The 144,179-nt window shown below is 46.0% G+C and overlaps 3 protein-coding genes and 1 pseudogene across 5 annotated transcripts in view; 2 read left to right on the top strand and 2 right to left on the bottom strand.

The window, feature by feature from the left end:
• The window catches only part of LOC121544259 (stAR-related lipid transfer protein 9), a 65,219-nt gene extending 22,852 nt beyond the window's left edge, over positions 1-42,367 (bottom strand). The window contains exons 1-16 of the mRNA XM_045209049.1: positions 42,232-42,367; positions 39,196-39,265; positions 34,041-34,157; positions 14,117-14,635; positions 13,704-13,820; positions 13,309-13,341; positions 13,157-13,218; positions 12,494-12,606; positions 3,203-3,345; positions 2,996-3,063; positions 2,377-2,474; positions 1,346-1,561; positions 943-1,040; positions 714-791; positions 489-566; positions 107-286 (exon numbers count right to left, since the gene is read on the bottom strand). Coding sequence (XP_045064984.1) covers positions 107-286; positions 489-566; positions 714-791; positions 943-1,040; positions 1,346-1,561; positions 2,377-2,474; positions 2,996-3,063; positions 3,203-3,345; positions 12,494-12,606; positions 13,157-13,218; positions 13,309-13,341; positions 13,704-13,820; positions 14,117-14,635; positions 34,041-34,157; positions 39,196-39,265; positions 42,232-42,278 — 2,037 coding nt within the window. The 5' untranslated portion in view covers positions 42,279-42,367. The remainder of the gene's footprint in view (positions 1-106; positions 287-488; positions 567-713; positions 792-942; positions 1,041-1,345; positions 1,562-2,376; positions 2,475-2,995; positions 3,064-3,202; positions 3,346-12,493; positions 12,607-13,156; positions 13,219-13,308; positions 13,342-13,703; positions 13,821-14,116; positions 14,636-34,040; positions 34,158-39,195; positions 39,266-42,231) is intronic.
• A 22,465-nt stretch (positions 42,368-64,832) lies between these two features.
• On the bottom strand, positions 64,833-108,531 carry LOC121544665 (tau-tubulin kinase 2-like). 3 transcript variants are annotated; one of them, XM_041854701.1, is made up of 15 exons: positions 108,182-108,531; positions 99,124-99,303; positions 89,351-89,498; positions 81,739-81,812; positions 81,463-81,603; positions 81,001-81,105; positions 76,745-76,903; positions 74,136-74,261; positions 73,660-73,817; positions 72,142-72,352; positions 71,108-71,334; positions 70,197-70,815; positions 68,064-68,426; positions 66,005-66,984; positions 64,833-65,728 (listed from the first exon to the last, which is right to left on the bottom strand). In XM_041854701.1, exons 2-15 carry the CDS (start codon positions 99,193-99,195, stop codon positions 65,230-65,232), a joined length of 3,882 nt encoding a protein of 1,293 aa, XP_041710635.1. In that variant the 5' UTR covers positions 99,196-99,303; positions 108,182-108,531; the 3' UTR covers positions 64,833-65,229. The 3 variants fall into 3 exon arrangements, with proteins under 3 accessions (XP_041710635.1, XP_041710634.1, XP_041710636.1); XM_041854700.1 differs by lacking the exon at positions 108,182-108,531 and adding an exon at positions 107,064-107,384; XM_041854702.1 differs by lacking the exons at positions 68,064-68,426; positions 108,182-108,531 and adding an exon at positions 107,064-107,384.
• Positions 108,532-110,533: 2,002 nt separating this feature from the next.
• On the top strand, positions 110,534-117,388 carry LOC121544258 (annotated as a pseudogene).
• A 12,246-nt stretch (positions 117,389-129,634) lies between these two features.
• Positions 129,635-144,179, top strand: part of LOC121544659 (mitotic deacetylase-associated SANT domain protein) — a 30,743-nt gene continuing 16,198 nt past the window's right edge. Inside the window, exons 1-4 of the mRNA XM_045209048.1 lie at positions 129,635-130,537; positions 131,012-131,584; positions 138,622-138,942; positions 140,493-140,880. Of these exons, the coding sequence (XP_045064983.1) occupies positions 129,635-130,537; positions 131,012-131,584; positions 138,622-138,942; positions 140,493-140,880 (2,185 nt within the window). The remainder of the gene's footprint in view (positions 130,538-131,011; positions 131,585-138,621; positions 138,943-140,492; positions 140,881-144,179) is intronic.

Below are 144,179 nucleotides of genomic sequence, written 5' to 3'. Positions count from 1 at the left end.
GGTCTGTTTATACATGTGTGTGTGTTCGTACCCTGAGGTGATAGAAGGTAACAGGGAGTGGATGAGGAAGTGTGTGTTAGTATCCTAAGGTGTGTATTATATATACCCTGAGGTGATAGAAGGTGACCCCGGTGCTGAGTATGTCCCGGTCCAGGGTAATGAGATGTGGTAAGAGGGAGTGGATGAGGAACCCACCCCGGTCTCTGTTGATATCCACACTGTACTGTTCCAAAAGCTCCTTCTTGTCCCGCCAGCTCTCTGACCAGTCTTTCGTCAGCTCACCCACCTGGAGGATGAAAGAGGATTGATTGATTGACCGATTGGTTGGTTTGAATGAATTGAAAATACATGTAAAGTCCTTTCAGCTGGAGACAGCAGGGTCAGGTAAAGTGGAGGGCAGCGATGTCAGGAAAGGATAAAATAAGTAAAAGTGGAGAATACAATTGTGGAGCGGTGCCAAGTAGATATCTAATGGATCCTTACTCTACCTTTAGTTCGTTCTGCAACACGATGTCAGACAGACTCCCGTCTCTCTGATCACTCAGAGAAGGGCTAGGATTCCGTTGCTACGATGGAATAAAATGAGAAATAATTCATTTTGGTCAATTTAGCAAGACAAATAACATGAAGGCAGTTAGTACTAATAATCTGAAATCGAAACCACGTAATCTCAGATTATTCCATTCCTAATAATAATCCAGGAAGATTAGTACCATCTCGAAGCTGAGAAGCATACTCTTCAGCCTGTCTATCTCCTCACGTAGCTCTCTGATCAGCCTCACACTGGCATCCTGTAGACAGAGACACTTTTCATTTCAAAACGTTTCGCTACGGTGTGCCCCACTGAACAAGTTCATACCTTACAGCACTAAAAGGCAATGGATGACATGACAAGGCAATGGCACCACAAATACACAACAACAACATCTCCAGAACCCTTACCTCATTGACCCTGGGCTTGTTGACGATGTTCCTAGCGTGAGAAGCGTAGCGCAGGGTGCTGAGAGTCTCATTGTAGCTGCTACTGGATGGGGACACAGCTGCAACAGACAGGGAATAACATTTACCACTGTAATAACAACACTCCTGCCATTACAACCTCTGTGACTCAATCAACATCTACTACTGGACTGAAAATAAAAAATAGATTAACAACGATGTCCATCTTATAATTCCAATGTCCAACAAACACATTGGTTGGTACTATTACATCAATGACTTCTCTCTAGTCCCACTAGTTTACACAAATGTGTTTAGCCAATGTTTGTGACTGGATAGTCTCGCTTACCAGACTCAGTAGCAGTGCTCCACACGGCAGCTGTAGGAAGAGACTATAAGTACTCACTGGCGATCATGATGGTCTTAGCGTTTCCTCCCAGGCTGTCTTTGAGGAGCCAGGTGAGGACTGAGTCCCTGTAGGGGATGAAGCAGTTTCTTCTCCCTCCTCCACCACCACCACCACCAGACAGAGAGCTGGTGTGACTGCCCACAGTGCTGCCTTCGCCCTCACTGGCCACACTGTTGATGCTCTGACAACTACTGGACATCTGAGAGTTCTGGGCTGGAGAGGGACGGACAGAGTTCAAGTTTAATGTTTATTGGAGAGTGACATACCGAGACAAGGGGAGTTGGGTTACAGAGACAGGGACAGAGACAGAGACAGAGACAGGGACAGTGACAGGGACAGGGACAGAGACAGAGACAGAGACAGAGACAGGGACAGGGACAGGGACAGGGACAGGGACAGAGACAGAGACAGAGACAGAGACCGGGACAGAGACAGAGACAGGGACAGAGACAGGGACAGAGACAGAGACAGGGACAGAGACAGGGACAGAGACAGAGACAGGGACAGGGACAGAGACAGGGACAGAGACAGAGACAGGGACAGAGACAGAGACAGAGACAGGGACAGGGACAGAGACAGAGACAGAGACAGAGACAGGGACAGGGACAGAGACAGGGACAGAGACAGAGACAGGGACAGAGACAGGGACAGAGACAGAGACAGGGACAGGGACAGTATCGAGACAGAGTTAGGGAGAGATACAGGGACAGTATCGAGACAGAGTTAGGGAGAGATACAGGGACAGGGTGACGGATTGGGTTAGAAGTAGGGTAGTCTCGCTTGGCTCATCTCATAGTACAGACTGCAAGTAGGGCACTGGGTCAGTTACGTGAGACATACGTGAGGTATGTAGAGAACATGATCAACAAATATCACCCTGTATGAATTAAAGATGTGCATTATGTTCAGTATGTTGTTTGTACGATAAGCTAAGTGGATTCTGACAATGAGTGGAACAACAGAGATGTAATTAAAAGGGATTTGAGAATAAAAATCAGTACTTCAAATTAAAAGTCCCCTTTATTTACCCAGAGCAGAGATGACGATACCCAGTGTCACCAGGGATTTGTTGATGTTGGATCCCTCAGTGAGTCTGTCTCTGCAGTAGTGGGGGTCTGCTCTCTCACTGTCAGAACATAACAACACAGCACACACTGGAGATGACATACTCTAAAGAGAAAGCAACACTGGAAATCAGTGGAGGCTGTTGAAGGGAGGACGGCTCATAATAATGGCTGGAACGGAGCCAATGGAATGGCATCAAACACATGGAAACCATTTGTTTAATGTATTTGATACCATTCCACTAATTCCACTCCAGCCATTACCACGAACCCGTCCTCCCCAATTAAGGTGACACCAACCTCCTGTGCTGGAAATGGTATCTAGTGAAAAGCTATGGTGCGATAAAATGAAACTGCCGGCTCAGTGAACACACAGTCGTGGCAGAAGAGATCCACTAGGGGGCAGCTTGGTCATGCATACTAAGACCTCTATCTGGAATGATAAGGCATCTGGGAATCCGTCTCTAAATGTTGTCTATCACTAGCAGCATCAAATCACCAAGTACTATTCTGAGTATGTACTTGGCGAATAAAGGTGAATCTGATTCTGAACAAGCATGGCGAACCTCTTTAACAAACTCACCTGCCAGCCAGGTCTACCAGGTTGATCTTGCTAACAATCTCTGAGGGAAGGTTGTTCTCCAGAATAGCCTATATGGGACAAATAAACATACTTTTTCAATGCTTTAATTGCAGTAAGAACTACTGTGATTGATGGATTGGCAGGGTCATGACCTGGGTGAGTGAATCTAAGTGCTGGGACTGGATTGACACAGGGTTGTGACCTCACCTGGGTGTACTGGATAGTGAAGATAGCATGGGATCTGCTGCTGGCGTCGTGGATGTGTGTTGCCGCGGTGATGCGGTTGGCAATGCCCTCCTCTAATAGGTCCACCGCCTGCTTGTAGTCAGACACCACATGTTGGGACAGGTCTGAGGAGAGGACCGACAAATCTTTAATTGAACAACCCTGGTTGAGATTGCAGTGATGTGTGATTAGGATGTGATGAGCAACTTATGTTCTGTTGCCTCAGGATTCTGGTTTGTCAGTAGAAAAAACTCCCAGCACAGAGCTGAATCACGTTTTGTGTCACAGCCACAGTAACCCTCAACTTCGAATTTCCAAATTATGACATCATTATTTTTCTGCAGTAAATGTAGAAGTCAGTGATGATGAAAATGTTTTAGCATGCTCCTTAGACCAAGAGACTTAACGGTGGTTAGGGGTTGGGAACGAGATAGAGAGAGAGAAAGGGCCTCTGGAGAACCAAACATTACAATATGTTCAGTGTGTAGAGTAGAGCAATGTGCTTCTTGCCGTCACCAGGAAGTGACATCACTTCCTGTGATACTCTGGGATATCTCCTGATACAGACAATGAGTGGATTTTGTGCTTGAAGGAAGAAGGGGAAGAGAGAGAACAGTCTGCAGCACCCGGCCTCACCCTACTAGAATCTGAAGTCAAATGTCTACTGTTTGCTGATGATCTGGTGCTTCTGTCCCCAACCAAGGAGAGCCTACAGCAGCACCTAGATCTTCTGCACAGATTCTGTTAGACCTGGGCCCTGACAGTAAATCTCAGTAAGACAAAAATAATGGTGTTCCAAAAAAGGTCCAGTTGCCAGGACCACGAATACAAATTCCATCTAGACACCGTTGCCATAGAGCACACAAATAACTATACATAAACATCAACGCCACAGGTAACTTCCACAAATGAACAAAAGGAACATAAAATTCAACATACCAATTAGGATCTGGCTAAAAATACTTGAATCAGTTATAGAACCCATTACCCTTTATGGTTGTGAGGTCTGGGGTCTGCTCACCAACCAAGAATTAACAAAATGGGACAAACCCCAAATTGAGACTATGCATGCAGAATTCTGCAAAAATATCCTCTGTGTACAACGTAAAACACCAAATAATGCATGCAGAGCAGAATTAGGCCGATACCAGCTAATTATCAAAATCCAGAAAAGAGCCGTTAAATTCTACAACCACATAAAAGGAAGCGATTCCCAAACCTTCCATAACAAAGCCATCACCTACAGAGAGATGAACTTGGAGAAGAGTCCCCTAAGCAAGCTAGTCCTGGGGCTCTGTTCACAAACACAAACAGACCCCACAGAGCCCCAGGACAGCAACACAATTAGACCCAACCAAATAATGAGAAAACAAAAAGATAATTACTTGACACATTGGAAAGAATTTACAAAAATACAGAGCAAACTAGAATGCTATTTGGCCCTAAACAGAGAGTACACAGTGGCAGAATACCTGACCACCGTGACTGAGCCAAACTTAAGGAAAGCTTTGACTATGTACAGACTCAGTGAGCATAGCCTTGCTATTGAGAAAGGCCACCGTAGGCAGACCTGGCTCTCAAGAGAAGACAGGCTATTGTCACGCCTCCTCCCGTTGCTCCCCTCCGGCGCTCTGATTCGCCGGTCTACTGAACCACCGGTCTGAGCGCACCACCACGGCAAACACAGGAATGGAAACCCAACGCACCCTAATCACATCCAGCGCACCTGCACCTCATCATCTCATCACCACCACTATATAGCCCTGGACTGTTCATTCATTGTTGTGTGTAATTGTTAGCGTCGTTTACTCAAGCTTTGTTATGCTCTTTCTCATTGTTAAGTAAACGTTTACCTTGTTAATTCCTGCTTCTGCATCCTGCCTCTTCATATACTCAGTACAGCTATGTGCACACTGCCCACAAAATGATGTGGAAACTGAGCTGCACTTCCTAACTTCCTGCCAAATGTATGACCATATTAGAGACACATATTTCCCTTACATTACACAGACCCACAAAGAATTCGAAAACAAATCCAATTTTGATAAACTCCCATATCTAATCACAGCAGCAAGATTTGTGACCTGTTGCCACAAGAAAAGGGCAACCAGTGAAGAACAAACACCTGTCACAGTTCCCTCAGCCAGAACCCAGAAGCAGACCAGGACAAGGAGAGTTGAACGAAAGTGAGGGTTTATTCAGATAACAAAAAGGTGCAGAATAATCCAGGGACAGAGCGGGCGGCGTGGGTGAGTAGTTGGGGGTGCAGTACTTGGTCCAGTGATGGCTCGGCAGCCGCCGACCATCAGGCAGAGGTGGGGTGAAGGTTCCGGACGTGTGACTGCAGGTGGAACAAAAACGGAGGTAAGGACACGAAAACTTCGACAAAGTACAAAACAACCAAAACTCACGCTAGCACTCAAAACTGATACGCAGATACACCTACTGTTCATGGCTAACGATCCGGCAGGAACTGGATGTTGGGCCAGAGCCTAAGAAAGGTGCTGATTAGGCCCAGGTGTGCAGATTGCTAATGGGAAGCAGGTGCGAAACCAGAGCGCTCCCCGGAGCGTTCCCGAACCCTCGGGAAACTGGAGATTACGACCAGGACCCGACTCAGACAGCCGGGATCGTTACAGTACCCCCCCTCCGACGAACGCCACCGGGCGGACTCCCCGGAGCGCCAGGATGGAGGCGGTAAAAGTCCCTGATGAGATCCGCATCTAGGACCTGTCGCCGTGGAATCCAACTCCTCTCTTCAGGACCATACCCCTCCCAGTCCACGAGATACTGGAAACCCCGGCCCCGCCGTCTGGAATCCATAATGCGACGCACCGTGTGAGGCAGGACCACCTCCGATCATCCGAGGAGGAGGAGGAGGAGGCGGAGGAGGCAACAGAGGACTGAGGAAGACAGGCTTGAGGCAGGAGACATGAAAGGTGGGATGGACTCTGAGCGTCCTCGGTAGTTTGAGTCGCACTGCCACTGGATTGATCACCTTCTCCACCACAAACGGACCAATAAACTTGGTAACAACTTCCTAGACTCAGTCCGTAACGGAAGATCCCGTGTGGCCAACCAAACCCTATCTCCGATGGTATAGGTGGGAGCGGGGGTCCGCGACGATTCGCCTGGAGCTGATACCGGTCCGAACCTCTAAGGAGTGCCTTTCTGGCCCGATGCCAGGTCCGGTGGCAACGACGAATATGGGCCTGAACAGAAGGCACAGAGAGCTCCTTCTCCTGAGAAGGGAACAGGGGAGGTTGGTAGCCATACAGGCACTGGAAGGGAGACATCCCAGTGGCAGATGTAGGGGAGAGTATTGTGGGCATACTCAACCCAAGGCAACTGAGAGGCCCAGGAGGTGGGGTTGGAAGAGACCAGACAGCGTAGCGTGGATTCCATCTTCTGGTTGGCTCTCTCCGCCTGACCATTGGATTGGGGGTGAAAACCAGATGTGAGACTGACTGTAGCTCCAATGGCCAAACAGAAGGACTTCCAGACAGCAGAGGTAAACTGAGGGCCACGGTCGGAAACGATATCACTGGGCAAACCGTGGACCCTGAAAACCTCCCTGACCAGGATCTCGGACGTCTCCGAGGCAGAGGGAAAGCTTGGCAATAGGCACAAAGTGGGCGAACTTGCTGAACCTGTCCACGATAGTCAGAACGACCGTGTTCCCCTCAGAAGCGGGCAACCCCGTGACGAAGTCCAGGGCCAGATGCGACCATGGACGCCGGGGAATAGGAAGGGGGGTGAAGTAGTCCAGAGCTGGGCCGATTGGTACTCTTATTCTGCGCACACACTGGACAGGCAGCCACAAAACCCCGAGTATCCTCGGCCATGGCAGGCCACCAAAAACGTCTGCGAAGAAACGCCATTGTCCGAGCCACGCCAGGGTGACAAGCCATCTTACTGGCGTGGGACCATTTGAGAACAGCAGGACGAACCGACTCAGGCACAAACAACCGACCGGGTGGACCGTTACCGGGACCGGGCTGAGTCCGAAGGGCCGCCAGCACCTCCTCCTCAATCCTCCACATAACTGCTCCCACGACGCAGTTCCGGGGGAGAATTGTCTCGGTCTTGGACCCACTCTCCTCCGTCTTGGAGAACATCCGGGACAAGGCGTCCGCCTTGCCGTTCTTAGATCCAGGTCGGAACATCAGGACAAACTTGAATCGTCCGAAAAACAACGCCCACCTGGCCTGACGGGAGTTGAGACGTTTAGCCGATTGCACGTAAGCAAGATTCTTGTGGTCAGTCCAGACAATAAACGGTTGCTCCGCCCCCCTCCAACCAGTGGCGCCACTCCTCCAAGGCAAGTTTCACCGCGAGAAGCTCCCGGTTACCCACATCGTAATTCCTCTCCGCAGGCGAAAGGCGACGAGAGTAGTAGGCGCAGGGATGGAGTTTACTGTCCGTGGAGCATCGCTGCGACAGGATGGCGCCAACTCCCACATCAGACGCGTCCCACTTCAACGACGAACTGACGGGCCGTGTCCGGTTGAGAGAGAATCGGTGCGTTGGTGAATCGCCTCTTCAAATCCAGAAACGCTCGATCCGCCTCCGGATTCCACTTGAAGGTCCTGATGCTGGAAGTCAAGGCAGTTAATGGAGCGGCCACACGGCTGTAATCCCGGATGAATCTGCGGTAGAAATTCGCAAACCCCAAAAATCTCTGGAGTTGCAATCTCGTACCGGGCTGGGCCCATTCCAGAACCGCTCTAACCTTCTCCTGATCCATCCTAATCTCACCCCTGGAGATGATGTACCCGAGAAAGGATGTAGTGTGGGCGTGAAACTCGCACTTCTCGGCCTTCACGAACAGGCGATTCTCCAACAATCGCTGCAGAACCTGCCGGACATGCTGGACGTGGTCGGAAGGTTCCTTCGAGAAGATCAGAATGTCATCCAGGTAAACAAACACGAAGAGACCGATCATATCTCTCAGGACGCTCGTTCACCATACTCTGGAATACCGCTGGAGCATTGGTCAGTCCAAACGGCATCACCTGATACTCGAGTGACCCATCGGGTGTATGAAACCCGCAACCACTCGTCCCCCTCTCTGATCCGGACCAGGTGATACGCATTGCGTAGGTCTAGCTTGGTGAACACCGTAGCACCCTGTAAGGAGTCGAAGGCAGAACTCATCAAGGGCAGGGGATACTTGTTCTTGACCGTGATGTCATTCAACCCCCCGATAATCAATACACGGTCGAAGAGAGCCATCCTTCTTTCCCACAAAGAAGAATCCTGCCCCCAGGGGTGATGACGAGGACGAACGAGACCAGCAGCTAGGGACTCCTTGATGTAGGTCTCCAACGCCTCACGTTCAGGTCGGGAAATACTGTATAACCTTCCCTTGGGGTAGACAGCTCCAGGAACCAGGTTGATGGCACAATCATATGGTCGGTGGGGGAGGAAGTGACAGAGCCTTCTGCTTACTGAAAACTTCCCCAAATCGTGATATGTCTCGGGAACCAGGGACAAATCTGGGGGTTTAGCCTCAATCACCTGACTGGGAACCGAATGGGGCAGGCAGTCTTGAGACAGTTAGCATGACAATCAAGGCTCCAACTCGTTACCTTGCCCGTCACCCAATCGAACGTGGGATTGTGTTCCTTCAGCCAGGGGTATCCAAGGACCAGAGGAACATGGGAAGACGGCAGAATGAAAAATGAAATCATCTCAGAATGATTCCCCGACAACCGCATCTTAACCGGTTCAGTCCTCATCGTGATACGTGCCAGACTACTGCCGTTCAGAGTGGTCGCTTCAATGGCTTCCGGCAATTGCTCCTGGAAAGCCCCAGCTGTTCCACCAACTCGGCATCAAGAAAGCTTCCATCGGCACCTGAATCGATCAAAAGCGTTAAGCGCTAAGCTCTGATTCCTGTTCACAAGGGTAGCCGGGAAGCGGGGTCTGACAGAGGTACTGAGAGGTTGAAACTGGCTCGCTAAAAGTCCTCCCAACTTTAGCGAGCCGGGCAGTTTGACGACCGCCGGGAACAAGTGGAGATGTAATGTCCCGAGCGACCACAGTAGAGGCAGCAGTTGGTCTTACGTCTATGTTGACGCTCCTCCTTGGTTAACCCGTGCCGCCCCACTTGCATGGGTTCAGAATCGGGAGAGAGGTCCTCTCCACTAATCCTTAGTGGTGGAGAATGATCGACGTGTTCTGGTCCACCACCCGACCCGACTGGGAACTGAGAAGCTGATCGATTGGACGGACCCCATTGCTTCTCCCTCCTTCGCTCTCGGACTCGATTATCCACCCGAATAGACAAGGCTACCAAGCTGTCCAGGTCACTAGGCTCCGGATAGGAGATCAACTCATCCTTGAGCTGCTCCGACAGGCCCTGGTAAAAGGCCGCTTGCAAAGACTCCTCGTTCCACCCACTCTCCACAGCCAACGTCTTGAACTCGATCACGAAGTCGGCCACGCGGCGAAGTTCCTTGGTGAAGAGAAAACAGACGCCTAGCTGCGTCCCTCCCTCGGACGGAATGGTCGAAGAGCTTCCTCATCTCGGCCGTGAACCCCTGGTATGAAGCCATGCAGGGATCCTGTCGTTCCCAAACGGCTGAAGCCCACTCCAGCGCTCGACCACGCAGCAACTCAATCAAAAGGCTATCCTAGCCTTGTCAGTGGCATAAGAGTAGGGCTGTAGATCGAACACTAATCCACACTGCATAAGGAAGGAACGGCATCTTCCCAGCTCCCCCTCATATTTCTCCGGCGTCGGAACCTTGGGCTCACGGAGGGACACAACTTCAGAAGCGGCAGGCGAGATGGGTGAAACCGGTAGTGGGTCCTCCACCGGACACTGGCGTTGATTCTGGACCTCCATCAGGCCGGTAGAAAGGTTCCGAACTGACACCGCGATCTCCTGTAGTACCGTGCTATGATGGCCCAACATCTTCTCCTGCTGGGTAATGGCATGGCGAACGGAGTCCAGGTCCGCTGGGTTCATAATTGGCCGGATCGTTCTGTCACAGTTCCCTCAGCCAGAACCCAGAAGCAGACCAGGACAAGGAGAGTTGAACGAAAGTGAGGGTTTATTCAGATAACAAAAAGGTGCAGAATAATCCAGGGACAGAGCGGGCGGCGTGGGTGAGTAGTTGGGGGTGCAGTACTTGGTCCAGTGATGGCTCGGCAGCCGCCGACCATCAGGCAGAGGTGGGGTGAAGGTTCCGGACGTGTGACTGCAGGTGGAACAAAAACGGAGGTAAGGACACGAAAACTCGACAAAGTACAAAACAACCAAAACTCACGCTAGCACTCAAAACTGATACGCAGATACACCTACTGTTCATGGCTAACGATCCGGCAGGAACTGGATGTTGGGCCAGAGCCTAAGAAAGGTGCTGATTAGGCCCAGGTGTGCAGATTGCTAATGGGAAGCAGGTGCGGAAACCAGAGCGCTCCCCGGAGCGTTCCCGAACCCTCGGGAAACTGGAGATTACGACCAGGACCCGACTCAGACAGCCGGGATCGTTACAACACCATTGTAAATACAACCTACATTTATGTTTATTTATTTTCTCTTTTGTACTTTAACTATTTGCACATCATTACAACACTGTATATAGACATATGACACTTGAAATGTCTTTATTCTTTTGGAACTTAAATTGAATTGAAATTGAATTGAGATGAGGGAGGGAGAGCGACAGAGGGAGAGATGAGGGAGAGAGACAGAGAGAGAGATGTGGGAGAGAGACACAGAGAGAGAGAGAGAGAGAGCGAGAGAGAGAGAGAGAGAGACAGATAGCCTTGCTATTGAGAAAGGCCACCGTAGGCAGACCTGGCTCTCAAGAGAAGACAGGCTATGTGCCCACTGCCCACAAAACCAGGTGGAAACTGAACTGCACTTCCTAACCTCCTGCCAAATGTATGACCATATTAGAGACACATATTTCCCTCAGATTACACAGACCCACAAATAATTAGAAAACAAATCCAATTTTGATAATCTCCCTTATCTACTGGGTGAAATACCAGTGTGCCATCACAGCAGCAAGATTTGTGACCTGTTGCCACAAGAAAAGGGCAACCAGTGAAGAACAAACACCATTGTAAATACAACCCATATTTATGTTTATTTATTTTCCCATTTGTACTTTAACTATTTGCACATTGTTACAACACTGTATATATACATAATATGACATTTGAAATGTCTTTATTCTTTTGGAACTTCTGAGTGTAATGTTTACTGTTAATATTTATTGTTTATTTCACTTTTGTTTATTATCTACTTCACTTGCTTTGGCAATGTTAACATACGTTTCCCATGCTAATAAAGCCCCTTAAATTGAAATTGAATTGAGAGAGAGAGATAGATAGATAGAGAAATGAGGGAAAGAGATATAGAGAGAGAGAGAGAGAGAGAGAGAGAGAGAGAGAGAGAGAGAGAGAGGGAGAGGGAGAGAGAGAGGGAGAGGGAGAGGGAGAGGGAGAGAGACAGAGAGAGAGAGACAGAGAGACAGAGAGAGAGAGAGAGAGAGAGAGAGAGAGAGAGATGAGGGAGAGAGACAGAGAGAGAGAGAGCGATAGAGGGAGAGATAGAGATGAGGGAGAGAGACAGAGAGAGAGAGAGAGAGAGAGAGAGAGAGAGAGAGATGAGAGAGAGAGATAGAGAGAGAGAGAGCGATAGAGAGAGAGAGAGAGAGAGAGAGAGAGAGAGAGAGAGAGAGAGAGAGAGAGAGAGAGAGAGAGAGAGAGAGAGAGAGAGAGAGAGAGAGAGAGAGAGAGAGATTGCAAAGTGCAGAGTCTGGGTTCAAGCCAGGATTGCAACTCTGTTTGTATTCAAAGTTGAGTCCTGAACACAGACAAACAGACAAGCAGATCAAACTTAGACTGACCTCTAAAGTAAACATACAAACCTGCATCTAATTACTGCTCACCTCAGCTAAAACATCTCCACTGAGTTATTGAGGGAGATCTAACTACTGCTCACCACAGATACACAACATCTCCACTGAGTTATTGAGGGAGATCTAACTACTGCTCACCACAGATACACAACATCTCCACTGAGTTATTGAGTGAGGGAGGAAGTCCTATTCTGCATTCCAATTCTATACCTTCCTCCCAACGTCTGCACTAACGCACTCCTCCCCACACATTGGATTGGTGTAAACATGGGCTACAGGGGTATTGTCATGTCTTCCATCTGAGAGCCTGAGGCAGGGCCACTCATCCACCCCATCCACTGCTGCTTAGTGTAGTACACACTTGTTAGTAGACACTTGTTCTGCCCCTCACCTTGTACGTAGGGTCCTTTCTTAGGATGCTCCCTAACCCGTAGAGAGGCTTTCTTCTTCTGCTCTCTGCCTCGCAGCAGGTCACGAACGCGCTCATTATAGATCTCCAGAAAGCTGCAGGTGAAGAATAGTAAATAATACACTCACTGATGGTCGGAGTCAGACAGTCACTCAACACACAGTCCCCTCTTACCTCAACACACAGTCCCCTCTTACCTCAACACACAGTCCCCTCTTATCTCAACACACAGTCCCCTCTTACCTCAACACACAGTCCCCTCTTACCTCAACACACAGTCCCCTCTTATCTCAACACACAGTCCCCTCTTACCTCAAACACACAGTCCCCTCTTACCTCAACACACAGTCCCCTCTTACCTCAACACACAGTCCCCTCTTATCTCAACACACAGTCCCCTCTTACCTCAAACACAATGTTCCCTCTTACCTCAAACACAATGTTCCCTCTTACCTCAAACACAATGTTCCCTCTTACCTCAAACACAATGTTCCCTCTTACCTCAAACACAATGTTCCCTCTTACCTCAAACACAATGTTCCCTTTTACCTCAAACACAATGTTCCCTCTTACCTCAAACACAATGTTCCCTCTTACCTCAAACACAATGTTCCCTCTTACCTCAAACACACAGTCAACTCTTACCTGATCTCAACCCTGCTGGAGTTCTGTCCTTCAGGGAAGGTGTTATCAGATCTGAACAGGCCCTGGAGAGACCAGACAGGTAGAACAGGTCATTAACCAGAACACTACCTCACCGGGACCCTCTAGACTGAATTATAGGACCACTTCCTTACCTGACAAATCCTGGGGGTCAGGCCCATGGAGTCCTGAGAGGAGAGGAGGAGGAGGAGGAGGAGGAGGAGGAGGAGGAGGAGCAGGAGGAGGAGAAGAAGGAAGCGAGGGAGGGAAAGCGAAGAGAAGAGTCATTAACTATTGACACTGTGCCTCCTTTCAACACATACAGCAGAGCGGAGAAAGCCAACAGCGATGTTCCAGATGATATTTTAAATTTTATTTCACCTTTATTTAACCAGGTAAGTCAGTTGAGAACAAGTTCTCATTTACAACTGCGACCTGATTTGATAGGTAACACTTTCCTTACAACGCATTATAACTGCATCATAATGCATTATACCTGCATTAAGTCCAGTGTTACCATATTATAGTTATAATCCCCTCCCCTCCTCACCAGTGTGCCCATCATGGTGTAGGTCTTGCCAGTGCCAGTCTGACCGTAGGCAAACAGACAGACGTTGTAGCCCTCTGACGCCCCGGCCAGCACCGTCAGTCCCAGGTCCTGGAACACCTACAGGAGAGCACACACGCACATAGTGTTGGGTCACAACAAGACAACGACAAGCAGTGTTTATTAAGTTCTATGTTGAAGGGCTACAGATAGAGGGCGAGAGCAGTTAACGTCCTTGGTGTGATACATTGTGTCATGGAGTGTTTTGTCGAACTACAGCACATCCAGATTAGGTCCAGCCAGGCACAACGCTGTGGCACCCTGCCAGTGTACTGGGTTGTTGCTTCCTGCAGAGGTGTTTGGGTAAGGAGCCGAGCCAGGGAGTCAGGAAGTCAGTTAATACTAAGAGTAAACACCCTGCTAGAGCTAGGAGGAGGGACAGGAGGCTGGGTGGCAGGACGGGAGGCTGGGTGGCAGGATGGGAGGCTGGGTGGCAGGACGGGAGGCTGGATGGCAGGACGGGAGGCTGGGTGGCAGGATGGGAGGCTGGGTGGCAGGACGGGAGGCTGGGTGGCAGGACGGGAGGCTGGGTGGCAGGACGGGAGGCTGGGTGGCAGGACGGGAGGCTGGGTGGCAGGATGGGAGGCTGGGTGACAGGACGGGAGGCTGGGTGGCAGGACGGGAGGCTGGGTGGCAGGATGGGAGGCTGGGTAGCAGGACGGGAGGCTGGGTGGCAGGACGGGAGGCTGGGTGGCAGGACGGGAGGCAGGATGGCAGGACGGGAGGCTGGGTGGCAGGACGGGAGGCAGGATGGGAGGCTGGGTAGCAGGGCCGGGGGCAGGGTAGCAGGGCCGGAGGGTGGGGGAGTTGAAAGCTAGTTGTCGGGCAGAAAAATAAACCTCCCTAAGGAGCGTGGAGCTGAATGTGCAGAGCTCCTGAGAAGGTTCCATACATAGACTCGAGCCAGTCTGGGCACCTTGTTTTCCTTCCTTCCCTCGGCCAGGGAGAGATCAGGGGGTTGGAGCAGTACCCGCCGCCCAGGCTCCAGGCCTAAGGATATGCATGGCACCCAGCAGCCCAGCCAGTAGGTCCCAGGCTAGGCCCAGGTAAACACACCACCAGCAGCATGAACCTGATCCAGAGCCAGAATCCAGACTGAGAGACTGGGGAACATTGACACACCAGAGGAATACTCCCACACTGCTCCCCCAGCACGAAGGAAGTATCACACAGGATCAAACACTGTACCTCCTCTCCCGTAGAGGCTCTCAGCCAACCTAATGACCAACATAACTATAGGTTACACCAACCCAGGGAAGGTGGTATGGTTGGATATAGCCCTCAAATCTACACCAACCCAGGGAAGGTGGTATGGTTGGATATAGCCCTCAAATCTACACCAACCCAGGGAAGGTGGTATGGTTGGATATAGCCCTCAAATCTACACCAATCCAGGGAAGGTGTTATGGTTGGATACAGCCCTCAAATCTACACCAAACCAGGGAAGGTCTTATGGTTGGATATAGCCCTCAAATCTGCACCAACCTAAGGAAGGTGTTATGGTTGGATATAGCCCCCAAATCTACACCAACCCAAGTAAGGTGTTATGGTTGGATATAGCCCTCAAATCTACACCAACACAGGGAAGGTTTTATGGTTGGATATAGCCCTCAAATCTACACCAACACAGGGAAGGTCTTGTGGTTGGATATAGCCCTCAAATCTACACCAACCCAGGGAAGGTCTTATGGTTGGATATAGCCCTCAAATCTACACCAACACAGGGAAGGTTTTATGGTTGGATATAGCCCTCAAATCTACAGCCCAGGGAAGGTCTTATGGTTGGATATAGCCCTCAAATCTACACCAACACAGGGAAGGTGTTATGGTTGGATATAGCCATCAAATCTACAACCCAGGGAAGGTCTTATGGTTGGATATAGCCCTAAAATATTTTATTAAAGTCCACGTAAAGCCCCTTCAATAAGCTTCACAGGTAGTCCCAGTAGTCTCATGCTTTATCTAACTACCATTGACCACATGCCATAACAGAAACAACCAAAACACACAGAATCTCAGCTAAGACATGTCCACGTGTTAACAGGTAAGCCCTAACGGCAGTAACAGTCTATCTACGTCACCATATAGTAAACAGTTCAAGTTTTGATATCGACATGGTAGTCAAGGTCACTGAAATAAATGATATTACACTACATACACAATAAAACATTTCCATTGAAATCACAAGTGCAATTCATGACCATATGTACATTTAGGAGACTCAAAGAGTTTTGTTGATTAGTTTATATAGGTAGGGTATGGGTGACTTTTCATATCTCTCAGTCCTGGACTGTGGAATAGAGAGCAGGTGGATCTGCCTGACACCTGTCCTTGACAGGCAGGTAACCAGTCCCTGAAGGGCGGCTTGATCAGGGAGACAGCCAAGTCCAGGCACAGTTTCTCTCTTCTCTCATGAAATGAGGGTAGTGGTAATGAAGTCAGAGCATCCTTGTATCCAGGATATGCTGTGCTGAGGATGATTCTGCAAGCACGCTTCTGGATGTGCCCCAGTTGGTCAGAGAGGGCTTGAGTTAAGGAGCTATGCCAAATTGGTGCTGTGTATTCCAGGCAGGGGGTGAATGTAGCCTGTGTAGATACAGTAGCCAGCATGCCGGCTTGTGGCACATTTAACCTTTTTAGTCTGTGTAGGAAGAACAACTTCCAATGTCCCTTTCTAACCATGGATGTGACTTGGTCGGCCCACTGCAGATTATTTTGCACAATGATTCCAAGAATTTTGACTGATTCACAGACTTGCAGGTCTTTCCCGTCTATTGTAAGTGGACTTGGCGGGGGCAGGTTTCTCACAAATGATATCAACAGGACCTTGCATTTAGAGGGATTCAGGGCCATATGACCTTCCTGGACCCATCCTTCTAGGTTGGTTAAGGATGATTGTGGGGTGGAGATATGATTCACGGGACAGGACCAGAGTCTGTAGAATAAATGCCCAAAACACACAGGGACAGACTAAACACTTGCATCAACAGGAATTCTGTGTGTGTGTGTGTGTGTGTGTGTGTGTGTGTGTGTGTGTGTGTGTGTGTGTGTGTGTGTGTGTGTGTGTGTGTGTGTGTGTGTGTGTGTGTGTGTGTGTGTGTGTGTTTGCTGTGTGTGTGTGTAAGTTTCTGTGTGTGTGTGTGTGCGCGTGTGTGGGACAGGTATGGATCAGATTTAAATCATCAACATATTTCCAGCGATTGTCATTGTCTCTGGCAGCACTGTCAATAAATGCAAGGAAGATCAGTGGACCTCACAGTGTTCCTTGGGTTCACCTAGGTTGGGTGACATGTCCTCTTTATTCCATGCTGCGGCAAAACTCTCTGCTAGTGTCACGCCCTGGCTCTGGGGACTCTTAAATGTTGAGCCAGGGTGTGGAGTTTCTATATATTATTTTCTATGTTAGTTTCTAGATCGTGTGGATCTATGTTGGCCAGGGTGGTTCCCAATCAGAGGCAGCTGTACTCGTTGTCTCTGATTGGGGACCATACTTAGGCAGCCTGTTTGGCACTAGTCGGTGTGGGATCTTGTTCCGTAAAGGTTTGTGTTGTGTAACCTAGGACTTCACGTATCGTTTGTTTGTTGTTTTTTGTCGTGAGTTAAGTACTTTAATAAAATGTACGCTTATCACGCTGCGCCTTGGTTCCACAAATCTTTAATTGATGGTGACAGCTAGTTTATAGAGCTGTGGACTGTAGACTGCTCAGCAGGGGAGAGAGAGAGGGTACTGGGCAGGCTGCTCGTTTTAATACAACACCTTGTTATGTATGCTACAAAGGAATGCAGTCCATAACCTAGTGGTTTGATTAGTGCACTAGCCTGGTCCCAGATCTGTTTGTACTGTATAGCCAACTCCATCATGACAATGATGGCCATAGGAGCTAGCAAGACAGCAACAGATATGGGATCAGGTTATGGGTTCTTAGTTCAACGTTTGTCTGTGTGTAAAGTAAATTGTCAGAGCTAGCAAGAAGAACATCCTTTCCAAACGCTGTGTTGTTGTAGGTTAGTCTACATTCTGTGTCTGGCTGTAAGCTTTGTTGAAGAAGCTAAACTACAGGTTGTGTCTGGTTGTAAGCTATACTGTTGTGCTGTTGTACAGTGGCATCCAGAACACCAGGCTACGCCCCCCTGTAACTCTGCTGCTTAAATAGGGTTTCCCCACCCACAACGCAAAGGGCCGTGCCACTCCTGTCCCCCTAACACTTCTTACAATGGACTCTCCTGCTCTCTCCCTCCTCCCTCACTCCTGTCCTCCCCCCTCTCTCCCCCTCTCTCCCTTTAACCCCTTTCCCTCTCCTCCCTACCAAACAGAATCAACAGTAGCATTGTTAAGGTAGACACTCTTAAATCACTTAGTGGGTTGCTGACCTAAGGCTGAGGAGGGTTCCTGTTGTCTCAGCATTCAAACAGCATGGAACTCCACTTCACTACTGTTAACTCCCACTCTCCTCTCTTTTTATGCAGACCATGAGAATGCACACCACACACACACACACACACACACACTTCTCCATTTTGAGTTCCACAGGCAGGGAGTATTCTATGGAATATGAATAACACAGGCCCTGACATACTCTCATCTGGAACACTCTATTGTGTCTCATCATTGTCATATTACAATTATTTGGTGGAGGGGAATCCCTGATATTGTGTAGAAAGCATCCCTGAAAGACGACAATAGGCTCTCACCGTTCCAACCTACTATCACAGAACCCTTGACTGACTACTGGTGTGGTGGCACAGCAAACTGGGAGGTATGTGGACAACAAAGCAGACCAGTAAGGTAAGAAATGCAGTGCATTATGGGACGGTGGACTAACGGATGATCCAGATTCAAGCAGGTCATAAAGAATAGAGCCAGAGAGCCAACAGAAACAGAGTCTGTAGAATAAATGCCCAAAACACACAGGGACAGACTAAACACATGCATCAACAGGAAGGTTCTGTCTGTGTGTGTGTCTGTGTGTGTGTGTGTAGGTGTTGTTCTGTGTCCAACCAGCCCAGAGGAAACAGCATCTGAAAAAAGGCTTCAGGTTTGCTTTACTTCTCTTGAAAAAAATGAAAAAAATAAAAACATGAATGAAGAGAGGAAAGCAGAATATAGATTTCACTCCGGCAATGAAACACAGGTAAAAACTATCAGGCCAAACAGGGGGAGAGGAGGTAGGAGGAGGAAGGAGGAGGAAGGGGTAGGAAGGAGGAGGAAGGAGGAGGAGGAGGAGGAGGAGGAGGAGGAAGGGGTAGGAAGGAGGAGGAAGGGGTAGGAAGGAGGAGGAAGGGGTAGGAAGGAGGAGGAAGGAGGAGGAGGAGGAGGAAGAGGAAGGGGGAGGAAGGGTAGACCCTGGTGACTGACTGGAGGTCCAGTTGGTGTGGCGGGGGGACAGGGAGTGTCCACTGCAGAAGTGGGTCAGTCCAAGCAGAGGTCCGACATAGAGCGAGCCAACCCAGGATGAATGAATGAATTAATCTCTCTCTCTGGATAACTGCTGGTTATAAGAGCTTGTTTTGGAACAGGGATACTCTATAGATTGTAAGCCTGTAAGTCTGGAACCTGTCAATGGAGAGGAAAAACTAAGAGGGAGAAGTAGAGAGGGGGGATGGGGGGAGAGAAGGAGGGAGAAGGAGAAAGAGAGTGATAGGGAGAAGAGGGAGAGAGAAAGAGAGAGATGGAGGGAGAGAGAGAGTGATGGGGAGAAGGAGAGAGGCAGGCAGGTAGCTGTAATGGTTCTCAGTCCACTAATCCATGGCTGTGGTGGTCTGACTTCAGTGGCTGGGTTTGTTTTCCATGTGGCCTGCTCAGCTCTACACCAGCCCCTGGATTGGAAAACTCCTTATTTGTGGGTGTGTGTGTGTGTGTGTGTGTGTGTGTGTGTGTGTGTGTGTGTGTGTGTGTGTGTGTGGGTGGGTGGGTGTTATGACGCCAGTTGAAGGCCAGCCAAGGCGAGTGTTCTTCTAAGAAACCACCAAAGCCAAAAAACAGCACCTTAAGTGCACTTCCCTAATACTACACATCATCTCATATAGCAGGGGGTCCTTGGGCTAACAGTGGGCAATGGTTGGGTAAAGCCTGCATTTAGGAAAAGTCAAGTAAAAATCTATTTGTTTATTGGTTGCGAGCACAGTTTTGTTTCAGATGTTATAGCGGGTTCAGCAAAAATGCTTATGTAACTAGCTCCTAACAATGCAGTAAAATGTCAAACAAGTCCACAAATTTGTCTATGTCAAGAATCCAGTTTATAAATAAATATGTGGTGTGTATAAACAGTGTAGCTAAAATGCAATGTAAAGTAGTAGAAATATTAGAATGAGCTACACTACATGACCAAAAGTATGTGGACACCTGCTCGTCGAACATCTCATTCCAAAATCATGGGCATTAATATGGAGTTGGTCCCCCCTTCGCTGCTATGTGGTCCTCTGTAGCTCAATTGGTAGAGCACGGCGCTTGTAACGCCAGGGCAGTGGGTTCGATCCCTGGGACCACCCATACTTAAAAATGTATGCGCACATGACTGGAAGTCGCTTTGGATAAAAGCGTCTGCTAAATGGCATATTATTATTATTATAACAGCCTCCACTCTTCTGGGAAGGCTTTCCACTAGATGTTGGAACATTGCTGCAGGGGACTTGCTTCGATTCAGCCACAAGAGCATTAGTGATGTCGGGCACTGATGTTGGCTGATTAGGCCTGGCTCGCAGTATGTGTTCCAATTCCAAAGGTGTTCGATGGGGTTGAGGTCAGGGCTTTGTGCAGGCCAGTACAGTTCTTCCACACTGATCTCGAGAACCCATTTATGTATGGACCTCCCTTTGTGCACGGGGGCATTGTCATGCTGAAACAGGTAAGGGCCTTCCCCAAACTGTTGCCAAAAACGTTGGAAGCACAGAATCGTCTAGAATGTCATTGTATGCTGTAGCGTTAAGATATCCCTAGACCATTATTCCTCCTCCACCAAACTTTACAGTTAGGACGATGCATTCGGGCAGGTAGCGTTCTCCTGGCATCCGCCAAACCCAGATTAGTCCGTCGGACTGCCATTTGGTGAAGCGTGATTCATTACTCAATAGAACACGTTTCCACTGCTCCAGCTTCCAATGGCGGAAAGCTTTACACCACTCCAGCTGACGCTTGGCATTGCGCATGGTGATCTTAGACTTGTGTGCGGCTGCTCGGCCATGGAAACCCATTTCATGAAGCTGCCGACGAACAGTTATTGTGCTGACGTTGCTTCCAGAGGCAGTTTGGAACTCGGTAGTGAGTGTTGCAACCGAGAACAGACGATTTTTAAACGCTACGTGCTTCAGCACTCGGCGGTCCTATTCTGTTAGCTTGTGTGGCCTAGCACTTTGCGGCTGCACTTACAGTTGACCGGGGCAGCTCTAGCAGGGCAGAAATTTGACAAACTGACTTGTTGGAAAGGTGTAATCCTATGACGGCGCCATGTTGAAATTTACTGAGCTCTTTAGTATGTGCCATTCTACTCACAATGTTTGTCTATGGAGATAGCATGGCTGTGTGCTTGATTTTATACACCTGTCAGCAATGGGTGTGGCTGAAATTGCCGAATCCACTAATTGGAATTGGTGTCCACATACCTTTGGGCATGTAGTGTATGTTAGGAATACAGTATTTAAATACACAGTACAAAACCGGCAGGTAGCTTAGTGGTTAAGAGCGTTGTGCCATTAACCGAAAGGTCGCTGGTTCTAATCCCCGAGCCGACTAGGTGAAAAATCTGTCGATGTGCCCTTGAGCAAGGCACTTAACCCTAATTGCTCCTGTAAGTCGCTCTGGATAAGAGCGTCTGCTAAATGACTAAAATGTCTAAAATGTAAAAATGTCAAAACCCCATGCAAAATGGATAGAATTTCAGGAAATTCGCCTCCGGACCAGAGTCTGGAATACAAATATACACTGAGTGTACAAAACATTAAGGACACCTGCTCTTTCCATGACATCGACTGACCAGATGAATCCAGGTGAAAGCTATGATCCCTTATTGATGTCACTTGTTAAATCCACTTAAAAGTGTAGATGAATGGGAGGAGACAGGTTAAAGAAAGTGTTTTAAGCCTTGAGACAATTGAGACATGGATTGTGTATGTGTGCCATTCAGAGGGTGAATGGGCAAGAAAAAAGATTTAAGTGCCTTTGAACGGGGTATGATAGTAGGTGCCAGAACTGCAACGATGCTGGGTTTTGCAAACTCATTATTAAGAAAGTGCTCCTAATGTTTGGTATACTCAGTGTATATAATGGTGTGTATAGACAGTATATGATTAGAAAAGGTGTGTACAGCAGTAGTTATATAGGATGAGTCATGACTAGAATACAGTATATACATATAAAGTGGGTAAAACAGTATGTAAACATTATTAAAGTGACCAGTGTTCAATGGCTATGTACATAGGGCAGCAGTCTCTAAGGTGCAGGGTAGAGTACCGGGTGGTAGCCGGCTAGTAAGAGTGACTAAGGTTCAGGGCAGGGTACTGAGCGGAGGCCAGCTAGTGGTGATTGTTTAACAGTCGGATGGCCTGGAGATAGAAGCTGTTTATCAGTCTCTCGGTCCCAGCTTTGATGTACCTATACGGTCTCCGCCTTCTAGATGGTAGCGAGGTGAACAGGCCGTGGCTCGGGTGGCTGAGGTCTTTGATGATCTTCTTGGCTTTCCTGTGACACTGGGTGCTTTATCCTGGAGGGCAGGCAGTGTGCCCCTGATGATGCGTTGGGCTGACCGGAATACCCTCTGGAGAGCACTGTGGTTTGCGGGCAGTGCAATTGCCATATCATGTTTTAATACAGCCTGACAGGATGCTCTCAATGATGCATCTGTAGATGTTTGTGAGGGTCTTAGTGGCCAAGCCGAATTTCTTCCTATAATCTACACTCCTACTCTGAATACAGGCCTAGGTCTCATGGGCAGTGCTGCACTCTCTCCAAGAGGACAGTGACATTGAAACTGGAACCAACTACATGGGTCAGTCAGTCTGTTTCAGTCCCAAGCTTTCCAACTAGGATACACACACACACACACACACACACACACACACACACATCTCACGCCTTTCCAACTAGGATACACACACACAATCTCACGACTTACCAACTAGAATACACAAAAAGCGCAGCAGGATCCTGAGCAGATACAGTATTAGACACGTTTAGCTTTTGGTGCCTGAGGAATACATACATACAGAGAGAGAGACAGAGAGAGAGACAGAGAGAGAGATAGAAAGGAAAGTTCATTGGCTCAAGTTCAACAGTGTTCTCATTCATTTGTCATACATTAACATAATTTGTAGGTTAAATTAGCGTAGAAGTGCAGGGAGGCGGGAGGGAAGGAGGGAGGGAGGAGGAGGGAGACACTGAGGGCTACACAGACACACAGGCTTCTGGACATTATTCATGCCTGCCTACAGATGGGAGGGAGAATTTGAAAATCCTCTTTATCGGGTCAAGACCCTACATTACGTGAAACATTCAACCCTCAGACATCATGCACTGCCATACTTACAGTTGAAGTCTGCAGTTTACATACACTTAGGTTGAAGTCATTAAAACTCGTTTTTCAACCACTCCAAAAATGTATTGTTAACAAACTATATTTTTGGCAAGTCGGTTAGGACATCTCTACTTTGAGCATGACACAAGCAATTTTTCCAACAACTGTTTACAGACAGATTATTTCACTTATAATTCACTGTATCACAATTCCAGTGGATCAGAAGTTTACATACACTAAGTTGACTGTGCCTTTAAACAGCTTGGAAAATTCCAGAACATTATGTCATGGCTTTAGAAGCTTCTGATAGGCTAATTGACATCATTTGAGTCAATTGGAGGTGTACCTGTGGATGTATTTCAAGGCCTATCTTCAAACTCAGTGCCTCTTTGCTTGACATCATGGGAAAATCAAAATAAGATGAACGTACTTTGGTGCGAAAAGTGCAAATCAATCCTAGAACAACAGCAAAGGACCTTGTGAAGATGCTGGAGGAAACAGGTACAAAAGTATCTATATCCACAGTAAAACGAGTCCTATATCGACATAACCTGAAAGGCCGCTCAGCAAGGAAGAAGCCACTGCTCCAAAACCGCCATAAAAAAGCCAGACTACAGTTTGCAACTGCACATGGGGACAAAGATCGTACTTTTTTGAGAAATGTCCTCTGGTCTGATGAAACAAAAATAGAACTGTTTGGCCATAATGACCATTGTTATGTTTGGAGGAAAAAGGGGGTTGCCGAAGAACACCATCCCAACCGTGAATCACGGGGGTGGCAGCATCATGATGTGGGGGTGCTTTGCTGCACGAGGGACTGGTGCACTTCACAAAATAGATGGCATTATGAGGAAGGAAAATGATGTGGATATATTGAAGCAACATCTCAAGACATCAGTCAGGAAGTTAAAGCTTGGTCGCAAATGGGTCTTCCAAATGGACAATGACCCCAAGCATACTTCCAAAGTTGTGGCAAAATGGCTTAAGGACAACAAAGTCAAGGTATTGGAGTGGCCATCACAAAGCCCTGACCTCAATCCTATAGAAAATGTGTGGGAAGAACTGAAAAAGCGTGTGCGAGCAAGGAGGCCTACAAACCTGACTCAGTTACACTAGCCCTGTCAGGAGGAATGGGCCAAAATTCACCTAACTTATTGTGGGAAGCTTGTGGAAGGCTCCTCGAAACGTTTGACCCAAGTTAAACAATTTAAAGGCAATGCTACCAAATAGTAATTGAGTGTATGTAAACTTCTGACCCACTGGGAATGTGATGAAATAAAGCTGAAATAAATCATTCTCTCTACTATTATTCTGACATTTCACATTCTTAAAATAAAGTGGCGATGCTAACTGACCTAAGACAGGGAATTTTTACAAGGATTAAATGTCAGGAATTGTGAAAAACTGAGTTTAAATGTATTTGGCTAAGGTGTATGTAAACTTCCGACTTCAACTGTATGTGTAGCAGCCTGTAAGAAAAACAGAAGTTTAGAGGGTTGAAAGAGAGAGAGAGAGAGAGAGAGAGAGAGAGAGAGAGAGAGAGAGAGAGAGAGAGATAGAGAGAGAGAGAGAGAGAGAGAGAGAGATCTAAGGATGATGTTAAACTGGAATCTCCAATTAAACTGAATGAACTACAGGACAAAATATAAACCCTCCAATCCAAAAAGACCTGTGGTGTTGATGGTATCCTAAATGAAATGATAAAATATACAGACCACAAATTCGAATTGGCTATACTTAAACTCTTTAACATCATCCTTAGATCCTAAGCTCTGGCATTTTCCCCAATATTTGGAACCAAGGACTGATCACCCCCCAATCCACAAAAGTGGAGACAAATTTGACCCCAATAACTACCATGGGATATGTATTAACAGCAACCTTCATAAAATCCTCTGCATTATCATTAACAGCAGACTTGTACATTTCCTCAGTGAAAACAATGTACTCAGCAAATGTCAAATTGTCTTTTTACCAAATTACCGTACGACAGACCACGTATTCACCCTGCACACCCTAATTGACAAACAAACAAACCAAAACAAAGGCAAAGTCTTCTCATGCTTTGTTGATTTCAAAAAAGCTTTTGACTCAATTTGGCATGAGGGTCTACCATACAAATTAATGGAAAGTGGTGTTGGTGAAAAAAATATACAACATTATAAAATCCATGTACACAAACAACAAGTGTGCAGTTAAAATTGGCAAAAAGCACACACATTTCTTTCCACAGGGCCGTGGGGTGAGACAGGGATACAGCTTGAGCCCCACCCTCTTCAACATATATATCAATGAATTGGCGGGGGCACTAGAACAGTCTGCAGCACCTGGCCTCACCCTACTAGAATCTGAAGTCAAATGTACAGTGAGGGAAAAAAGTATTTGACCCCCTGCTGATTTTGTACGTTTGCTCACTGACAAAGAAATTACCAGTCTATAATTTTAATGGTAGATTTATTTGAACAGTGAGAGACAGAATAACTCAACAAAAAAATCCAGAAAAACGCATGTCAAAAATGTTATAAATTGTTTTGTATTTTAATGAGGGAAATAAGTATTTGACCCCCTCTCAATCAGAAAGATTTCTGGCTCCCAGGTGTCTTTTATACAGGTAACGAGCTGAGATTAGGAGCACACTCTTAAAGGGAGTGCTCCTAATCTCAGTTTGTTACCTGTATAAAAGACACCTGTCCACAGAACCAATCAATCAATCAGATTCCAAACTCTCCACCATGGCCAAGACCAAAGAGCTCTCCAAGGATGTCAGGGACAAGATTGTAGACCTACACAAGGCTGGAATGGGCTACGAGACCATCGCCAAGCAGCTTGGTGAGGAGGTGACAACAGTTGGTGCGATTATTCGCAAATGGAAGAAACACAAAATAACTGTCAATCTCCCTCGGCCTGGGGCTCCATGCAAGATCTCACCTCGAGGAGTTGCAATGATCATGAGAACGGTGAGTAATCAGCCCAGAACTACACGGGAGGATCTTGTCAATGATCTCAAGGCAGCTGGGACCATAGTCACCAAGAAAACAATTGGTAACACACTACGCCGTGAAGGACTGAAATCCTGCAGCGCCCGCAAGGTCCCCCTGCTCAAGAAAGCATATATACATGCCCGTCTGAAGTTTGCCAATGAACATCTGAATGATTCAGAGGAGAACTGGGTGAAAGTGTTGTGGTCAGATGAGACCAAAATGGAGCTCTTTGGCATCAACTCAACTCGCCGTGTTTGGAGGAGGAGGAATGCTGCCTATGACCCCAAGAACACCATCCCCACCGTCAAACATGGAGGTGGAAACATTATGCTTTGGGGGTGTTTTTCTGCTAAGGGGACAGGACAACTTTACCGCATCAAAGCGACGATGGACGGGGCCATGTACTGTCAAATCTTGGGTGAGAACCTCCTTCCCTCAGCTAGGGCATTGAAAATGGGTCGTGGATGGGTATTCCAGCATGACAATGACCCAAAGCACACGGCCAAGGCAACAAAGGAGTGGCTCAAGAAGAAGCACATTAAGGTCCTGGAGTGGCCTAGCCAGTATCCAGACCTTAATCCCATAGAAAATCTGTGGAGGGAGCTGAAGGTTCGAGTTGCCAAACGTCAGGCTCGAAACCTTAATGACTTGGAGAAGATCTGCAAAGAGGAGTGGGACATAATCCCTCCTGAGATGTGTGCAAACCTGGTTGCCAACTACAAGAAACGTCTGACCTCTGTGATTGCCAACAAGGGTTTTTCCACCAAGTACTAAGTCATGTTTTGCAGAGGGGTCAAATACTTATTTCCCTCATTAAAATGCAAATCAATTTATAACATTTTTGACATGCGTTTTTCTGGATTTTTTTGTTGTTATTCTGTCTCTCACTGTTCAAATAAACCTACCATTAAAATTATAGACTGATCATTTCTTTGTCAGTGGGCAAACGTACAAAATCAGCAGGGGATCAAATACTTTTTTCCCTCACTGTATACTGTTTGCTGATGATCTGGTGCTTCTGTCCCCAACCAAGGAGAGCCTACAGCAGCACCTAGAACTTCTGCACAGATTCTGTCAGACCTGGATCCTGACAGTAGATCTCAGTAAGACAAAAATAATGGTGTTCCAAAAAAGGTCCAGTTGCCAGGACCACAAATATAAATTCCATCTAGACACCATTGCCCTAGAGTATACAAAAAACGATACATACCTCGGCGTAAACATCAGCGCCACAGGTAACTTCCACAAAGCTGTGAATGATCTGAGAGACAAGGCAAGCAGGACCTTTCCACGCCATCAAAAGGAACATAAAATTCGCATACCAATTAGGATCTGGCTAAAAATACTTGAATTAGTTATAGAACTCATTGCCCTTTATGGTTGTGAGGTCTTGGGTCTGCTCACCAACCAAGAATTCACAAAATAGGACTAACACCAAATTGAAACTGCATTCTGCAAAAATACGTAAAACGCCAAATAATGCATGCAGAGGAGAATAAGGCCGATACCCGCTAATGATCAAAATCCAAAAAGAGCATTTAAATTCTACAACCACCTAAAAGGAAGTGATTCCCAAACCTTCCATAACAAAACCATCACCTACAGAGAAATTAACCTGGAGAAGAGTCCCCTAAGGAAGCTGATCCTGGGGCTCTGTTCACAAACACAAACAGACCCCACAGAGCCCCAGGACAGCAACACAATTAGACCCAACCAAATAATGAGAAAACAAAAAGAGAATTAGTTGACACATTGGAAAGAATTAACAAAAAAACTGAGCAAACTTGAATGCTATTTGGCCCTAAACAGAGTACACAGTGGCAGAATACCTGACCACCGTGACTGAGCCAAACTTAAGGAAAGCTTTGACTATGGACAGACTCAGTGAGCATAGCCTTGCTATTGAGAAAAGCCGCCGTAGGCAGACCTGGCTCTCAAGAGAAGACAGGCTATGTGCACACTGCCCACAAAATGAGGTGGAAACTGAGCTGCACTTCCTAACCTCCTGCCAAATGTATGACCACATTAGAGACACATATTTCCCTCAGATTACACAGACCCACAAAGAATTAGAAAACAAATACAATTTTGATAAACTCCCATATCTATTGGGTGAAATACCAGTGTGCCATCACAGCAGCAAGATGTGTGACCTGTTGCCACAAGAAAATGGCAACCAGTGTAGAACAAACACCATTGTAAATACAACCCATATTTATGTTTATTTATTTTCCCATTTGTACTTTAACTATTTGCACATTGTTACAACACTGTATATAGACATAATATGACATTTGAAATGTCTTTATTCTTTTGGAACTTCTGAGTGTAATGTTTACTGTTAATATTTATTGTTTATTTCACTTTTGTTTATTATCTACTTCACTTGCTTTGGCAATGTTAACATACGTTTCCCATACCAATAAAGCCCTTAAATTGAAATTGAATTGAATTGAGAGAGACAAACAGTGAATTCCAGAGGTGGAGGAGGGGAATGGACAGAACTTCTGCAGCCCCCCCCCCCATCTGCCAAACTCACAGCCGCTCCAATAAGTCATTTTCACAGTTACATTTCAGGCCAAAGACGTCATTGGACAGGAACTGAATCTAGAGCACAATGCTGGGTTTTGTTACAGAATTACGTTAGCCTGGAGCTTAGCCTGGGGTTTTCTCTCTCTCTCTCTCTCTCTCTCTCTCTCTCTCTCTCTCTCTCTCTCTTCCTCTCCTCTCCCTCTCTCTCTCTCTCTCTCTCTCTCTCTCTTTCTCTCTCTCTCTCTCTCTCAATTTAAGGGGCTTTATTAGCATGGGAAACGTATGTTAACATTGCCAAAGCAAGTGAAGTAGATAGTGAACAAAAGTGAAATAAACAATAAATAGGTCATTTAGCAGACGCTCTTATCCAGAGCGACTTACAGGAGCAATTAGGGTTAAGTGCCTTGCTCAAGGGCACATCGACAGGTTTTTCACCTAGTCGGCTCGGGGATTAGAACCAGCGACCTTTCGGTTACTGGCACAACGCTCTTAACCACTAAGCTACCTGCCGCCCGAGTTTACAGTAAACAGTAAACATTACACTCAGAAGTTCCAAAAGAATAAAGACATTTCAAATGTCATATTATGTATATATACAGTGTTGTAACAATGTAACTCTCTCTCTCCCTCTCTCCCTCCCTCCCTCCCTCCCTCCCTCCCTCTCTCCCTCCCTCCCTCCTGTTGATGTACTGTAGGGTTTTGACCAAATAAAGGGGATTTTAAAATTCAAATTCTCTCCCTCCTCTCTCCTTCCCCGCCTCTCTAATCTCCCCTCGCTCTCTATCTCTTCTCTCCTTCTTTCTGACTAGAGTGTATACAGTGAAATCCCCTTTGGAGGAAACTCAACTACCTCACTGCAGCATATGCCATAGAGCTACAGTGAGGGAAAAAAGTATTTGATCCCCTGCTGATTTTGTACGTTTGCCCACTGACAAAGAAATGATCAGTCTATAATTTTAATGGTAGGTTTATTTGAACAGTGAGAGACATAATAACTCAACAAAAATCCTGAAAAACGCATGTCAAAAATTATAAATTGTATAAATTGATTTGCATTTTAATGAGGGAAATAAGTATTTGACCCCCTCTCAATCAGAAAGATTTCTGGCTCCCAGGTGTCTTTTATACAGGTAGCGAGCTGAGATTAGGAGCACACTCTTAAAGGGAGTGCTCCTAATCTCAGCTTGTTACCTGTATAAAAAACACCTGTCCACAGAAGCAATCAATCAATCAGATTCCAAACTCTCCACCATGGCCAAGACCAAAGAGCTCTCCAAGGATGTCAGGGACAAGATTGTAGACCTACACAAGGCTGGAATGGGCTACAAGACCATCGCCAAGCAGCTTGGTGAGAAGGTGACAACAGTTGGTACGATTATTCGCAAATGGAAGAAACAAAAGGACTATCAATCTCCCTCGGCCTGGGGCTCCATGCAAGATCTCACCTCGTGGAGTTGCAATGATCATGAGAACAGTGAGGAATCAGCCCAGAACTACACAGGAGGATCTTGTCAATGATCTCAAGGCAGCTGGGACCATAGTCACCAAGAAAACAATTGGTAACACACTACGCCGTGAAGGACTGAAATCCTGCAGCGCCCGCAAGGTCCCCCTGCTCAAGAAAGCACATATACAGGCCCGTCTGAAGTTTGCCAATGAACATCTGAATGATTCAGAGTAGAACTGGATGAAAGAGTTGTGGTCAGATGAGACCAAAATGGAGCTCTTTGGCATCAACTCAACTTGCCGTGTTTGGAGGAGGAGGAATGCTGCCTATGACCCCAAGAACACCATCCCCACCGTCAAACATGGAGGTGGAAACATTATGCTTTGGGGGTGTTTTTCTGCTAAGGGGACAACTTCACCGCATCAAAGGGACGATGGACGGAGCCATGTACCGTCAAATCTTGGGTGAGAACCTTCCCTCAGGCAGGGCATTGAAAATGGGTCGTGAATGGGTATTCCAGCATGACAATGACCCAAAACACAACAACAAAGGAGTGGCTCAAGAAGAAGCACATTAAGGTCCTGGAGTGGCCTAGCCAGTCTCCAGACCTTAATCCCATAGAAAATATGTGGAGGGAGCTGAAGGTTCGAGTTGCCAAACGTCAGCCTCGAAACCTTAATGACTTGGAGAAGATCTGCAAAGAGGAGTGGGACAAAATCCCCCCTGAGATGTGTGCAAACCTGGTGGCCAACTACAAGAAACGTCTGACCTCTGTGATTGCCAACAAGGGTTTTGCCACCAAGTACTAAGTCATGTTTTGCAGAGGGGTCAAATACTTATTTCCCTCATTAAAATGCAAATCAATTTATAACATTTTTGACATGCGTTTTTCTGGATTTTTTTGTTGTTATTCTGTCTCTCACTGTTCAAATAAACCTACCATTAAAATTATAGACTGATCATGTCTTTGTCAGTGGGCAAACGTACAAAATCAGCAGGGGATCAAATATTTGTTTCCCTCACTGTATGTTCTATTTCATTCTGTGGCATATACATCCAGACAGTGTGTAGCAACAGAGTAGAGCTCCAGTATAGAAGCTTGGGGTGGTGGGGAAAGGGGTTGCAGAGACTAGTCTAGACTAGAGGAGCAGTTGTAGTGATATAGTTTCCCTTCTCTCTCTCTCTCTCTCTCTCTCTCTTCCCTCTTTCCTTCATGGGTCTCAGATTTACTCAGTCCCACAGGAATCCACCGGAAGTGAAGCCAGGATACCCTGGATACACAAAACTACACTACAGCACACTGACATGGTGCTTGAGAAAAACACTACACTTAAATAGTGACTTTAAAATAGTGCTTAGCACCAATGAGAGAAAATCCCCAACACTTTTCTAAAATAGTGACACTTTTTTAATGCAATTAATGACTGTAGAATGGATGAGCAGGTCTATTACATGAGTTGTACCTATAAAGAAAGAAAACAAAACTATTATTTTTCAATAATTACATCTGTGTGTGAAAGTCTGGGGAAAGTATAAACTGCTAAGGCAATTAAGTGTTCTGAAACCACACAAACAACACAGACTATCTGTTGTCTGGGCCGTAGACCATTCCTTAGTGTTGGGCTCAGGTAACCTAACACAAGCAGAAATGTAAATATATTATACTTTGGGACAGACGCTAGAAAGAAGGGTGGACCTAGCAGCTATTTGTGACGTGTGACTGCTAAATGTCGGTTCTGGTGCCACTGACTGTGTGGAACAGTCACACACTCACAGGCCTCAGAGGTCAGACTGTGATCCAGTGACCCTGCTCCACAGAATTAAAGACAAAACACACTCACAGGCCTCAGAGGTCAGACTGTGATCCAGCGACCCTGCTCCACAGAATTAAAGACAAAACACACTCACAGGCCTCAGAGGTCAGACTGTGATCCAGTGACCCTGCTCCACAGAATTAAAGACAAAACACACTCACAGGCCTCAGAGGTCAGACTGTGATCCAGTGACCCTGCTCCACAGAATTAAAGACAAAACACACACTCTATATTGTATCGGTATGTCGTGCCCCTGTTTGCCCTCCTCCTCGCCCACCACGAGTCACCAGAGGAATGTAGTGGCGGGGCCGCCCCGACAGCGCCCTCTGACTGGACACAACTCAGATGGAGAGAATGGAGCGATAGAGAAAAGAGAGGGCGAGAGAGAGGAAAGAGAGTGACAGTGAGAGAGATAGAGGGTGATAGGGAATTTAAATTGAATTTAATAGAGAGAGAGAGGGAAAGAGAGAGAGGGTGGGTGGTAGGGAATTTAAATTGAATTTGAGAGAGAGAGAGCGAGAGAGAGAGAGAGGGTGGGTGGGTGGGTGGTTGGGGAATTTAAATTGAATTTAATAGAGAGAGAGAGAGAGAGAGAGAGAGAGAGAGAGAGAGAGAGAGAGAGAGAGAGAGAGAGAGAGAGAGAGAGAGAGAGAGAGAGAGAGAGAGAGAGAGAGAGAGAGAGAGAGAGAGAGAGAGAGAGAGAGAGAGAGAGAGAGAGAGAGAGAGAGAGAGAGAGAGAGAGAGAGAGAGAGAGAGAGAGAGAGAGAGAGAGGGTGTGTGGTAGGGAATTTAAATGGAAATTAATAGAGAGGGAGAGAGAAAGAGAGAGAGAGAGGGAGAGAGAGAGAGGGTGGGTGGTAGGGAATTTAAATGGAAACTAATAGAGAGAGAGAGAGGGAGAGAGAAAGAGAGAGAGAGAGAGAGATCGAGAGAGAGAGAGAGAGAGACAGAAAGACAGAGAGGAACTAACTCTCCAGTCTCCACAGACAAAGACCAGAACAAAATCATGGGATATCTAGACCAGGCCAGGGTGGTCGAAGGCTTTTTCCCATGTTGGTACATTGCTTGCATAGGTTGTCCTTGATGGAAATGTTGGTTTGTGATTAAATCAGTCGGGAATCAGAGCAACAAGACAATGCAGCATTCATCAAGTTTGAGTTCTACATTTTAGTCATTTAGCAGACGCTCTTATCCTATCCAGAGCGACTTACAGTTAGTGAGTGCATACATTTTTCATACTGGCCCCCACGTGGGAAACGCACCCACAACCCTGGCATTGCAAGCACCATGCTCTACCAACTGAGCTACACGGGACCATTATAAATGGAACTCCAACTAACATGACACAATGCTGTAGTACATTTTCCCGCGTGATAAGAGAAACGATTTCCACTAATCTGTGTTCTGAGGGGGTGGGTCTTATTCTGGCTCCTCCTCCGCTCAGTACCAGGAAAAAGGTAGCACCCACCAATCAAAGAAACACAAACAGATCTAATCAGCCAATCACAGAGACATAAAAGGAAACGTGATACTCAACAGAACTCTGGGGAACAGATGGAGCTGAGATCCTATCCCTTCAGTAGCCATTTGGGGGTGTTTTGTCTTGTTTAGCTTTTTTTCAAGGACAGTATTAATTCCCCTGGACTCTTCCTTCAGATGAGTGCCATGTTCATTAGGCACCAAAGGAAAGGAAACAGGGAGGGACTACCTGGATTTGTCCAAATACAAACCCTCATTTTCCTTTGCATGCCCTATTGAACACGGCCCAGTGGTTGCGATTGCCCACCCTACCCAACGTCCCCAGGCTGCCTGACACGCACATGCCTGGTGCTGCCTTCACCCAGAAGGCACGAAACATGGCACGAAAACACCATACCTAAACAATTGTAGCCGATGTGGAATCTCTAACGGTGCGGGAGTTTGAAGTGTTGGTGTACAGAAGGGCCCAGGTTTGGCAGGACCTACTCTGTTACACAAACACAGAACTACAGACTCCTTACCTCCTCCTGTGAGGCATAGTGTGGTTCCTCTGGGGCAACAGACCAGTAGCAGTAGTCAAAACCAAACTCCAGCACCTTCTCCCTGGAGTCCCCAGGGCCGTCCTGACGTCCATCCAGCTGTGGAGAGACAGACAGGGAGAGGAGAGATGGACAGACAGTTAGACAGGGGCACAGACAGACAGACAGGGACTTGGGGGTTTAAAACTCCAAATCTACACATTATACTTTTCACAGACAGTCTTATTGATTGGGCCAACTCCAGGTATGTTTAAAATTCATGGAAAAGGGGATACCTAGTCAGTTGCACAACTGAATGCATTCAACCAAAATGTGTCTTCATTAACCCCTCTGAATCAGAGAGGTGTGGGGGATGCCTTAATCGACATCCACAGGGAGCAGTTGTTAACTGCCTTGCTCAAGGGCAGAACTGCATATTTTTCCAACTTGCCAGCTCTGGGGATTCGAACAAGCAACCTTTGAGTTACTGTCCCAATGCTCTTACCACCAGGCTACCTCCACATGTCCACTCAGTACAAGTGGCTTCTCAACTGTAAGTAACAAGAAACATGATGAATGACGGGAGGACACAGGTGATAGAAAGGACAGGTGCACTGAGGTTACAGCCAAGACGAGATGTGTTACCGTAGGCTACTACTAGAGACAAGTACAGACCGTAGGCTACTACTAGAGACAAGTACAGACCGTAGGTTACTACTAGAGACAAGTACAGACCGTAGGCTACTACTAGAGATAAGTACAGACCGTAGGTTACTACTAGAGACAAGTACAGACCGTAGGTTACTACTAGAGACAAGTACAGACCGTAGGCTACTACTAGAGACAAGTACAGACCGTAGGTTACTACTAGAGACAAGTACAGACCGTAGGTTACTACTAGAGACAAGTACAGACTGTAGGTTACTACTAGAGACAAGTACAGACCGTAGGTTACTACTAGAGACAAGTACAGACTGTAGGTTACTACTAGAGACAAGTACAGACCGTAGGTTACTACTAGAGACAAGTACAGACCGTAGGTTACTACTAGAGACAAGTACAGACCGTAGGTTACTACTAGAGACAAGTACAGACCGTGCGTTACCGTAGGTTACTATTAGCAACAAACACTAGGTTCAGCATTTTATCAGCTACAGTGTCTTCATTACAGGACTGCCTGCCCTGGTGTTGACTAAGAGCCATGCCAAGAAGAGGGAACTGTAGGAGAGCAACCATCTACATGCCCGGGCAGATCTGACAACATTAGTTGACAGCCACTGAGCATCATTTCACAAACAGAGCTATGCTTTCATATTGTGCAAGAGACCTTGTCCTTACTAACAGTGGACTTCATATGACCAGCACAAAAACATCCTGTGGCGTACTGCATTAGCATCGAATAGCCCCCGCGATTAGGAACCAATATACACAAGCAGTTAGGAAAGCAAAGGCTAGCTTTTTCAAACAGAAATTTGCATCCTGTAGCACTAACTCCAAAAAAATTTGGACATTGTAAAGTCCATGGAGAATAAGAGCACCTACTCCCAGCTGCCCACTGCACTGAGGCTAGGAAACACTATCACCACCAATAAATCTACAATAATCGAGAATTTCAACAAGCATTTTGCTACGGCTGGCCATGCTTTCCACCTGGCTACCACTACCCCGGCCACCAGCTCTACACCCTCCGCTGCAACTTGCCCATGCCCCCCCCGCTTCTCCTTCACACAAATTCAGACAGCTAATGTTCTGAAAGAGCTGCAAAATCTGGACTCCTACAAATCATCTGGGCTAGACAATCTGGACCCTTTCTTTCTGAAATTAGCCGCCGAAATTGTCGCAACCCCTATTACTAGCCTGTTCAACCTCTCTTTCGTAATGTCTGAGATCCCCAGAGATTGGAAAGCTGCCGCGGTCATCCCCCTCTTCAAAGGGGGTGACACTCTAGATCCAAACTGTTACAGACCTATATCCATCCTGCCCTGCCTTTCGAAAGTCTTTGAAAGCCAAGTTAACAAACAGATCACCGACCATTTCGAATCACACCTTCTCCGCTATGCAATCCGGTTTCCGTGCTGGTCATGGGTGCACCTCAGCCACGCTCAAGGTCCTAAACGATATTATAACCGCGATCAATAATAGACAGTACTGTGCAGCCGCCTTCATTGACCTGGCCAAGGCTTTCGACTCTGTCAACCACCGCATTCTTATTGGCAGACTAAATAGCCTTGGTTTCTCAAATGACTGCCTCGCCTGGTTCACCAACTACTTCTCAGATAGAGTTCAATGTGTCAAATCGGAGGGCCTGTTGTCTGGACCTATGGCAGTCTCTATGGGGGTGCCACAGGGTTCAATTCTTGGGCCGACTCTTTTCTCTGTGTATATCAATGAAGTCGCTCTTGCTGCTGGTGATTCTTAGATCCACCTCTACGCAGACGACACCATTTTGAATACATCTGGCCCTTCATTGGACACTGTGTTAACAAACCTCCAAACGAGCTTCAGTGCCATACAACTCTCCTTCCGTAGCCTCCAACTGCTCTTAAACACAAGTCAAACTAAATGCATGCTCTTCAATCGAACGCTGCTGGCACCCGCCCACCCGACTTGAATCACTACTCTCGATGGGTCTGACCTAGAGTATGTGGACAACTACAAATACCTAGGTGTCTGGTTAGACTGTAAACTCTCCTTCCAGACTCACATTAAGCATCTCCAATCCAAAGTTAAATCTAGAATCGGCTTCCTATTTCGCAACAAAGCCTCCTTCACTCATGCTGCCAAACATTCCCTCGTAAAACTGACTATCCTACCGATCCTTGACTTCGGCGATGTCATTTACAAAATAGCCTCCAACACTCTACTCAGCAAATTGGATGTAGTCTATCACAGTGCCATCCGTTTTGTCACCAAAGCCCCATATACTATCCACCATTGTGACCTGTACGCTCTTGTTGGCTTGTCCTCACTACATATTCGTCGCCAAACCCACTGGCTCCAGGCCATCTATAAATCACTGCTAGGCAAATCCCCGCCTTATCTTAGCTCATTGGTCACCATAGCAACACCCACCCGTAGTATGCGCTCCAGCAGGTATATCTCACTGGTCATCCCCAAAGCCAACACCTCCTTTGGCAGCCATTCCTTCCAGTTCTCTGCTGCCAATGACTGGAACAAACTGCAAAAATCTCTGAAGCTGGAGACTCTTATCTCCCTCACTAACTTTAAGCATCAGTTGTCAGAGCACCTTACCGATCACTGCACCTGTACACAGCCCATCTGAAATTAGCCCACCCAACTACCTCATCCCCATATTGTTATTTATTTTGCTCATTTGCACCCCAGTTTCTCTATTTGCACATCATCTCTTGTCATTCCAGTGTTAATACTAATTGTAATTATTTTGCACTTATGGCCTATTTATTGCCTTACCTCACATTTCCATAACTTGCTACATTTGCACACACTGTATATATATTTTCTGTTGTATTTTTGACTTTATGTTTTGTTTTACCCCATATGTAACTCTGTGTTGTTGTTTTTTTCGCACTGATTTGCTTTATCTTGGCCAGGTCGCAGTTGTAAATGAGAACTTGTTCTCAACTGGCTTACCTGGTTAAATAAAGGTGAAATAAAAATAAAATAAAATGTATTTTCAGCATGACTAAGGTCTAACCTGTATCTTAACATGGAGATATAGTTTTGTCCATGTACGTACACAGCTGAAGTCACATCCTTCAATCTTTCAAAATACACTCTCAGTTTAAGGGGATCAGTTTGAGTAGGGCAATCGTTAATCTTAATCACATAATGAGTAGTTATTTGGGATGCAAGGTTGTAGATCATGTGATTCTGCACAGTCTGACAGTAATCTAGTAAATCTTATTAAACACATCCTCTTCCTCTATCTCCCTTTGTCAGTCTCCTCTTTCTTTATGCTTCTGTCCTCCCCTCCTTCGATTGTCCTCCCCTCCTTCAACTGTCCCCTCTCTTTCCCATCCATCTTCAGCATGTATATTTACTCTCCTCTCCCTCTATCCCTCTTTTCACATTCTCTAGCTCCCCTTCTCCATCTAATCCAAACTGTCCCTCTTTCCTAAAATAATGATTCCCAGAGAACCCTGCTCCAGGTAGCTATGGCCACCGAGTCCTGATCCTGCTCTCTATAGGACGCCATATGTGGCTCATCTTCGTTATATTGTTTCTATAAACACATATCCTCTCCCTATCCTTCTAACCTCAGCCTTAAACATCTCCAGCCCTGAGCAACCGTTGAACATGTATTGATAACATTTTAAAGATTAACATATAGAGTGAAAAAAATCAAAGTCACTGAGAGACAAGTAATAAAGTGGGTTCCTGTTTATTACTGCAGTGGATTGTGGGCCGGTGTGTCTGTGGTTAAGTCGTCACCGACCTGTCTTGTCACACAATCTTAGAAAAAAAGGTGCTATCTAGAACCATACGGGAACCATTTGAAGAACCCTTTTTGGTTCCAGGTAGAACCCTTTTGGTTCCAGGTAGAACAATTTTGAGTTCCATGTAGAACCCTTTACACAGAGGGTTCTACATGGAACCCAAAAGAGTTCTACTTGGAACCAAAACTGGTTCTACCTGGAACCAAAAAGGGTTCTACCTGGAACCAAAAAGGGTTCTCCTATGGGGACAGCCGAAGAACCCTTTTGGAACCTTTTTTCTAAGAGTGCAGACATCTTACAGAGCAGGTTTTTAACCACATTCTTTCTCTGAACTTTATGAGGCTTTAGAGTTCACACAACAACAAGTCATGGGCCATGTGTGTGTGTTGTTGGAATGTGTGTGTGTCTGAGCGGTTTTGTCAGTGTGTGCCTGTCTGTGTGTGTCAGGGAAGGTCCCTCCCTCTAAATAGTGTCTTAAGAGTTTGTGTGAAGCTAGGCGCTGCACACGCATAATAAACAACGGAGGAATCAGACAGGAAGTGGCCAGTCCTGACTGTAAACATCCTGTCTGACAAAGATACAGCATAAGATACCCTCTAGATGCCCCCTTCTACTCCCTCCTCACAGAGACCTGCTGCCCCCCACCTGCCCTTAACACCTATAACACGTATAACACCTGATGAGGAGATGACAATATCACCTGTGCAGTTAAACGTACATCTACATAATAATACACTCACCTTGGTATTCTTTATCCTCACCAACTTGTCCTCTACCTGGACAGCTAGCCTCCCTCCACCCACGCTTTCCCTGTGAAAGAGATGAGACATTTTTTTAACACAAAAACATTCAGTTGGTCCCGTGTGGCTCAGTTGGTAGAGCATGGCGCTTGCAACGCCAAGGTTGTGGGTTCGATTCCCACAGCGGACCAGTACGGAAAAAAAAAAAGTATGAAAATGTATGCTCTGGGACGAACTCAATATACTCTAAAATGACTAAAACCAAATCGAAACTGTGCAGAAAATATAATGGACCTACGTTCATAGAGTTTCTAGACTGTGTCCAGCTCGCTAATAATCAATAAAGCTAGACAGTCAGGGAGCATTGAAACTTCAAAAAACGATAGATAGCTAGTTTTAACGGCGAGGAAATATAACCAATTTTCAGTGCGGCAGTCCGGACCTCGTTGCCGGCCCATGGGCAAAATTAGTTTGACACCCCTGCTTTAAACCATGTCGGTCATTTATCAGTGTTGATCTAGCCAAATGTCACCCAGCTAGACAAATTGGATACAACGTTATGAGACCGACCATGAATGGCTGTTACAGAGACAATAATTCAATCTGTACCATCTTTTCAAATGCCAGACGAGCGCTATGTTTTAGGTAGTTTGTTGTTGTGACTTTGAAAGGGGGAATACGGCCTAAAGACAAATCTAGCAAATCTAGTTAAGTGACATGAGACTATCACATGATGTAACATGAACTGTGTGTGAAAGAGAATACACAAAAGCCTTGAATCAGAGTAGATCCACTGACCACTGACCAGTTCTTATTCAAAAGAAAACAGTCCAAAATGAACCCAGCAAAGAGTCCCTCGGGCGATGAAGCTTGAGGCTTTTCTGGGACAAAAGCCTGTGTGTGTGTCTGTCTCACTGTCTGTGTGTGTGTGTGTGTGTGTGTGTGTGTGTGTGTGTGTGCAGCAAGGACAGCTGTGTGTGCTTCAGCTGCTGGTTCTGGACACATCTGATCCAACAGAATGAAATCTGATGCTCTGGTAGAGTAGAGCTGAATGAATTTAAAACTCCTTGAGCGATAATGGGGGATTGCTGCAGTAGTACTAATAACTTCTCTGTCCTTGGTCTTGGTCTTGGTGTGTGTGTCATTCATCACGTGGGAATCATTTAGCCAACCCCAGCAGAGGCCCAACGGCCCAACCCAAAACCACAACAACCTCAGAGAGACGCCTTCTAACTGGAGCTCAACCAGCATGAGAGGAAGGATGAGGAAGGAGACGGAAAATAAAATGAGGCCTCTTCTGTTTTGAACTGAAATAGAAATAGGCCTATTTCTCTAATGGTGTGACACATTGTAGCACATGTAGTAGCTAGTGCTGTCCTCTCTCTCTCTGTCTCTCTGTCTCTCTCCCTCTCTGCTCTCACTCTCCCTCTCTCCCATTCCCTCTCACTCTCTCTCCCTCTCTCTAACTCTCAGAAGGCTTTACAACATACAGTAGCTGATTGGAAAGAGTCTGATTGGCTGTCAGTAGACAAAAGATAGATGACGTAGTGGCCCGGTTGGTCCTTTGAGAAACATGACAGCTTGGGTCCTTCTGTTATCTCTGTGTAAGTGTAAAGACTGAATGATGGCATGACACAAAACACTGAACCATGAACACACACACACACACACACACACACAACAGCAACAACTCAAATCCCTGTAAAAGACAAGCAGGAAGCATGCATTTGCATGACAGTGAATGTTAGCTATAAAGTCCCCTCTTGTGATGCAAAGCGCAAGGAAAGGATTTAAAACAACCAATGATGTTCAGGCACATCGAAGAACTTGCTTTATAGTTAGGCCGATATTACTATACCATACAGCTAGGGCAAATGCAATGGAAAAACACAGTTAAACTTACATTTCATTTACCTCTACAACCCCACCCCCTTAGAACCCAAAGACCTGTTTTTTATTTAACCCAGTAAGTTGACTGAGAACACATTCTCATTTACAGCAATGACCTGGGGAATAGTTTAGTAAATAATTTAGCCAGGACACCGGGGTTAACACCCCTACACTTACGATAAGTGCGATGGGATCTTTAGTGACCACTGAGAGTCAGGACACCCGTTTAACGTCCCATCCGAAAGACAGCACTCTACACAGGGCAATGTCCCCAATCACTGCCCTGGAGCATTGGGATATTTTTTTTGGGGACCAGAGGAAAGTGTGCCTCCTACTGGCCCTCCAACACCACTTCCAGCAGCATCTGGTCTCCCATCCAGGGACTGACCAGGACCCACCCTGCTTAGTTTCAGAGGAAAGCCAGCAGTGGGATGCAGGATGGTAACTCAACATACTGTTGTCATTTGGGCTAATGGGCGGGTAGAGAGAAGCTGATTGGGCACACTGCTTACTACGCTAGTCTAGCTACCGCAAGATTGTTTTATGGCGCTGTAAAATAAAAAATATATAATAAAAAACGTTTTCCATGAGTGTTTCACCAATAAAGGTTGCATATTAGATTGCGATATAACTGTGTGATAACAACAGTAGCCTAACATTAATAAATGATGTGTATTAACTAAAATAGTAAATCTCTCTGGATTAGAGCGTCTGCTATATGACTAAAATGTAAATGTAGACGGCAACACACTCTATACAGCTGTCAGTGTACATGGCTATCATGGGTTTTCGAGAAGTAACTTGCTAACTGATCTAGGGTGTATGCACAGAGCACAGTACAGTAGTAATGTCAATTTGAGGCATACATAGGCTATCTACTTTGCATCATTTAATGAAATATGTTGTATCAACATGTAGGCTAGAAGATCGAATGGGTGTGCTAGATAGCCTAGGCGCACAGCACGAGCTTCCCAATTACCATGCGTAGCAACACTGGCAATTAACAACATCAGAATAAATCCCATTCATCTATTATAAAGGATCATAGACTAGACTATCTGTCCAGTTATTTGCATATGAATCAAAGTTATTAGTCCAACTTTGATAGAGAACTCAGTAGAATTGAAATAGGCTGCATTTACCAACCTTGCGTTGAGAGGGCGAACTCGAATCGCGACTTTCACGTTTGTCATAGTTCCTTACTTGGTAAAGGCGATTCGTCAGGATTTAAAACCTCCAAAGTTATAACATTCACCCGATGAAACGGGAAAATGTGTCTTAATCGCCGGCCATTCAAGCCATTTCTCCCGGTAAAGAGCCCGCTTCTTCCCGACGCTCAACGGACCGTTGGACTACACTTAACGGAACTTCCTGCTGGACTGGAGTCACTACAGATAGAGACTTGAGTGAGCAGAGCATAGGATGCTTGCCTTGCCAAGTTGGGGCATCTGAGATTTCGTAAATGGTGGCAATCCTTCATGAAAATGTGTTCATGCCATAGTTCATGCAAATACAGTAGGCCTACAGTGAAATACAGTATGAAAAGTATGACAATGAAAAATGGAGACAACGCCCCAAATAACCTTCATTAGTTCAGAAGCATTGAAAAAACAACATAGGCATACTCAAAACATGTTCCATGTTTTACCCTAAATAATATACAGTGAGGGAAAAAAGTATTTGATCCCCTGCTGATTTTGTACGTTTGCCCACTGACAAAGAAATTATCAGTCTATAATTTTAATGGTAGGCTTATTTGAACAGTGAGAGACAGAATAACAACAACAAAATCCAGAAAAACGCATGTCAAAAATGTTATAATTTGATTTTGCATTTTAATGAGGGAAATAAGTATTTGACCCCTCTGCAAAACATGACTTAGTACTTGGTGGCAAAACCCTTGTTGGCAATCACAGAGGTCAGACGTTTCTTGTAGTTGGCCACCAGGTTTGCACACATCTCAGGAGGGATTTTGTCCCACTCCTCTTTGCAGATCTTCTCCAAGTCATTAAGGTTTCGAGGCTGATGTTTGGCAACTCGAACCTTCAGCTCTCTCCACAGATTTTCTATGGGATTAAGGTCTGGAGACTGGCTAGGCCACTCCAGGACCTTAATGTGCTTCTTCTTGAGCCACTCCTTTGTTGCCCTGGCTGTGTGTTTTGGGTCATTGTCATGCTGGAATACCCATCCACGACTCATTTTCAATGCCCTGGCTGAGGGAAGGAGGTTCTCACCCAAGATTTGACGGTACATGGCCCTGTCCATCGTCCCTTTGATGTGGTGAAGTTGTCCTGTCCCTTTAGCAGAAAAACACCCCCAAAGCATAATGTTTCCACCTCCATGTTTGACGGTGGGGATGGTGTTCTTGGGGTCATAGGCAGCATTCCTCCTCCTCCAAACACGGCGAGTTGAGTTGATGCCAAAGAGCTCGATTTTGGTCTCATCTGACCACAACACTTTCACCCAGTTCTCCTCTGAATCATTCAGATGTTCATTGGCAAACTTCAGACGGCCTGTATATGTGCTTTCTTGAGCAGGGGGACCTTGCGGGCGCTGCAGGATTTCAGTCCTTCACGGCGTAGTGTGTTACCAATTGTTTTCTTGGTGACTATGGTCCCAGCTGCCTTGAGCTCATTGACAAGATCCTCCCGTGTAGTTCTGGGCGGATTCCTCACCGTTCTCATAATCATTGCAACTCCACAAGGTGAGATCTTGCATGAACCCCCAGGCTGAGGGAGATTGACAGTGCTTTTGTGTTTCTTCCATTTGCGAATAATCGCACCAACTGTTGTCACCTTCTCACCAAGCTGCTCGGCAATGGTCTTGTAGCCCATTCCAGCCTTGTGTAGGTCTACAATCTTGTCCCTGACATCCTTGGAGAGCTCTTTGGTCTTGGCCATGGTGGAGAGTTTGGAATCTGATTGATTGATTGCTTCTGTGGACAGGTGTCTTTTATACAGGTAACAAACTGAGATTAGGTGCACTCCCTTTAAGAGTGTGCTCCTAATCTCAGCTCGTTACCTGTATAAAAGACACCTGGGAGCTATACATCTTTCTGATTGAGAGGGGGTCAAATACTTATTTCCCTCATTTAAATGCAAATCAATTTATAACATTTTTGACATGCGTTTTTCTGGATTTTGTTGTTGTTATTCTGTCTCTCACTGTTCAAATAAATCTACCATTAAAATTATAGACTGATCATTTCTTTGTCAGTGGGCAAACGTACAAAATCAGCAGGGGATCAAATACTTTTTTCCCTCTCTGTAATGTTACAGGCAGCATACGAAAATGTAAAGTTTAAAAGCAGCAGTCAATCATAATACTTGAAGTCCAACATGAACAAAACGTTTATCACAAATGCACAGAAAGCATCCATGAACATACAATCACAAGTGAAGCTCAAAGGCATTGTACTCTCACACAGTGAAAAATAGACTGCATAGGACTGAAATAATTTGAGACTAATACTAATGGACATGACACTATTTCCTGTTTGAGTTGTGTGAACATAAAAGGATTCCTCCGACCCAAAAAAATTGACAGAAAAAACGCAAAGAAACTCAAATCCTCTGAAAAAAAATCCCAAATCCTACCCCTTGATTTGGTTTTCTTTGTATTTTTTCTGTCCATGTTTTATTAGTGTTGGTCCATCAAGTACGTCATTATCCCTTTATTGATAATGCACCCAAACACCTTTAATCAGAATGCAAAGTCCACCTCCCTGATAAACCCTGGTTTGTGGCACCACCGGTCCTGAACAGCAGGACTTTCTGGTTCCCTTTGCAACTCTAGACAGGACAATAAGGGCTGTGCCAGCCAGCCACATTACAGGGACATAATGTTTCATGTCTTAGGAACCTGAAATCCGAACAAGGTCTGGTGTAGAGTACATTAGTTCAGCTACACCTGTTACTGTCAGACTTTCACTCAAAAGACTGGGCATTGTTGGCCAACAGAGATACTTTTTCTCCTTTGCCTGTCTGTGCGCTCAGTTGGCTGCCCCTACAGGTTGCAGTGAGACCTGCAGCATGTCCATGTGGTTCTGTAACTCAGGCATTGGCAGAGAATAGGAGTATATTATGGTAATATACTGGTAATACAGTTATATTCTTATGGTAATATACTGGTAATACTGTTATATTGTTATGTAATTTACTGCTAATACAGTTATAGTATTATGGTAATATACTGGTAATACAGTTATATTATTACGGTAATATACTGCTAACACAGTTATATTGGTTATGGTAATATACTGATCATACTGGTAACATACTGCTTGTATACTGGTAGAATAATAAGCCACGGACATGTTCAAAAGGTACATGAGGCTTACTTTTGAGCCACTGGCCCTGAGGACAGCAGTGAGTGTGATCTCAGTGAAGAGCAGGTGGAGGGGGGCTGAGGAGCAACAGTCTCTTCTCCACAAGACCACCAGCTGATCCAGCAGGGCTTGGACTGTCACTGTGGGCTGTACAGCACCCGAACCAGGAGGCTCTGGACTGTCACTGTGGGCTGTACAGCACCCGAACCAGGAGGCTCTGGACTGTCACTGTGGGCTGTACAGCACCCGAACCAGGAGGCTCTGGACTGTCACTGGGGGCTGTACAGCACCCAAACCAGGAGGCTCTGGACTGTCACTGGGGGCTGTACAGCACCCAAACCAGGAGGCTCTGGACTGTCACTGTGGGCTGTACAGCACCCGAACCAGGAGGCTATGGACTGTCACTGGAGGCTATACAGCACCCGAACCAGGAGGCTCTGGACTACTGCACTCCTCCTTGGACCACACCACAGGCAGGTCCCCCGACACCACATACACACACACACACACGTATATTCAATGATAAATACATTATTGATTGATTGGTTGATTGATGATTATTGTCATTCACTTATTTTACCTAGTTTGCAGACTAGCAGGACGATTAGTTATCTTACCTAGTTTGCAGACTAGCAGGACAGTTAGTTATCTTACCTAGTTTGCAGACTAGCAGGACAGTTAGTTATCTTACCTAGTTTACAGACTAGCAGGACAGTTAGTTATCTTACCTAGTTTACAGACTAGCAGGACAGTTAGTTATCTTACCTAGTTTACAGACTAGCAGGACAGTTAGTTATCTTACCTAGTTTGCAGACTAGCAGGACAGTTAGTTATCTTACCTAGTTTGCAGACTAGCAGGACAGTTAGTTATCTTATCTAGTTTGCAGACTAGCAGGACAGTTAGTTATCTTACCTAGTTTGCAGACTAGCAGGACAGTTAGTTATCTTACCTAGTTTACAGACTAGCAGGACAGTTAGTTATCTTACCTAGTTTACAGACTAGCAGGACAGTTAGTTATCTTACCTAGTTTACAGACTAGCAGGACAGTTAGTTATCTTACCTAGTTTACAGACTAGCAGGACAGTTAGTTATCTTACCTAGTTTACAGACTAGCAGGACAGTTAGTTATCTTATCTAGTTTGCAGACTAGCAGGACAGTTAGTTATCTTATCTAGTTTGCAGACTAGCAGGACAGTTAGTTATCTTACCTAGTTTGCAGACTAGAAGGACAGTACAGCGTATTAACATCTGTTCAGGCATTAGGAAGGAGAACTGAGGGGGAGAGAATCAATACCAACAACAACAGGTGTAGTGTTCAAGATCACTGTTTTAATCATACCACCATGTTCATTGTGAGTGTAACATCTGTGTGCTAATCAGGACTTAAGTGATAATAGTCAAACAATGTAGCTTTCTGCAGCTCAGTGTGTCTCCTACTCTGTCCAGCAGAGCCTTCAGCTGTTGACCAGTCAGCACCTCCTCCTCAGACCTGGGGCCCACAGCAATACTTAACACCTCCTGTAGGGGGCACAATCATACTTTTTTACATCACCATCATCATCATAATAACCATAACCATCATTGTAACCATCATCATAATAACCATAGCCATCATCCTCACCATCATCATCATAATAACCATCATCACTATCATCATCACCATAATAACCATCATCACTATCATGACATCATCATAATAACCACAATCTATCTATCTAGCTATCCTATCATACTTTCTATAATACAGATAGCATCAAATCCTGTAATTCAACATTCATTAGAACAGTACTTTAATCTCTACCAGGACATCAGATGGTAGTGGTGCACTGTGGGGGCAGTCTAAGGGCAGGACGTCACAGCCTCCTTGCCTTTTTCCCGTCTTGGCGTCCGTGGCTGCTCCTGGGTTCCCGTCGCAGCACCGGCCCCAGTTCCAGTCTTAGCCTCGGCCCCACCCACACCACCAGTCTCTGAGGGCACTGGGCTGGGAAGAGACTTCATCACATTGTCAAACGTTGTTTTCCACTCTCGCTTGACCAGGGCTGTGATGTTGGATCAGAGCCAGCTGCAAGCCTTCTCAGTGGCTAGGTGCTTGGTGATGTTCTCAGACGTGGTGAGAACCTGGAGGGAGAGACAACGAATGTTAGCATTGTCACATCACCAGGGACTGATTTAGACAGAGTTGAAAGAGCAACGCTGAATCGACTTACAGCAGGAGAGGTTTTATCAGGAAGGAGCACCCTGATGGCATCCGGACCCTTCTCACTGCAGAACCTGAAGACACAAGAGACTGTACACATATAATTGACTATACAAATAAAATAAAATCAAATTTTATTGGTCACATGCGCCGAATACAACAGGTGCAGACATTACAGTGAAATGCTTACTTACAGCCATTAACCAACAGTGCATTTATTTTTAACAAAAAAAGTAAAAATGAAACAACAACAAAAAAAGTGTTGAGAAAAAAAAGAGCAGAATAAAGTAACAGTAGGGAGGCTATATATACAGGGGGGTACCGTTGCAGAGTCAATGTGCGGGGGCACCGGCTAGTTGAGGTAGTTGAGGTAATATGTACATGTGGGTAGAGTTAAAGTGACTATGCATAAATAATTAACAGAGTAGCAGCAGCGTAAAAAGGATGGGGTGGGGGGGCAGTGCAAATAGTCCGGTAGCCATGATTAGCTGTTCAGGAGTCTTATGGCTTGGGGGTAGAAGCTGTTGAGAAGTCTTTTGGACCTAGACTTGGCGCTCCGGTACCGCTTGCCGTGCGGTAGCAGAGAGAACAGTCTATGACTAGGGTGGCTGGAGTCTTTGACAATTTTGAGGGCCTTCCTCTGACACCGCCTGGTATAGAGGTCCTGGATGGCAGGAAGCTTGGCCCCAGTGATGTACTGGGCCGTACGCACTACCCTCTGTAGTGCCTTGCGGTCGGAGGCCAAGCAGTTGCCATACCAGGCGGTGATGCAACCAGTCAGGATGCTCTCGATGGTGCAGCTGTAGAATTTTTTGAGGATCTGAGGACCCATGCCAAATCTTTTCAGTCTCCTGAGGGGGAATAGGCTTTGTCGTGCCCTCTTCACGACTGTCTTGGTGTGTTTGGACCATGATAGTTTGTTGGTGATGTGGACACCAAGGAACTTGAAGCTCTCAACCTGTTCCACTACAGCCCCGTCGATGAGAATGGGGCGTGCTCAGTCCTCTTTTTTTCCTGTAGTCCACAATCATCTCCTTTGTCTTGGTCACGTTGAGGGAGAGGTTGTTGTCCTGGCACCACACGGCCAGGTCTCTGACCTCCTCCCTATAGGCTGTCTCATCATTGTCGGTGATCAGGCCTACCACTGTTGTGTCGTCGGCAAACTTAATGATGGTGTTGGAGTCGTGCCTGGCCATGCAGTCATGGGTGAACAGAGAGTACAGGAGGGGACTGAGCACGCACCCCTGAGGGGCCCCCGTGTTGAGGATCAGTGTGGCTGATGTGTTGTTACCTATCCTTACCACCTGGGGGCGGCCCGTCAGGAAGTCCAGGATCCAGTTGCAGAGGGAGGTGTTTAGTCCCAGGATCCTTAGCTTAGTGATGAGCTTAGAGGGCACTATGGTGTTGAATGCTGAGCTGTAGTCAATGAATAGCATTCTCACGTAGGTGTTCCTCTTGTCCAGGTGGGAAAGGGCAGTGTGGAGTGCAATAGAGATTGCATCATCTGTGGATGTGTTGGGGCGGTATGCAAATTGGAGTGGGTCTAGGGTTTCTGGGATAATGCTGTTGATGTGAGCCATGACCAGCCTTTCAAAGCACTTCATGGCTACAGACGTCAGTGCTACGGGTCGGTAGTCATTTAGGCAGGTTATCTTAGAGTCCTTGGGCACGGGGACTATGGTGGTCTGCTTGAAACATGTTGGTATTACAGACTCAGTCAGGGACATGTTGAAAATGTCAGTGAAGACACTTGCCAGTTGGTCAGCACATGCTCGGAGTACACGTCCTGGTAATCCGTCTGGCCCTGCGGCCTTGTGAATGTTGACCTGCTTAAAAGTCTTACTCACATCGGCTACGGAGAGCATGATCACATAGTCATCCGGAACAGCTGGTGCTCTCATGCATGCTTCAGTGTTGCTTGCCTCGAAGCGAGCATAGAAGTGGTTTAGCTCGTCTGGTAGGCTTGTGTCACTGGGCAGCTCGCGACTGTGCTTCCCTTTGTAGTCTGTAATAGTTTTCAAGCCCTGCCACATCCGACGAGCATCAGAGCCAGTGTAGTACACCCACTCAATGAGTATTAATGACAGCATCTTGCTGTCTTTGGTTATTGAATTCAGGTTCTTCTGGATGCCATTACAACAAATAGAGTATCTGTACCTGGTAGCTCTCTGCAGAGCCAGCTGGCCCCACATCACAGAGCTGAGCACAGACGGAGTCGTTGAGTTTCAGAGGGTTGGCCCCTGGTGAGATCAGCCCCTCCCTCAGGACCTCTACACCACGGACCAGCTCACACACCAGGGTGGCCCTGCGGCACACACACACAGTCAATGTAGCTGTATACTACAGTATACTACCATGATACCATCTCACTTGCATACACGTGCAAACAACAGTGGATACATAATAACAAGTTTGTATACAATATAAACACAGATAGAGAAATGGAACATACTTCATGTGCTTGACACAGTTAGACACACACCGTTTTAGAGGCCACTCTAAAATGTGCAGTTTTGTCACACAACACAATGCCACAGATGTCTCAAGTTTTGAGGGAGTATGCAATTGGCAATGCTGACTGCAGGAATGTCCACCAGAGCTGTTGCCAGATAATTTAATGTTCATTTCTCTACCATAAGCCGACTCCAAAGTCATTTTAGAGAATTTGGCTTTTACGTCCAACCGGCCTCACAACCTCAGACCATGTGTAACTATGCCAGCCCAGGACCGCCACATAAGGCTTCTTCACCTGTGGGATCATCTGAGACCAGCCACCCGGACAGCTGATGAAACTGAGGAGTATTTCTGACTGTAATAAAGCCCTTTTGTGGGGAAAAACTCATTGTGATTGGCTGGGCCTGCTCCCCGGTGGATGGACCTGGCTCCCAAGTGGGTGGGTCTATGTCCACCCAGACCACCTATGGCCTCCCGAGTGGCGCAGTGGTCTAAGGCACTGCATCACAGTGCTAGCTGTGCCACTAGAGATTCTGGTTCAAATCCAGGCTCTGTCATAGCCGGCCGCGACCGGGAGACCCATAGGGTCTCAGGTAGTGCAGCTCATCCAGGATGGCACATCAATGCGAGCTGTGGCAAGAAGGTTTGCTGTGTCTGTCAGCGTAGTGTCCAGAGCATGGAGGCGCTACCAGGAGACAGGCCAGTACATCAGGAGACGTGGAGGAGGCCGTAGGAGGGCAACAACCCAGCAGCAGGACCGCTACCTCCGCCTTTGTGCAAGGAGGAGTAGGAGGAGCACTGCCAAAGCCCTGCAAAATGACCTCCAGCAGGCCACAAATGTGCATGTGTCTGCTCAAACGGTCAGAAACAGACTCCATGATGGTGGTATGAGGGCCCGACATCCACAGGTGCGGGTTGTGCTTACAGCCCAACACCGTGCAGGACATTTGGCATTTGCCAGAGAACACCAAGATTGGCAAATTCGCCACTTGCGCCCTGTGCTCTTCACAGATGAAAGCAGGTTCACACTGAGCACATGTGACAGACGTGACAGAGTCTGGAGACGCAGTGGAGAACGTTCTGCTGCCTGCAACATCCTCCAGCATGACCGGTTTGGCGGTGGGTCAGTCATGGTGTGGGGTGGAATTTCTTTGGGGGGACGCACAGCCCTCCATGTGCTCGCCAGAGGTAGCCTGACTGCCATTAGGTACCGAGATGAGATCCTCAGACCCCTTGTGAGACCATATGCTGGTGTGGTTGGCCCTGGGTTCCTCCTAATGCAAGACAATGCTAGACCTCATGTGGCTGGAGTGTGTCAGCAGTTCCTGCAAGAGGAAGGCATTGATGCTATGGACTGGCCCGCCCGTTCCCCAGACCTGAATCCAATTGAGCACATCTGGGACATCATGCCTCGCTCCATCCACCAACGCCACGTTGCACCACAGACTGTCCAGGAGTTGGCGGATGCTTTAGTCCAGGTCTGGGAGGAGATCCCTCAGGAGACCATCCGCCACCTCATCAGGAGCATGCCCAGGCGTTGTAGGGAGGTCATACAGGCACGTGGAGGCCACACACACTACTGAGCCTCATTTTGACTTGTTTTAAGGACATTACATCAAAGTTGGATCAGCCTATAGTGTGGTTTTCCACTTTCTTTTTGAGTGTGACTCCAAATCCAGACCTCCATGGGTTGATAAATTTGATTTCCATTGATAATTTTTGTGTGATTTTGTTGTCAGCACATTCAACTATGTAAAGAAAAAAGTATTTAATAAGATTATTTCATTCATTCAGATCTAGGATGTGTTATGTTAGTGTTCCCTTAATTTTTTTGAGCAGTGTATTTAAATTGACTGATTTCCTTATATGAACTGTAACTCATTTAAATTGTTGCATGTTGCGTTTTTTGTTCAGTATATATCTTGATTTATTTTTAAAACACATTCTAAATACGCATTCTTACACAATTAAAGGTCAATACACTGCATTTCAAACAGTCAGGAATAATCTAATGAATTCAGGGCTTGTAAAATTATACCTAGGTTAAATATAAGCCTTCCACAACCATAAGACCCACTAACAATTTTATCAAAATAATTTAGTTTAACGTGCGTTTTTGCAATAATCACTTATCTGGCTTTCATGTTTGTTGATGAAAATGCCTTTTTTATTACAAATGTAACCAGAACCATGTACAATACACATCCACTAATAACGACCAACTTCTGGTAGCAGGCATTATAGAAAATTAACACAGGTCTCATATACAATCTCTGATGCGCAAGCCCCCGTGCTAGTGAGTAGCCAGCTAACTTGGATCTATTTGCTTGCTAACAAGGTAGAACCGTTTAGCTGTTATGAACACACCCTTCTGTCCGTCTCCAACTGTTTGAACAACAACCTGTTCACAATTAATCAAATTAATTCGATATATCGCCCAGCCCTAATAGAAACTATTAAAAGCCATCTATAAAAAGCTGAGACTCTCATGTTTTGCCCTATAAACGCCCACAAGCTACACAGGAGTAGTTGGAAGGTAAGGGGTTCTTCTACATAGATCCTAGGAAATCCCAGGACATAGTGTCTATCATACTGTAAGGGGTTCTTCTACATAGATCCTAGGAAATCCCAGGACATAGTGTCTATCATACTGTAAGGGGTTCTTCTACATAGATCCTAGGAAATCCCAGGACATAGTGTCTATAATACTGTAAGGGGTTCTTCTACATAGATCCTAGGAAATCCCAGGACATAGTGTCTATAATACTGTAAGGGGTTCTTCTACATAGATCCTAGGAAATCCCAGGACATAGTGTCTATAATACTGTAAGGGGTTCTTCTACATAGATCCTAGGAAATCCCAGGACATAGTGTCTATAATACTGTAAGGGGTTCTTCTACATAGATCCTAGGAAATCCCAGGACATAGTGTCTATAATACTGTAAGGGGTTCTTCTACATAGATCCTAGGAAATCCCAGGACATAGTGTCTATAATACTGTAAGGGGTTCTTCTACATATATCCTAGGAAATCCCAGGACATAGTGTCTATAATACTGTAAGGGGTTCTTCTACATAGATCCTAGGAAATCCCAGGACATAGTGTCTATAATACTGTAAGGGGTTCTTCTACATAGATCCTAGGAAATCCCAGGACATAGTGTCTATAATACTGTAAGGGGTTCTTCTACATAGATCTTAGGAAATCCCAGGACATAGTGTCTATTATACTGTAAGGGGTTCTTCTACATAGATCCTAGGAAATCCCAGGACATAGTGTCTATAATACTGTAAGGGGTTCTTCTACATAGATCCTAGGAAATCCCAGGACATAGTGTCTATCATACTGTAAGGGGTTCTTCTACATAGATCCTAGGAAATCCCAGGACATAGTGTCTATAATACTGTAAGGGGTTCTTCTACATAGATCCTAGGAAATCCCAGGACATAGTGTCTATAATACTGTAAGGGGTTCTTCTACATAGATCCTAGGAAATCCCAGGACATAGTGTCTATAATACTGTAAGGGGTTCTTCTACATAGATCCTAGGAAATCCCAGGACATAGTGTCTATAATACTGTAAGGGGTTCTTCTACATAGATCCTAGGAAATCCCAGGACATAGTGTCTATAATACTGTAAGGGGTCTTCTACATAGATCCTAGGAAATCCCAGGACATAGTGTCTATAATACTGTAAGGGGTTCTTCTACATAGATCCTAGGAAATCCCAGGACATAGTGTCTATAATACTGTAAGGGGTTCTTCTACATAGATCTTAGGAAATCCCAGGACATAGTGTCTATAATACTGTAAGGGGTTCTTCTACATAGATCCTAGGAAATCCCAGGACATAGTGTCTATAATACTGTAAGGGGTTCTTCTACATAGATCCTAGGAAATCCCAGGACATAGTGTCTATAATACTGTAAGGGGTTCTTCTACATAGATCCTAGGGAATCCCAGGACATAGTGTCTATAATACTGTAAGGGGTTCTTCTACATAGATCCTAGGAAATCCCAGGACATAGTGTCTATAATACTGTAAGGGGTTCTTCTACATAGATCCTAGGAAATCCCAGGACATAGTGTCTATAATACTGTAAGGGGTTCTTCTACATAGATCCTAGGAAATCCCAGGACATAGTGTCTATAATACTGTAAGGGGTTCTTCTACATAGATCTTAGGAAATCCCAGGACATAGTGTCTATAATACTGTAAGGGGTTCTTCTACATAGATCCTAGGAAATCCCAGGACATAGTGTCTATAATACTGTAAGGGGTTCTTCTACATAGATCCTAGGAAATCCCAGGACATAGTGTCTATAATACTGTAAGGGGTTCTTCTACATATATCTTAGGAAATCCCAGGACATAGTGTCTATAATACTGTAAGGGGTTCTTCTACATAGATCCTAGGAAATCCCAGGACACAGTGTCTATAATACTGTAAGGGGTTCTTCTACATAGATCCTAGGAAATCCCAGGACATAGTGTCTATAATACTGTAAGGGGTTCTTCTACATAGATCCTAGGAAATCCCAGGACATAGTGTCTAAAATACTGTAAGGGGTTCTTCTACATAGATCCTAGGAAATCCCAGGACATAGTGTCTATAATACTGTAAGGGGTTCTTCTACATAGATCTTAGGAAATCCCAGGACATAGTGTCTATAATACTGTAAGGGGTTCTTCTACATAGATCATAGGAAATCCCAGGACATAGTGTCTATAATACTGTAAGGGGTTCTTCTACATAGATCCTAGGGAATCCCAGGACATAGTGTCTATAATACTGTAAGGGGTTCTTCTACATAGATCCTAGGAAATCCCAGGACATAGTGTCTATAATACTGTAAGGGGTTCTTCTACATAGATCCTAGGAAATCCCAGGACATAGTGTCTATAATACTGTAAGGGGTTCTTCTACATAGATCCTAGGAAATCCCAGGACATAGTGTCTATAATACTGTAATAAGCTCATATAGTTGCTGTCACAACCTCCAAACTCCACACAGTTGTCCCTAACTGTGAGCAAACAATTTCTTTACTTCCAGCATTCATATTAATTCATTAATCAGGTTTATGCTTTGGCTGACTTTTTTTAGTTATTGACATTTGTCAATAGAATTCATCATTGCAACTGTTTATGTCAAATGGTAAAAAAACTTCCTTCTGAGGCTAAATATACAGTGGGGAAAAAAAGTATTTAGTCAGCCACCAATTGTGCAAGTTCTCCCACTTAAAAAGATGAGAGAGGCCTGTAATTTTCATCATAGGTACACGTCAACTATGACAGACAAAATGAGAATTTTTTTCTCCAGAAAATCACATTGTAGGATTTTTAATGAATTTATTTGCAAATTATGGTGGAAAATAAGTATTTGGTCAATAACAAAAGTTTCTCAATACTTTGTTATATACCCTTTGTTGGCAATGACACAGGTCAAACGTTTTCTGTAAGTCTTCACAAGGTTTTCACATACTGTTGCTGGTATTTTGGCCCATTCCTCCATGCAGATCTCCTCTAGAGCAGTGATGTTTTGGGGCTGTCGCTGGGCAACACAGACTTTCAACTCCCTCCAAAGATTTTCTATGGGGTTGAGATCTGGAGACTGGCTAGGCCACTCCAGGACCTTGAAATGCTTCTTACGAAGCCACTCCTTCGTTGCCCGGGCGGTGTGTTTGGGATCATTGTCATGCTGAAAGACCCAGCCACGTTTCATCTTCAATGCCCTTGCTGATGGAAGGAGGTTTTCACTCAAAATCTCACGATACATGGCCCCATTCATTCTTTCCTTTACACGGATCAGTCGTCCTGGTCCCTTTGCAGAAAAACAGCCCCAAAGCATGATGTTTCCACCCCCATGCTTCACAGTAGGTATGGTGTTCTTTGGATGCAACTCAGCATTCTTTGTCCTCCAAACACGACGAGTTGAGTTTTTACCAAAAAGTTCTATTTTGGTTTCATCTGACCATATGACATTCTCCCAATCCTCTTCTGGATCATCCAAATGCACTCTAGCAAACTTCAGACGGGCCTGGACATGTACTGGCTTAAGCAGGGGGACACGTCTGGCACTGCAGGATTTGAGTCCCTGGCAGCGTAGTGTGTTACTGATGGTAGGCTTTGTTACTTTGAGGTTGTGGACAGGTGTCTTTTATACTGATAACAAGTTCAAACAGGTGCCATTAATACAGGTAACGAGTGGAGGACAAAGGAGCCTCTTAAATAAAAAGTTACAGGTCTGTGAGAGCCAGAAATCTTGCTTGTTTGTAGGTGGCCAAATACTTATTTTCCACCATAATTTGCAAATAAATTCATTAAAAATCCTACAATGTGATTTTCTGGATTTTTTTCTTCTCAATTTGTCTGTCATAGTTGAAGTGTACCTATGATGAAAATTACAGGCCTCTCTCATCTTTTTAAGTGGGAGAACTTGCACAATTGGTGGCTGACTAAATACTTTTTTTCCCCACTGTAAGGGCTGGATATGCAGATAAATGAACGTCAGATAAATGAAAAGCCGATTTTTGCTAGGGTCTCGGGACTGATAGGGTTAACCTTTATTTTACCAGGTTGTCACATTGATGTCAAACTACCTCTATTTCAAGGGAGACCTGGCCAAGAGTGCAGCCCCAGTAAAACACACACAAACACATTATATGGAGCAACACTCTCATAGGATTCAAGTCTTAAATGTTCAGTATCATTTGACTGTAAAGAAGTAAGGGAGAACTCACTCAAACTGATTCTCCAGCACTCTGACAGAGAAGTAGACACAGTCGTGCATCTTGCTGTGGTAACCTCTTTTCAGGACATCTGCATAGATCAAACATAACTCAAAGGGGTCAGCAAAGTCATATTTCCACCAATAAAACATTCATTAAACTGACCTGAGAGATAAAGAATATTACACAATACCGACACAAATAAAATGTGAATTACAAAACATACTAATTATCTTACTTTTATCAGATCAACCACAACAATGTTTTTTTATCACGCTGTTCTCTCTCCATCCACTTCACACCTCTATACTGACTAGTAGGTCTGTAAAGGAATCTCCACCTCTCACCTGACTTCCCCGTACTTAGATCTGCAGCACAAAGAACAGCTCCAGGAACACATTGGGAACCAGGTTCTGTCAGAAACAGATAGACCAAACACAACACTAGTCTTCACCAGAACGATAAAATACACATTACACAACAGTACTAAAAGTATAGTTCCAAAAGCACAAAAACATATCTGGGACCGTCCCAAGGCAAACCCCCCTTTCAGAAAGTCCAGTTCAGAGGTCAAGGTGACTTTGGAGGGGTCAGGACTGAACCCCTGGAGCCCGACCCCGCCCGGAGCCCTGATTTGGTAGGGGTGCATGGGTCCAGAGAGGGGGGTAGAGGGGAGCACACCTGCTGGGCACGTTCATGTCTAAAAGAAAGAAGTAACAGGTTGAGAATGACAGCAAAGGAACAAGTGGGATAACTGAGATTGACAGAGTTAGAACAAGTTTACAGGGCACAGGTTAAGACAACTCCTGGATAAAAAATTACTTTCAATTGAGATTTTCCATGGAGCATGAATTTTAGTCCAGGACTAGGCTTGCTCCGTGTCTGGGAAACCAGTCCTAGAAGAAGTAAAACATATAGTCTGGATAAAAGTAAAAAGCAGCGTGTGTTATAATGGTGACTGGCCCTCCTTAAAACCTTTTACCGCGGTGGGCTAAATCAGGGTTACACAGAGTGATTCTTGGTAGTCTTAAACAAATCTACTTTGAAACAAAAGTATACACCTCACACACATGGTTATGGGCTTACAAAAAAGAAGATGGCTGTACCATGTCAGATATATAGTTGAAATGTATTCCATTTTGAGTTTGCGTCCCAATATTACACTTTATATACATCACAGAAGACTGAAATATAACAAAAGTGAGGCCAAAGTGGTCTCTTTTGGTTTATTGACTGCAGGAAAGGGCTACCACACATACATCTCTCTCTTTAGCAGTTCTCTCTCCTCCTGCAGACAGAAGGGGGCTGCCCACGTTGAAGTTTAGGGCCCCAGGGGCGCCCCCGCCGATGACCCCAGGGAAGGTCCCCCCGATGGCCCTATTGACACCCCCTCCGATGGCCCCAGTGACTGCCTCTGGGACTGGGGGAGGGCTGGAGGGTCTGGTGCTGAAAGGGGTGGACGTGAAACAGATCTTAGCTCTGCACTGACTGGGGTTGGGTTGATCCTCCGTGATGGTTCCGTCTGCAGTCTAGTGGAGAGAGAACAGTGTGTTATGTACATTGTTTTGGTTGATCTGATACAAGTAAGATTTGTTCATCAATTCACAGGTGAGACAAAATGAGTCTCAGCATCACTCCGTTACTGTGGAATTGCCCAATAGAATAGAACTCACGGTGGTGATGCGTGCGACGCTCCCATAGGTGGGAAGTCTTCCAGGTTGTTGTAGTTGAGCTGGAACAGCGTTGGCGTCTGAGCCTTTTAAGGCGACACGGCTGGGTCCCCCATCTTATTACCCCCTCCTTCCCACCACCATCGGATCTCCCTGGCCCTCCTCCTCAGTCTGGAACCCACCACCCTGCCTCCCCTGCCCTCCCATCCCATCCCATCCCATCCCAATCTTGGCACTCCTCCTGCGGCCACGCGGCTGCTGATGGACCCTCGGGCTGGGACTGTGTTGGTGGGGTTGGTGCTGGAGCTCTGGAGGGGACAGCATGAAATCCCCCAGACTGGCTCTCTGAGCAGAGAGGTGATCTGAGGGAGTGGCTCTGGAGGTGGAGGCTGGAGCTGGTCTCCAGGCTGAACTGAAGGAGGGACTACTGAGAACACCGACCCCACTTAGGCTGAAGCCACTTAGGCAGTGTGACCCAGACAGTGGGTGGGCAGTATCCCAATCAGCCTCAGAGGACAGGGAGGGAGCGGGGGAGAACAGCTGGACCCGGCTTGCGCTACGGGGACCTGTCCCAGGCCCGGTCGATCTGCAGCCCCCCCTGCGCTCTCTGGAGAAGCCTGGCCCCTGCTGAGAGGGCTGGGACACCCTGGGGGCGGCTGGGGGTCTTGGCGGGTGTGGAGTTTTGTTTACATCCGTTCTACGATGACATTTCGTTGCGCATGCAAAACTATTGCAAGCAACACCACAAATTCGACTCCATCTCGGTTTACATTATTTGTCACTTACCTCGTCATGTTTGAGCCATTTTACGACCTTGATAGACTCCACTTTCTTCTGTGGCGGCGATTCCAAAAGAGCCGCCTTTCTGGTCTGAGCAGGAGCTGTCTGCCTCTAGCAGCTGCCTGCTTGGAGTTGGAGGCAGGACAGAATGGGAGCAGTCGCGCAAATATTGCTAGTGCTATCTGGGGTCTTTGGGACGTCCCTACCCTAAACCTTAAGCAAAAAAAAAAATCATGAACCCATAACCCTTACCTAATCTTAACCTTTAAAATGTTAACTTCAATGGGCTGACGTCAGAGTTGGCATGTCCCTTATCCCTTTCAGACTTTCCCCAATGTTGGCGCATTGCACTGGGGGGCGCTGTAGTACTGGTTCTGTAGGCCTACAGTCAGATTGCTTTCTATGGCTGAGAATCGAGTAAACAGAATTCAAATCGAACCTGTTCGAATACCATCTACCTGTCACTGGACCACTTCTCAATGAAAAGAAATAAGCAAACAGTCAGGTGTATTATTTTTCTGCATGCTGAATTAGTATTTTATTTATAACCAGTTTATAAAAATAAAATACAAAATAATTTTAAACGAACAGAAAAAAACACTGTACAAGCCATTGATATGGTACAAATGATAAAATAAACATAATTAATTACAATTATGTACAATGTAGATCTTCCCCTTGTTACAGTCTTTCCTTGTGACTGTACACACATTTCAAAACCGTTGCAACACAGGACTAAAACGTGAACCATTTCAAGAAATATCTAAAACTGAAGCCACACAGGCAATGGGTGTCAACGATGAGCATCCATATACCCAATATATCAATAAAATCAATTTCTTGTTGTTTGTTGTTGTTGTTTTTAGATGTTTAGCCTATTGGCCCAAAAACTTCCAACAACACAGTATCTGTGACCTGGCCATGAATGAAGTACAATCCTTGGAGCGCAGATACAGGCAGGCTGTGACACCTTTACAAATCACACCACCATACAGTCAGTAACAAATCATAATCTCAGTCAGGAAAGTAACAATATACCACTTTGTTTGTGCAATAATAACAATAAAATACCAATATAAAAAATGGATTGATTATTGGCATCACTGTTTATTCCTTTAGCTCTTCCCTTTTACTGAAGCCTTTACTGAAGCAATGTGTTATGGTTCATCAAGATGATCTTTGAAATGAATACTTTTTACTGTTTATATATTAAAAGCTGCAGTTAGTTAGCTTATGGAAGTATCGAATATAGCCTAGGATTTAAAAGTTAGCTCAACACTGCTTAGTGTGGTACTATTATATGGACGTTCACGTCACAATCTCTGGATGTAAAAACAGACCTTTATCATACACCCAAGAGGAATTTAAAACCCTTAGAACACTCAACCTCGGTTCTGATTCCAGAATCCAGACACATCTCACTGGTTACTGACGTTGAAGTCACGCATTCTGTCCAGTTAATGGACAACTTGATTGGGCCAAACGGGCCAATAAGAACAGAGCTGCCAACAGAAAGCAAAGCTATCTATCTGAAAGCTAAACACCAACAATCTGGCTCTAATTTGCTGGAGAAATAGTTCCCACAGATCTGTAAAGGCAGGACAACACACACACACACACACACACACACACACACACACACACTACATACGCTCACATATGCATACTGACGCCACACACACACACACACAGTCATACTTTCACACGCTTCACATACGCTGCTGCTACTCTGTTTATTATCTATCCTGATTGCCTAGTCACTTTTACCCCTACCAACATGTACATTTACCTCAGTTACCTCATACCCCTGCACCTTGACTCGGTACCGGTACTCCTTGTATATAGTCTCGTGTTATTTTATTGTGTTACTATTTCCCTTTGTTATTTAGCTAATTATTCTTACTTTTTGACTCTGCATTGTTGGGAAAGGGCTCGTAAGTAAGCATTTCACTGTAAAGTCTACATCTGTTGTATTCGGCGCATGTGACAAATAAAATTTGATTTGATTTGAACACACCTGTCAAGGACGGAAAGGGAGAACCTTCTACAGTCTATGGGAGGAACCTGACAGTAGGTTGGGGCTAAGCAGTGGAGTGATCCTCAGCACAGAGTAGACAAACAGACAGACACAGTTCAGTCATCCCTTGCTTTACACACAGCCAGGGGAAGAGAAGAGAAAATACATGATTAAGGCGACTGACTGAACACTGTCTGTGTCTGCCTTGGAATGAGTCCTATCATAGCTGCTGTGAGACAGAGGGGGGAATCCAGGCTGCCTACATGTTGCTTTGTGAGACAGAGGGGAGGGAGGGGGGGTCCAGACTGCCTACATGTTGCTCTGTGAGAAAGAGGGGGCATTCCAGGCTGCCTACACATTGCTCTGTGAGACAGAGGGGGCGTTCCAGGTTGCCTACATGTTGCACAGATCATCAGATCATTTAGTCATTGATGGGGTTCCTGCAATGTTAAACACTACTCTCTTTCACATTTGTAGAGATCTTAGTTCAATCAGATCTGTATCAACCTGTCTGCAATGTAAGCGACCTGGAATGCCACCAGACTGTAGGCAGGTACCAAAAACATCTACCACAATGGACCAAGTAAAACAATCCACTTGACATACAGTATCTCATTACATATTCATCTCATACTGCGGAATTACAGTAGATCTTGCCACACTGCGTATTGGTTGTATGATGCAAATACTTTAGATTAAGGCAAGTCTTTTCCTCTTCACATGTTATTCATACTATGTATGTGTCACATCATGATAATAAGGCAATTACGCCGTCAGCCAGCACCTCGCCTAAATAGGTGTGCTTTTCTTTCGCCTTTATCTTAATAAGCCAATCAGACCATACTATGCATGTGTCACATCATGATAATAAGCCAATCAGACCATACTATGCATGTGTCACATCATGATAATAAGCCAATCAGACCATACTATGCATGTGTCACATCATGATAATAAGCCAGTCAGACCGATGTAAAAAATAAATACAGTTGTTCCTTTATTAGGTGTATTAATCAGTCAGTACAGTAGTCCTAGGACGTGATCTTTGGAGAGCTAGGAAACCAGATCAATGCTGTGGGCCAGATAGGACGATAAGAGTGAAGCGTGATCATCATGAGAAGAAAGGGAAAACCAAGCAAAGGAAATATTCCAACCAAAATACATACCGTACTATCTAACATGAAACATAATTCCCTTTCAGACAATCACAGTGCATTATGGGAACTGGTATGCTGCTTACTTCACTGATTGGTTGATTGTTTTTCTATTTTCTCGGTAGGCAGAGCATGCAAGGAGTAGTAGTAGCGGAAGCAGGAGTTAGTTATGTTACAGTATGTTACAAGCAGAGGGGTGGGGAGAGGAAGCCTGCGTATCAGTTTCTGCTATCATTCCACTCCTTGTCCTGCCAATGCTTGACAATGACATGTACAAGGAGTGGAATGTCAGCACAAAACCGGTTCTGGATTTCAGGCTAGGGGAGAGGGTGTAGTAGGTAGAACTAAGGTCAAGTGAGGGAGGTTTTACGTGATAGTGTTCATTGAGTCTTTATGAAGTAAAGAAAATGGGTTTGGTTCTCAAACAATACATTAACTGTTTGAGGTAAAGTGCACAAAACATGTCATTACAAAACAAAGAAAACATTATTCTTCGCATGTTTTTTTATCCTTTGGAAGTTTGAAACATTGATTTGGTATGTGATATTTATATGGCATAAATCAGTGTTTCCCAACTCCAGTCCTCAAGTACCCCCAACAGTATGTCCTGGACAAGCAAACCTGATTCAACTTGTCAACTAATCATCAAACCCTCAATGAATTAAATCAGGTATGTTTGTCCGGGGGCTACAACAACAATGTGTCCTGTAGGGGGTACTGGAGGACTGGCGTTGGGGGTACTGGAGGACTGGCGTTGGGGGTACTGGAGGACTGGCGTTGGGGGTACTGGAGGACTGGCGTTGGGGGTACTGGAGGACTGGCGTTGGGGGTACTGGAGGACTGGCGTTGGGGGTACTGGAGGACTGGAGTTGGGAAACACTGGCATAATTAGTATATTATTTGACATAAATGTTGGACCTGTCCTCAACTTTATTCAAAACAGGATATCTACGTTTTAGTTTAAAACATTTCCTTTCTTTAATATCATAAATAAAAATGATCTTTCTTCAAATATTGTCTGAATAAATCAAATAAAAACATTCACTTTGCTTCCTTGTCCTTGCAGTGAATAATACTGCTGCACTCACATGAAGAGGACTGTCTGTTTTTGCAGCTGGCACAAATTAGTCTTATTAGGCTCCTTGAATAAAAATCAGAAATGTACATTGTAGTGAAACCAGAAGCTGCCCAAAGTGCCAAGGCAAGGCACACATTATACATTAATAATAATAACTTAGTGTTGTCTTGTATTCACTACTAGTGTAGTAATGAGTACCATAAGAGCTATCAGCAGGCATCACAATTCTCCCCCCATCCATATATTTAAATTAATTGGGTTGTTGTAAGCATGGGCAAGGCCAGAGAGGGTTGCCATTATATCTCTTACACCATTCCTTTCCTATTAAGTCCAGGGCAGAAGGGTAAAGAATTGGGTCACAAAGTCAGACTCCATTCTTAAGAGGAGGATACTAAGGGATCCAAGGCCCAGTGACTGGTGTTCAATCACACATTTAGTTTGACATGTAGATTCCCCAGATCAGTCAAAACAACAGGCACAAGTACGTGTGTGAGCACACACACACACTTCATATGATTGTATTAAAGGAAGGATCACTTCCTTCTCAAAAGACTGGTCACTTCTTTCGTTGATCGATTGATTGCTTTAGAACACTCACTATACTGTTCATCTGATGTCAGAGTGAGAGAGAGAGAGAGAGAGAGAGAGAGAGAGAGAGAGAGAGAGAGAGAGAGAGAGAGAGAGAGAGAGAGAGAGAGAGAGAGAGAGAGAGAGAGGACACATCAATCGATAATGTCAGTTAGTGTGTACCTGGTGTGACAGGTGCGTCAAGATGTAAATAAATAGGATCTGTAGATAGTGTACATTTCTCTAGAGCTTCATGGCCATACATGTAGACCTGCTATACCCTGCACTCCCCAGGTCAATACAGAGGAAACAGAATAGACTGAGTCTATATTCAATTGGTTAGTGATGAATAAATGAGTGCTCATCCACTGACTGATCTACGGTCAGTGGAAGAGGGCTAAGTGTGTTCACTTCACTGATGAGAGGGAAAACACCCCACAAGTAAGAACCCCAAAATCTTATACACAGCACAATGCACATAGATCCTTTTCGCATGAGGTATGAACAATTAACATGGGCATATGAATTAGTGACTAAACAATGACAAAATGGAAGGAATTAGAGAAGAAAGTGTGAAGGATTACAAGTGAGAGAGAGAGAGAGAGAGAGAGAGAGAGAGAGAGAGAGAGAGAGAGAGAGAGAGAGAGAGAGAGAGAGAGAGAGACAGAGAGAGAGAGAGAGAGAGAGAGAGAGAGAGAGAGAGAGAGAGAGAGAGAGAGAGAGAGAGAGAGAGAGAGAGAGAGAGAGAGAGAGAGAGAGAGAGAGAGAGAGAGAGAGAGAGAGAGAGAGAGAGAGAGGGAGAGAGAAACTGACAGAGGAGGAGAGGGGGGACATTAAGGTCACTATTCTCTGACAGAAGCCTCAGGTCTTCAGTGATCCAGAGCATGATTGTTTGGTCTGGATCAACATCCTGATCCCACACTCTGCTGTGGCAACGACACTGACCCCCAGGCCATACTCATAAAGCATCTCACAATAGGACTACTGATCTAAGATCAGTTTAACCTTTTAGGTCATAATGAATACGATTGTCTATGTAATCTTATTCACTATAACCTAAAAGGCAGAACCGATCCTAGCTCAGCAGTCCTACTCTGAGACCCTTGAATAAACGGGCCCAGAGGTTTCTATGGGTCAGGCTAGGACCAGGGCCAGAGCAGTGACCCACTATCTGCTGCTCAGCTTGCTGGAGCACTTCCTCTCTCTCTCCTCGTGGCTACAGACTTTCCACTTGAGGGCGTGGTGGTGGAGGGTACCGGTGCGGGCCTGGCGGCCGCAGCAAATCTCCTGGTGGTGAGGGTAGGAGCGCCGGGGAGGAGGGGGGGACCCAGAGAAGTTGGGAGGAGAGCAGGAGCGACCGAAACAAACCCCTCCGCCTCTCTCTCCCCCGCGGTGTTCGTGGCGAGAGGGAGAGGAGGAGACAGAGCGCTGTAGAGAGGAACAGCTGCGTGGGGAGGCACTGGAGCTCCGGTGGTGATGGTGGTGGGGGGAGCTGGTCAGGCTACACACGCCCATCCGGGACCCTACATGCTGGGCTGAGGAACGACCATGGTGGGGGGAGCCGCGGGCAGAACCACCACCCTGACCATGGTGCATCAGCTGGGACAGGCAGGTCAGGAGGTCTGAGTCACTGGAGCTGCCCGCTCGGATCCGATAATGCCTCAGTCTTGGGTGAAGGAAGGGGGTGGGGTTTAGGGAAGATGGAGAATGGGTTTAGAACTTTAGATATACATTTTAAATGTAGATCATTAAGGCAAAATGAGAGTAATTCAGTTAATGATAGTAGCCTCATTCCAGATCTGTTGGTGCTGTCTTGCCAACTCCAAACATTGGCATGGCAATGAACATATAAGCGGCAAGACAGCACCAACAGACCCGGAACCAGGTTACTATGATAGATGAGATAAACATGTAATTAAAGCTAATCATGAAGTCATATTACCTGCCCTCCGCTGCAGGTCGACTGGGTGGTCTCCCCGGGGGTGGGCGTGGTAGGTACTGAGCAGCTCTCTCCTTCTCTCGGGATGGGTTAGGAGGGTTAAAGGGCCGCGGGATCCTGCTCTTACGGGACAGGGGGCTGGAGGAGGAGGAGAGGGAGGGGGCATCATCCCCCTGGCAGTCGGAGCGTGAGCCCAGGAACGACTCATCGGCCATCTCAGAGCGGTCTGAGGCAGAGGACAGCTGTTCCCCGCGGGGGAGCGAGGCCACGACAGGGCCGTGATGGGAGATAGAGGGAGAGGCGGTGGGATGGTGGCCTCCTCCCTGGTGGTGGTGGGCTTTCTTCTGAAGCAGCTTCTCCATGGCAGAGCCAGGGGTGGGGAGAAGGTCCAGCAGGACGGAGTGCTCCAGGACGGGGATACGGCTCAGCCTGCAGGAGGGGTCTTTACGGGGAGAGGACGGCGGGGAGGGGGTGGTCAGAGCTGGGGCTTGGTCAGTGGTTTCCACCCCATCTCCCCTGTCTGGCTGGGGCTGGTCACTCTCAGGGTCTTTGAGCTCTGGGAAGGCTCCACTGCCACTGCCGTCTCCCTGGCCGTTAAATGGGGGAGACAGATGGCCGTTGACTAGGCCTAACAGTGGGCTGTGGGGGGAGCGGGGGGAGTGAGGGGAATTAGAACGTGGAGAATGAGGAGAGCGGGGGGAGCGAGGAGAGGACACTCGGCTTGGCACAGGGCTGTGGGCTTTGGTGTAGGTCTGGGAATGGGTGTCTCCTCCATTGATCAGGGTATCTGCCAGGAGGTCATCCAGGGTGGTGGGGCTGCCGGGCTGGCTAGGGGTGTGGGTAGGGGTGGGCAGGACGTGGATGTCAGCGGTATCAGTATTATCCTGGGCCTGCTGGGCCTCAGCTGCTGCATCACCTCGTCTCTCCAGCTGGAGGCACTGTGGAGCACTGTCTGAGGCAGACTGGGACTGCTGAGCTGTCAACTAAAGAGAGGGGAAAGGGAGAGAGAGAGGGGGAGAGAGGGGGAGAGGGGGAGAGAGAGAGAGAGAGAGGGGGGGAGAGAGAGAGAGAGAGAGAGAGAGAGAGAGAGAGAGAGAGAGAGAGAGAGAGAGAGAGAGCGAGAGAGAGAGACGGAGAGAGAGAGAGAGAGAGAGCGAGAGAGAGAGCGAGAGAGAGAGAGGTGAGAGAGAGAGAGAGAGAGAGAGAGAGAGAGGAGAGAGAGAGAGAGAGAGAGAGAGAGAGAGAGAGAGAGAGAGAGAGAGAGAGAAAGAGGGCGGGTTAACAAAGAAATAGAGTCAAATGATTGCATTGTAAGAGATCATGTGAAAAGATTGAATGGAGATCATAACATGATCATAACATGACACAGCATCATCAAGGCAATGTCAGTCAAGCTGTTAGTTGGTATCAAAAAAGCAACAAGACAGACCTGGGTCAAATCTATAATGTATTTGATTTAGCTTGGAGTTTTGGGACTATTCCATTGTGCCTGAAATGCTTAATCAAGCACCACTCAAGTATTTGACACATGTATTTAACCCAGGTCTGCAACAAGAACAAAAACATTCACACAACCAATCAGGGGACTACAAAAGAGAGAGGGAGTCAGGGTCAGTAACAAAAAGAGAGAGAGAACGGGAGGAAATGAAAGAACAAAAGAGAGAGACAATCCACCAAAACAAAGGTCCCTGTCACGCAATGAAGAAAAGTGTAATTGCAATTTCATTTCCACTCTGAATTGACCCCAACCCTTCCCCTGACACAAGGACACATGGATCTGAGCATGCTCTGTCTGCATCACAATGACCTGCTGTTCTCTGGAGAAGCAGCCTGCCTGACGACAACAACAACACAACACAACAACAACACAACAACACAGCACAACACAGCACAACACAACTAACACACTAGCAGCAAAAGGAAACAAAAAGAACAACCAAGCCAAACTATTTAAAAAAGACGGTAAGTAACTAATAGTGGAGGGAGTTAGGAAGGCGGTGTGTTATGGTTAAGATAGAGACGTCTGATTGGTTCGTGGCCCCGTGGTGGATTGGTCAATCACCTGCTGGAGTTGGGCGCGTGTGATGCGTATAACGGAAGGGAACTTGCTGTTGGCGGCGCCCGCCGGGATAGCTGGCAGTTTCCTGCGCCCGGCGGACGATTGGTTACGGGCGGAACCGAGGCCAGGGTGAGGAGGTGGCAGTAGAGAGGTGTGGTAGGAGGAAGAGGAGGTGGGACGGAGGAGGTACTGGTGGTGGTGATCGGCTGAGTAGCTGCGCCTCATCCCAGGGGGGTCCCTCTGGTGCAGGGGGTCCGACAGGGTGGTGAGGAGGGTCTGGGTGTGCGGGCTGGGGGAACGCAGGAGCAGGGGACTAGACGTCCTGGCCAACATCTCCTCAGGCAGAGACGGAGGAGAGGTAGGGAGCTAAGAGAGAGGAGGTAGAGGGGGAGGTGGAGGTGAGGGAGAGGGGGAGAGGGAAGGAGGGAGATGGAACAAGGGAGAGGGGGTGGGAGAGAAGAGGGAGAGGGAGAAGTAGTGTGGAGGGAGAGTGGAAAGAGAGGGAAGGTGGTGAAAGAGGGGAGATGATTTGAAAAGATAGAGTAAAGTGGGAAGAGAGAGAGGACGGAGTGGGATGGCGGAGGAATAGAGTGGGGGACAGGGGCGGATAGGAGTGGGGGTGAGAGAGGGGGAGGAGTATAGCATATATTTAGAACTTAAAGGGAGCGAGCGTCGAGGTGGGAGGAATTCTGAGATCTCAAACGTCTCCTTAGAGGAATCACACAGGTGTACTATCTGTTTCCTCAGACAGCACCATTTGAGAAAGGGTCAACCCAGGACAAAAACTCAAGTGTAGATAAATCAACATAGAAAATTAAAGTTATAAATAAAGAGCAAATAATGATATCAAATGCAAATCAAACCGCTCTTTCAAATGCAAATCAAACCGCTTTTTCAAGCAACGGCCTCTCTCAAACAAAACCACTGTCTGAGGAGTATCCTTCCTTTTATCAAGCTCACACAAGCAAACAAACAAGCTCACATGACATAAGAGACCACGATCACATTTTACTTTAAACTACTGCAAGATGCTACTGTTGACCTAGATGAATGAAGTGTCTTATTGTGTATAGTTCTGTGTTAAGGTGTATTACTCTATCTGTGTACATTGCATGATATGTCTTGACCTGCGTGAGTTGTGTTATGGTGAAGTGTGTTACAGTGAGGTACTGTATGTAATAGTGAACTGTTTTATACTGAGGTATGTAATAGTGAAGTGTTTTACAGTGAGGTACTGTATGTAATAGTGAAGTGCTTTACAGTGAGGTATGTAATAGTGACGTGTTTTACAGTGAGGTATGTAATAGTGAAGTGTTTTACAGTGAGGTATGTAATAGTGAAGTGTTTTACAGTGAGGTATGTAAAAGTGAAGTGTTTTACAGTGAGGCATGTAATAGTGAAGTGTTTTACAGTGAGGTATGTAATAATGAAGTGTTTTACAGTGAGGTATGTAATAGTGAAGTGTTTTACAGTTAAGTATGTAATAGTGAAGTGTTTTACAGTGAGGTATGTAATAGTGAAGTGTTTTACAGTGAAATATGTAATAGTGAAGTGTTTTACAGTGAGGTATGTAATAGTGAAGTGTTTTACAGTGAGGTATGTAATAGTGAAGTGTTTTACAGTGAAGTATGTAATAGTGAAGTGTTTTACAGTGAGGTATGTAATAGTGAAGTGTTTTACAGTGAGGTATGTAATAGTGAAGTGTTTTACAGTGAGGTATGTAATAGTGAAGTGTTTTACAGTGAAATATGTAATAGTGAAGTGTTTTACAGTGAGGTATGTAATAATGAAGTGTTTTACAGTGAGGTATGTAATAGTGAAGTGTTTTACAGTGAAGTATGTAATAGTGAAGTGTTTTATAGTGAGGTATGTAATAGTGAAGTGTTTTACAGTGAAATATGTAATAGTGAAGTGTTTTACAGTGAGGTATGTAATAATGAAGTGTTTTACAGTGAGGTATGAAATAGTGAAGTGTTTTACAGTGAAATATGTAATAGTGAAGTGTTTTACAGTGAGGTATGTAATAATGAAGTGTTTTACAGTGAGGTATGTAATAGTGAAGTGTTTTACAGTGAGGTATGTAATAGTTAAATGTTTTACAGTGAAGTATGTAAATCTAGTCCATGAGGTCTGTACCTGTGTGAGTGCTCCCTCAGCCAGGCCCTCAGCAGGGCTAGTGGGGTTGACGGGGGGCAGGCTTCCCAGGGGTCCCACACTCAGCTCCAGCCTGTCCACTACGGGGGATCCTCCGCTGGCCCCTGGTAGCCCCTGGAGGTCCCCATCCCTGTCCCCATGGACCTGACCAGGACTGGGGTTCCCCGTGGACCCTTCTCCTGCCCCAAGGGGTACCTCCAGCACCTCCAGCTCCTCTTCTTCCTCCTCGGAGGGACTGGTCGTAGCCTTATCCCCCATTCCGGTCCCTGTTCCTGGGGACCCACTGGGCCTCTCCATCATCACCCACTCCCTGGAGTCCACCTCCCCCCGGCCGGAGCTCAGGTTGAGGGCCACGAAGCCTCCGCTGCTGGGGGCCCCCTCACCCTGCTCCAGAGACCCGTGGGAGTGAGGGGAGATGGGTTTGGGTGAGCCGCTGGCGCCCCCACCGGATAGGAACTCCTCATCGTAGTGCCAGACTCGGTCAGTGCCACCACGCCCTGGTCCTGTGGCACCTCCAGTGGGTACAGCCAGACCCTGGTCCTGGCCTACCTCAGACCCCTTCTCCTGCTGCTGCCCACAGCCCTCCTGCTGATTCCCTGAGCTGGAGAGACACACCGACTGATTGAACAGGTCAGGCGATGGCAGATTATAACATAGTAGTTACTGTGCTATTGTATGGTTGTTAGCAGCAGGGTTAGCACTAGCAAGGTTGAGGTCAATTCCATTGAAATTCAGTCAGTTTAAAACGAACGTTTCAATTCTTGTATAGGAACTTTTGTTAATCTCGATGAATATCCTGAATTGACTGAGTTGCAGTAGAATCAAGTCCCTGGTTGTTATGTTAGTGTAGTAAGGAAGGTACAGAAGGACAGGGGGTAAGTAGGGGTACTGACCATGCCTCCATGAAGCGTTCATGACTGGGCTTGGCCTCCAGGGTCAGCCTCCTGTCCAGCTCAAAGCTGTGGATGTTACGGAGCTTCCTGAGGAGAGGACCACCACCGTCCTGCCCTGAGGCCCCCACCATCTCAGAGTGTACCCGGACAGGGGAGCCCAGGCTGGGGTTGGCGTACGGGCTCTGGAGACCCCCCTGGTTGTTGCTGTTCTCCTCCTCTGTTGCTGCCTAGGGGGGAGGGAAACAGGGGATAGAGTGGTATATGGTTGAACTCAGTCTTCATGGTGTGTGTGTGTGTCCACCACACATGTGACAGAGATGAAAATATCTGTTAGAAATTTAGAAAGAGGAGAGATCTAAAGATGCAACAACTAGCATGGGTTGACTACTGGACAATGAAAGAAAGTTGATTTGAAAACCAATAGAACATGAGAGAAATAGGCTACTGGTTTCAATGGCATATGGAAGTCTTTATGAAATACTTTTGGCTATGATACTTTGAAGGAAGGAAAGATATACCTCATAATATGAAGTAAAACGTTCAGGTTTCAAACAATTAAGTATATGTTTTCAAAATGCATACTGCCTCCAGCTCATTGCAAACTGGTGTGTGACGCGCTGAATCCTGCCTACCGTTGCCTATGCACTTGAATGGCCAATAGGAAGCGAGATTCAATTGCCAGTTGAGAAATAAAAATATTTGCTATTTTTAATCGTGGCCATCAAAACTGTTTTTAACACGCGATTGCGTTTAGAATGATTGGGCTTATAAAAGCACGTTTCACTCCGGCAGCGACGAACAAGCTGTTTGAGGAAGTATAGCAGCAAATATTGCGCTGTCTGGCAGATTTTCCACTCAAATGTAGGCTCTGTATCTGTATGCTTTGCGGGTGTGATAAATAAGATTGGCTACATAACGACAAACGAAAATCCAATTTAGCCGGCAGCAATTGTATTTATTGGCCTTTGGGGGGGGGGGTTCAAAAGCCAATTACCGGTTAACGGAAACCCTGGTGTGTGTATGCTCCTCTCTACCTTCCAGACTGAGGTCAATATGCGGTTGCGGTTGCGGTCCAGCTCCTCCCAGACGTCAGCTTCCTGGTTGGCCCGGGGCATGCTGGGGGATCCGGGGCGGCGGTCTGGAGGAGGATTGTTCTCCCCATTGTCACTGAGCTGCTCGTCCTGCAGAACATTGTCTGTGTTCTCCCTCGCCAGGTCCCCAGGGATCAGGGATGCATTGGCCATGCTGAAATTATAGAGGGAATGTTACTCTGATGTCACTAACGGGGGGAGACCTACAACGTAATTTCCATACCATTTTTTGTTCCACATACTGTAATTTTTTTGTTTGTTCCATTTGTCACAAGACAAATCAAAAAAGCTAATTAAGTTCTAATCATAGCTCTCATTGGCTGATACAATCATCCAATCGAGAGAGCCAAAAACAAAACCATACAAGTTGACATACAGTTCATCCATTCATCAATTAATTAATTCATTAATGTATTCATCCATCCATTCATCCATCCATCCATTCATTCATTCATTCATTCATTCATTCATTCATTCATTCATTCATTCATTCATTCAACAGGTATATTCATTCATTCATTCATTCAACAGGTAGATTCATTCATTCATTTAACAGGTAGATTCATTAATTCATTCGGTAAACAAGTTAAAAGTGTGTGATCGTGAAAGAGACAAGAAAACCCTGAACCCTCAGTGGACCTTCAAACAGTTAATCCAAGATTCCCAGTCTCTGTGTGTGTGTGTGTTCCCAGTCTCTTACCCCATGTGTGTGTGTGTGTGTGTGTTCCCAGTCTCTTACCTTGTGTGTGTGTGTGTGTGTGTGTGTGTTCCCAGTCTCTTAAACCATGTGTGTGTGTTCCCAGTCTCTTACCCCGTGTGTGTGTATGTGTTCCCAGTCTCTTAAACCATGTGTGTGTGTGTGTGTGTGTGTTCCCAGTCTCTTACCCCATGTGTGTGTGTTCCCAGTCTCTTACCCCTTGTGTGTGTGTTCCCAGTCTCTTACCCCGTGTGTGTGTGTGCGTTCCCAGTCTCTTACCCCTTGTGTGTGTGTTCCTAGTCTCTTACCCCATGTGTGTGTGTGCGTTCCCAGTCTCTTACCCCTTGTGTGTGTGTTCCCAGTCTCTTACCCCATGTGTGTGTGTGTGTGTGTTCCCAGTCTCTTACCCCGTGTGTGTGTGTGTGTGTTCCCAGTCTCTTACCCCATGTGTGTGTGTTCCCAGTCTCTTACCCCATGTGTGTGTGTGTTCCCAGTCTCTTACCCCGTGTGTGTGTGTGTGTGTTCCCAGTCTCTTACCCCATGTGTGTGTGTTCCCAGTCTCTTACCCCATGTGTGTGTGTGTTCCCAGTCTCTTACCCCATGTGTGTGTGTTCCCAGTCTCTTACCCCGTGTGTGTGTGTGTTCCCAGTCTCTTACCCCGTGTGTGTGTGTGTTCCCAGTCTCTTACCCCATGTGTGTGTGTGTGTGTGTGTTCCCAGTCTCTTACCCCATGTGTGTGTGTGTGTGTGTTCCCAGTCTCTTACCCCATGTGTGCAGGGGTGAGGCGTGTGTGGTGCTGTGGTGTGGTGGCTGTAGCGTTGATGGTCAGAGTACCATCAGATCTAGTCCTCTCCCAGTCATACGGGTCATTCTCCACCACGTTGTAGGTCTTCATACTGTTGTCAAACACTGACATCAGCAGCTACAACACAACAGAAAGTCACATGATGTCATATCCTGAGATACCTAACAGCTTGTACAACATCACTGACTGACTGACTGACAGACAGATACTTAGTACTCCAAAAAGAGGGCTCAGACATTCATACACTCATTGCTATGACATTTTGGAGACAATCCAAGATAATGCAGACAATCAGCCATTCTGAAAACATATTTCCTGGGACTTAATGTATATTGACACAGGGAACTGTAACAAAATGCCTAGTTCGAACCGTTAAAACACATCGATACTGTACACACACAGAGTAGGTAAAGGGAGAGAGATCTGTCATGTTACCTGATAGTCTGGTTTGGTGAAGTAGTCCAGGTTAGAGATGTGATCCAGGAAGACAGTGAACTCAGCAGGTAGGTGTTTCAGCATGAGCCTGTGGTCATAGGTGTCCTTCAGCTTCCCTACATGCTCCTGGGGAGGGTTCACACATGTTGTTATGGAACTATGGCTCAGTTGGTAGAGCATGGCGCCTGCAACGGCAGGATCGTGGGTTTGATTCCCATGGCCACCTTTACATAAAATGTATGCACGGGTGACTGTAAGTCGCTTTGGATAAAAGCGTCTGCTAAAAGGCATATTCACTGAGTGTACAAAACATTATGAAGTTTACTTGCTCTTTTCATGACATAGACTGACCAGGTGAATCCAGGCGAAATCTATTATCCCTTATTGATGTTATTAAATCCACTTCAATCAGTGTAGATGAAGGGGAGGAGACAGGTTAAATAAAAAAAATTAAGCCTTACGACGATTGAGATTTAAGTAACAAAATATTTAAATGCCTTTGAACAGGGTATGGTAGTAGGTGCCAGGCGCACCGGCTTGTGTCAAGAACTACAATGCTGCTGGGTTTTTCACGTGTGTATCAAGAATGGTCCAGCACCCAAAGGACATCCAGCCAACTTGACACAACTGTGGAAAGCATTGGAGTCAACATGGGCCAGCATCCCTGTGGAACACTTTCGACACATTGTAGAGTCCATGCCCCGACAAATTGAGGCTATTCTGAGGGCATCTCAATATTAGGAAGGTGTTCCTAATGTTTGGTATACTCAGTGTATATATATACAGTGGGGAAAAAAGTATTTAGTCAGCCACCAATTGTGCAAGTTCTCCCACTTAAAAAGATGAGAGAGGCCTGTAATTTTCATCATAGGTACACGTCAACTATGACAGACAAATTGAGAAAAAAAAATCCAGAAAATCACATTGTAGGATTTTTAATGAATTTATTTGCAAATTATGGTGGAAAATAAGTATTTGGTCACCTACAAACAAGCAAGATTTCTGGCTCTCACAGACCTGTAACTTCTTCTTTAAGAGGCTCCTCTGTCCTCCACTCGTTACCTGTATTAATGGCACCTGTTTGAACTTGTTATCAGTATAAAAGACACCTGTCCACAACCTCAAACAGTCACACTCCAAACTCCACTATGGCCAAGACCAAAGAGCTGTCAAAGGACACCAGAAACAAAATTGTAGACCTGCACCAGGCTGGGAAGACTGAATCTGCAATAGGTAAGCAGCTTGGTTTGAAGAAATCAACTGTGGGAGCAATTATTAGGAAATGGAAGACATACAAGACCACTGATAATCTCCCTCGATCTGGGGCTCCACGCAAGATCTCACCCTGTGGGGTCAAAATGATCACAAGAACGGTGAGCAAAAATCCCAGAACCACACGGGGGGACCTAGTGAATGACCTGCAGAGAGCTGGGACCAAAGTAACAAAGCCTACCATCAGTAACACACTACGCCGCCAGGGACTCAAATCCTGCAGTGCCAGACGTGTCCCCCCTGCTTAAGCCAGTACATGTCCAAGCCCGTCTGAAGTTTGCTAGAGTGCATTTGGATGATCCAGAAGAGGATTGGGAGAATGTCATATGGTCAGATGAAACCAAAATATAACTTTTTGGTAAAAACTAAACTCGTCGTGTTTGGAGGACAAAGAATGCTGAGTTGCATCCAAAGAACACCATACCTACTGTGAAGCATGGGGGTGGAAACATCATGCTTTGGGGCTGTTTTTCTGCAAAGGGACCAGGACGACTGATCCGTGTAAAGGAAAGAATGAATGGGGCCATGTATCGTGAGATTTTGAGTGAAAACCTCCTTCCATCAGCAAGGGCATTGAAGATGAAACGTGGCTGGGTCTTTCAGCATGACAATGATCCCAAGCACACCGCCCGGGCAACAAAGGAGTGGCTTCGTAAGAAGCATTTCAAGGTCCTGGAGTGGCCTAGCCAGTCTCCAGATCTCAACCCCATAGAAAATCTTTGGAGGGAGTTGAAAGTCCGTGTTGCCCAGCGACAGCCCCAAAACATCACTGCTCTAGAGGAGATCTGCATGGAGGAATGGGCCAAAATACCAGCAACAGTGTGTGAAAACCTTGTGAAGACTTACAGAAACGTTTGACCTGTGTCATTGCCAACAAAGGTTATATAACAAAGTATTGAGAAACTTTTGTTATTGACCAAATACTTATTTTCCACCATAATTTGCAAATAAATTCATAAAAAATCCTACAATGTGATTTTCTGGAATTTTTTTCCTCATTTTGACTGTCATAGTTGACGTGTACCTATGATGAAAATTACAGGCCTCTCTCATCTTTTTAAGTGGGAGAACCTGCACAATTGGTGGCTGACTAAATACTTGTATCCCCCACTGTATATATTTAATTATGTACACAGGTGCATGAGTACATTCATATGCAGCGACGTCAGAGCTGTGACATGTTATTGAGTTAGTCCCTGTCAGCCTCTAGCCAAGTCAAGTTAGCCAAAGCTAACGTTACCATTACGAGTCATGTACGTATGTATCCTGACTATTAGTTCGGCTGAGACTGCTGATTGGTTGGTGTACAGGAAGGAATGTTCAGACTAGATTCTTACTTTGTCTTTGATCTTTCTCCATGGCAACTGTCCAACCATGAACTCCACCAGCATGTAGAAGAGGGACCATAGGTCGTCATGACGACCCATCTCCTTGTTCTTGTGTGCGTTGACGGACGCGTAGCGGACTGTGCCTCTGAACCCTGCTACTGGCCGAGGCTGGGGGGAGAGAGAGACTTCACATCAAGCTGCTGTATGACTAACATGGTAGAACCCTGCTACTAGCCGAGGCTGGGGGAGAGAGAGACTTCACATCAAGCTGCTGTATGACTAACATGGTAGAACCCTGCTACTGGCCGAGGCTGGGGGGAGAGAGAGACTTCACATCAAGCTGCTGTATGACTAACATGGTAGAACCCTGCTACTGGCCGAGGCTGGGGGGAGAGAGACTTCACATCAAGCTGCTGTATGACTAACATGGTAGAACCCTGCTACTGGCCGAGGCTGGGGAGAGAGAGACTTCACATCAAGCTGCTGTATGACTAACATGGTAGAACCCTGCTACTGGCCGAGGCTGGGGGAGAGAGGGACTTCACATCAAGCTGCTGTATGACTAACATGGTAGAACCCTGCTACTGGCCGAGGCTGGGGGGAGAGAGACTTCACATCAAGCTGCTGTATGACTAACATGGTAGAACCCTGCTACTGGCCGAGGCTGGGGGAGAGAGACTTCACATCAAGCTGCTGTATGACTAACATGGTAGAACCCTGCTACTGGCCGAGGCTGGGGGAGAGAGACTTCACATCAAGCTGCTGTATGACTAACATGGTAGAACCCTGCTACTGGCCGAGGCTGGGGGGAGAGAGACTTCACATCAAGCTGCTGTATGACTAACATGGTAGAACCCTGCTACTGGCCGAGGCTGGGGGAGAGAGAGACTTCACATCAAGCTGCTGTATGACTAACATGGTAGAACCCTGCTACTGGCCGAGGCTGGGGGAGAGAGACTTCACATCAAGCTGCTGTATGACTAACATGGTAGAACCCTGCTACTGGCCGAGGCTGGGGGGAGAGAGACTTCACATCAAGCTGCTGTATGACTAACATGGTAGAACCCTGCTACTGGCCGAGGCTGGGGGAGAGAGAGACTTCACATCAAGCTGCTGTATGACTAACATGGTAGAACCCTGCTACTGGCCGAGGCTGGGGGGAGAGAGACTTCACATCAAGCTGCTGTATGACTAACATGGTAGAACCCTGCTACTGGCTGAGGCTGGGGGGAGAGAGACTTCACATCAAGCTGCTGTATGACTAACATGGTAGAACCCTGCTACTAACCGAGGCTGGGGGAGAGAGAGACTTCACATCAAGCTGCTGTATGACTAACATGGTAGAACCCTGCTACTGGCCGAGGCTGGGGGGAGAGAGACTTCACATCAAGCTGCTGTATGACTAACATGGTAGAACCCTGCTACTGGCTGAGGCTGGGGGAGAGAGACTTCACATCAAGCTGCTGTATGACTAACATGGTAGAACCCTGCTACTAACCGAGGCTGGGGGAGAGAGAGACTTCACATCAAGCTGCTGTATGACTAACATGGTAGAACCCTGCTACTGGCCGAGGCTGGGGGAGAGAGGGACTTCACATCAAGCTGCTGTATGACTAACATGGTAGAACCCTGCTACTAACCGAGGCTGGGGGAGAGAGAGACTTCACATCAAGCTGCTGTATGACTAACATGGTAGAACCCTGCTACTAGCCGAGGCTGGGGGAGAGAGAGACTTCACATCAAGCTGCTGTATGACTAACATGGTAGAACCCTGCTACTAACCGAGGCTGGGGGGAGAGACTTCACATCAAGCTGCTGTATGACTAACATGGTAGAACCCTGCTACTGGCCGAGGCTGGGGGAGAGAGACTTCACATCAAGCTGCTGTATGACTAACATGGTAGAACCCTGCTACTGGCCGAGGCTGGGGGAGAGAGAGACTTCACATCAAGCTGCTGCATGACTAACATGGTAGAACCCTGCTACTAACCGAGGCTGGGGGGAGAGAGAGACTTCACATCAAGCTGCTGTATGACTAACATGGTAGAACCCTGCTACTAACCGAGGCTGGGGGAGAGAGACTTCACATCAAGCTGCTGTATGACTAACATGGTAGAACCCTGCTACTAACCGAGGCTGGGGGAGAGAGAGACTTCACATCAAGCTGCTGTATGACTAACATGGTAGAACCCTGCTACTGGCCGAGGCTGGGGGAGAGAGAGACTTCACATCAAGCTGCTGTATGACTAACATGGTAGAACCCTGCTACTGGCTGAGGCTGGGGGAGAGAGACTTCACATCAAGCTGCTGTATGACTAACATGGTAGAACCCTGCTACTAACCGAGGTTTGGGGAGAGAGACTTCACATCAAGCTGCTGTACGACTAACATGGTAGAACCCTGCTACTGGCCGAGGCTGGGGGAGAGAGAGACTTCACATCAAGCTGCTGTACGACTAACATGGTAGAACCCTGCTACTGGCCGAGGCTGGGGGAGAGAGAGACTTCACATCAAGCTGCTGTATGACTAACATGGTAGAACCCTGCTACTGGCCGAGGCTGGGGGAGAGAGAGACTTCACATCAAGCTGCTGTATGACTAACATGGTAGAACCCTGCTACTTGCCGAGGCTGGGGGAGAGAGACTTCACATCAAGCTGCTGTATGACTAACATGGTAGAACCCTGCTACTTGCTGAGGCTGGGGGGAGAGAGACTTCACATCAAGCTGCTGTATGACTAACATGGTAGAACCCTGCTACTAACCGAGGCTGGGGGGGAGAGACTTCACATCAAGCTGCTGTATGACTAACATGGTAGAACCCTGCTACTGACCGAGGCTGGGGAGAGAGAGAACTTCACATCAAGCTGCTGTATGACTAACATGGTAGAACCCTGCTACTGGCCGAGGCTGGGGGAGAGAGACTTCACATCAAGCTGCTGTATGACTAACATGGTAGAACCCTGCTACTGGCCGAGGCTGGGGGGAGAGAGACTTCACATCAAGCTGCTGTATGACTAACATGGTAGAACCCTGCTACTGGCCGAGGCTGGGGGAGAGAGAGACTTCACATCAAGCTGCTGTATGACTAACATGGTAGAACCCTGCTACTGGCTGAGGCTGGGGGAGAGAGACTTCACATCAAGCTGCTGTATGACTAACATGGTAGAACCCTGCTACTGGCCGAGGCTGGGGGAGAGAGAGACTTCACATCAAGCTGCTGTACGACTAACATGGTAGAACCCTGCTACTGGCCGAGGCTGGGGGAGAGAGAGACTTCACATCAAGCTGCTGTATGACTAACATGGTAGAACCCTGCTACTGGCCGAGGCTGGGGGAGAGAGAGACTTCACATCAAGCTGCTGTACGACTAACATGGTAGAACCCTGCTACTTGCTGAGGCTGGGGGGAGAGAGACTTCACATCAAGCTGCTGTATGACTAACATGGTAGAACCCTGCTACTTGCTGAGGCTGGGGGAGAGAGACTTCACATCAAGCTGCTGTATGACTAACATGGTAGAACCCTGCTACTAACCGAGGCTGGGGGGAGAGACTTCACATCAAGCTGCTGTATGACTAACATGGTAGAACCCTGCTACTTGCTGAGGCTGGGGGGAGAGAGACTTCACATCAAGCTGCTGTATGACTAACATGGTAGAACCCTGCTACTAGCTGAGGCTGGGGGAGAGAGAGACTTCACATCAAGCTGCTGTATGACTAACATGGTAGAACCCTGCTACTGGCCGAGGCTGGGGGGAGAGAGAGACTTCACATCAAGCTGCTGCATGACTAACATGGTAGAACCCTGCTACTAACCGAGGCTGGGGGAGAGAGACTTCACATCAAGCTGCTGTATGACTAACATGGTAGAACCCTGCTACTAACCGAGGCTGGGGGGGAGAGACTTCACATCAAGCTGCTGTATGACTAACATGGTAGAACCCTGCTACTGGCCGAGGCTGGGGGGAGAGAGACTTCACATCAAGCTGCTGTATGACTAACATGGTAGAACCCTGCTACTAACCGAGGCTGGGGGAGAGAGAGCTGCTGTATGACTAACATAGTAGAACCTTACATGACAATAGCACACAATCAACAAACAGACATGGCCAGTTTCCTGGACAGATCGAAGCCTAGTCCCGGACTAAAAAAGCGATTTCAATTTAGATTCACCATTAAGCACGCTTTGTAGTCTAGGACTAAGCTTACTATGTGTCCGGGAAACCGGTCCACAGTGTCTAACCACACATGTGGACAGACACTTACCGGTCGGACCTCTTGGCAGGAGTTAGTGAACTGGCGTGCCAGACCAAAGTCCAGCATGTAGCAGGTCCTACAGGTACTGGGGAACCGGCCCATGGCAAAGTTGGACTAGGGGGAGAGAGAGAGAGAGAGAGAGAGAGCGAGAGAGAGAGAGAGAGAGAGAGAGAGAGAGAGAGAGAGAGAGAGAGAGAGAGAGAGAGAGAGAGAGAGAGAGAGAGAGAGAGAGAGAGAGAGAGAGAGAGAGAGAGAGAGAGAGAGAGAGAGAAGAAAAAGAGGAAGGATTTTAATATCAACAATTATAGTCTGATTCTTGTCACTTTCACAGAAAGAAAATGTCAAATTACTGCTGCTGATGATGATCTCTTCATTCCAAAAAGCTAGAGTCCCTAAGCATACACACAAACACACTCCACCCTCACACACACACACACACACACACACACACACAGTCCCTGCCTGTCTCACCGGTTTGATGTCTCTGTGCAGGAAGCCAACAGAGTGGATGCTCTCTATAGCTTCTAGTATCTGTTGTCCCAGTCTCAGGGTGCTGCTGACTGTAAACGTGCCCCGCGTCATACTGCGTCTCAGGTCTGCCAGGTTACGCCCCTAAAAACACACAACCCATGTAGCCTACATACTCACTCACAAACACGTAACACTTAGTCACATCAGCTCACTGACATCACTACAGAGAATTAGAGTTGTGTAAACACACAAGGTGACGAGGAGGCTCATCCTTACCTGAAGCTCCATCACCACATAGTTGAAGCGGTCATTACGGCCGCATCCAACAAAGCGACACACGTGGTCTTTACCTGGAAGACACAATAGAATACGGCATTGTTTATGACATAGTATAATCACATTCCACTGTGCTCCAGTGCCCTCCCCCATCCAGGCCACCCAGCCAAGCTCAGCCTGCCGCTGGTCCTACTGATTTATGGTCTGTGAGTGTGTCCGTGTGTTAGAGTGTGTGTGCTTGTCTCAGGGGACCCTGCTTCACAGCCAGACTCCGGCCAGCAGCCACACCCCAGAGCCCTTCTACACAGCAACACAGACCAGAGCCCTTCTATACACACACAGCAACACAGACCAGAGCCCTTCTACACAAACAGCAGCACAGACCAGAGCCCTTCTATACACACAGCAACACAGACCAGAGCCCTTCTATACACACAGCAACACAGACCAGAGCCCTTCTATACACACAGCAACACAGACCAGAGCCCTTCTACACACACACAGCAACACAGACCAGAGCCCTTCTATACACACAGCAACACAGACCAGAGCACTTCTACACAAACAGCAGCACAGACCAGAGCCCTTCTACACACACAGCAACACAGACCAGAGCCCTTCTATACACACAGCAGCACAGACCAGAGCCCTTCTATACACACAGCAACACAGACCAGAGCCCTTATACACACACAGCAACACAGACCAGAGCCCTTCTATACACACAGCAACACAGACCAGAGCCCTTCTACACACACACAGCAACACAGACCAGAGCCCTTCTACACAGCAACACAGACCAGAGCCCTTCTACACACACAGCAACACAGACCAGAGCCCTTCTATACACACAGCAACACAGACCAGAGCCCTTCTACACACACACAGCAACACAGACCAGAGCCCTTCTACACAAACAGCAGCACAGACCAGAGCCCTTCTACACACACAGCAACACAGACCAGAGCCCTTCTACACAAACAGCAGCACAGACCAGAGCCCTTCTATACACACAGCAACACAGACCAGAGCCCTTATACACACACAGCAACACAGACCAGAGCCCTTCTATACACACAGCAACACAGACCAGAGCCCTTCTATACACACAGCAACACAGACCAGAGCCCTTCTACACAAACAGCAACACAGACCAGAGCCCTTCTACACAAACAGCAACACAGACCAGAGCCCTTCTATACACACAGCAACACAGACCAGAGCCCTTCTACACACACAGCAACACAGACCAGAGCCCTTCTATACACACAGCAACACAGACCAGAGCCCTTCTACACACACAGCAACACAGACCAGAGCCCTTCTATACACACAGCAACACAGACCAGAGCCCTTCTATACACACAGCAACACAGACCAGAGCCCTTCTATACACACAGCAGCACAGACCAGAGCCCTTCTACACACACAGCAGCACAGACCAGGGAGCTACCCCACTTTACTCTACTCTCCCATACACTCATTCTCTCACTCCATTTTCAACCTCATCTTCACTCTCTCTCCTCCTTTTCCTCCTCCCCTTCCCAGCTTCATCATAATTGACGGCACGCAAATGCTTGAAAAGCGTGAGAGGGGCTAGGCCTACCATACATGTTTTTTTTCACCCCTAAAATAGTCTACAAAGGCTTATTTTAAAGGTATTTTATCTCAATATCAAATCATTTCTGGGTAACAATTAAGTACCTTACTGTGATTGTTTTCAATTAAAATGGTCCAAAAAAAAAAAAAATAGCTCCTTAGCGAAGACTAATTTATCAAGCAAGAATTTTGCTAGGACTGTTTGGAAGTGGCCTGAGTGGGAAGGGAAAAACTGAACTATCTGTTATTAGCAGAGAGGTTTGGAACTCACCAGGCAGGCCAAAACTCCCTCCCACCATAACAGGCTGAAATTTCCGGCGGTCTTTTCAAACAGCTCTTACACTAAAACAGCATTATCATCATTTTTACAATTTCACAGTATTATTCCAACCTCATAGTGTGGAAATATATATAAAACACAGGAAATCGTGTTTTTGACTGCACTGGGCCTTTAAGCCTTTCAGTCAATGTTTGTTGAAAAAAAGAGGGTAGAGGAGAAATGTTGGGGGATGGGAGGATGGGAAGAGTTTAGCTGGTTTCAAGTTACATCATCCTTCCCTAGAACTACAGTGAGGGAAAAAAGTATTTGATCCCCTGCTGATTTTGTACGTTTGCCCACTGACAAAGACGTGATCAGTCTATAATTTTAATGGTAGGTTTATTTGAACAGTGAGAGACAGAATAACAACAAAAAAATCCTGAAAAACGCATGTCAAAAATTGTATAAATTGGAAGAAACTAGGCTAATGCAATTGAAGGTATTAAATTGTTGCTTACTGAAACTCCCCAAGTCATCCAATCATTGTAATAAATGTGTGTGGTCAACTAGATGATAATTTCTGAACCATTTTGATTGGGACAGCGTCATTGCGCTGCTTTGAGACAAGCGTGGGGACTCAATCAATGTCCGATTTTTGTTTTCACTGAATCTCCATTTGGATATTGGTTAGGCTACAATCAGGCTGTGGAAATGTTGGCTAAGGTGAGTACTGCTCATGATCATCTTGTCTAGTTGGCTCATTTATTACAACATTTTGCCAGCATGTTATGTATTTTAACAAGTGGATTATTTTGCTTTTCACTCGCGGTCGCTTAGTAGCCTAGGCCTATGCCCGAACCAAAGCATGTGACTTCACTGACTTTCACTGAATCTCCGTCTGTATGGGCTATTTGATCATTGGTTTCTGGCTGGGCAAATAAGTGGAGCTTGGGAGCTTTTGTGAAAGAGCCCAGTTAGAAAGATATGGCATATAGAAGCAAACCGGATGGGCATCATGAAAATGATCGGAGAGGTTGCGAGTAGAAGAAGTTCAGAAGAAAAAACAAACAAAATATAATTATTGTAAAATTGACTGTGTCCATAAAATGTATATACTAAGTATAAGCTGGAAGTAGAGGTCTAAGCATTGTTGTTCACTAGTTTACTCCAATTAGGGAAGGGGTGGTGGGGTTGGAAAGTAATTTTTTGTTTAATAAGGATATGTATGTGTATGTATGTATGTATGTATGTATGTATGTATGTATGTATGTATGTATGTATGTATGTATGTATGTATGTATGTATGTATGTATGTGTATGTATGTATGTATGTATGTATGTATGTATGTATGTATGTATGTATATATGTGTGTGTGTGTGTGTGTGTATGTATGTATGTATTGTGACGTCACGAGAGGCTACACAGCTTTCAGCGGGATTGCTCAAGTAGTGCAAGGAGACAAGGTTCAAACAAAACAAGGATTTTATTATAGGTCTTGGGAAATTAACGAAAATATAACAAAATTCTGTTCTCTTGTGGCTCTTTAAGGGTTAACAGTTCAGGGATGTCTCTTCCACATCCAAAATCATAATTCTCACTCGCTCAGATAACTTTTCCCCAGCCTTACTGTAGTCCACGTTGCAGCTAGTGGCCAACCCAGCAAAAGTCCTTCCAAATGTCTCTCACGTATTTCCACAGGTGCATATATCCAAAGGTGAGTATTTCCCAAAGGTAAGTATCTCCAAATCCTTATATTCCTCATGGAAGTGGACGTGCAGCACTCTTGTCCTCCAGAGAGCCCAGGTTGGAGACTGTGTCTCTTCCCTTCCCAAACCTTCAGCTCATCAGCTCCTCATTTGTTTCAGCTGCGTGGGAAGATTGGCCATAGAGGGGTGGAGTTCCCGACCATACCAGCAGATGGAGCCATAGCTGTCTGGGTTTGCAGCCACCTCAGGGGGATGTAACGTCCCTCCAGGACACAGCCTCTCGTGACATCACACATCCCCCTCCTCGGGACCGACGTCCTCGTCGGGTAAAGGCAGCGAAGAAGGCATCACGCCGGGAGAGGGCGTCCGCATTGCCGTGGTGCTTCCCAGACTGCTCTCTCTTCAACTCCTCCAACTCTAGGACCAGGGACTCAGCCTCCTGTTGTCTCTCCTTGAGTTTCTTACTGAACGCATCAGCCTTGGTTTTAGCAGAGTTTAGCTTCTGTTGAGCAGCTTTCAGTTCCTTCTCTCTCTCTGCCTCCGCATTCTTCATCTTGTTCTCCAACACCTTGTACTTCTCCTCTGCCTTCTTCTGGACCTCCTTACTACTGCGCAGGGTCTCCTCACACTCCTCGATGGTCCTGCGCAGCCTCTCCAGCTCCTCCTGTTGCTTAGGGAAGGAGCTCTGTTGGAGTTTAGCCTGGAGGATATCTAACTCTTCTGTCTTCATGTCTAACTGTTGCTTTAACAAACGATACCTCTCAGCGGTCCCCTTCAGACCAGACAGTTCTTTGTCCAGATTCTGTAGCTCCGTCTCTGTGTCGGTCTGGGCACCTGCCATCCCTATCAGAGCCCGGGCGGGAGTGAGTAACTCGGAGGATTGCACCGGAGCCTTCCCAGGATGAGTCTTGCCTCTCCGTTTCCGAGGTACTCGGGTTATCCTCTCCTGAGACTCTCTCCAGAGTGGGTAAAAGGCTGGGCAGTCTCGTCCAATTAGGACAGGAACGGGGAGGGAATCAACCACCCCCGCCGTCGTGTGTATGGTTCCCCGTGTGCTGGTCATTGTAAGTTCAGTAATGGGGTATTCTCTGGTGTCCCCATGGACACAGGAAACTGGGAGGACTTTCCCGGGGTCAGACACGTTGGGCCCACCAAATCCTTACGCACCAGGGTGGCCCGGCTACCAGAATCCAGTAAGGCCTCCACATCATGGTGATTCACAGTTACCGGGCAGGTGGGGGGTCGATCTGGGCCGCCATCTACGACTCCCAAGAGCGAGGCAAAACGGTGTGTGGGTGCTGAGCTGGAGGACTCCGCAGTGGGCATAGGTTCATCGGCTGGTTTCCCACACTGCCAGGAGATATGTCCCATCTCCCCCACACCGGTAACACTGTCGAGTTTCCCCCCTCCTGGTGTACTCTTCTTGGACCCGCCTGGTTTCTGGCTCCCCCTGGAGCCGGGATAAGTCCTGACGTGGCTGGGTTCGAGACCTTGGGGTCCTTTGGACGGGTTCTTCCCATTTGTGGTGGGGCCGCACTCCTGGGGTCTTTTCGGGAAGCATTCAGCATCTCCGCTGTGGCCTGGTACTTTTCCACAGCTTCCACGGTCAGATCAGCCGTGGTCAAGGCCTGTTGACTGATGAACCGTTTTGCCTCATAAGGCAGGGGCGCGTAGGTAACGATCCACCACAACGGCCTCCACCACCGCCGCTGCTGTATTCCTCTGCGGATCCAGCCATTTCCTTGCGATTCGGACAAGTTCATGCATCTGCGCCCGAGGAGGTTGGTCTGGTTGGAAGGTCCAGCTGTGAAAGCGCTGGGCCATACCAAACTTTGTGAGTCCATATCTGCTGAGGATCTCAGACTTCAGGGCATCATAGTCAGTAACCTGGTCAGGGCCCAGGTCCCGGACAGCATTCAGCGATTCCCCGGTTAGAAAGGGGGCTAACAGACCAACCCACTGTTGCTTGGGCCAGGCTTCCCCTAGTGGCCGTGGCCTCAAATGCATGCAGGTATGCCTCAATGTCATCGGTAGCTCCCATCTTAGATATAAAGTCACTTGCCTTTATTGGGCGGGTATTTTGGACCACCCTCTGTCTCTGCAACTGCAATTCCTCTGCCTTCAGAAGGTTGGCTTTCTTTTGCTCCTCCAAGAGAGCCACGTTTGCTTGCATCTGGGCTTGCTGGCCAGCAACAAGGGCTTTCAATATGTCCTCCATTTCAGTCGGGCGGGGAGCCTACGGCCAACTTGGAAAACTGGGTGATCAAACCTTCGGTATCCTCCTCTGACATGCACTATTAACGCTGAGCGTGCCCGTATTCTCCACCATCTGTGACGTCACGAGAGGCTACACAGCTTTCAGCGGGATTGCTCAAGTAGTGCAAGGAGACAAGGTTCAAACAAAACAAGGATTTTATTATAGGTCTTGGGAAATTAACGAAAATATAACAAAATTCTGTTCTCTTGTGGCTCTTTAAGGGTTAACAGTTCAGGGATGTCTCTTCCACATCCAAAATCATAATTCTCACTCGCTCAGATAACTTTTCCCCAGCCTTACTGTAGTCCACGTTGCAGCTAGTGGCCAACCCAGCAAAAGTCCTTCCAAATGTCTCTCACGTATTTCCACAGGTGCATATATCCAAAGGTGAGTATTTCCCAAAGGTAAGTATCTCCAAATCCTTATATTCCTCATGGAAGTGGACGTGCAGCACTCTTGTCCTCCAGAGAGCCCAGGTTGGAGACTGTGTCTCTTCCCTTCCCAAACCTTCAGCTCATCAGCTCCTCATTTGTTTCAGCTGCGTGGGAAGATTGGCCATAGAGGGGTGGAGTTCCCGACCATACCAGCAGATGGAGCCATAGCTGTCTGGGTTTGCAGCCACCTCAGGGGGATGTAACGTCCCTCCAGGACACAGCCTCTCGTGACATCACAGTATGTATGTATGTATGTATGTATGTATGTATGTATGTATGTATGTATATATATATATATATATATATATATAAACATGGGGGATTGGAAGTGATGCAGACAATTACATTGATGGAAGTTACAATCTATCTGCAATATTAAAGCTGATCTACCCCCTAAAAATAAACAAAAGCAGAAAAAAAGAAGTGGAGGTGGTATAGCTCATCTATCACTGATCAGAAACATTTAGCATGCAATAATGTAGCCCGAATCAAGTATAGGCCTATTATCCCAACATAGACCCACTCTGCCCTCTATCCCAACATAGACCCACTCTGCCCTCTATCCCAACATAGCCCCGCCCTGCCCTCTATCCCAACATAGCCCCGCTCTGCCCTCTATCCCAACATAGCCCCGCCCTGCCCTCTATCCCAACATAGCCCCGCCCTGCCCTCTATCCCAACATAGCCCCGCCCAACACTTCCTTGTTTCCTTTCTCTACATTACCCTTCAGAGTCAGCGTATCCCTTTGCCTTATCGAGTAGCAGACCATGAACCTTTAAGAAAATATACAACAATATAAATTCCATCTCTTGACATTAAATTAGGTTGAATGTATACTTTGAAATGACTACTGGTCAGTTTAGGGCAGGGGGTTGGTTGAGTTTTGGGCAGATGGCTAGTGGTTGAGTTTAGAGTAGGAGGGTTGTGGTTGAGTTTAGGGTAGGACGGTTGTGGTTGAGTTTAGGGTAGGAGGGTTGTGGTTGAGTTTAGGGTAGGAGGGTTGTGGTTGAGTTTAGGGTAGGAGGGTTGTGGTTGAGTTTAGGGTAGGAGGGTTGTGGTTGAGTTTAGGATAGGAGGGTTGTGGTTGAGTTTAGGGTAGGAGGGTTGTGGTTGAGTTTAGGGTAGGACGGTTGTGGTTGAGTTTAGGGTAGGAGGGTTGTGGTTGAGTTTAGGGTAGGAGGGTTGTGGTTGAGTTTAGGGTAGGGTAGGAGGGTTGTGGTTGAGTTTAGGGCAGGCTTGTGGTTGCGATTAGGGCAGGAAGCTATGGTTGAGTTTAGGGCAGGTGGTTGATGGTTGAGTTTAGGGTAGGGTTGGGTGGGCAGGGGGAAGGTTAAGTACACGTAATTGGGGTTTACCCTGGAGTTTCTTGAGGACGGCCACCTCCATCTTGAGGACCTGTTTGGGCTGCTGTGCTGACTCCACCTTCAGAGCAACACTGACCCTGGTCAGCAGGTCCAACGCCTCGTAGATCTCCCCGAAGCCACCGCCGCCGATCTTCTTTGCCTACACACACATCCCAAGGCAAAACGTCATATCATAATGTGGAAAACATATGTTAATTCTTATATTTTTCAATCTTCCCATCATCCAACCTTCCTCCCCCATTCCTAGACACATTTACATGTTTCTTCCTCCCTAATCAGTATCCACACACAAACACGAAAAACACACACACACAATCTTGTGTGACACAAGCAGCTCAACTCAAAGGGATTAGCAGTGGCAGAGTTACATAACATCAGCACCTCAGTCAGTACTAGGGTTGAATAATTTCTTGGTATCACTTTTCTTCCGGGTAATCCAGTATTTTCCGCCAAAACCGGAAGTGTAATTCAAAAGTATTATAAAGCATATAAAGTTGAAGTCAGAAGTTTACATACACTTAGGTTGGAGTCATTAAAACTCGTTTTTCAACCACTCCACACATTTCTTGTTAACAAACTATAGTTTTGGCAAGTCGGTTAGGACATCTACTTTGTGCATGACACAAGTAATTTTTCCAATAATTGTTTAGAGACAGATTATTTCACTTATAATTCACTGTATCACAATTCCAGTGGGTCAGAAGTTTACATACACTAAGTAGACTGTGCCTTTAAACATCTTGGAAAATTCCAGAACATTATGTCATGGCTTTAGAAGCTTCTGATAGGATAATTGACATAATTGGAGGTGTACCTGTGGATGTATTTCAAGGCCTACCTTCAAACTCAGTGCCTCTTTGCTTGACATCATGGGAAAATCAAAAGAAATCAGCCAAGACCTCAGAAAAAAAACTGTAGACCTCCACAAGTCTGGTTCATCCTTGGGAGCAATTTCCAAACGCCTGAAGATACCACGTTCATCTGTACAAACAATAGTACGCAAGTATAAACACCATGGGACCACGCAGCCGTCATACTGCTCAGGAAGGAGACGCGTTCTGTCTCCTAGAGATGAACGTACCTTGGTGCGAAAAGTGCAAATCAATCCCAGAACAACAGCAAAGGACCTTGTGAAGATGCTGGAGGAAACAGGTACAAAAGTATCTATATCCACAGTAAAACGAGTCCTATATCGACATAACATTTACATCATTTAGCAGATGCTCTTATCCAGAGCGACTTACAAATAGGTGCATTCACCATATAGCCAGTGGGATAACCACTTTACAATATGTTTATTTTTATTATTATTATTATTATTTATTTTTTCTTTGGGGTGGGGTAAGGGGGGGTAGAAGGATTACTTTATCCTATCCCATGTATTCCTTAAAGAGGTGGGGTTTCAAGTGTCTCCGGAAGGTGGTGAGTGACTCCGCTGTCCTGGCGTCGTGAGGGATCTTGTTCCACCATTGGGGTGCCAGAGCAGCGAACAGTTTTGACTGGGCTGAGCGGGAACTGTGCTTCCGCAGAGGTAGGGGGGCCAGCAGGTCAGAGGTGGATGAACGCAATGCCCTTGTTTGGGTGTAGGGACTGATGAGAGCCTGAAGGTACGGAGGTGCCGTTCCCCTCACAGCTCCGTAGGCAAGCACCATGGTTTTGTAGCAGATGCGAGCTTCAACTGGAAGCCAGTGGAGTGTGCGGAGGAGCGGGGTGACGTGAGAGAACTTGGGAAGGTTGAACACCAGACGGGCTGCGGCATTCTGGATGAGTTGTAGGGGTTTAATGGCACAGGCAGGGAGCCCAGCCAACAGCGAGTTGCAGTAATCCAGACAGGAGTGCCTGGATTAGGACCTGTGCCGCTTCCTGTGTAAGGCAGGGTCGTACTCTCCGAATGTTGTAGAGCATGAACCTACAGGATCGGGTCACCGCCTTGATGTTAGCGGAGAACGACAGGGTGTTGTCCAGGGTCAGGCCAAGGCTCTTCGCACTCTGGGAGGAGGACACAACGGAGTTGTCAACCGTGATGGCGAGATCATGGAACGGGCAGTCCTTCCCCGGGAGGAAGAGCAGCTCCGTCTTGCCGAGGTTCAGCTTGAGATGGTGATCCGTCATCCACACTGATATGTCTGCCAGACATGCAGAGATGCGATTCGCCACCTGGTTATCAGAAGGGGGAAAGGAGAAGATTAGTTGTGTGTCATCTGCATAGCAATGATAGGAAAGGCCATGTGAGGATATGACAGAGCCAAGTGACTTGGTGTATAGCGAGAATAGGAGAGGGCCTAGAACTGAGCCCTGGGGGATACCAGTGGTGAGAGCACGTGGTGCGGAGACAGATTCTCGCCACGCCACTTGGTAGGAGCGACCGGTCAGGTAGGACGCAATCCAAGAGTGAGCCGCGCTGGAGATGCCCAACTCGGAGAGGGTGGAGAGGAGGATCTGATGGTTCACAGTATCAAAGGCAGCAGACAGGTCTATAAGGACAAGAGCAGAGGAGAGAGAGTTAGCTTTAGCAGTGCGGAGAGCCTCCATGACACAGAGAAGAGCAGTCTCAGTTGAATGACCAGTCTTGAAACCTGACTGGTTTGGATCAAGAAGGTCATTCTGAGAGAGATAGCAAGAGAGTTGGCTAAAGATGTTACGCTCAAGAGTTTTGGAGAGAAAAGAAAGAAGGGATACTGGTCTGTAGTTGTTGACATCAGAGGGATCGAGTGTTGGTTTTTTGAGAAGGTGTGCAACTCTCGCTCTCTTGAAGACGGAAGGGACATAGCCAGCGGTCAAGGATGAGTTGATGAGCGAGGTGAGGTAAGGGAGAAGGTCACCGGAGATGGTCTGGAGAAGAGAGGATGGGATAGGGTCAAGCGGGCAGGTTGTTGGGAGGCCGGCCGTCACAAATCGCAAGATTTCATCTGGAGAGAGAGGGGAGAAAGAAGTCAAAGCATAGGGTAGGGCAGTGTGAGCAGGACCAGCAGTGTCATTTGACTTAACAAACGAGGATCGGATGTCGTCAACCTTCTTTTCAAAATGGTTGACGAAGTCATCCACAGAGAGGGAGGAGGGGAGGGGAGGGGGAGGAGGATTCAGCAGGGAGGAGAAGGTGGCAAAGAGTTTCCTAGGGTTAGAGGCAGATGCTTGGAATTTAGAGTGGTAGAAAGTGGCTTTAGCAGCAGAAACAGATGAAGAAAATGTAGAGAGGAGGGAGTGAAAAGATGCCAGGTCCGCAGGGAGTCTAGTTTTCCTCCATTTTCGCTCGGCTGCCCGGAGCCCTGTTCTGTGAGCTCGCAATGAGTCGTCAAGCCACGGAGCAGGAGGGGAGGACCGAGCCGGCCGGGAGGATAGCGAACATAGAGAGTCAAAGGATGCAGAAATGGAGGAGAGGAGGGTTGAGGAGGCAGAATCAGGAGATTGGAGGGAGAAGGATTGAGCAGAGGGAAGAGATGATAGGATGGAAGAGGAGAGAGTAGCGGGAGAGAGAGAGCGAAGGTTGCGACGACGCATTACCATCTGAGTAGGGGCAGAGTGAGTAGTATTGGAGGAGAGCGAGAGATAAAAGGATACAAAGTGGTGGTCGGACACATGGAGGGGAGTTGCAGTGAGATTAGTAGATGAACAGCATCTAGTAAAGATGAGGTCAAGCGTATTGCCTGCCTTGTGAGTAGGGGGGGACGGAGAGAGGGTGAGGTCAAAAGAGGAGAGGAGTGGAAAGAAGGAGGCAGAGAGAAATTAGTCAAAGGTAGACGTAGGGAGGTTGAAGTCACCCAGAACTGTGAGGGGTGAGCCATCCTCAGGAAAGGAACTTATCAAGGCGTCAAGCTCATTGATGAACTCTCCAAGGGAACCTGGAGGGCGATAAATGACAAGGATGTTAAGCTTGAAAGGGCTAGTGACTGTGACAGCATGGAATTCAAATGAGGAGATAGGGGAAAAAGAGAGAATGTCCACTTGGGAGAGATGAGGATTCCTGTGCCACCACCCCGCTGACCAGATGCTCTCGGGGTATGCGAGAACACATGGTCAGACGAGGAGAGAGCAGTAGGAGTAGCAGTGTTTTCAGTGGTAATCCATGTTTCCGTCAGCGCCAAGAAGTCGAGGGACTGGAGGGTAGCATAGGCTGAGATGAACTCTGCCTTGTTGGCCGCAGAACGGCAGTTCCAGAGGCTGCCGGAGACCTGGAACTCGACGTGGGTTGTGCATGCAGGGACCACCAGGTTAGAGAGGCAGCAGCCACGCGGTGTGAGGCGTTTGTATAGCCTGTGCGGAGAGGAGAGAACAGGGATAGACAGAGGCATAGTTGACAGGCTACAGAAAATGGCTACAATAATGCAAAAGAGATCGGAATGAAATGAACTAAACATCTGGGAAAGCAAAAGAGCGGGGCCTCCCTCACTTACGTTTCACTGAAACACCCAAATATAACTCTCCCAACTTCCACCTCAGAAACTATAATTGTTGTAAACTACAGCGGTTCAATGTTTTCTAGGAATAGACTAACTTAGTTTATTCAGCTAGCTAACTTGGTACAGTATTCTTCTGTGAAAACCGTCCAGGGCACCTAGTCATATGACACCACAGCGAACTAGCATGCCGGACTCCAACAACACGGTTTAGCACCAATACTCGGCCACAACAAACCACCAGTGTGTCAACACGCCAAGCAGATCATTCGTGTCCGTGTCTAACGTTGTGGGCTAGTCCGGACAGCTTGAGCGTGTCCGTCGTCAACTTATTCAGCCAGTTAGTTAGCTAGAATAGTTAGCATACTAGCTAGCCATTTCTTTCTGCCAACGAAGAAACCCGTCCTCCCACGGCACGAACACACAGAGAGAGCCAAGCTAACGTTAACTAGTCACCCATGTCCCGAATTCCCTTGAACGACTCTGGCTACCAATATGTAAAAACAAAACACAAATGTAGGTTATAACTTACCCCTAGCAGCTACTGTTAGCTAGCCAAGTGCAAAGCTAGCCACTGAATTGACTCAGCCAGTTCGCGTCTGAAAGGCCGCTCAGCAAGGAAGAAGCCACTGCTCCAAAACCGCCATAAAAAAGCCAGACTACAGTTTGCAACTGCACATGGGGACAAAGATCGTACTTTTTTGAGAAATGTCCTCTGGTCTGATGAAACAAAAATAGAACTGTTTGGCCATAATGACCATTGTTATGTTTGGAGGAAAAAGGGGGTGCCGAAGAACACCATCCCAACCGTGAATCACGGGGGTGGCAGCATCATGATGTGGGGGTGCTTTGCTGCATGAGGGACTGGTGCACTTCACAAAATAGATGGCATCATGAGGAAGGAAAATTATGTGGATATATTGAAGAAACATCTCAAGACATCAGTCAGGAAGTTAAAGCTTGGTCGCAAATGGGTCTTCCAAATGGACAATGACCCCAAGCATACTTCCAAAGTTGTGGCAAAATGGCTTAAGGACAACAAAGTCAAGGTATTGGAGTGGCCATCACAAAGCCCTGACCTCAATCCTATAGAAAATGTGTGGGAAGAACTGAAAAAGCGTGTGCGAGCAAGGAGGCCTACAAACCTGACTCAGTTACACTAGCCCTGTCAGGAGGAATGGGCCAAAATTCATCTAACTTATTGTGGGAAGCTTGTGGAAGGCTCCTCGAAACGTTTGACCCAAGTTAAACAATTTAAAGGCAATGCTACCAAATAGTAATTGAGTGTATGTAAACTTCTGAACCACTGGGAATGTGATGAAAGAAATAAAAGCTGAAATAAATAATTCTCTCTACTATTATTCTGACATTTCACATTCTTAAAATAAAGTGGTGATCCTAACTGACCTAAGACAGGGAATTTTTACTAGGATTAAATGTCAGGAATTGTGAAAAACTGAGTTTAAATGTATTTGGCTAAGGTCTATGTAAACTTCCGACTTCAACTGTAAATATGTCTAGATTTGATTGGAGCTTTGATCAGCATGAAAATTCAAACCTGATGCTACCTGAGCCTGATGAGCCATATATTAAATAAATGTTATGAACCCTACATAAACGACATTTAATTAGCCCAAGCCCAAAAAAGCCCAAATGATTGTGCCATTAGCCAATACATACATGATATATAGGCTACTGCACATTACGCACGACAGAAAAACATAAAATCCCATAGATGTAGTTAGCTATATGGTCTCTTGGGTAAATAAATGAGACTAGCTCCAGTAGGCTAATGTTTTTTAGTGTGAACTGTATTACTGTACTGTACGAAGATTGACTGGTTATGGGTCTGAATAATTAACTGCTATAGCCTACCACATCGCACATTCTCTCTTCTTTCAAACTACCTGTTCTATTGGCTGCTGTATTTAACATCCAGCAAAAAAGAGCTTGCTTCCCTCTTCGAATAGTCTATTGGTATAAGAAATGCTAAAAGAATTATGTCCAGCAAGCTATTCTAGTCTAGCTTTTCCTGCATGGGACTCCTAGAGCTAAGGAGCGTTTTTTAAGGAGAGGCCAGTGGAGCACAGTTGCTTGCGTATTGCGCAAGAGACAGAGGCTATACGTTAGAAGTTTATTATGCATAACCCATCATTAATTAGCTAAATATAAGGCTAATACTGCATTAAATGTGTTACCTGAAAGAGGTAGGCTAGGACATCTATATATAGGGCTATATATCAATCTAGAACAGGATTATCTATTTTGGATGCAATTTGAATGGAGTTGATGGAGAGAGAGAAAGACTGCGAGAGAGTGCTTGTGTGTGCACTGATTTAAATCAATGATATTCGAGTGATAGGCTGTTTTAAAACTCTGCAGCTGCAATTAAATAAATAATAATCTTCACAATTAAAAATACAAGGTGACCCCCGAAAGCCATTTTGAGATGTGTAAATTAGACACGCATTCGGTCCTTATATTACTCTAGCATAGGCTATGCTGCAGCAAATGTAGGCCTACCTGTCACAAGGAAAAAAGTTACCATGAGATGATAGGTCTACATGCATTGTGAACTGCGCTCCATACTGAGATGGGCTGTCTGTCCCCACTCTTAGCGTTGATTCATCATGCAGAGGCCGTAAAGAAGCCAGATTTAGACATTGCATATAATTTAACTGTTCCATTTCCCTCCATGCTGTTCATATAAATAATTTATTCTAATTTACCGGTTTCTCGCAGTTATTTATCCCGGGAAAAGTGAGTGGTTTGGCGGTAAATCCCAGTAAATCTTGGTAACCGGGTTCCTGCCATTCAACCCTACTATACACAGGAAGTGGAGCCGTGGTGCTGCCCTACTACTGCCTACTCCTCCCAGTCCCAGTCCCATTCCATGTCCCAGTCCCAGTAGAGGTCCCAGTCCCAGTCCCAGTAGAGGTCCCAGTCACAGTCCCAGTAGAGGCCCCAGTCACAGTCCCAGTAGAGGCCCCAGTCACAGTCCCAGTAGAGGTCCCAGTCACAGTCCCAGTAGAGGCCCCAGTCACAGTCCCAGTAGAGGTCCCAGTCACAGTCCCAGTAGAGGTCCCAGTCACAGTCCTAGTAGAGGTCCCAGTGTAAGTCCCAGTCCCAGTAGAGGTCCCAGTCCCAGTCCCAGTAGAGGTCCCAGTGTAAGTCCCAGTCCCAGTAGAGGTCCCAGTCCCAGTAGAGGTCCCAGTCCCAGTAGAGGTCCCAGTCCCAGTCCCAGTAGAGGTCCCAGTCCCAGTAGAGGTCCCAGTCCCAGTCCCAGTAGAGGTCCCAGTCCCAGTCCCAGTAGAGGTCCCAGTCCCAGTAGAGGTCCCAGTCCCAGTCCCAGTAGAGGTCCCAGTCACAGTCCCAGTAGAGGTCCCAGTCACAGTCCCAGCTACACTAACCTCACATGGCACCCTGTCCCTGGTAGCTCTTTGATGGCCGGGGGACACGGGCACACACACCAGTGCAAGCACACACACACACAAGCACACACACGCACCACAGCCTGGTAGAGCGGAGCGGACAGGGGGACAGGGGGATAGGGCTGGGAAAAGAACACTGAGTGGCTACATATAGCTTCTATCACTTTTTAAGTTCCAGTCCACTTTGTGGCAGAGAGCTGCATGTGCACTGCACACATGGAACTGACCCCAAACTGTCCAGGTCAGCAGATGAGATGGATAAGATAAAGACATGGGGGAGAGTGGAGCCAATTAATAGAGAACAAATAAAGCTTTTTTGTGATGAATTGGTGCTTGCTGAGGGGGTAAAAGCATGGCATAACGTAATTGTGACACGCACATACACACACACACAAACACACACACACAACACACACACACACACACACACACGTAGTAACAAAAAAGTGTTAAACAAATCAAAATATATTTTAGATTTTAGATTCTTCAAAGTAGCCACCCTTTGCCTTGATGACAGCTTTGCACACTCTTGGCATTCTCTCAACCAGCTTCATGAGGAATGCTTTTCCAACAGTCTTGAAGGAGTTCCCACATACGCTGAGCACTTGTTGGTCCAACTCATCCCAAACCATCTCAATTGGGTTGAGTTCGGGTGATTGTGGAGGCCAGGTCATCTGATGCAGCACTCCATCACTCTCCTTCTTGGTCAAATAGCCCTTACACAGCCTGGAGGTGTGTTGGGTCATTGTTCTGTTGAAAAACAAATGATAGTCCCACTAAGCGCAAACCAGATGGGATGGCGTATCACTGCAGAATGCTGTGGTAGCCATGCTGGTTAAGTGTGCCTTGATTTCTAAATAAATCACTGACAGTGTCAACAGCAAAGCACCCCCTCACCATCACACCTCCTCCTCCATGCTTCATGGTGGGAAACACAAATGCGGAGATCATCCGTTCACCTACTCTGCATCTCACAAAGACACGGCAGTTGGAACCAAAAGTCTCAAATTTGGACTCGTCAGACCAAAGGACAGATTTCCACCGGTCTAATGTCCATTGCTCGTGTTTCTTGGCCCAAGCAGGTCTCTTCTTCTTATTGGTGTCCTTTAGTAGTGGTTTCTTTGCAGCAATTCGACCATGAAGGCCTGATTCACACAGTCTCCTCTGAACAGTTGATGTTGAGATGTGTCTGTTACTTTAACTCTGTGAATAATTTATTTGGGCTGCAATCTGAGGTGCAGTTAACTCTAATGAACTTATCCTCTGCAGCAGAGGTAACTCTGGGTCTTCCTTTCCTGTGCCGGTCCTCATGAGAGCCAGTTTCATTATAGTGCTTGATGGTTTTTGCGACTGCACTTGAAGAAACTTTTCAAAGTTCTTGACATTTTCTGGATTGACTGACCTTCATGTCTTAAAGTAATGATGGACTGTCATTCCTCTTTGCTTATTTGAGCTGTTCTTGCCATAATATGGACTTGGTCTTTTACCAAATAGGGCTATCTTCTGTATACCACTCCTACCTTGTCACAACACAACTGATTGGCTCAAACACATTAAGAAGTAAAGAAATTCCACAAATTAACTTTTAAGAAGGCACACCTGTTAATTGAAATGCATTCCAGGTGACTACCTCATGAAGCTGGTTGAGAGAATGCGAAGAGTGTGCAAAGCTGTCATCAAGGCAAAGGGTGGCTACTATGAAGAATCTCAAATATAAAATATATTTTGATTTGTTTAACACTTTTTTGGTTACTACATGATTCCATATGTGTTATTTCATAGTTTTGATGTCTTCACTATTATTCTACAATGTAGAAAATAGTAAAAATAAAGAAAAACCCTGGAATGAGTAGGTGTGTCCTAGCTTTTGACTGGTACTGTACACACACACACACACACATACACACACACACACACACGCCAAAACACGGACACTTACCACTTTCCATCGTTCCTTGACCAGGACAAGCACGGTGAGGATGTCAGCTTGCTCCGTTGCTGCAGCACTCATCCCGCCTGTGGTGGACTGCTGCTCTCGGTGGTGCTTCCTCTACTACGACTCCTGCTACCTACCACCAGCCGTATTAGATTGGGCTGGGCATCAGCACCCTGTAGAAACCTAAACAACAGGCCCAGGAGAGAGGCAGAAAACACATAAGACCATCTCCACCACAATATACTGTGGTCTGTTTAATATAATAATGAACATAATGAACTCTAATGAATGCAGTAACTGTAAGTATCTCTGGATAAGAGTGTCAGCTAAATGACTAAAATGTTCAATGTAAATGTATACTGTATACTTTAAAAGTACTTGAAATCTCCAAACGTTTAGACATAGCTTTGATCGAGGCTCCCTCAAATCAAATGTATTTGTCACATGGGCTGAATACAACAGGTGTACATCTGTTGTTGATGTAAAGCACTATATGCACAGGGGTTAAAGCAACAAAAAATCCCATGACTGATCTCTGATCGATTGTCTGGGGCCAAGTTAAACTCCCCTTTCATGTCAGAAAGTCATGACCATCATGCTTTTAGGGAAAGAGGATCATTTTGTACATGTATTAAACTGCGAGTTTGACCAATTCCAGTCCCCTTGCTTAGGGGGTACGGTGTCCTCCCCATAATTTTTTTTTTATGTAGAAGGACTGAGATGCTCAGTTTAAAAGGACATTCTACTACAAAATTAATTAAAATACATTTATGCTGACACCATCTAAAAGGCAACATTGCCCCCTTAAAGGGCTCTGATGCGCAGCTGCGCCTTGAACAGACCTACAGTGTCATTGCATCAACGCCGCATAATAAATTCTGCATAACTTTTAAATTATGTAATCCAAAATTGTTACTGCATGTGTGAGCAACAAAAGTTAAACATTTACCTTTTGCTACTATTTCTGTCAAGTCTACGCATACAATTTGATACGCACCACACAGAACACAGAACATAGAACACAGAACACAGAACACAGAACACACTGCAACGCAATGCTGCAAGGCAAACGCAGCATTCCCTTGGAAACGAATGTACTTCTGGTGTACCAAAACGCAATTACACTGTCGGTCTGATCGAGGGGTAAAACCATGCTTGAAACTCCTGTTGTAAAACTGCATTTGTAAAACGATGCCACACGCAATAGAAGGAGTAGAGAAATAAACATGGTAGCAATGTAAAACTGGGATCCCCCTCTATCTTAACAAAGGCCAAAACTGCTTTCAAAATACATTTGCCAAAACTGCTTTCAAAAGTGTTTTCCCGCGATTGCATTAAGAATTGCTGTGCTTGTCAGAATACATGTTTCCCTCCTATGGTTCTCGCAACTTGCATGCGCCTCGAGAGGAATATTTATCTTGCATAGAACACACAACAGCAAGCCGACTAGGTAAATAGGTCATCTATTCTACTATGGGGGTGTCTGATTTTGTTTTAATAACCACATTACATGGCAAAAACAGTACCACTGGACAGTTCCATCCTGAGTGATAAAGTAGAGGCTTTGAATGACTTTACCAGCAGCTGCAGTAGACACAGCTGTCTGAGTTGAGCGCTGCTGTCGTCAGCATTACAGACTATTTCATTCCCTTCATCTGAACATCGGAGTGTCATCAACAATCATGCATGTTGGTTCAGTGCACATATCGTAACAGAGAAAATATAATATTTGAGAATACATTTATTTGGGAATATATTTCGTAGAACAGACAGGCTTCTGTCTATATTAGCCTATGTCATCTCCAAACCAGGATTGTGAATCTACACTGATCTCAAAAAAGACCTCTCCAGAATCCATAAGACGGAAATCCGTCGCAGTGACTGAGAACTTTAACCCCTGGGTGTGCAGAAGGAATGTCAAGTAACCTGTGGAGATGATAGCTAATGACAGCTGAGGTCTAGGCTTGTGGGCCATATGAATGAAATCTGGCTGTTGAAAGTTGACCCCTTTGGTTGAGGAGTAGCCTAGGCCTGAGCTTAGTTTGGGTTGCAGCTGCCACACCTGCTGCTCCCAGTCGTCCCACACAAGCTCTCTCTCATTACACAGCACCACCACAACTCCACACACACCCAGAAGCCCCACACACACATGCTGACAGCAGGGCTACTCAAGGAATAGCCTACATCTAGGTTACATCAGGGTTGGGGTCAATTCCATTTAAATTCCAGTCAATTACGGAAATGCACTGAAATTCCAATTCCAATTCTATTCAATGTTTTTCAATGGGGAAAATGGGGAATTGGAATTTGGTTAACTTTCTGAGTTGACTGGAAATGAAATAGAATTGACCCCACCTCTGGGTTACAGATTTCACTAAATCTAATCAAATGTATGCAAGCTTCACTCTATAACATATCTATAGCCTCTATATACAGTGCCTTCGGAAAGTATTCAGACCCCTTGACTTTTTCCACATTTTGTTACGTTACAGCCTTGTGCTAAAATTGATTAAATATTATTTTTTTCCCAGCAATCTACACACAATACCCCATAATGACAAAGCAAAAACAGGTTTTTAGAAATGTTTGCAAATGTATTAAAAATACAAAACAAAAATACCTTATTTACATAAGTATTCAGACCCTTTGCTATGAGACTCGAAATTGAGGTCAGGTGCATCCTGTTTCCATTGATCATCCTTGAGATGTTTCTACAACTTGATTGGAGTCCACCTGTGGTAATTGATTGGACATGATTTGGAAAGGCACACACTTGTCTACATAAGGTCCCATAGTTGACAGTGCATGTCAGAACAAAAACCAAGCTATGAGGTCGAAGGAATTGTCCGTAGAGCTCTGAGACAGGATTGTGTTGAGGCACAGATCTGGGAAAGGGTACCAAAACATTTCTACTGCATTGAAGGTCCCCAAGAACACGGTGGCCTCCAACATTCTTAAATGGAAGAAGTTTTGAACCACCAAGACTCTTCCTAGAGCTGGCCGCCCGGCCAAACTTAGCAATCAGGGGAGAAGGGCCTCGGTTAGGGAGGTGACCAAGAACCCGATGGTCACTCTGACAGAGCTCTAGAGTTCCTCTGTGGAGATGGGAGAACCTTCCAGAAGGACAACCATCTCTGCAGCACTCCACCAATCAGGCCTTTATGGTAGAGAGTTTCAGACCATGAGAAACAAGATTATCTGGTCTGATGAACCTAAGATTGAACTCTTTGGTCTGAATGCTAAGTGTCACGTCTGGAGGAAACCTGGCACTATCCCCACGGTGAAGCATGGTGGTGGCAGCATCATGCTGTGGGGATGTTTTTCAGTGGCAGGGACTGGGAGACTAGTCAGGATCGAGGCAAAGATTAACGGAGCAAAGTACAGAGAGATCCTTGATGAAAACCTACTCCAGAGCACTCAGGACCTCAGACTGGGGCGAAGGTTCACCTTCCAACAGGACAATGACCTAAGCACACAGCCAAGACAATGCAGGAGTGGCTTCAGGACAAGTCTCTGAATGTCCTTGAGTGGCCTAGCCAGAGCCTGGACTTGAACCCAATCGAACATCTCTGGAGAGACCTGAAAATAGCTGTGCAGCAACGCTCCCCATCCAACCTGACAGAGCTTGAGAGGATCTGCAGAGAAGAATGGGAGAAACTCCCCAAATACAGGTGTGCAAAGCTTGTAGTGTCATACCCAAGAAGACTCAATGCTGTAATCGCTGCACAGGTGCTTCAACTAAATACTGAGTAAAGGGTCTGAATACTTATGTCAATGTCATATTTCCATTTTTTTTATTTTATATATAAATTAGCAAAAATTTCAAATAAACTGTTTTTGCTTTGTAATTATGTGGTATTGTGTGTAGATTGATGAGGGGGAAAACAATGTAATCCATTTTAGAATAAGGCTGTAACTTAGCTAAATGTGGAAAATGTCAAGGGGTCTGAATACTTTCCGAAGGCACTGTATCACATACTTATAACAGAACCAAGAGACGAGCCATTTGTTTAACAACAAACCAAGTCAGGCCTATTTCAGTTTTGACTTGACCAGTCACTGATGTGTAACAACAAACCAAGTCAGGCCTATTTCAGTGTTGACTTGACCAGTCACTGATGTGTAACAACAAACCAAGTCAGGCCTATTTCAGTGTTGACTTGACCAGTCACTGATGTGTAACAACAAACCAAGTCAGGCCTATTTCAGTGTTGACTTGACCAGTCACTGATGTGTAACAACAAACCAAGTCAGGCCTATTTCAGTGTTGACTTGACCAGTCACTGATGTGTAACAACAAACCAAGTCAGGCCTATTTCAGTGTTGACTTGACCAGTCACTGATGTGTAACAACAAACCAAGTCAGGCCTATTTCAGTGTTGACTTGACCAGTCACTGATGTGTAACAACAAACCAAGTCAGGCCTATTTCAGTGTTGACTTGACCAGTCACTGATGTGCAACAACAAACCAAGTCAGGCCTATTTCAGTGTTGACTTGACCAGTCACTGATGTGTAACAACAAACCAAGTCAGGCCTATTTCAGTGTTGACTTGACCAGTCACTGATGTGTAACAACAAACCAAGTCAGGCCTATTTCAGTGTTGACTTGACCAGTCACTGATGTGTAACAACAAACCAAGTCAGGCCTATTTCAGTGTTGACTTGACCAGTCACTGATGTGTAACAACAAACCAAGTCAGGCCTATTTCAGTGTTGACTTGACCAGTCACTGACGTGTAACAACAAACCAAGTCAGGCCTATTTCAGTGTTGACTTGACCAGTCACTGACGTGTAACAACAAACCAAGTCAGGCCTATTTCAGTGTTGACTTGACCAGTCACTGACGTGTAACAACAAACCAAGTCAGGCCTATTTCAGTGTTGACTTGACCAGTCACTGACGTGTAACAACAAACCAAGTCAGGCCTATTTCAGTGTTGACTTGACCAGTCACTGATGTGTAACAGACGCGCAGTGTTTGATCATTTAAATGCTTCCAAGACTCTGCACTTTCCTGTCGTAAAACACATTTGACTTCAATGATATTCTCACACAAGGGATTTTTACGAGTTATAGCATACTTTATTAGCAAACTCTCAAAAGTGATGAGAAAACTTTTCTTTAGGCTACTCTAGCATTATGCAAAGAGGCCTCAGAGCACTCTTTGCTTACAGGACATGACATCACAATGTAACAGTGTCTCCCCAGCACAGGAGCAATCCCATGATGCAACGGGACAGGGGTGGGACACGTCAATTACAGCACAGAGGCAGACACAGTTAGATCACAGTGAAATCAAGAAGACAGTAACATTTGATACAATGTCGTTGACACGTTGTTGGGGTCCCAAACACACAGGTGCCCTAGAGCTGCATCTCTCTCTCTCTCTTCCCCCAGGAGCTTTTTTAAGAACACGAATGGTTACAGTTCTAGATAAGACTAGCAGAGCAGCATGCATTTAGTGTGTAGTAGTAGTAGTAGTAGTAGTAGTAGTAGTAGTAGTAGTAGTAGTAGTAGTAGTAGTAGAGTGTGAGTGGAAAAAGAGTGTTGTTAAGAGACGGGCTGGATTCCTGTCTGAAGATAGGCCACACAGATGGCTTAAAATGAACTCTGTCTGAAGATCAAAATAAGAAACATCCATCTACCACTAAAACCCTCACGCAGGAAAGTTACATACAGTCAGGGAACCCCAACTGTCCTCTCTCTGTGTGAGAACCAATAGTTTCAAGGTCACAGAGGCTCTATTCCAATCTCCTGCCTCCCTGGGGTTAGAGACATTCCTGTTTGAAAAGGAGCACTTTTTTGTACAGTGGAAGTAGTATCCTTTCTTCAATCTCTCCATCTGGGCAATTCATAAAGAATCTCAGAGTAAGAGTGCTGATCTAGAATCAGTTTTGACTTTCAGATCACAATGAATAAGATTACAGTATATGGACAGGGAAGACCTGATCCTGGATCAGCACTCCTACTTTGAGATGATTTATGAATACAGGTACAGAAGGCAGCCTGCTGCCTCAGAGCCAGCCCAGAACCACCCCACTCAGCCAGCAGGTGGCTGGTCCACACTGTTGTAGTTGAGAACCAAATGGCACCCTATTCTCTATGGGCCCTGGTGAAAAGTAGTGCACTATAGCCTCTAGGGTATATGGTGCCGTTTGGGACATATTAGTGTGACTCACTGACCAACACAACACAACACTGCTGTTCTGATGCTTCTCAATGCAAATCATGACTCAGAATAACACGTAGGTTGAACAGATTTGGTATTAGACCAGTCATCATAAATCTATGACACCCATCGTAGTCTTGTGGTGAATCTTGCTCCCTGACTCAGACCCAGGCTGTGTCTATATGGGACTATGTAAATGTGCTGGAAGACTAGGCATGGCACAGTAACAAAGCAGTCATGATGAGATGACAGATGGATATCTGTTGGATAGGCCTACTTCCATTCCTATTGGTCTGAGCAGTCACACATCCACACACACACAGTCCCCCCCCACACACACACACACACAAACATGTGTCAAGTCAACACGGTAAATTGGAGTCATTAAACTAGGGGAAACATCTCCCATGTTTGCTTTAATCTAATTCATTAGTGGGTTCCTGCAGCCTCAGCCTGGCACAATGGACCAGAGACCTCCTCCTCTATGGCTGTATCCCATATGGCGCCCTATTCCATATGAGCCCTGTTCAAAAGTAGTGCACTATGTAGGGAATAGGGTGCAATTTAGGACGCTACCCTCTGGAGATGAAAATAGTGTCTGATTCCCTAGCTGCTGCTGCCTGGGCCTGGCTGTTCAGTCATCTCTCTGTTTAAAGCCCTGGAGCCTAGCCAGCATGGGGATGGGATGGGGAGGCCCTGCTCAGTCCCTGGCCCCAGCCTGTTCCCTGCTCCATTCCCGGCTTTAGCCTGTTCCCTGCTCCATCCCCTGCCCTGGCCCGTTCCACCTCCTCTCAGAGCATGATGATCCTGTCAGGAGAGATTGGGCATGATAGTAGTGAATGATGTTGGGGTTGTCTCTCAATATCTGAACCTCACTACAGTACTTGTAGCCTACTGTATTGCTCAATTACTGTATAAAGAATGTATTGATTGTGTGTGAGTCTCTGTACTGTAAAATTTGCCTGTTGATAAGGTATTCTTCTCAACTGATAAGTTGTTCTGATCTTGAATCACGTGGCATAAGAATCATGTAATGACTAACATCTTTATATGCCATGTCAAGCAATGAATGAAGTACTGTCTGTACCATAAATCTGATATGAAAAATATATTTGCATAACATGTAGTGAGTGATAGATTAGAAACAAAGCTATGGAGTTAACGTTACTGTCAAAAAGAATGGCTGTTGACAGATTTGGCTGTCTGTCATACTGGGGCTGATATAACGTTACTGCCAACGAACAAGCGCAAGACAAATATATCCACTAGCACTATCCTGCTGATTTGATTACCTGGATACAAATGTGAACGTCATGACGACAATGCACGATAGAAATTCGCACTAGTAACAGGCAACTGTTACAATGCAATAACTATGTAACTAATTGGTGTGGTTACAACGTGTCACCACCGCGCCTGTGTTGTTGCTATACGAAGCTGCGTAGCTAGCCTAGCGTTGCTACAGCAAATTTACGATTGCGCGTACACGCACATTGATCGCACACAAGGGCTATACTAGAGTGCCTCTTTGCATTTAGCTATGGGCTAGCATAAAGATAATCAACCTACTTAGGCTATGGGGAAACATTGCGTTCTAGAATATAATCGTAATGCATCTAGCTATGTAACGACCTTGGTAGCGATGATACATTGCGTCAGTCCTTTTAAAATGTAGCTAATGTGGCCTACTGCATTCTTGCATGTTGACATCAGCCAATATTAGCTAGCTAGCTAACTGTCAGTATCCGTTTGCATAGCAGCGGTGTGCATACCTTGACCACTCCAATCCTTGATCCGAAAGGAGCCGGGTGTGGTTACAAAAAATCCTCTATGTTTGTCATGATGGAATGTTGAGACATTGAGTGGAATTCCATAGCGGGGGCGTTATGCATGCGGCGTTGATTCTGCAGCTGAGGTTCACACGCAGACATGTGAATTTAGCAGTGAGATAATGAGTTTTATCTAATCGTCCCTTTTCTCCTTCTCTCCCTGTCAACTCAGCATCTCTCTCTATCGCTGCAGATCCGTGACGTGACTAACGTTACTCCTTCATGATGATCAGCCAGCCTGACTGCGCGCTCGTTCACGATCCTATCCCCCTCGCAACAGCTCGCTATGTAAACGCGTTCGGGTTTTAAAGCGCTAGTGCACGTGTAATTATGATTAATGAGCGTGGCCGCGCCCAATATTCCATAGGAGGTGCCCGGACTTTAGTTACTGTTACTAGGTCTTGCAAGCCTCATATTACAATTTCACCCCCTCTATTCTATTCTATTCTGGTGTATTTTCATTTAATTATTTTCATCAATGAAGATCCAGATATGGCAGCGTTGTGTGCTTTGATATTGTCTCTACCACATGTTAAGATATTGCATTAATAACCGCTATTTCACTGAGCATTTGCTGACAGCTTAGAAATATATATTTTTGGGGGTAAATACTTCAAAGGAGCTTGACGAGGATGTTCAAAACTGCTCATATAGGGTTAGGGTCAAATTCTTGCCACTTGATTATTGTTGACCTATTACATGTGCCAGGTTTTCTCACCGTGCTTACACCTTCCTATTTGTGCATAGATTTTCATTAAAGGCACAACGCAGGTTAAAGGCACAACGCAGGGATTTCTAGGAGTGATCCATAAAGCGATGACGTACTGTCCTTGCAATCCGGGATTTCTTGGGACGTCCATACCACATTGAAGTTTAAATTTAAAATCGTTACGGTAAGAGTAAAGGTTAGGGTTTAGGATAGGGACGTCTCAAGGATCACGGATAGCACTAATCGATTACGTATCCATGCACAAGACAGTACAGTATACAACTCTGTTGCATTTCCTTTTAGCTACCTCAAAACATAATCTGAGAGGAGTTGTTTCGTGTGTAACAGTTACCTCGATCTAGCTGTGATCGCCAATGGAAATCAAACGGTCTGAATGGCCAGCTAGTAGCTAATGTAGCTAGCCTACTGTGTGTTCATGTTGCCCTCTCCAGTCCTGGCAGTATTCTGTCCAGTAGATTCCCACCGCTCTCTCGTCACTACAGGATGCTCAAGCTCTTCGGAGCGCTAGTTCTTGTCCGACTGGCTCTTGCGTGCTTAGCTTCATGGGTGCTGGAGAGCTATGACACCGCTTGGCACCACAAACGTGTTCGGCAGTCTAGCGGCGGGGATGGAGAGGAAGCTAGTAGTAGGACCAGTCTTCCTCTGTATCCCTGCGGCGACTTGGATAACATATTCTGGTTCGTGCAGGTGAGTGGATCCAGCTGCTTACTCAATTTGCTATCTAATTGCTAACTGGCTAGCTAATGGCTGTCACTGCCACTTCACTTGTCACTGTCAATTGTCACTGACTGGCAGAGACAGCTATTAGCGAGTAGCTAAGTAGCCCAAGCAAGCTAATAGATGTGATTGCCTGGTAATAGTGGCTTGCCTTGTAAAAGGCTACACTGAATGCGGTCACTAACAGACCAGTTAGTTGCCTTATTGGGTGCTGTACTGTCATGCATGGACAAAGCAAAGTTTGCACCAGCCAGGCGAGCCAGCCACCGATATTAACCTCTTAAGGATCGGACCCTGTTTTTCAATTTTCGCCTAAAATGACATCCCCAAATCTAACTGCCTGTAGCTCAGGACCTGAAGCAAGGATATGCATATTCTTGATACCATTTGAAAGGAAACACTTTGAAGTTTGTGGAAATGTGAAATTACTGTAGGAGAATATAACACATTAGATCTGGTAAAAGATAATACAAACAAAAAAACATGCGTTTTCTAATTTATTTTTTTGTTCCATCTTTGAAATGCAAGAGAAAGGCCATAATATAATATTGCAGTTTAGGCGCAATTTAGATTTTGGCCACTTGATGGCAAATGTGCCGAATTGGTCAATTGATACATTTTCTTGTACATAACTATAGAGAACATACAAAAATCATATGGTAAAACAAAATGTAAGTTTACACACTCCCAGGAATGTCATACATGATGGATTATTAGTTTATACACTAACTTTCACACATCTAGATGGCCGGGCGGGGTGGGTGTGATGCCAGAGACAGCAGGGGTTCAAACTGTAGAACCCAGTTCCTACATTTGAATATAAACATTGATTTTATCAAACAAAACTATGCTACATTTTATCTCTGAATGAATGAAGTAAGTACATTATTTACCTTCAGAGGTGAATGTATCAAACCAGTTGCCGTGATACGTTTTTTGTTGTTGTGCACTCTCATCAAACAATAGCATGGTATTTGGTCACTGTAATAGCTACTGTAAATTGGACAGTGCAGTAAGATTAACAATAATTTAAGTTTTCTGCCCATATAAGACATGTCTATGTCCTGGAAAGTTTGCTGTTACTTACAACAGTCATGCTAATCACATTAGCGCACGTTAGCTCAACCGTCCCGTATACGGGACACCGATCCCCTGGAGGTTAGCAAGTTGTAAGACTTTGAACACTGTTTTAACTATACTGAACAAAAATACAAACACAACATGTAAAGTGTTGGTCCCATGTTTCATGAGCTGAAATAAAAGATCCCAGAAATGTTCCAAAGGCAAAAAAACGTATTTCTCAAAAATGTATCAAGAAGCTGCTTAAACAGCATGATCATTACACAGGTGCACCTTGTGCTGGGGACAATAAAAGGCCACTCTAAAATGTACAGTTTTTTCACACAACACAATGAATGCCACAGATGTCTCAAGTTTTGAGGGAGCGTTCAATTGGCATTTTGACTGCAGGAATGTCCACCAGAGCTATTGCCAGATAATTGAATGTTAATTTCTCTACCATAAGCCACCTCCAATGTCATTTTAGGGAATTTGGCAGTACATCCTACTGGCCTCACAACCACAGACCTCGTGTAACCACGCCAGCCCACGACCTCCACATCCGGCTTCTTCACCTGCGGGAACGTCTGAGACCAGCCACCCGGACAGCTGATGAAACTGTGGGTTTGCACAACCGAATAATTTCTGCATAAACTGTCAGAAACGTCTCAGGGAAGCTCATCTGTGTGCTCGTCATCCTCACCAGGGTCTTGACCTGACTGCAGTTCGGCGTCGTAACCGACTTCAGCGGGCAAATGCTCACCATAAATGGCCACTGGCACGCTGTAGAAGTGAAACGGATGAATCCCGGTTTCAACTGTACCGGGCAGATGGCAGACAGCATGTATGGCATGGCGTCGTGTGGGCGAGTGGTTTGCTGATGTAAATGTTGTGAACAGAGCGCGCCATGGTGTCGGTGGGGTTATGGTATGGGCAGGCATAGGCTACGGACAATGAACACAATTGCATTTTATTGATTGCAATTTGAATGCACAGAGATACCATGACGAGATCCTGAGGCCCATTGCCGTGCCATTCATCCGCCGCCATCACCTCATGTTTCAGCATGATAATGCACTGCCCCATGTTGCAAGGATCTGTACACAATTCCTAGAAGCTGAAAATGTCCCACTTCTTCCATGGCCTGCATACTCACTAGACATGTCACCCATTGAGCATGTTTGGGATGCTCTGGATCGACGTGTACGACCATTGAAGAGGAGTGGGACAACATTCCAGAGGCCACAATCAACAGCCTGATCAACTCTATGCGAAGGACATGTCGCGCTGCATGAGGCAAATGGTGGTCACACCAGAAACTGACTGGTTTTCTGATCCACGTCCCTACCTTGAAAAAAAAAAGATCTGTGACCAACAGATGCATATCTGTATTCCCAGTCATGTGAAATCCATAGATTAGGGCCTAATGAATTTATTTCAATTGACTGATTTCCTTATATGAACTGTAACTCAGTAAAATCGTTGAAATTATTGCATGTTGCGTTTATGTTTTTGTTCAGTGTAGGTAATAAGTCTGTTGAATAGAGGGGGTGCACCAAGTGGAATTCTGTCCTGTTACGCACAAAGGTGTCTGACATTCATATCACCTGCTTCCAAGACAAAAAACGCATTCCAGACTTCGAGACGTTCTGTACTGATACCATTGAAGTGATTCAACCTGTTCTTGTCCTCGCAACAGGTAAATCAAGCATTGCTTCTTGTTCATTAATTTTGTTGCAGCCTCCAATATTACAGTTAGCTGAGTTGCTGAAATGTTACAAGAGCAACCATGAACCTGAAGTGAGTTATTATTTCTCAGAAGTCTGTCTGTCCGCCTAACAGGTGACCTGACGGATGCGAAGACGGAGAGCAAGGTGGGCTCCCTGCAGCATGAGGTAGAGTGGCAGGCCTATCACAACATCCTGAAGAGGTGCTGGAACGCAACAAATGGATCCACATCTGCTGAAACCATGGTGACTAATAGAAGCTTCCTCTCATATCCTCTTACACGTATTGATTTCTATAAAGAGGAAATCAAGAAGGTCCTATTAACAGGGTTGAGGGATTGGTATGGAATTGGTCCATAAATGTCTAGATTTGTACATGGCCAATCAGTTGAATAGGGAGTTGATTAGAGTATATTCTAGAATAAAGTAAAGACACCACATACCTACAGATATGTGCATTCTTTGTGCATTTTACCTCAAAGCTGAGCAGTCAGTCACTTCACTGCTTAATGCCCCTCCATTGATATTGAATTACAAACACTATTAGAGTTTAAATAACATATCTCCTACAGCCTAACTGTCCACTTTAACCCATTGTTAGAAGCTGCTTCAAATATAAATTCTCTGGTAGACATTAGTTCAGGGCAGATTAGATTGTAGCAGCATTACATTTGTTAGGCAATGTGAGTTCCTGTGGTTTCTGGTAAGGATATATATTCATCAATAAACTTGAGTTGGGAATTAATATCCAGGTCAGAAACCCTTAAAGGAGGCTTTGCCAGAAGAGAGGTTGTACCATTCATTTTGTTGGAAACCTCTTCTCTGTTTGTTGATCCATGATCATTATGTGAAACTGGTATGTGTTCATAATGTTTAGCAAGGTCTCTCTAACTTACATTCCTGTTTTTATTATGTTTCTGACAGATGCCTTCAATATAATTTCATTGGATAGCATCAACAACTACTACAGGTCAGTATTCACTCTTGCCTGCAATGTCTGGAATGAATGTTGTTTACATGTGTCATAATAATAATTATTATAATAATATATATTTTTTAAACACATAAAAATAACTAAACAACAAAAATATAAAAACAACAACAATATATATATACAACAAATGAAAATTAAACATATACTCAAAAAAAAAACACTAAAAATAAAAATAGAAAAAATAAAAATAACAAATAACAAAAAATAATAAACTAATAAAATTAATATATATATTTTTAAAATAATAAAATACTATTTTAAACAAAAAATAAGACAAATAAAAATAAAATATGAAAAAAAAAATTGTAAAGTGGTTGTCCCACTGGCTATCATAAGATGAATGCACCAATTTGTAAGTCGCTCTGGATAAGAGCGTCTGCTAAATGACGTAAATGTAGATGTAAATGTAATGTGTCAAAGATATAGGCTACAGTAGGCCATATGACGTGTGTCACTTTGATTTATGTTCAGAGACTATACAAACTATTTGTATTTGTATTTATCAGGGATCCCCATTAGTTCCTGACAAGGCAGCAGCTACTCTTCCTGGGGTCCAAACACATTAAGGCACTGACATTACACATAAAACAATACATACAACAGTACATCATATAACATTATTACACCACTACATATCTACAATACAAAATGTATATGTCTAGCTTTCTAGCAACCAGCTCTCTACGGCTGTGTTCACACAGGTAGCACAATTCAGATTTTTTTTCTTCACGAATTGGTCTTTTGACCAATCAGATCAGCTCTGAAAAAGATATGATGTGAAAAGATCTAATGTGATTGGTCAAAAGACTAATTCGTGGAAAACAGATCAGAATTGGGCTTCCTGTGTAAACTCAACCATAGCCACCAGTGTAGCTAGTGGGAGTGTGAGTTGCCTCTTTGTGTTCGCTTGTCTGTGTAACATGAGCACAAGAGACTTACAGTATTTATTTATCTGAGCTATCTAAAGAGCTATCTAAAGCCAGAAATAGATGCACACATACAGTTTACAAGCTAGATTCTACAGTAAAAGACAGTTCTCCATCATAAAACAAGGCAGAGGTGTTGAGAGCAGCACACTGTATGCTGTCACCAACTCAGTCACATAATAATGTTGCCTGTTATACCCAGGAAGTACTCAGCCAATCAGAAGGTGGGCTCCTTCCACTATCTCCACAAGACCCCCTTCGGTAACTATTCCTTCATCTGTGCTGATGCTTCCAATACCCCTGGACCCAAGCGGCCGTACAACTTCTTTGGCATTCTCAACCAGGTACACGATGCCCACAACCAGCTCAACACTAGCCTGGTCCCAGATCTGTTTGGCATGACAACAACCATAGAAGTTGGCTGTACAGCACAAACTGATCTGGGACCAGGTTAGCTCAACACAACTGAATACATTTTCTACTCCACTCTACTCTATTCCTACTCCATGTCATTCATTTAAACATAAGACTGAGACATTACAGCCTATCTGCATAATAACTACAGTATGTCTTTATGCAACTCCATACATGACAGACTCAGATGGACCTTTGGCCACTATACCACTTCAAAGGGGTTATGGTTATGGTTAGGGTGTGTGGTTGTGAGGGGTGCTTAGGTAACAGAATAATGTTTGTGGGTTACGTTTCTATTAAGTAAATCTGGTTCTTCTCTTGTCACTGTATGTCCTATTGTTTCTCTGTTGATGTGTAATGGCACATCTCTAACATCAACACCCCATACAACACATCATTTCCATTTAATCCCATATGGATATGTTTTGGACAAAGAATAACTTCTAAAAGTTAGAATACCTCATGAAACAAGTTACTATCTGGTAACTATGGAAGTGTTATGGTTGTTATAACAACCATGTCATTTTTGCCTGTGTGCGTGGAGCTCGGCTGTAGCGTACCTGTGTGAACACCTGCACACCCTGTGGGGCCTGACGTCTGTACTGCACAGCCGACAGGTGCCCCCTCTGTTTGTGTCCTTCTCAACCCTAAACCCCCTGGCCTGACAGTCCATAAATCCCAAATTAAAACCTAGGCCTCTCTTGAGAGGATTGGATAGGTGTAAGCAATATCTTGCCCTCTGATAGGCCAGGTGTAAAAAAATAAAAATAAAAGTTAACCCAAAATAAGCTAGGACTGTTATTAAAAGGCTTATTAAAACATTCAGTGAAAGTTTTAAGGAAGTTATTCAAAAACCTCGAAATAACCCATCATTTCCATTCTCAAAGTGTTAATAAAACCTCCCAAGAAAACATTCAAGGAACCAAAGTAAAATGTTCTCAGAACCCCCCATTCAACCTAAAAATGAACGTTCCCAGAACAGGCTACATTTTCACTTCCGTTCTCAATGTTTCCATTCCCAGAATCAATGGGAAACCAAAAATGTTCGTTCCCACAACATTCCAAGGAACCAAATGTGCTAGCTGGGATATGTTAGGAATTTGTAAGTGCTTAAGATCCAGTTCAATCTCTTTAACTGTTTTCCTTTGTCTCCCAGCGTCTTCAAGTCTGACCTCTTGGGCCTGTCTGTCCCTGCACCTGGTCATTAAAGCAGACACCTTTTACTACTCTCTGATGCTCTTCAACCTCTGCGCTGCCTTAGGTGAGTCTCCTACTGGGTCCAGAGGACAACCATCCATTAAACTCTACCTGTCTCTCCACCCTGTCAGCCGGTCTCAACTCGCTCCCTACCCCTTGCCCTTTCAATGTTTATAGATCTGTAAAGTGTAAACCTGTAATCCTGCTACAACTACCTACCCAGCCCGTTTAGATCTCCAAACATCTTAGGGTTAGGGCCAAGGGGAAGCAAGCCAATTGGGACAGACTGTGTGCGTCTGTCCACCACGTGTGTGTATCCATCTAGTCACTCTCTGTAGGCCCCTGGTTCATAGGAGAGTTGATTGATGGCCACAGCGGAGCTTGCTTTGACTTTGGAGTGTTCATCGACGGACACTTCATCGAGGTAAGTCTCACTTATGTCATTGGGGTTGTGCAGGTGAGGAGGCTGGTATTTCATCATGATCGTTAATAAGACATTATAAGGTGGTCATACATGCTTATGGCAAGTCTTTCAGTGCAATATACCTGCATTATAGGGCATTATGCTTGCAGGCTTTTAGTAAAGTTCTACCAGACAGATACAGTGGAAGACTACAAGGCAGTGCTTCTAGTTCAGTTAAAGGGTTACCTGTAGTTCACCAACTCTCTCTCTCTCTCTCTCATATTTCCCAACAGGTGATCTTATTCAACACCTGTGCTAGAGCCTTCACCTGCGTAGTCGTGGCAACTCCTTCCGCTAGCACTTGTTCCGTCCGGGCTGTCGGTGGAAGACTCTGGGGGTGCACACAGCCATGTTGCTGCTGCTGACCTGGCAGGGATACTCCTGTTACTTCCTGCTGGAGACATACAGACCTCTGGCCTTCTCCCTGTCCCCGGTCCGCACGTGGGCAGTAGGGCTCGCCCTGCTACTGGTCTACCGCCCCTGGATGGGCCCCGCCCCCCATCTCCGTGACGACAGCACGACAACAACAGCCTCTTGACAGTTGCACTTCTGTTCTTGACTTTCTACTACGGACTTCTCTTTGAGCCACATCTTTGTATTTAGTTTACCATAACTATCTATCCATTCTTCTTTTCCACATTCAGACTAAGTCAGACTCTTACGCTTTGTGCACTCTTCTCCCTTCACAGCCACTCCATCACTCTTCTATTTTCCACTTTCCACATTTCTAAATAGTTTAAGAGTAGAGTTGTTTCATATGTATCTTAGTGTATGGCATGTGTAGACCACATCCCTAGACATAGTCACAGCTATGAAGGTCTCCTTGGTACAGTGAAGTCACTAGACTACACCAGTATATATTGTGAAGAACAGAGAAAATATATATTGTGGATAGAATTGCTTGTTCAGCCAACATGACTGCGGTTTCTCAATAGGAGAAGGCTGACTTAGACAGTATGATGAATTGTCTCTCAGCTGTATTGCTGTGGTAAAAATTGTATTATTAGTTGACCACTTGAGACTTGATTTGTAGCAGTTATTGAAAGTGCTGCCTTGGCCAACTGCCACACACATCACCACTGCCAAAGTCCTGCTCTGGCCTCTGGAGTTTTTCTGTGACGAGTAAATGCCTATGAGAACGTGATGACACAGCAAATTGAACTGACACTTGCAACAGTTAACATTTACATAGGTCATTTTGTTTAACCCTTAATAGTATATTAGTAATTGTTGTATATTCTGTAGCTATGGCAAACTACAGAAATATTTGACAAGAAAATTATCATTTTCTTTAAAGTATTATTACATCTGTTTTTTTATTTTGTTGCTCTTTGAAAATCTTCTGGCTAAAGATATCAGCTGTTTCTCAGGAATGGGAGGACGTGAACAATAGGCTGTGTTTTGGGTCGGGCTATATGACAACACATATATATTCCATAGTAGCTCATAGTGGTGAATCCATCCACTCAAATCCTGTTAAATAATCAATACTTTTTAGTGGTTTTCAAAATTAACGTAAAATGAACGTTAAATAATAGCTAGGGTGAAATCACCTGAGATTTGTATTATTATTATGCTGGTTAGTTATTTATCCTGTTTGTATTGTGTGATTTCCTTGCACTGATTTCCTGCACTGGTGAAGGTTATTCCCTACTGATAAGTAGATTTGGGCAGCTTTGTGTTGTATTTTATCTCTAGAATGAAGATATAATTTCGGGGAGTTTTCAGACCAACACTGGTTGCAAATATAGGGCATTAATCTGGAATCTATCAGGGTTGGGGTCCAATTTACCATTGAATGAAGATTGGAATTTCAGTTTACTTCCTGAGTTGAACGACAAAGAACAAAATAGTGTCTCATTAACTTTACCGATACTCGCTCAGTACCTCCCACAAGCTATGTGACACGTCGTCCACTAGAGGGCAGACTACCAAGGCTTGAAGGGTCTCTTACAATAATCTCCATGCCCTATTTGCCACTCAAGGACATTCAGAGACTTGTCCCGAAGCCACTCCTGCGTTGTCTCGGCTGTGTGCTTAGGGTCGTTGTCCTGTTGGAAGGTGAACCTTCGCCACAGTCTGAGGTCCTGAGTGCTCTGGAGCAGGTTTTCATCTATGGATCTCTCTGTATTTTGCTCCGTTCATCTTTGCCTCGATCTTGACTAGTCTCCCAGTCCCTGCCGCTGAAAAACATCCCCACAGCATGATGCTGCCACCACCATGCTTCACCGTAGGGATGGTGCCAGGTTTCCTCCAGACGTGACGATTGGCATTCAGGCCAATGAGTTCAATCTTGGTTTCATCAGACCAGAGAATCTTGTTTCTCATAGTCTGAGGGTCCTTTAGGTGCCTTTTGGCAAACTCCAAGCGGGCTGTCATGTACCTTTTACTGAGGAGTGGCTTCCGTCTGGCCACTCTACCATAAAGGCCTGATTGGTGGAGTGCTGCAGAAATGGTTGTCCTTCTGGAAGGTTCTCCCATCTCCACAGAGGAAATCTAGAGCTCTGTCAGAGTGACCATCGGGTTCTTGGTCACCTCCCTGACCAAGGCCCTTCTCGCCCGGTTGCTCAGGCGGCCAAACAATTCCTTCGACCTCATGGCTTGGTGTTTGCTCTGACATGTACTGTCAACTGTGGGACCTTATATAGACATGTGTGTGCCTTTCCAAATCATGTCCAATCAATTGAATTTACCACAGGTGGACTCCAATCAAGTTGTAGAAACATCTCAAGGATGATCAATGAAAACAGGTTGCACCTGAGCTCAATCAATCAATCAAATGTATTTATAAATCCCTTTTTACATCAGCAGATGTCACAAAGTGCTATACAGAAAACCCAGCCTAAAACCCCAAACAGCAAGCAATGCAGATGTAGAAGCACAGTGGCTAGGAAAAACTCCCTAGAAAGGCAGGAACCTAGGAAGAAACCTAGAGAGGAACCAGGCTCCGAGGGGTGGCAAGTCCTCTTCTGGCTGTGCCGGGTGGAGATTATAACAGTACATGGCCATTAAGGCCAGTTTTTCTCCAAGATGTTCAAACGTTCATAGATGACCAGCAGGGTCAAATAATAATCACGGTGGTTGTAGAGGTTGCAACAGGTCAGTACATCAGGAGTAAATCTCAATTGGCTTTTCATAGGTTGAAATAGCAGGTGCGGTAGAAAGAGAGAGTTGAAAACAGCAGGTCTGGGACAAGGTAGCACGTCCGGTGAACAGGTCAGGGTTCCATAGCCGCAGGCAGAAGAGTTGAAACTGGAGCAGCAGCACAACCAGGTGGACTGGGGACAGCAAGGAATCATCAGGCCAGGTAGTCCTGAGGCATGGTCCTAGGGCTCAGGTCCTCTGGGAGGGGAGGGAGAGAGGGAGAGAGAGAGTATTAGAGGGAGCATACTCAATTTCGAGTCTCATAGCAAAGTTTTTTATTTTTTATACATTTGCAAACATTTCTGAAAACCTGTTTTCACTTTGTCATTATGGGGTATTGTGCGTAGATTGATGAGGAAACATTTGTATTTAATCAATTTTAGTATAAGGCTGTAACGTAACAAAATGTGGAAAAAGTCAAGGGTCTGAATACTTTCCCGAATGCACTGTACATGTGGGTAGGAGTAAAAGTCACTAGACAATCAGGATAGATAATAAACAGAGTAGCAGCAGTGTATATGAAGTGTGAAAGCGTGTCTATGTGTGAGTGTTTGTGTGGCGTCAATATGCGTGTGTGTGTGGCAGGTAGCCTAGTGATTAAGAGTGTTGGGCCAGTAACCGAAAGGTCGCTGGTTCAAATTCCAAGCCGACTAGGTGAAAAGTCTGTTGATGTGCCCTTGAGCAAGGCACTTAACCCTAATTGCTCTGGATAAGAGCGTCTGCGTGTGTGTGGGAGTGTCAGTGTAGTATGTGTGGGTAGAGTCTAAGTGAGTGTGCATAGAGTCAGTGCAAGGGAGTCAGTGCAAAACAATTCAGATAAATAATAAAGGGGGTCAATGTAAATTGTCTGGGTAGCCATTTTATTAACTGTTCAGCAGTCGTATGGCTTGGGGGTAGAAGCTGTTCAGGTGCCTTTTGTTCACAGACTTGGCGCTCCAGTACCACTTGCCGTGCGGTAGCAGAGAGAACAGACTATGACTTGGATGGCTGGAGTCTTTGACAATTTTTTGGGCCTTCCTCTGAGCCGAATATATATTGATAAAATTAAATCAAATCAAATTGTATTTGTCACATGCGCCGAATACAACAGGTGTAGACGTTACAGTGAAATGCTTACTTACAAGCCCCTAACCAACAATGCAGTTTTAAGAAAGAATACAATACAAAAATACAATATAAAATAATACGAAATAAAAGTAACAAATAATTAAAGAGCAGCAGTAAAAATAACAATAGTGAGGCTTTATACAGGGGGTCAATGTGCGGGGGCACCGGTTACTCAAGATAATTGAGGTAATATGTACATGTAGGTAGAGTTCTTAAAGTGACTATGTCACCTTGTCCAAGAGAGATTTACATGGTTATCAAAACAACACGCCCGGGTAAGCCTACACGAAACACAGCCCTTATTTTAAGTGTTTCTAAAATCCCCTATGGGAGAAATGAATCGGGGAAAAACGATTGGAACCGTTTCCTCCCGAGTGGAGCAGTGGTCTAACGCTGTGCCACTAGAGATCCTGGTTCGAATCCAGGCTCTGTCGTAGCCGGCCGCGACTGGGAGACCCATGGGGCGGCGCGCACAATTGGCCCAGCGTCGTCCAGGGTAGGGGAGGGATTTGGCCGGCAGGGGATGTAGCTCAGTTGGTAGAGCATGGCGTTTGCAACGCCAGGGTTGTGGGTTCGATAAAATAATGTATGCACTAACTGTAAGTCGCTCTGGGTAAGAGCGTCTGCTAAATGACTAAAATGTAAATGTAAATGTAAGTCGCTCTGGATAAGAGCGTCTGCTAAAATGACTAAAATGCAAAATGTTTCCCTGTTTGACCGCTAGGGCTCTATACAGCTCCTTATGCCGCGTTCAAATGGGAACTCTCCGACTGGGAAACATCGTTTTGAACGGTCATCCACCTCGGAATTCCAACTCGGGAACTCGGGCCTCTTTCTACAGCTCTGACTTTCCGACCTAAAGATCCCTGACGTCATGATTTCACCTCGTATTTGTCCGAGTTCCCAGTTGTTTTGAACGTGGCATTAGTGCCAGCATTGTGGTGGTAAATAGACAGCAACGAAAATATAGATGAAAAATCTCTTGTTAAATAGTATGGTCTACAGCTTATCATGAGGTATTCTAACTCAGGCAGAACCTCGACACTTCCTTAATAGTAGAGATCGCGCAGCAGCTGTTGTCAATAAAGATACACCACCACCCCTGATCTTACCGGAATCTGCCGTTCTGTCCTGCCGATGCATAGAAAAAAGAGCTCGATTTATATTATCCATGTCCCTGTTCAGCCATGACTCCGAGAACCATAGTATCTTAACCTGCTACGTAAGTTCTCCTAACATGCTACGTTAATGATCCTAACCTGCTATGTAAACAAACCAGTCGTGGCGACAAAGAGGGGGCTTGGTTTCCCTGGGCGATTCTTCCCTGGAGTTTTCCTGGACACGGGTCGCAGTCAGACCAAAAGGTTTTGCTCATTGTTCTATTTGTGGTCAGACCTTATTGCATTAGCTTGGGAGAAGGCTACACATCCCAGGCCGGAAGTTTAGCCGCACTCATTGCACATGCGGAATCTTCTCTCATCAAAATAGCAGAAGTAAACGTTATTTTCATTTATATGGGCATAATGTGGTCCTTTGTAGCTCAATTGGTAGAGCATGGTGCTTATAACGCCAGGGTAGTGGGTTCGATCCCCGGGACCACCCATACGTAAAAATGTATACACACATGACTGTAAGTTGCTTTGGATAAAAGCGTCTGCTAAATGGCATATTATTATTAAATCTTGTGTTTATGCCGCGATTGGTGGTGGTGGTTGACCCATTGTTTTCCTCAACTCTTTGCGATTAAGCAATTGCGCCGCCTACAGTAGGGAGTACGCCAGGGTATTTTCGTACGCTAAGTATTAAAAATGGTGTGCGCCCTCACCCAATATGATATCTGTGTACTCTGTATGGTTTCTCATAAATTGTAGACAGCCTTCATTTTTACTCTCTGTCGAGTGTCGCATTACTTCCACAACAATGAATGAAGAGATGTGCCTAGTTGAGTTGCATTGCAACAACTCATAATAAAGCGTACGCTATACATTCACAATCATCATGCAATGATTTCAGCGGCAAGAGTAGGAACTAGGAAGTGACGCTCCGAAAAGCAGAAAAAAAAGTTTTCTGTTTCAGAAGAGACTGAGAGAAAATGCCGAGCAGAACATTGTAGACTACCGACTATAGGCTACAAGGTAGGCTAAAGTAGAAGTTGCATTTATTCGTGTGTGTAATAATGTCAAAACTTGTCAATGTTAATGTGACAACTTGTCAATGTGTCTAAACTGCTCTACGGTGAAAGAAAGGTATCAATATAGGATTCAGGATATGGGTCCGATATGCATAATTAATTGTCCCCTCCATGTAGCATATTTCATCGACAATGGCTGCATTTAAAAACACATCTCAATTCATCTCCATGGAAATCCTGCATATTGATCTAGAATTTCTATGCAGTAGGATAGTTTAGACTTGAGACAGAATCGCGTCGTTCAATAGCTCGGATGGCAAGGGTGGAGGCAGTGTTACAATTGCTGCACCATAGCCTATCTCCGGTGCAACCCCCCTGTCCCCTGCAGTGTGGGGTAGAGTTCCACATCACGATCGAAAGTTACATTGTGTATTCCCGTACAATAGATCAGGAGTCGCGTTTATCAATCGGTATGTATACAATAAGATTATTTGGAATGCAACAGTTGCAGGCCTTCTGCTAAGGCGTCTTCCTGGTCTATTGTAGGCTATCATACATTTTATGATGAAACCAGAAAGTGGAACTATGTCTGTAACATTACACATCTGAGCTGTGTCCTGCACGGGTCCTGCACAGGTCCTGCACAGAAGAGTGAAGTGGAGTTTTTGACTATAGACGGTAGTTTTAGTTTTATTAACCGTTCATTACCAGTTTAATGCCAGTTGCTGTGAAGGACAATTATAACTAAGTCAATTGATGAATATATTGTTTGGATAGGCTAATGGATATGCCCTGTGCCAAGCACTTTCTTTTTAGAAGGTAGATTTTAAATGTCATTTTGGCCTTTCTCCCAATGGAAGACTAAAAGAGTGCATATGATATTGACATCACGTTGATACAAAACGACAGGCCTAATAAAACACTCACACAGGCACACACACAATCTCACAACCCACTCACTCTCACAGAGCTTGGCTGGCATATGCAGTGAATAGCATGTGTGAATGTTTCCAAGCTTTGCAACGTTATTTTAAGGTACAGCAGAGAGAGCAGAGAGTATAATGGGACACAGAGTGGGGCTAGCAGTATCCCCTTTCTGTCAGCAGACTATTTGCTATGCACCTCACTGACTGTATGTTGCTCTGGATAAGGGTGTCTGCTGCTAAATGACCAAAATGTAAATGCAATGTTTGAGACATTGTAATAATTGTGCAATAATATTGTAAAACTGTTGTAATAGTGCCATGAAGAGCAATTCTACTGCGGAGAACGGTGTAAAGAGAGGTTTATTCTCCCTATCTTAAAGGTCCAATGCAGCCGTTTTTATCTCAATATCAAATCATTTCTGGGTAACGATTAAGTACCTTAATGTGATTGTTTTAAATTTAAATTGTCAAAAAGAAACAAAAATACTTCTTATCAAAGGGCAATTTCTCAAGCAAGAATTTTGCTAGGACTGTCTGGGAGTGGTCTGAGTGGGGAGGGGAAAACTTAAAATGTGCTGTTATTGGCAGAGAAGTTTGGAACCCTCTTTCTTATTGGTCTATTAACTCCATCCCACCAAAACTGCCTGAAATTTCAGGCAGTCTTTTCAAACAGCTCTTACACTAAAGGGCATTATCATAATTTTCACAATTTCACAGCATTATTCCAAACTCATAGTGTGGAAATATATATAAAACACAGGAAAATCAAGTTTTTGACTCCCCTAGACCTTTAAAACTATGCAAGGGCCTCTGGCATTTGTAATATTAAACCTACACCAGCTTCAAACAGCTGAAAATACAATATTTTTGTTTATGGAAAATATATTTCATAGCGGGTCAGATGTTACAAAGATACTCGACACAATGACTGCTTGTTTTGTCACAAACTGAAATTAGTGCTTTTGAGCCGTAAATTACAGCGCCCCTCATGCAAGAGGAAAACCATATATGGTCGTGGAAGTAGGTGTGGCGAGCAGACTGGAGAGGATCACAAGGATGAGCCGAAAGAATGTGTTGTTCGATTGGGAGAGCGTTTACAGCGATAGAAACAAGGCTGCATTGGACAGCGGATGGGTTGTGTACATGTAGGCTATTTGTGCAATAGTAACGCAATAATGTGCAACACTTCTTGTGCGACATTGTCCATATTTTTGCAGATCATTGCTCCATTTTGGACCGGATAGCACGTTTGTTCTAACGACATCGGTCTACCTCATTCTTTGACTTGAAAAATAATAGTGAGGTCAGCATAGAATGACTCAACGCTAGAGATGCATGCAGTCAAATCTCCGTTTGATTGCACACTGTGGGGCGCGTGGACCTGGGGACAGTTGCTGCACTGGTGGTCATCGCAGAAACATGACAACACAGTGAGTGATCTGATAGGAACTGGGATTTATATATTTGTGCTTGTTGATCAGTAAATGAGAACTAAGAAGCATGCAAGTGAATGGTTGACATTAGTTGTAAACAAAGTTTACCATTGCATTATATAGGCTGTTATGCATATTAAACCTAATGATCAGCTGTTTAGATATCTCTGTGTGTGTGTGTATTACTTAATATGCAGTGTTTCTTTAGAAAAGGAAGAAGTGACTGTTCATATGACGTAGGTTATTAACCACGTTGACATGTTGAGCAGCCCTAGATCCGCTGCGCGTGGTCTATAGCCTATCTTTCTTTTATCTTGGAGCTCGTGCTTGTGTAGCCTATATAGGGTACATTGTTGCCTCACTTTGTTGCAACGTGCCATGGAATTAGTGACTGGATAATCCGTGTTCTGCAACAAAGGACTGCCTTCTCGTAAATAGCGCTGAGCTGGCTGGCGGTGGGGACGCCGTGCGGAGGTGGGGGGTCCAGCAAGGGTTGTTCCGATATAGAACGCAACATGTTTTTTCTTTTCCTTTTTTTTGCTGTCTGTGGGGAATTCTTCTCACTCCCCCATGTCAAATACAACGACTGTGCGTTCGCTTTCACCGCGGTGCCCCTTGGGTGCACGGTATTCGCTGTTTAAATTAAGAAACGCTCGGGGATTAGGTAATTACGGTTTAGGTACTATATTAACGGCGTTACCTTGGTTAAAACCGACCGGGGGTTGTTACTGTGTCATTATCCTACTAACCTACACTCGATAGCCTATAGAAAGGTTAGGGGGACATCGTGTTACTGCGCACATATTTCATATTGCATAAACAACACTGCAAAACACACTCCATATGATTTCTGCTGTTCAGCAAAATAGGCCAAGGCAATGCGATTTGCACGTTCTTAATATAGGGTGCTCACTCCTCTCTCCAATTCTATGAAATTGATAAGAGGTATTTCTTCATGAACACGGTGATGCATTCACATTGTTTTTTATAGCCTATATTGGAACAGCATCTACATAATTGTTCCTCATTTGGATTTTAGAAGAACACGCTATAATAATATGTTATAAATATCCTTGGCCAGTGCAATAGAGTGTCCTGTCCTCACCATGGTGCTGAGTGATTCGTGCTTTTTGAAGTCGTTTCGTTTCCGTTTGAATAATAAAAAAATAATCAAGGTTTTCAATTAAGGTTTGGATCATTTTTGCTGTCTGACAAAATCACAATTTTAGTAGTTCTTCAAAGTAAATAAGGCATACTTTTATGACTGCTGAATAACAGATATCAATCACTTAGATCATGTATTTTCACTTAGAGATACATCATGAAGCAACTGCTCTCGATCCCTCATGCATTTTTCTGTCTGTTTTACATTGCAGGTGTAAAAGAAACAGAACCTGGACAAGTAGGCTCGCAATGGATTAGGGTCATTGTAGTTAATTACCACGTTATCTGTGCTAAACTATTTAGAATAATGGCCGTTGGAAACTACAACTCCCTACTACTACAGTTCGGGTTTGATCTGATTTATCTCTAGAGAAAATGGCCAATGTGCGCATTGAACTCACAGAAAAAAAACCCCGAAATAAATTCAAATAATTGAATGAACTGATGTCAGTCAGTTAGTTGTTTAAAAACCAAAAAATAACCAACATTTCGGTTAGTCACTCAGCACTACCTCACTGTGAAGTGTGGTCGGTCAGACAGTCAAGTTACAATGTTGCCCCAGTGCAGGATATGAACTGCTGCAGCTGTCTATTTTAAAGTTGCTACATCCATTTTTGGATTTAGAAATTAATTATATATAGGCCTACCCATTGATTTTTGAAAAATATTACTTATAAATGCCTCATGAGCTTAGTTCACCTCATCAGCCCAAAATATTATTTATTTTTTTAGGCAATGTTTGTAAACAAAGTAAATGTAAACAGACACTGTATAGCTTCAAAACATGGTTAAAATTATAATTTTGATATCGTGGATGGTCAGTCCTTGCATCCAGAACTCTGTCTATGAATTTGAGAGTGGTTACATTTCTCCAGGCCCATCCTTCAGCATTTACCAAAACAGAGGTGGGGTGACCCTTAGTTATTGTTTGAATGAAGGACTGTAGCTTTAAGGTGTGTGTTTCCTAGATGGTTGCTACCTAGGCCATACAGCTCCTTTGGAGATTGTAGTGCATGCTATCAGTGCATGCTATAAAATATTTCAATTGCAATTAAATTCAATTGCAGAGGGGTCTGTATCTTTGTGTATCCAGATTGCGATTGTCATAACGTGTTGTCATGACAATGGAAGTGATGGCCAGAAAGATTTGGACTACAATACATTTGCCTTTTTTATATGTCAAAGCCGACTGACTAGCTGTGACGGAAAATTAAAATGTCATATTTTGAACTTTAGGCCTTTATTCTAAAGGTAATTGTGAGTCATGGTTATTCTCTCATTATCCCATCTCTTGTTTTCCTATTGAACATGCAGGAACAGGGTCAAGGGGTGACAGGTTCCCCTTTTGAGGATGCAGGAACAGGGTCAAGGGGTGACAGGTTCCCCTTTTGAGGATGCAGGAACAGGGTCAAGGGGTGACATGTTCCCCTTTTGAGGATGCAGGAACAGGGCCAAGGGGTGACATGTTCCCCCTTTGTCCTGAATGACTCAGAGACCAGTGAGTCAGAGCACCAGTGCAAAAAGAGAAAGTAGTATGCATCCCAAATGGCACCACATTCCCTAATTAGTGCACTAATTTAGACCAGGACCCATATGAAATAGGGTGCCATTTGGGGCACAACCAAGTAACATTTAGCCTCAGAATCTCTTTTTGGTGTATTAATTCATTCAGAAAGGGAGCAGCTCTCACTGTGCCTACCCAGACAGACAAGTCAACCAATCAATAAAGTTGATTTATAAAGCCCTTGTTACAGCAAGTCAATTAAATTCAAGAGGAAGCTTTAATATGACAGTAGAAATTAGCAAACGGGCCACAACGGTGAATATTGGTAAAATCACACTCATTCTCACGCTGTGTGGTGTGTGTAATAATAATAATAATAATAATAATAATAATAAATGGTTGCTGATATTTGTCCTGTTTCACACATGTGTGTATTAATACGCATGTGTGAATTGGAAATGTTTGTTTTTGCATATCCCAACTCTCCCTGAGACACCCTCGGAGAGTGGGGTCACAGCTGTGTGTGTCTGTGTGTGTGTGTGTGATGGCTGTGTGTGTGATGGCTGTGTGTGTGTGTGTGTGTGTGTGATGGATGTGTGTGTGTGTGTGTGTGTGTGTGTGTGATGGCTGTGTGTGTGTGTGATGGCTGTGTGTGTGATGGCTGTGTGTGTGTGTGTGTGTGATGGCTGTGTGTGTGATGGCTGTGTGTGTGTGTGTGTGTGTGTGTGTGATGGCTGTGTGTGTGTGTGTGTGTGATGGCTGTGTGTGTGATGGCTGTGTGTGTGTGATGGCTGTGTGTGTGATGGCTGTGTGTGTGATGGCTGTGTGTGTGTGTGTGTGATGGCTGTGTGTGTGATGGCTGTGTGTGTGTGTGTGATGGCTGTGTGTGTGATGGCTGTGTGTGTGTGTGTGTGTGTGTGTGTGTGTGTGATGGCTGTGTGTGTGTGTGTGTGTGTGTGATGGCTGTGTGTGTGATGGCTGTGTGTGTGTGATGGCTGTGTGTGTGATGGCTGTGTGTGTGATGGCTGTGTGTGTGTGTGTGTGATGGCTGTGTGTGTGATGGCTGTGTGTGTGTGTGTGATGGCTGTGTGTGTGATGGCTGTGTGTGTGTGTGTGTGTGATGGCTGTGTGTGTGATGGCTGTGTGTGTGTGTGTGATGGCTGTGTGTGTGATGGCTGTGTGTGTGTGTGTGTGTGATGGCTGTGTGTGTGTGTGATGGCTGTGTGTGTGATGGCTGTGTGTGTGTGTGTGTGTGTGTGTGTGTGATGGCTGTGTGTGTGTGTGTGATGGCTGTGTGTGTGATGGCTGTGTGTGTGATGGCTGTGTGTGTGTGTGTGTGTGTGTGTGTGATGGCTGTGTGTGTGTGTGTGATGGCTGTGTGTGTGATGGCTGTGTGTGTGTGTGTGTGTGATGGCTGTGTGTGTGTGTGATGGCTGTGTGTGTGATGGCTGTGTGTGTGTGTGTGTGTGTGTGTGTGTGTGTGATGGCTGTGTGTGTGTGTGGATGGCTGTGTGTGTGATGGCTGTGTGTGTGTGTGTGTGTGTGTGTGTGTGTGTATGGCTGTGTGTGTGTGTGTGATGGCTGTGTGTGTGATGACTGTGTGTGTGTGTGTGTGTGTGTGTGTGATGGCTGTGTGTGTGTGTGTGATGGCTGTGTGTGTGATGACTGTGTGTGTGTGTGTGTGTGTGTGTGTGTGTGTGTGTGATGCTGTAGTACATCCTCCTCTATCTACTGCTGTGTCACTCTCAGAACCTCATGTAAATTGATGGTGTCTTGAAGCGGTCATTTGACTGTTGCAACCAGTTAGTTACCATGTGATCAGGAAGTATTTAACCTTTATAACAACATTGCTTCTGCAAGGGAGTCCAGCTTCAGTGTGTGTGTGTGTGTGTGTGTGTGTTACCATGTGTGTTACTATGTGTGACTGTGACTGTGTGTGTGTGACTGTGTGACTGTGTGTGTGTGACTGTGTGTGTGCGTGTGTGTGTGTGACTGTGTGTGACTGTGTGTCTGTAACTGTGTGTGACTGTGTGTCTGTAACTGTGTGTGACTGTGTGTGCGCTTGCATGTGTGTGCTAGGCTGTGTCATTACTAGCTTAGCTCACATGACACAGGGGTAAGGACACACTGCATGCAGGGAGCCAGGCAGGCACACTTTCAACACACACACACACTCACACACACACACACACACACACACACACACACACACACACACACACACACACACACACACACACACACACACACACACACACACACACACACACACACACACACACACACACACACAGCCATCACACACACACTCACACACAGCCATCACACACACACACTTTCATTCCCTTCTTTCTATCTCACCCAACCCGTTACCTTTCACTGGTACTCCATTGTGTTGGAAAGGGTTTTTACATGGCTGCAGGCAGCTTTAACAATAGGTCCATTAGGAACCCTGTTGGGACCTCTCTGGACTGCCCTGTAACATGCCTGACCCCTCTGGTCTCTTCACAGGATGTCTCCCATGAATGAACGAGGCTAGTGGACATCCAGACATCTCTATCAGCACCGGCAACCTCTCAATACAGCAGGAAGACGAGTTAAAGGGAAGAAGGAGAAGACTGGGTTTGGTCTACGTCCAGTCCAACTCCCTGGCTGTTGGTTGCATATGTGGTTTGGTGATTTCTGTTGAAATATGCAACTCCCTCTCCTAGGGTGTGTGCTGTGAACATTCTAATCCCTTTGTCTTCAGATAAGGACAGTGGAAGAGAACCACTTTGGGCCATACGTTGATTGGTGGTCTGTGTGGTTGGGGGACTGTTGTATACCTAGTACCCCATACACCCCCCACCTCCACCTAGCCCCGTTATTCATGCTAGACATGAGTTTACCATCCCAGCAGAAACCCAACAGTAAGAGAACAGGCAAGCGCATCTCTTTTTTCAACGACCAAGGAGTGGCGATGAAGGAGACGTCCTCTCAGCAGCATCCAGAAGGTTCTTACTACGGCCTTGGTGCCCCAGCCCCAGATCCTGGTCCTGGCCAGAGTAAGGCTGCAGGCACCGTCACCTCCACAACCTCCAACCCAGAGGCTCCACATACTGGTATGTACCTCAACTCAGTGATCTTCAGTCCAGAGAAAGGAGACCAGAGTCGGGGACATTACCAACAGACTGTACCCATGAAGTGGGCTCACCAGGACCCAGCAGCTCAACCACAGCCTCAACAGAGAACTGGAACTGAGAACTGGACACAGGGTGTAACTATGGCTAACTGGGGGCAGAACTTTGCTCCGTACCTAGGGGGCGTCAACGTCAGTGACTCACGGTCCCAGACCAAGACTGCCTTTGCCAAGCAGCAGATCCGTGAGGGGCCTCCACCCCTGCAGCCCCAGCAGCCCCAGCCCCAGATCCAGCCCCCTAGTAGGGCTGTGGAGAAGCAACCACCCCAGCAGAAGCAGGTGGTTAACCTTAACCCTCTCCCTGGTGGAGGAGAGGCCTACAGAGACGTTAGGGATGTGGCCAAGCCTCACAGTCTAGAGTGGGAGCAGCAGCATCAGGCTTCCCAACAGCAACAGCAACAGCAGTCCCAGAACCAGGTGTTTCCACAGACCCTTAAGCCTGGGGCTCTAAATGCCCAGCAACACAGCACATCCAACCCTGGGGGCAGCTCCGTGCTTCAGCCCTTCCAGCTAGCCTTCGGCCAGCCCAAGCAACACCTAACGGCTGGCTACTACCAGGTGTTTCAGGGGGGCAACAGGACTTTACCCAATCTGAACTACAACGTCCAACAGCCCAAACCCCAACCACATCCACAGACCCAACCACATCCACAGACCCAACAGCCCAAACCCCAACCACATCCACAGACCCAACAGCATCCACAGACCCAACAGCATCCACAGCTCCAGCAGCAGCTGCAACAGACCCAACAGCATCCACAGACCCAACAGCATCCACAGACCCTACAGCATCCACAGACCCAACAGCATACACAGAGCCAACAGCATCCACATCTCCAGCAGCAGCTGCAACAGACCCAACAGCATCCACAGCTCCAGCAGCAGCAAATAAAACAACAACAACAGCAACAGAAACAAATATTACAGGAACAACAACATATGCAACAACAACATCATCAGATGCAACAGCAGCAAATGCTTCAGCATCAACAGCATTTACAACAACAGCAACAACAACTACACATACAACAAGAGCAAGAGTTACAACAGCAACAACAACAACAACAAATACAACAGCAACAGCAACAGCAAATACAGCAACAATTACAGCAACAACAACAAATACAACAACAGCAATTGCAGCAACAACAACAACCCCAACATATTCTAGAATACTACCCCAGCAGCCAGAACCCACCTACCCACCCACACCCTCACTCCCAGCCGCCCGTGTTGGTGCACTCCCAAGAGCCCTCTGTTCAGGCATCAACCCCCCCAGACCTCCAGGAGACGTCCTCAGACCCTCTAAACATTCCCCCCCACACAGAATCCCAGCTCCCCCCTACAGAGACCCAGCTCCAGCCTCCCCATCTCCAGCTGCAGCTTCGAAGATCCAGGAGACTCTCCAAGGAAGGTGGACCACCACCAGTTGACAACCCCTTCCTCATCCCATCTGATGGGGCCCAGAATGGGCCCTCTGAGGGGCCAGGTGGAGCCCCCAAGGCGGATGATGTCCACATTGCCCAGGTGGCCCCTACAGGGGTCATCCAGAGCACACGCAGAAAACGGAGGGTCTCCCAGGAGGTTAACCTGGAGACACTGGCCCAGAAAGCCTCAGAGATGGAGTCCCTACCGCCACACATCGTCAAGGTAACTGTTTCTGCTACCCTGGTGCTTGTTGTAATGCTTTGAGGGGTATAGTATAGTTACATGATAGTTACATTTTATAAACGGCATATCCCATCTTCAATTTTAACCGAACTTTCCATGCATACATATGCACTCGCGTACAAATCTATTGAAACACACAGTGGTATTGGGCTTGAGGAGCTGCAATAACAGTCCTCTTTGATGGATGTTGTTAAAACATCCATTTGGTTGTTGTTTACCTTTGTATAATGGCAGAGGGATTCTGGATCCCTTATCTAGAAGTAGATCAGAAACAAAAAGCTTAATGCGTCTGCCAAGGCCGATCGAGCCTGAAATGATGTTGTTTATGAATGATTAGCACTGAGCAGAATAAGCAATCATCAGCCCAATATTAACACAGCAGATCTGAATGATTTAGCAGTGTCTGTCTTCATGGAAGGGTTTTATTGATAGGTTATGGATGCACAATTACTCATGATATAACGCATGACCTAAAAACGATAAGGATTACTCCTATTTTGTGTGTGCAAAAAACAGCAAGAAATGCAAACCACATGTGGGTATTTTGTCCTCAGTGCAACCTTTGACAGTTTAACCTACTGCTCTAAGTGTCGTTACACCAATTCGGTGCCTTTTGAGAGGTGTAACTTGGTGAAGAAAAAGTTTGATTTCACCTTTTATTTATTTATTTCACCTTTATTTAACCAGGTAAGCCAGTTGAGAACAAGTTCTCATTTACAACTGCGACCTGGCCAAGATAAAGCAAAGCAGTGCGATAAAAACAACAACACAGAGTTACACATGGGATAAAACAAAACGTACAGTCAATAACACAATAGAAAATATATATACAGTGTGTGCAAATGTAGTAAGTTATGGAGGTAAGGCAATAAATAGGCCATAGTGCAAAATAATTACAATTAGTATTAACACTGGAATGATATATGTGCAAGAGATGATGTGCAAATAGAGATACTGGGGTGCAAATGAGCAAAATAAATAACAATATGGGGATGAGGTAGTTGGGTGGGCTAATTACAGAATGGCTGTGTACAGGTGCAGTGATCGGTAAGGTGCTCTGACAACTGATGCTTAAAGTTAGTGAGGGAGATAAGAGTCTCCAGCTTCAGAGATTTTTGCAGTTCGTTCCAGTCATTGGCAGCAGAAAACTTGAAGGAATGGCGGCCAAAGGAGGTGTTGGCTTTGGGGGTGACCAGTGAGATATACCTGCTGGAGCGCATACCACGGGTGGGTGTTGCTATGGTGACCAATGAGCTAAGATAAGGAGGGGATTTGCCTAGCAGTGATTTATAAATGGCCTGAAGCCAGTGGGTTTGTCGGCAAATATGTAGTGAGGACCAGCCAACAAGAGCGTACAGGTCACAGTGGTGGGTAGTATATGGGGCTTTGGTGACAAAACGGATGGCACTGTGATAGACTACATCCAATTTGCTGAGTAGAGTGTTGGAGGCTATTTTGTAAATGACATCGCCGAAGTCAAGGATCGGTAGGATAGTCAGTTTTACGAGGGCATGTTTGGCAGCATGAGTGAAGGAGGCTTTGTGTGACACTCTGGCTCCATGGACTTTGATTATTGAGCCAGGGTTGTTCATTTTCTTTTGGGTGTATTTCTATGTTGGTTTCTAGGTGTTCATTTCTATGTTGTGGTGGTTCTTGATTATTCATGTGACTCCCAATCGGAGGTAACGAGTGACAGCTGTCGGCTCGTTATCTCTGATTGGGAGCCATATTTAAACTGTTGTGGTTGCACTGTGTTTTTGTGGGTTTTTGTTCCGTTTTCGGTCTGTTGTACCGTGGACTTCATTTGAGTCGTCTTTTGTTTTGTATTTGGTTACTTTGATTAATAAAGTCATGTTTCTTGGACACGTTGCGCCTTGGTCATACTTGGACGACATAGACGACCGTGACAGAAAAACCCACCACAAAAAGACCAAGCAGCGTGTCAAGCGGCAACAGGACCTACCTACACAGGATTTATGGACTCCCATAAAGGATTCATGGACATGGGAGGAGATTCTGGATGGTAAGGGGGCCTTGGGATCAACCGGGAGAATATCGCCGTCCTCGTGAAGAGCGGGAGGCAGCTAAAGCCGAGAGGCGGCGATATGAGGAGGCAGCACGGAGGCAAGGCTGGAAGCCCGAGAGTACTACCCAAGAATTTCTTGGGGAGGAAGCGCCAGGTATGGAGAGAACGCTGGTGGATGTCCTCCTCGGCTGGGGACATATTACGCAGGAGGAGGCCGTCCGGTACCGGAGGGCGATGAAGGGGGAGAACCTGGCAGGAGAGGAGCAACGGCATCAGCAGGGCCATCGTCGGAAGGACGAGAGGCAACCCCAAAAAAATTTTTTGGGGGGGCACATGGCTTGGGCGCCTGGGCAGCAGGAGGCTGCCACAGGGAGATGTGGAGAGAAGGCTATCGGATTACGGGAGCCATTGGCGAGTAGAGGGAGGGAAGTTGTTGTGGCACGGCGTGAGAGACTGAAGTGTGTTACCAGTCCGGTCCGGCCCGTTCCTGATCCCCAGTTAAGGCCAGTGGTGTGTGTTCCCGGTACGGACCGGCCTGTTCCTACTCCACGCACCAGGTCCACGATGTGCGTCGCCAGCCCGGCCCGGCCTGTTCCGGCCACTCGCACCAGGGATACGGTGCGCGTCGCCAGCCCAGCCCGGCCTGTTCCTGCTCCACGCACGAATCCTACGGGGTGCGTCACCAGTCCAGCCCGGCCTGTTCCTGCTCCACGCACGAAGCCTACGGGGTGCGTCGCCAGCCGGCCAGAGTCTGCCGTCTGCCCAATGGCGCCTGAACTGGCCGTCTGCCCAACGGCGCCTGAACTGCCCGTCTGCCCAACGGCGCTTGAACTGCCCGTCTGCCCTATGGCGTCTGAACTGCCCGTCTGCCAAGCGCTGCATAAGCCGCCCGTCTGTACTGAGCCTGCAAAGCCGCCCGTCTGCCATGAGCCTTCAGAGCCGTCCGCCAGACCGGGAGCCGCTAGAGCCTTCCGCCAGACAGGAGCCGCTAGAGCCTTCCGCCAGACAGAATCATACACCAGCTATGGAATCAGCAGGAGCCGACGCAGCCCATACTAGACTGGAAGCCCAGGTTCGGGGCCAGCAAGAGCAGCTCCTGCAGATGGGAGCCGCCCTGCTGGAGGTGATGACCGCAATCCGAGGCTGGGGTCCGCCTCCACCGCCAGCCGCCCAGCCAGCACCATCAGCCAGCCATGAGCAGCCAGATCCGTCAACCAGCCATGAGCAGCCAGATCCGTCAGCCAGCCATGAGCAGCCAGATCCGTCAGCCAGCCATGAGCAGCCAGATCCGTCCAGCCAGCCACGAGCAGCCAGATCCGTCAGCCAGCCGCGAGCAGCCAGATCCGTCAGCCAGCCATGAGCAGCCAGATCCGTCAGCCAGCCATGAGCAGCCAGACCCGTCAGCCAGCCATGAGCAGCCAGATCCGTCAGCCAGCCACGAGCAGCCAGATCCGTCAGCCAGCCACGAGCAGCCAGACCCGTCAGCCAGCCATGAGCAGCCAGATCCGTCAGCCAGCCATGAGCAGCCAGATCCGTCAGCCAGCCATGAGCAGCCAGATCCGTCAGCCAGCCATGAGCAGCCAGATCCGTCAGCCAGCCATGAGCCGTCCCAGCCAGGATCCGCCAGAGCCGTCCAGCCAGGATCCGCCAGAGCCGTCCAGCCAGGATCCGCCAGAGCCGTCCTGCCAGGATCCGCCAGAGCCGTCTAGCCAGGATCCGCCAGAGCCGTCTAGCCAGGATCCGCCAGAGCCGTCCAGCCAGGATCCGCCAGAGCCGTCCAGCCAGGATCCGCCAGAGCCGTCCAGCCAGGATCCGCCAGAGCCGTCCAGCAAGGATCCGCCAGAGCCGTCCAGCCAGGATCCGCCAGAGCCGTCCCAGCCCGGATCCGCCAGCCAGCCAGGATCAGCCAGAGCCAACCAGCCAGGATCCGCCATTCAGTCCGGAGCTGCCCCTTAGTCCGGTGCTGCCCCTTAGTCCGGTGCTGCCCCTTAGCCCGGTGCTGCCCCTTAGTCCGGTGCTGCCCCTTAGCCCGGTGCTGCCCCCTTAGCCCGGTGCTGCCCCTTAGTCCGGTGCTGCCCCTGAGTCCGGTGATGCCTCTTAGTCCAGTGCTGCCCCTTAATCCTGTGGGGTTTAGTTGGGGGTGGTCATTTGGAGGAGGCTACGTAAGCGGGTAGTGACTATGGTGGGGTGGGGACCACGACCAGTGCCAGAGCCGCCACCATGGACAGACGCCCACCCAGACCCTCCCCTAGACTGTATGCTGGTGCGCCCGGAGTTCGCACCTTTAGGGGGGTACTGTGACACTCTGGCTCCATGGACTTTGATTATTGAGCCAGGGTTGTTCATTTTCTTTTGGGTGTATTTCTATGTTGGTTTCTAGGTGTTCATTTCTATGTTGTGGTGGTTCTTGATTATTCATGTGACTCCCAATCGGAGGTAACGAGTGACAGCTGTCGGCTCGTTATCTCTGATTGGGAGCCATATTTAAACTGTTGTGGTTGCACTGTGTTTTTGTGGGTTTTTGTTCCGTTTTCGGTCTGTTGTACCGTGGACTTCATTTGAGTCGTCTTTTGTTTTGTATTTGGTTACTTTGATTAATAAAGTCATGTTTCTTGGACACGTTGCGCCTTGGTCATACTTGGACGACATAGACGACCGTGACACTTTGTTGCGAAATAGGAAGCCGATTCTAGATTTAACTTTGGATTGGAGATGCTTAATATGAGTCTGGAAGGAGAGTTGACAGTCTAACCAGACACCTAGGTATTTGTAGTTGTCCACATACTCTAGGTCAGACCCGTCGAGAGTAGTGATTCTAGTCGGGTGGGCGGGTGCCAGCAGCATTTGATTGAAGAGCATGCATTTAGTTTTACTTGTGTTTAAGAGCAGTTGGAGGCTACGGAAGGAGTGTTGTATGGCACTGAAGCTCGTTTGGAGGTTTGTTAACACAGTGTCCAATGAAGGGCCAGATATATACAAAATGGTGTCGTCTGTGTAGAGGTGGATCTGAGAATCACCGGCAGCAAGAGCGACATCATTGATATACACAGAGAAAAGAGTCGGCCCAAGAATTGAACCCTGTGGCACCCCCATAGAGACTGACATAGGTCCAGACAACAGGCCCTCCGATTTGACACATTGAACTCTATCTGAGAAGTAGTTGGTGAACCAGGCGAGGCAGTCATTTGAGAAACCAAGGCTATTTAGTCTGCCAATAAGAATGCGGTGGTTGACAGAGTCGAAAGCCTTGGCCAGGTCAATGAAGACAGCTGCACAGTACTGTCTATTATCGATCGCGGTTATAATATAGTTTAGGACCTTGAGCGTGGCTGAGGTGCACCCATGACCAGCTCGGAAACCGGATTGCATAGCGGAGAAGGTACGGTGTGATTCGAAATGGTCGGTGATCTGTTTGTTAACTTGGCTTTCAAAATCTTTCGAAAGGCAGGGCAGGATGGATATAGGTCTGTAACAGTTTTAACATTGTGTCATAAAGAGCAAATGTTCAACTTAATAAAAAATATGTTTTCTCTTCTCAAGAGGATAATACAAACATTACTATAGTAAGTGCCAAATAAAGTAACAGTGTTCACCGTAACAGGGTTGACGATTTCATCTTAAATCAGTCATAAATCGCCTTGTGATGGGAAATGGAATTGTGTTGTGTGCAACAGGGAGGGGCAATTGAATGCAAGCTTCACAATTTTGTTGTTGTTGTTAAAACATTTCTAGGTTGTCTATCTATGGTTAACAGGGTTGACGTGTTACGCTCGATAAGCTCAGTTTTCCACCACAAAACACCAGAAAAGGCCCAAAAAGAAGCAGCTCGCCTGCTTTTACTCTCTATATGTTTTACAACGTGGGGATGGTAAGGGGTATATGCAGCCTTGGTCTTCCCCTACATTATATCTAGCGTGTAACGGTGCACTCCCTTGTGTCTGCCTCATGCCTCACCATATAGCATATAGAATAGGACTGCTAGGTTAACCTGCTGAATGCTGACTGGACCCGTTTCACTCTGCACTCCTCCATCCTCCCCCATTGATTCCATCAAAGCGGGGGTGTAAGTGTGCGGTGCTCAGCAAAATGTATGCCTCTCTTTCTCCTGTCCTGGTGTTGGGGCTGGAGGCTGGAGTTTTCCACTGGGAATAGACAAGGAATAGGCCTCTAGCATCAGGTCATACTCACTCCTATAGGCATCTGCCACACTCACTCACTCCTATAGGCATCTGCCACACTCACTCACTCCTATAGGCATCTGCCACACTCACTCACTCCTATAGGCATCTGCCACACTCACTCACTCCTATAGGCATCTGCCACACTCACTCACTCCTATAGGCATCTGCCACACTCACTCACTCCTATAGGCATCTGCCACACTCACTCACTCCTATAGGCATCTGCCACACTCACTCACTCCTATAGGCATCTGCCACACTCACTCACTCCTATGGGCATCTGCCACACTCACTCACTCCTATGGGCATCTGCCACACTCACTCACTCCTATGGGCATCTGCCACACTCACTCACTCCTATAGGCATCTGCCACACTCACTCACTCCTATAGGCATCTGCCACACTCACTCACTCCTATAGGCATCTGCCACACTCACTCACTCCTATAGGCATCTGCCATACTCACTCACTCCTATAGGCATCTGCCACTCTCACTCACTCCTATAGGCATCTGCCACACTCACTCACTCCTATAGGCATCTGCCACACTCACTCACTCCTATGGGCTTCAGCTGATGAAATACACTTCATTTTATTATGTTTATTTAGGGAATTGAAAGTCAGTTTACGGCATTATGCTAGTGTTTGCTTCCTGGTAGTATAATTCTATTATAGGTTCACTTCAGTACGACAACACATTAAGTAGTAAGTAGTTTGTTTGCTCATTTGATCTGTAAAGGAAGCTTGTTCAGGTAGCCTCTCCAGTCAGGTATTTGATGATGTGTGTATCTGTCTGTCTCGTCATCAGGCGCAGCACCACAGGCCCTGGAGCCCCCAAAGACCAGCGCCAGGGCGAGGGACCATGGACAGGGATTCAGGGGGCCACAGTGTCAAGCGGCCCCGTGATGAGAGCATGATGCCGCTGGTCATCCCTGTGTCAGTCCCCGTACGGAGGTCAGACCCCCCCTCGTCCTCGTCCTCCCCAGACGGGGAGCAATCTACCCTGGGCGCAGGCTTGCCACAGAGACCCTTCACCCTCCAGGACGTGACCAGCATGGACGGCAAACCCTCCGTCATTGTCACCCGCAGGCGATCGCTCAGGAACTCTCTGTCAGAGAGCTCAGGACAGGTGGGTGCTAGTGTCCTCCCCTCACATACACACCTTACTGACGTCTCCTCTAGTGCCATCAGCAGGGGCTTGGTTCATACCTCTGTTCCCCTATAATCTCTTATAATCCTACATGTCCTGCCACCATGCTCTTGCACTCCCCCTCATCCAGCACCCAACTCTCCCCTGTTTCCCCCAATGTCTCTCTCTGCCCTCATTCCAACCCTGCCCCTCCCCCTCCCTCCCTGCTGCCCCAGATCAGGTCAAGGAGATTAGCAGGGGTTATCCACGCTATAGATGGAGGTATAGCCTACTGCTATACTGTACTGTACAAGAACCAGGGTGGGGGTGTACTGGACATGTTATGTGTGGGGGGATAATGTACAGTATATATGGTGAGGGTGTACTGTGTACTGTATGGGGGATCATGTATATAAGGTGGGAGTGAACTGTAGATAATGTAGAACAGGGGTCTCCAACCTTTTCTAGCATGAGAGCTACTTGAAACATGTCATGCTACTCATTTTTATTCTAGCTTTCAAAAAGGCACATTCTTCTCTTCTCTCCCCTGCAACTCTTCCCCGGGTCCTTAGTGTACAAGAGAAAGTAGTGCACTATGTTTTCTGTCAATATACCTGGTAAAATAATGGTTAATAAACTATTCTAAGGGGGCCCTATAAAATCTGTGATTTTATTTCTCCCAAATTATGTTTTGTCTGTTTTATTTTTCCTGGTTTTAGATTACAATTGTTCATAGAGAAACAACGAAATTTGATGTTCTGAGTCGATGTCAATGCTTAAATCACATCAGAAGACCATTTTTTTTAGGTCTGGAAGAAAACAAACAAATGTGGATTTATTTGTGTATTTCCCCTTTAATGAGGAATGTGAGGTCTAATGTACCGGTCTAGCGATGGTTCTGTATTGCTGCTGGTCATTTCGTGGCAAAGTTAGCAAATAACTAATAATAGATACAAATGATATACTTCCTCATGATATACTTCTGCCAGGTAAGCCTACTTTGCAGTTAACATTTTAATTGAGAAGGTTTTGGGGAAAGTATTTCTGTCAACCCACAAGATGGTTATCACATGGCTACACGCAGTGTTAGACATACGCCCACACCACACAGACAGACAGGGGCAATATTGATGGAAATTAATTGGCAGATATTGTGTTAGGTTTTGCTTTTTAAGCCAATCGTGGCTAACCAGGGGTGGGATAATGCCAATGTTCCATTGGTTACATAATAGCTGGGAGCTTGCAGTGTCTGATACTTGTGAGATTTGTTTATGACATTTTGCGGTGGAACACATCAAAATTGCATGTACTTTGAGAATAGTTTGGCGAGCTACTCATAGGTGGGCTGCGATCGACCTGTTGGAGACCCCTGATGTAGAATGTATCCTCTCTCTAGTGTCTGACCAGATGAACAACTCACTTAGACTGCATGCTGTAAACATTGCTTCATACTAACTGGTGTATAGTAGTGTGGACAGGGTGGACATGGATCAGTGCCTCGTAGTTTGTCATGTATTTGTATGTTTGTACTGATGTTCTACCTCCTTTAGAACGGCGGAACCGAGGGAGGGAACGACAACGACGGCAAAAAGCCCAAACGGCGTCCCCGGCCCGAACCCCTCTTCATCCCGCCTCCCAAGCCTGGCACCTTCATTGCCCCCCCGGTCTACTCCAGCATCACACCCTACCAGAGCCACCTCCGCTCCCCTGTCCGGCTGATAGACAACCCCCTGACCATGCCGCCCTACACCCCCCCGCCCATCCTCAGCCCGGTGAGAGGGGGATCAGGTCTCTACTTCTCTACCTTCCTCTCCTCTGCTGCCTCCAGCCAGGGTCTTCCTCCACCAAGAGTCTGCCTCCAGCCAGGGTCTTCCTCCAACCAGGGTCTGCCTCCACCCATCACGCCCAAATCAGCCACACGCAGCCTGCTGAGATCCAGTGAGTACCACTACCTGGGGCCTACTGGGGTTGTAGTACAAACCTACTCAACCTGTGTGCTTCTGGGGGTTGTAGTCCAAACCTACTCAACCCATGTGCTTCTGGGGCTTGTAATCTAAACCTACTCAACCTGTGTGCATCTGGGGGTTGTAGTCCAAACTTACTCAACCTGTGTGATTCTGGGCGTTGTTGTCCAAACCTACTCAACCTGTGTCCTACTGGTGTTTAGGATTTAAACAAGCTGTCATCAGAATGAACTGTAGCTGGTATGGCAACTGCTCGGCCGCCGACCGCAAGGCACTACAGAGGGTAGTGCGTACGGCCCATTACATCACTGGGGCCAAGCTTCCTGCCATCCAGGACCTCTATACCAGGCGGTGTCAGAGGAAGGCCCTAAAAATTGTTAAAAACTCCAGCCACCCTAGTCATAGACTGTTCTCTGTGCTACCACACGGCAAGCGGTACCGGAGCGCCAAGTCTAGGTCCAAAAGGCTTCTTAACAGCTTCTACCCCCAAGCCATAAGACTCCTGAACAGCTAATCATGGCTACCCAGACTATTTGCATTGTCCCCCCACCCCACCCCCTCTTTTACTCTGTTTATTATCTACAGTGAGGGAAAAAAAGTATTTGATCCCCTGCTGATTTTGTACGTTTGCCCACTGACAAAGAAATGATCAGTCTATAATTTTAATGGTAGGTTTATTTGAACAGTGAGAGACAGAATAACAACAAAAAAATCCAGAAAAACGCATGTCAAAAATGTTATAAATTGATTGTCATTTTAATGAGGGAAATAAGTATTTGACCCCTCTGCAAAACATAACTTAGTACTTGGTGGCAAAACCCTTGTTGGCAACCACAGAGGTCAGACGTTTCTTGTAGTTGGCCACCAGGTTTGCACACATCTCAGGAGGGATTTTGTCCCACTCCCTTTGCAGATCTTCTCCAAGTCATTAAGGTTTCGAGGCTGATGTTTGGCAACTCGAACCTTCAGCTCCCTCCACAGATTTTCTATGGGATTAAGGTCTGGAGACTGGCTAGGCTAGGCCACTCCAGGACCTTAATGTGCTTCTTTTGAGCCACTCCTTTGTTGCCTTGGCCGTGTGTTTTGGGTCATTGTCATGCTGGAATACCCACCATCCACGACCCATTTTCAATGCCCTGGCTGAGGGAAGGAGGTTCTCACCCAAGATTTGACAGTACATGGCCCCATCCATCGTCCCTTTGATGCGGTGAAGTTGTCCTGTCCCCTTAGCAGAAACCCCCCCCAAAGCATAATGTTTCCACCTCCATGTTTGACGGTGGGGATGGTGTTCTTGGGGTCATAGGCAGCATTCCTCCTCCTCCAAACACGACGAGTTGAGTTGATGCCAAAGAGCTCCATTTTGGTCTCATCTGACCACAACACTTTCACCCAGTTCTCCTCTGAATCATTCAGATGTTCATTGGCAAACTTCAGACGGGCATGTATATGTGCTTTTTTGAGCAGGGGGACCTTGCGGGCGTTGCAGGATTTCAGTCCTTCACGGCGTAGTGTGTTACCAATTGTTTTCTTGTTGAATATGGTCCCAGCTGCCTTGAGATCATTGACAAGATCCTCCCGTGTAGTTCTGGGCTGATTCCTCACCGTTCTCATGATCATTGCAACTCCACGAGGTGAGATCTTGCATGGATCCCCAGGCCGAGGGAGATTGACAGTTCTTTTGTGTTTCTTCCATTTGCGAATAATCGCACCAACTGTTGTCACCTTCTCACCAAGCTGCTTGGCGATGGTCTTGTAGCCCATTCCAGCCTTGTGTTGGTCTACAATCTTGTCCCTGACATCCTTGGAGAGCTCTTTGGTCTTGGCCATGGTGGAGAGTTTGGAATCTGATTGATTGATTGCTTCTGTGGACAGGTGTATTTTATATAGATTAGGAGCATTCCCTTTAAGAGTGTGCTCCTATTCTCAGTTCATTACCTGTATAAAAGACACCTGGGAGCCAGAAATCTTTCTGATTGAGAGGGGGTCAAATACTTATTTCCCTCATTAAAATGCAAATCAATTTATAACATTTTTGACATGCGTTTTTCTGGATTCTTTTGTTGTTATTCTGTCTCTCACTGTTCAAATAAACCTACCATTAAAATTATAGACTGATCATTTCTATGTCAGTGGGCAAATGTACAAAATCAGCAGGGGATCAAATACTTTTTTCCCTCACTGTATGCATAGTCACTTTAACTCTACCCACATGTACATATTACCTCAATTACCTCGACTGACCGGTGCCCCCGCACATTTACTCTGTATACAGTGGGGAAAAAAAGTATTTAGTCAGCCACCAATTGTGCAAGTTCTCCCACTTAAAAAGATGAGAGAGGCCTGTAATTTTCATCATAGGTACACGTCAACTATGACAGACAAAATGAGAAAAAAAATTCCAGAAAATCACATTGTAGGATTTTAAATGAATTTATTGGCATATGATGGTGGAAAATAAGTATTTGGTCAATAACAAAAGTTTCTCAATACTTTGTTATATACCCTTTGTTGGCAATGACACAGGTCAAACGTTTTCTGTAAGTCTTCACAAGGTTTTCACACACTGTTGCTGGTATTTTGGCCCATTCCTCCATGCAGATCTCCTCTAGAGCAGTGATGTTTTGGGGCTGTCGCTGGGCAACACAGACTTTCAACTCCCCTCCAAAGATTTTCTATGGGGTTGAGATCTGGAGACTGGCTAGGCCACTCCAGGACCTTGAAATGCTTCTTACGAAGCCACTCCTTCGTTGCCCGGGCGGTGTGTTTGGGATCATTGTCATGCTGAAAGACCCAGCCACGTTTCATCTTCAATGCCCTTGCTGATGGAAGGAGGGTTTCACTCAAAATCTCACGATACATGGCCCCATTCATTCTTTCCTTTACACGGATCAGTCGTCCTGGTCCCTTTGCAGAAAAACAGCCCCAAAGCATGATGTTTCCAACCCCATGCTTCACAGTAGGTATGGTGTTCTTTGGATGCAACTCAGCATTCTTTGTCCTCCAAACATGACGAGTTGAGTTTTTACCAAAAAAGTTATATTTTGGTTTCATCTGACCATATGACATTCTCCCAATCCTCTTCTGGATCATCCAAATGCACTTCAGACGGGCCTGGACATGTACTGGCTTAAGCAGGGGGACACGTCTTGCACTGCAGGATTTGAGTCCCTGGCGGCGTAGTGTGTTACTGATGGTTGGCTTTGTTACTTTGGTCCCAGCTCTCAGCAGGTCATTCACTAGGTCCCCCCGTGTGGTTCTGGGATTTTTGCTCAC

This window comes from Coregonus clupeaformis, chromosome 29 (genome assembly GCF_020615455.1).
Source record: "Coregonus clupeaformis isolate EN_2021a chromosome 29, ASM2061545v1, whole genome shotgun sequence".
Lineage (NCBI taxonomy): Eukaryota > Metazoa > Chordata > Actinopteri > Salmoniformes > Salmonidae > Coregonus > Coregonus clupeaformis.
Note: the sequence above shows the minus strand (reverse complement) of the source record. Positions and strands in the feature narration are given on the sequence as shown.

What these genes read in the sequence shown, in the direction of transcription:
- LOC121544665 (XM_041854701.1), bottom strand. Translation starts at nt 99,195, where the DNA reads ATGAGTGCTGCAGCAACGGAGCAAGCTGACATCCTCACCGTGCTTGTC. An exon ending in CACGCGCCCAACTCCAGCAG is followed by an intron (nt 66,985 to 68,063) that starts GTGATTGACCAA and finishes CCCTCTCTTTAG; the next exon opens with TTGACAGCTCAGCAGTCCCA. An exon ending in CGACCTGCAGCGGAGGGCAG is followed by an intron (nt 65,729 to 66,004) that starts GTAATATGACTT and finishes CCTTCACCCAAG; the next exon opens with ACTGAGGCATTATCGGATCC.